Source organism: Carettochelys insculpta, chromosome 1 (genome assembly GCF_033958435.1).
Source record: "Carettochelys insculpta isolate YL-2023 chromosome 1, ASM3395843v1, whole genome shotgun sequence".
NCBI classification, from domain to species: Eukaryota; Metazoa; Chordata; order Testudines; family Carettochelyidae; genus Carettochelys; species Carettochelys insculpta.
In genome coordinates, this window is record NC_134137.1 from 377,694,762 (window position 1) to 377,837,685 (window position 142,924).

A 142,924-nucleotide genomic window follows, 5' to 3' on the forward strand; every position below is an offset into this window, starting at 1 on the left:
TTAAATGGCAATGTTCATTTTCAGTAATTTGTTTCTATTTAGTGCCTCCACTTAGTCTGCCACTTCTAGAAAACAAGTCTCCCAATGAAGCACTCTGCCGAGGAGCAAGGAGACATCTTTTCCTCAGATATTCAGTTTGATTAACTCTTTTTAAGCTTCGCACCATCCCCAATTTCTCCCTCACCCAAGTAGTTTTGCATAGCAAGAAAGTTTTACTGAGCAAGGCTATGCCTACACCAGCCCAGAAGACCAACCTGCTCACGGTTGATCATCTAGGGTTCGATTTCATGTGTCTGGTGGGAACATATGAAATCAACCTCGAGGGGGTCATGGTCTACCCCTGTACACTCCTGACGACCTTCTACAGTAAGGATGGCCAAGTAAGCCAAGTGCAGATACATCGATTCTAGCTATGCAATTGCCGTAGCTCAAATTTCATATCTGCAGTCGACTTACTTTGCTTAGTGTAGACACAAGCAAAGTATAGTCAGGAATTGGAGGGAGTCGAAACTGAGCCCTATTGGTCCTGATTCCAGCTTCCGAGGAATTCCAAGGGTAGCTTCTCCTTGCTGGTAGGAGAAGTCATTTATTAATTTAAACGTTTAAGAACTGAAGAGAGTTAACAAAGAAAGGGTTATGATGGGATTGAACAAGGGGAAGCATTATATGGAATCACAGAGACCAGAGCAGGTACCTAAACTATTAATTAGAAACTTAGAACATAATGTCCTGCATCTTGAAAACACTTGAGAAAGTATTACATAAATCATCATCCTAGTGCTATATATTTCTTCTTATGCAACCCTCAGAGAAAGGGCCCAGGGCCACACATTACCGAAGCATGTGATCCCTTTGCAGGACGCTCCTTGTTCAGTGGCATGCCTTTCTGCGTGACACCTTGTGTCTGGGTCTGATTTGGGGGTGATGGAACTCAAGGCTGATGTACTCATGTTTATGTCATATTATGGAAATGTAAAGATCTTACTGTGACACATATGGAAAATCTACCATGGCACATTGCCTGCCTTCTTATATGACACATTATTGGGAAACATTCCAGGCGTATGTATTTTTATGGCGCTTCTGTTGAGAATACTGATATTTAAACACTGCCAGGTAAACCGCATGCAGCTCTCAATTGCCATTGCGATGGCTGGGCTGATTTCTGAACGCCTCATAAATACAGAAAGCTGTTTCGATATTTCCCACCAGCAATAATGCTTGGGCAAACTGCAAGCACTCCTCATTGCCTTGGGCCTCGGTTCTTACCCAACATTCACCAAGCTAGTGGAAGTAAATTTAACATTGAGAACTACTAGTCTAGATGGTCATTTGTCCAAGTGTGGGCCATGACCACTTTGCTGGCTTGCCCCTCCCCTCTTGGTGCAGTGGGGAGCCCACACTGGCACTCCAGCCCTATTCACCACTGCAGGCTTCCCATTGCACAAATTGGAAGACTGGGCTGCAAGAAATCTGATGAGGTTCAATAAGGACAAGTGCAGAGTCCTGCACTGTGGCCGGAAGAATCCCAAGCATTGTTACAGGCTGGGGTCCGACTGGCTCGGTAGTAGTTTTGCAGAAAAGGACCTGAGAGTTGTAGTGGATGAGAAGCTGGACACAAGTCAACAGTGTGCCATTGTAGCCAAGAAGGCTAATGGCATATTAGGTTGCATCAAGAGGAGCGTTGCCAGGAGATCCAGAGAAGTGCTTGTTCCTCTTTTTTCGGCTTTGGTGAGGCTGCACCTGGAGTACTGTGTCCAGTTCTGGGCCCTCAATTATAGGAAGAATGTGGATACGCTGGAGAGGGTCCAGCAGAGGGTGACCAAAATAACTAGGGGGCTGGAGCATATGACCTATGAAGAAAGGTTGAGAGAACTGGGACTGATTAGTCTGCAGAAGAGAAGACTGAGGGGGGACTTGATAACAGCCTTCAACTTACTGAAGGGAGATTGCAAAGAGGCTGGAGAGAGGCTGTTCACAGTGGTCACAGATGGCAGAACACGGAACAATGGTCTCAAGTTGCGGTTGGGAAGGTCCAGGTTGAACATTAGGAAAAACTTTTTCACCAGGAGGGTGGTGAAGCATTGGAATGGTCTACCCAGGGAAGTAGTGGAGTCTCCATCCCTGGAGGCATTTAAATCTCGCCTTGACAAAGCCCTGGGTGGGCTGATGTGAAGTGTTTGGTCCTGCCTACGGCAGGGGGCTGGACTTGATGGACTTTTTAGGTCTCTTCCAGCTCTGTTGTTCTATGATTCTATGCAATGGGGAAGCTCCAAGCCTCATGGTCTGGATCCAGCTGGAGGGCAAACCATGGCTCCTTGTGCATGAGGCCTGGAGCCAGGTGAGCAAGCCTCATTACCATCCTGCACCTCCCCACAGCTGAGATCATGCATCACGGCCCCCTAACCCACCCCAATTCCTGCACCCTCCCACCACCAGAAGCCCTCTCCCACACACTAAATCCCTCATTTATGCCCTACCTCAGAACCTCAGGCAGCTTACAAAATCTGCTAGCCCTGGGCCCCGAGAAAAATCAATCTGGCCTGAGAGCAGTCCTGAACCTCAGTCCTTCCTCCCCAACCCCATGGGGCTGCAAACTGAGAGGAGTGAGGTGTCTCAGTTGGGAGCCATGAGGGTAGGGATTTTCCCCCCCCTTGCTTCTCACTTTAGTGTGAACCCCAACTAATTTCTCTGTGGGGCAGTGGCTCTAACCCCCAAAAAGGTCCCCAAACCCTCCCATCAATAAACACAGTGTTGAAACCTTTTGTTGTGGACATTTTAAATTAAATCTTGAATATTTAAATAGCTGCCCCCTTATGTCTAGGTGCATATTTATGTTTTTATGTTCCATTAGCCTCATATGAATTACTTAACATATAACATACCTAGAGATAAGTGAAGGCATATTGCCTTCAAGGGTGGTTGGCTGGGGGTCTGAGGAAATGTTTGTATTGAGTGGGGAGGGCCGTGGGCCAAAATGTTTGAGAACCACCGATCTAGACACACTATTCAGAAGAAGGACTATGCTGTGTAATTCAAATTGTTTCCATAGATTGATTTAGATGATTTTGTACAGGTGTGTCAGTGTTGCTGTGCTCTAGAATGGGGATAACAGCATGGCCTGGCCTCACAAGGATGCTGTGAGGCTAACTGCATTTTAAAAAAAGACTGCCAGTGTTTTGAGCTCTACTGATGCAAAGCAATATATAAAAACAAGGCCTGAGGACTTGTAATGTCACTTTTACACCTTCTTACGTTCTGGGCCTGGTCAGGAGAACCACATTGACTATGCAGCTTAAATCAGGGCATTTTTTACTCACATTCAGCAGCCCTAAGAAGCCATTCTGGCAGTTAGGCATCAAATAGCAGAAGTCTCAGTTCCACTCATTATATCAGTGGTTGTGAGAGAAGGTGGGTAGGGCTTGTGCAATAGGGAGCTCCTCTAACAGTGGGGATTCATTGGCCAGATTTTTCAGCTTCATAGGTTCCTTTATACCATGGGCGCAGTGAAAGCGGATGTTACTTAGCTAACAACGGGATCCAGTTTTTTCAAACAAGAGAACCTGTAGCATTTTATCACGTTTGGCTTAAAAGTCTCCAGGAAAACGGAAGTATCCATAACCTTTTGCTAAATAAACATTTTATGTTCAAAATGTAAAGTCCACAATAACAAAAATAACTCAGCTTAATCTCAGTTTATTAGATGCTGAATCCCAGCTAAAAATATTGGGTTTAATTAGTTATTTTTAACATCTCATATACACAGCCATGGGAAACACACATCATTTGAATAAATAAGAACTTGTTAACATTCAATCTCATGCATCTTTGTATTTTTATAACTTGAACAAAGTCAGCCAGCATCATCTGTACAGTTCAACTGTTTATTCTCAATGCTGTGTGTTTAACATTCCATTGCAGATATTTATATTCTGGGTCAAAACTTTAGAGGCGTATACTTGAAAAGAGATAAAAGTAGCTATGACACATCAGGAGATTACTAAGTCACAAGAAGTGTTTATATGCAGTCACAAATCCTAAATTTATTGGTATGATGCGGGGGGTTCTATAATTATAATGGAAATGAATAAAAATGAACACTTACAAATAGTCTACACACATGAACTAGTATAGACATTTTCTTTGCTCTTCAATTTTTAATTAAAATTAGTGTTTGAGACCTCTGTTAGCAGCCCATTACCAAAACCTTCCCATCTGTGATCCTAGATCCCAGGATATGAAGTTTCCATCCTGCTAACATTAGAAGAACTTTACTGGAGAAATCCGAGACATTTATAAAACATAAAATTGGTCTCAACAGCAAAAGTATTAATTACCACAAGTCAGAAATTTGTTTACATAAATTGCTTTAAGCTCCTGCAAAGCTAAGTCTCAAACATGATAGGGAGGGGTGATACTGACTAGCAGTCAATCTCAGAAGGGCTAGTTTTAACTTTTATTTTCAAGCACTTTTTTTCAGCCCCTGAACAGGCAAGTAAGAGAGTGTGGAATAACAACAAGCTGTACACTCACACCAAAATGCAAGTCTACAGAGCCTGCATCCTCAGCACCCTCCTTTATGGCAGTGAGACTTGGACCGCTGGCTTGGCCACGTCCACAAGACGAATGATGGAAGGATTCCAAAAGACATCCTGTATGGTGAGCTAGCCTCTGGCAAATGACCTCCCGGATGCCCCCAGTTGCGCTACAAAGATGTCGGCAAGAGACACCTCAGAGAGGTAGACATCGAGCCGGACAACTGGGAAGAACTAGCAGACGACCGCGGCAGATGGAGGCGGGGTTACACAAGGGCCAGATGAGGATCAGACAGCTAGCAGAGGAGAAGCGAGCGCACAGAAAGCACACTAAGGACTTGCCACACACCCACCACATCTGCAAGAGATGCAGCAAGGACTGTCACTCTCGTGTGGGTCTTCATAGTCACAGTAAACGCTGTAAATGAAGCCCTCAACTGAAATGGTGGATGCCCTGGGGCCCACCTCCCCTCCTACAGGGGTCCTGCAGGCCCTGGCAACGGGGCAACCGCTGCTCCCCATTCCCCACGGTGCCTCTGGAGCCACCCCAGCAGTGGAGATGGTGGGAGAGGCTGGTACTGGGCCAGTGGGATGATGAAAGGCGGCTTGAGAACTTCAGGATGACACAGCAGACATTCCTGGAGCTGTGTCACTGGCTCACACCGACATGCAGCCCGTGCTCCCAGTCGAGAAGCGCGTGGAGTTTGCCCTCTGGAAGCTCACCACCCCAGACAGCCACCGTTCAGTGGGGCACCACTTCAGGGTGGGCAAGGCCACCATCGGAGCCGTCTTCCTGGAAGTAAGTCAGACAAGGGCCCCACACCCACCCTGGGAAGGGCCGGCAGGGGGGCCTCCCCAATGTGCAGGCCCCACATCAGTGCTCCCCTTCTACAGGTGGTCCAGGCCATCAATTGCAACATCCTGCAGAGGACCGTCCACCTTGGCAACTTGGACAAAGCCATGGGGGGATTCGCAGCTCTCGGTCTCCCGAACTGCTTCGGCGCACTCAATGGCACCCCCATAGCTATCCACGCCCTGGACCATAGCGCGGGATGCTACATAAACCGCAAGGGGTACCACTGGGTGGTGCTCCAAGCGCTTGTTGATGCCCAGGGCCGGTTCTGTGACATTTGCGTGGGCTGGTCTGGGCAAGCCCACAACGTCCAGGTACTACGCAACTCCTGGCTGGGGCAGCACATGGAGGAGGGCACCTACATCCCTGCCCAGGAGCTCCCTGTGGGGGACACAATGATGCCACCATGTATAGTGGCCGATGGGGTGTACCCTTTGCAGCCAGGCTGATGAGCCCCTACACTGGGCACACCACTGCCAGCCAGGACACTGTCAACCTCCAGCTGCATAATTAATGTAGCTGAAGTTGCATATCTTAATTCTACCTTGTTGTTAGTGTAGACCTGGCCTTAGTGTGCTCCCACAGCATCCACACAGGAGAGTTACAGCGCAGCACTTTGTAGCACCCTGTTACTCACACCCTTGTAGTCTGAAATGTCGGGCATTTTCTAAAATGGCTAAGGCACTTAGGAATTGAAGTTGCTTCATGCTGGGGGAAATTTTGCCCTCAACTTAAGGCTCAGATGATTTAAAGAATTTTCTAACCTGTGCCAATTGTGTCAAAAGGCACGTACACACATTAAATACACACAACTTAAAGACAAGCAGTATCTGTGTCAATACATTTCTGAAAAGGGGTTGAAGTGTGTTTTGTAGGCGTGACTCCACAATGACCTAGGAAGCGTGTCACAGACAATCTGATCTTTAAAAGATAACGTGAAAAGTTGAGGTAAATAAAAGGTACAGTGAGAGCGTTTAACTCTGGGCTGTGGGGCTTTTCCCTTCCTGCAGAAAAGACAGTTACATTTTCTGTATCGGGTCTTCTTTATGATGTGTTGCTCATGTCCATGCTGTGCTGGGCATGTGCTTGCCACATACACTGGTGCTGGAAGCTTTTCCCTTACTGGTATCCATGGGGACCAGCTCTGGTGCCCACTGGAATGGTGCATGTATGGTGCAATATCGGAAGTGCTGTCAGCTACTCCCCTTCTCAGTTCCTTCCTGTCAGAACTCTGGCACTGAGGAAGGAGGGCAGATCACGAGCAGGTGCTGAAAGAGCAGGCTCACCCCTTAACCTGGGTGCTTCCATCCCGGGAGCTGGTGGCACTGGGGAAGGAGGGCAGGTCACGAGCAGGTGCTGAAAGAGCAGGCTCACCCCTTAACCTGGGTGCTTCCGTCCCTGGAGCTGGTGGCACGGGGGAAGGAGGGCAGGTCACGAGCAGGTGCTGAAAGAGCAGGCTCACCCCTTAACCTGGGTGCTTCCATCCCTGGAGCTGGTGGCACTGGGAAGGACAGAATGTTCTGAGCCTCCAGCAGGTCCTCCTGTGTCTCTGGCATCTCCAGGTGCTGAACTCTCAAGCCACTACCTGAGTGGCAGACATGTCCCTGGGAGGACTAACCTGCCCAGCGGAAGATGGGGCCTGGCTCCCATTTGGAGGGGGTGAGCTGTCCTCCGTGTGGCTAGACTCACGTCCAGCCCCGGAGAGCATGGGATCAGCTTCTACTGAGCTTCCCTTTCTTAGTGCCTGACAGCATTTTTTGTCACTGTGTGGAATGAGTTTTGTTATGTGCACTCAAACAGTGATGATGTGCGACACACCACCTCCATATTGGTGCGCACGAAAAAATTCATTCTGCACATGGACAATTTGTGGCAAGGGTGGGGCCAAGGGTTCAGCTAATGGCAGGGGACTCCGGCTGGGGATGGAAATGAGGACTCTGGTGTGAGGCTGGGGATGAGGCCTTTGTGGTGGAGAAGAGGGCTCTAAACCACAGAGAAGGAGTTTGGAGGGTGGGAGAAGGCTCAGGGCAAGAGTTAGATGCAGGAGGGAGCTGAGGACTTGGGCGTCAGGGAGGTAGCCAGAGTGGTGGAGTTGGCTCAGGGCTGCAACGCAGGGTGTAGGAAGAAGTTAGAGTATGGGAGGGAGCTCAGGATGATTCCTGGCCAATGGGAGCTGGGAGGACAGAGCTTCCTGGTGCTCACAGCAGCCTGGCTCAGCCCTGGGTGGGAAGGAAAAGCTGCATACAGAGCTGCCTCCTCCACACAGGAAGGGGTTGCCCAGAACACAGGCACTTTATGGGCAGCAGCCCTAAAGCCCCTTTCTTAAACTGGTCCGGTTGCTGGGACTGGTGCAGCACATCTCTCCCTTGCCTGCAGCAGCTCCTTGTTGGGGCTGGAGAACAGGTGGGATTCTCTGGCCCCAGCAGAGAGCTGTGGTACTCTGAGCCCAGCAAGGATCTGCCACAACTGGAAGAGAGAGGCTTCTCCCCTGGCCACCGCAGCTGTGCACAGCAGCCCTGAGCCCCTGAGGGGGTGTATTAGGCAGCTGTGCAGCTGCTTAGAGGAAAGCTGGTGGTCAGTGGCATGGAAGCAGATCTCTGTCTGTCCGATGCCCGTACCGGCGGCATGCGCCTCACTGAAATCGCAGTGCCATGTGCTGAGCCTGAGCACGACTGCTCCAGTGCTGGCATCAGCGCCGACTCCATTAGCAGGGCTTTCAGTCTCATGCCTTTCGGAGCAAGGCTTAAAGCCGCAGAGTACAACACATTCGCCACTTGCCACGTGGCAAACAGGACACCGCGGTGTGGCGAATCCGGTTCTGACGATGCACGTGGCTCCTCCTGGAGCTGCACGTGGGGAGCGCCGCCGGCCTGCTCCATGCACGTGCCCCACCACGTAGGGGGAGAAGCGCACAGCAGCCCCAGCAGTGTCCCTGGTGAGTCACCAGCACTGATTTTAGAATGGGGGAGCTGGGGGTGCCTGGCTCTGGGGGAGGGGGAAGACATTTATTCGAGGGTGGGGGCTGTGGTGAATATGGAAGGATGACAATCACAAGTGTGGTGACCTTTGAATTCCTGTTGGACACCACTGGCTTAAAAGCTTTTCACAGAATAGCACCTGTCTCTGACCTGAGACACTCTGGACACTGCAAATGACTGGTGAGGGGAGGGGGAGGCAGTAACCTCACAGATTCTAACAGGGATGAGGAACCTATGGCCCATGGGCTGGATCTGGCCCATGGTGCTTGGGGCTCAGCCCCCTCCTCGCCAGGGTATGAGCTGGTGCTCATGCTGGTACGTAGGGAGCGGGAGGGGATGGTGAGCCCTGAGCCTTATGGGCCCAATCCATGGAAGTTGTACCTAGCCCGCCAGCTCTGTCTGGCAGGGGGGAACCATCACAGCCAATGGGAGATGCAGGGTGGTGGTGGTGGTGGTGCCAGCCAGAGTACTTGCCTGAAGCATGCAGATGTGTGAAGCCACTCTCCCCACCTCAGAGCTGTGCACGGTAGACACCCCATCTCCTGCCCCATTCTGCCCACCCAGCCCCCTATGCCGCTCCCACATCCCCTTCCAGAACCCATCCGTAGCCCACTCCTGCATTCTCCCTTCCACCTACAACCTTCACCCCAACCCATACCGGCTCTCCCACTCCCACCAGACACCGCATCCCAGCCCACTCCTGCACCCTATGTCCCACCCAGACCCTGCAACCTCACCTCCCACCTGCCATGCCCAGCAAACTCTTACACCTTCCCTTTCACTCAGACCCCACCCCAGCCCGCTCCTGCACCCTCCCTCCTGCTCAGACCTCCCCCGACCTGCTGCCTACTTCTGCACTCCTCTTCCTGCCCATACCTCCCCCCCCCCACACCCAGCAGCCCTATCCTATGCACTGAACAATCTAGGAGAGCCCCAGCAAAGATCCAGAGCCTCTAGGCTCCAGGGTGGAGCTTGAGGGCAGTGAGGTGAATGTCTCTTATTTCTGCTTTTCAGATGGGGGCTACATCTGAGAGAGGTATTTTTTGTTTAATTTGCGTCTAACTTATGTGTGTGGCCTCCAACGGTGGGTCAGTCGCCTCTCAACCAAAAAAAAGGGTTCCCCACGCCCGTTTTAAATCCTGGGAAGCAGGGCACGTCCCTTCTGAAGCTGAGTTCCCATTCCACAACATGCTAAACCCTCACGCGGTGAGGGAAGAAAATTAACTATTTTCAGCAGAAATTTGCAGGATCAGACTGGAGAGAAAAAGTTTTGCTGGGGCAAAAGGAACCTGCCAGCACTTTCATGGTGGTAGAAAAGAACTGAGAGTACCACTCCAAAGGGAGCCATAGCTGGTCCCCCACGGATACCGCTGGGTGAAACACTTCTGGTGTTGGTACATGTGGCGCAAGTACACACACCCAAATGGAATGGACATGAGTAAGCACTCAAAGCAGCCTGCTAAAACTATTAAAAGGCAATTCAATTACCTACCATTTTCATTCTCCCTCGCAACTACTGTGGCTGAGAGTTGTCATTCATGGGTATTTCTGTCTACTCCAGAAGAATGGAAGCGCATTTTTTCTAAAGATTGTTCCTGCTGAGACATTTACCAAACATAGCACCCCTAGAAAAGGTGAGGAGTCCCATGCCTGGTCTACACTTTAAATGGGCTTAATGTAGCACAGCTAAGACACTGTAGCCCCCACATCACAGACAAGCCCACAAAGCCACCAATGTGTCAGTACCATTATTGTGACACAGTAGCCCTAGTTGATACTCTCTCTTGCCCTGACTTGCGGGAAAAAGTACTGACATACCAGAAAAATAAAGGGAGAGGCTCGTCCAGAGCAGTGGAGCCACTGTAGAAGAGGCTTTCCTCTACACAGAATTGATTATGCGTGGAAAGAAGCAAACTGTGACCAACCCCGTAGCATAGGGAGGGTAATAACATAATGCACAATCATTACCATAACCACAACAACAAAGGATAGAGAAGAGTGATTGCAGGTTGGGTAAACAACCTTCCACCAGAAAACTAGAAATCCAGATTAAAATGCCACGATTATCTCTGAACTGAAAAAATCAGTCCTTCCCAGAAAGAATATTTCAGTCCTCTTTCTTCCCCTATTCCGAGAATTCACTTGCAGTGCGGCTGCCAGAAGAAATACACTACAACAAGTGATCTTCCATTTCCAATAATTACGTTGGGTTGGAAGCAGACTTCTCATTCCCTACACCCCGCCACATAAATGCCTCGAACATTTATTTGAGTCACTTTTTAACTTTTAACCCACTGTTATAAGATATTAAGCTTTCTACATGAAGGCATTACATACACCATGAAGTCCAGTTTGCTTCAAGTGCAATGGTGTAGGCTTCAGTGAAATATGCCAATGAAAGCAGAATTTGAAGTATCATTTTTACCACTGTTGTTGTCCACCTCGAGTGCCTATGAAGCGAACGTGCTCTGACTTTTCCTTGGGCGCCTTTCACAAGACATTAAGTACTGGAGGATTCCTGGGGCCTCTAAAAGCTACATTAGCAAGATGACCAAAATTGACAGAACAATACATTTAACAGAAAATTTGACTTACTTTAAAATCAAGGCTGCAAAGACTGACAATGTCGTCATCTTTCTCTCTCCGCTTCCTTTTCTGTAATAAAAAGAAATGGATCACATCTATCCACTTGATCATACTTTAGAAAATAGCCTCATTTTGAAACCAACCTAATGACACCTTCGTTACTGCACCAGCAAAAAGCGAGTGAAAGTAACTATAGGAGTAATATTACAATGGCAAAAAAGTCATCTGGACTTGTCACTTAACTGCATCCACATATCACACACTTGTAGTTTACTTCTTCCTTTATGTCCCTACAATTATGACTGTGAAGAAAGAACCAAAGGACAGCAAGAAAGAACAAAAGCCATGGAGACTGATGTTCATTCATGTGGCAGTTTGCACTTTGAATGGATTCAGGAAATTAGATACTTTTTAGGGTTTTCAAGTTCAGCTAACCACAAAGCCAGGATTTTCAAAGGAATCTAAGGGAGTACGGTGCCAATGCCAACTGAAAGTCAACAGGATTTGGGATTCTAGAACCCTGAAGAGGACTTGGATGATATCACTATTACCCAAGATGCACCCCCCACACGTAGGGGTTCCTCAGAGGAACCTAAAGAGGCCATGAAAATTCCAGCAACATTGATGCGTGTGCCGTTACATCCTATGTTGTATCTTCTAGATCCCGTCATGGATTCCCAGAATCCTGAATTCTCTTTTACAGTCTTTCATTTATACTACTTTTCTTTCTTTCCACTCCAATAAGTCCTATCAGTACATGTTATGCTGATTCTACAAGACAGCAATTAGTCACACAAATTTATGTTTTTGTATGATTGCAAACTACAGAAATCCATTACTTCACAGTAGTATTTTCCCTCCTCAGCACTTTCAGCTAACTAGAAGCTCAAACAGAAGTTAGAGTTTCCACAGTTTTCTGGCATTTTATTGCCAGAGTGTAGCATTTCATTGGTTAGGTTTATATAGAATTCAATTCCATTATTTCAGAAGAGATTTCTGGCTGGTTTGATAATGTGTGCAAGTACACATTTGCTTTTTAGGTTAAGTACAATAAAAAGTTCAAAACATTTTTTGACGAAAACTTGCAACAATGCAAGGCTTTAAGACACCACACCTTTCAGGTTTGAAGGTTTCCCCCATCCCCTTATGTAAGTACAGTATATTAATATCTTCACCACACCCCTCTGGACCCAACCACAGGCTCTAAAGCAAAGCCAAGGTTTTGTTTTTAAACAGGCTAGACACGGGTAATAAGTACTGCATTGCATAGGTCCCTGTTTCCTCTGCCTGCTGTAGTTTCATTCAAACTTAGACACATAACTACAAAGCCAGATGTATCATTCTTACATGGCACCAGGACAAAACAAATTCCAAAAAAAAAAAAAAAACCCACCCATTGAAACTTCTCAACCCAGGATGCTTAACCAGCATAGCAGAAGTGCAACCATGGTAAATGCTGTTTTATGACATGTGTCTGGCTAGCAAGAGTCCCAGTTAAAGACATGTTATGTAAACTCTAGAAAAAACTCCCGTCATGTGGAGCAGATAGTTCTCTGAAAGGTTAGACTGTAAATAGGAAGTATAAGCATGAAGCATTTTTACATGAAACGTTTCGTGGTAAAAGTCCTTCCAAAAGCAAGCAAGCAAAACAGCATAAAGACAGACACATCATTAGTGTTAGCAGGAAATACGCCAGAGGGACAGAATGCATGATCCAGCAATGAGTCATAAAAAAAGCTGCATTCTTCAGTGATTCCCCCACTTTTCCTCCCCTTACACCCATTCTGTTTTACTAGCAACATTTGCATGAAAATAGCTGGCAAAGAATAGGACTTCAGGTGAGGAATGTGCACCAGGACTCAAACGCTTAAAAAGAGCCTGTTTTCAGGCAAGTGTCTTCTTGTAACAAATGTGTTTGTCATGTTGTATCCTGGGACCAACCCAGCTGTGACAGATACAAGGTGGGTCACATAAGAGTTGAAAGATGTTACCTCACCCACCCACCCACCCCTAAAAACAGTGTGGCCAGTATTCGTTCCAAACAAGGAAACATGCAAAGGTTTCCAATGAGCAGGTCTCATACCAGTATCAAGACATAACTTTCAATGGGCTTACCCACAAAACCCTGGGGCCTTGATTGTGAACCTGCACTGGAAGGTTTGAGAGAGGATGGCTAAGGGAGATTAGAGAGGCAATCAAAATAAAAAACTCAGTAACAGTAGGGGGGTTTTATTATCCCCCATATTGACTGTGTACGTGTCACCTCAGAACGAGTGCAGAGATAAAATTTCTCGATACCTTAAATGACTGCTTCTTGGAGCAGCTGGTACAGGAACCCACAAGGGGAGAGGCAATTCTTGATTTGGTTCTGCATGGAGAGCAGAATCTGGTCCAAGAGGTAACTGTAACAGGACCACTTGGAAATAGTAACCATAATATAAAAACATTTAACAATCCTATGGTGGGAAGAACATCTTAGCAGCCCAACACTGAAGCATTTAATTTCAGAACAGGGAACTATGCAAAAATGAGGAGATTAGTTAAAACAGAAATTAAAAGGTACAGTGAGTAAAGTAAAATAGCTGCAAGCTGCACGGAAACTTTTCAAAGACACCGTAATAGAGGCTCAACTTAAATGTACACTCCAGATTTAAAAAAAAATACAGTAAGAGACCCAAAAAAGAGCCACTGTGGCTTAACAATCATGTAAAAGAAGCAGTGAGAGATAAGGCATCTTTTAAAAAGTGGAAGTCACATCCTAGTGAAGTACCAGAGGGGTAGCCATGTTAGTCTGGATCTGTAACAGCAACGAAGGGTCCTGTGGCACCTTATAGACTAACAGAAAAGTTTTGAGCATGAGCTTTCGTGAGCACAGACTTACTTCATCAGATGCTGGTCTTGGAAATCTGCATGGCCAGGTACAAATAAGCCAGAGCAAGGGTGGAGATAAACAAGGTTAGCTCAGTCAGCAAGGAAAATAGAAAGGAGCATAAACACTACCAAATTAAGTGTAAAAATGTAATAAAAGTCAAAAAGGAGTCTGAAGAACAGCTAGCAAAAACTCAAAAAGCAATAACAAAGTGTTTAAGTACATCAAAAGCAGGAAGCCTGCCAAACAACCCGTGGGCACCCTAGATGATCGACATAAAACAAGGAGCACTCAAAGATGATCAAGTGATTGCGGAGAAACCAAATTAATTCTTTGCTTCAGTCCTCATGGCTGAGGATGTTAGGGAGATTCACAAAACCTGAACCATCCTCTGCAGGTGACAAATCTAAGGAATTGTCCAAGAGTCAGGTGTTTTACAGGAGGTTTTGGAACTAATTGACAAATTTAACACTAACAAGTCACTGGGACCAGATGGCATTCACCCAAGAGTTCTGAAAGAACTCAAATGTGAAATTGTGGAACTATTAACTGTGGTTGGTAACCTATCCTCTAAATCAGCTTCTGTACACAGTGACCAGAAGGTACGTAATGTAACGCCAATATTTAAAAAGGGCTCCAGAGGTGATCCCGGCAATTACAGACCAGTAAGTCTAACATCAGTACTGGGCAAACTAGCTGAAGCCATAGTAAAGAATAAAATTCTCAGACACAGAAGAAAATAATTTATTGGGCAAAAGTCAACAGGGTTTTCGTAAAGGGAAATCATGTCTTACTAATCTATTAGCGCTCTATGAGGGGGTCAAACAAACATGTGGACAAGAGGGATCCAGTGTCCTTAGATTTCCAGAAAGCCTCCGACAAAGTCCCTCTCCACAGGCTCTTATGTAAATTAAGTTGGATAATTGGCTAAAAAACAGGAAACAAAGGGTAGGAATAAATGGTAAATTTTCAGAATGGAGAGAGGTATCTAATGGAGTTCCCCAAGGGTCAGTCCTTGGACCAATCCTATTCAAATTACGCATAAATGATCTGGAGAAAGGGGTAAACAATAAGGTGGCAAAGTTTGTAGAGGATACAAAATTGCTCAGAATAGTTAAGACCAAAGCAGACTGTGAAAAACTTCAAAAGGATCTTACAAAACTGAGTGACTGGGCAACAAAGCGGCAAATTAAATTTAATGTGGATAAATGTAAACTAATGCACATTGGAAAAAATAACCCCAAGTTTACATACAATATGTTGGGGGCTAATTTAGGTACAACTAATCAGGAATGATATCTTAAAGTCATCGGGGACAGTTCTCTGAAAACATCCACGCAGTGTGCAGTGGCAGTCAAAAAAGCAAACAGTGTTAGAAATCATTAAAGGGATAGAGGATATCTTATTGTCCTCGTATAAAACCACGGTACGCCCACATCTTGAGTACTGCATACAGATGTGGCCACCTCATCTCAAAAAAGATACATTGGCTTTAGGAAACGTTCAGAAAAGGGCAACTAAAATGATTAAGGGTTTGAAATGGGCCCCGTATAAAAAGAGAATTAAAGAGACTAAGAATTTTCATTTTAGAAAAGAGGAGACTAAGGAGGGATGCGATAGAGGTACATAAAATTAAGAGTGATGTGGAGAAAGTGAACAAGGAGAAATTATTTACTTGTTCCCATAACATAAAAACTAGGGGACACCAAATGAAATTAAGGGGCAGCAGGTTTAAAACAATAGGAAGTTCTTCACACAGCACACAGTCAAAATGCAGAACTCATTTCCAGAGCAGGCTGTGAAGGCTGGGACTATAATAAGGTTTAGAAAAGAGCTAGATAAAGTCATGAAGGTTAGGTCCATTAATGGATATTAGCCAGGATAGGCTGGAATGGCATCCCTAGCTTCTGTTTGTCAGAGGCTGGAGATGGATGGCAGGGAAGAGATTGTTACCTGTTTGGTTCACTCTCTGTGGGGCACCTGGCACTGGCCACCGTTGGCAGACAGGAAACTAGACTAGATGGACCTTTGGTCTGACCCAGTATGGCCATTCTTATGTAGAAGGGCTAATGCAGGCATGGAAGTCGGGGAGGAGTTTGCGTTAAGAGGTTTTGTTGCCACTGGAACCAGAAAAATAGGCCAGAGCTGAACTAGAAGCTTTGCCAGCATAGTTACGTCACTCAGAGGTATAATGAAGCACACCACCATAGCCTATTTCACTGGGGAAGGAGGGACCCTGGCTGTAGTAAGCCACAGCAGCAAAATCAGTTTTGCTGGTATAGCTGCATTTATACTAGCTGTACTTCACTGGTACGGCATAGAATCATAGAACACTAGGACCGGAAGGGACCTCGAGAGGCCATCGAGTCCAGCGCCCTGCCCCAATGGCAGGACCAAATACTATCTAAACCATCCTTGACAGACATCTATCTAACCTGTTCTTAAATATCTCCAGAGAGACAGTTCCACAACCTCCGTTGGCAATTTATTCCAGTGTTTGACCGCCTTGACAGTTAGGAACTTTTTCCTAATGTCCAACCTAAACCTCCCTTGCTGCAGTTTAAGCCCATTGCCTCTTGTTCTATCCTCAGAGGCCAAGAAGAACAAGTTTTCTCCTTCCTCCTTATGACACCCTTTTAGATACCTGAAGACCGCTATCATGTCCCCCCTCAATCTTCTCTTGTCCAAATTAAACAAGCCCAATTCTTTCAACCTTTTTTCATAGGTCACATTCTCTAGACCTTTAATCATTCTTGTCACTCTTCTCTGGACCCTCTCTAGTTTCTCCACATCTTTTTTGAACTGTGGTGCCCAGAACTGGAAACAATACTCCAGCTGAGGCCTAACCAGCGCAGAGTAGAGTGGAAGAATGACTTCTCGTGTCTTGTTCACAACACACCTGTTAATTCATCCCAGAATCATGTTTGCTTTTTTTGCAATGGCATCACACTTTTGACTCATACTTAACTTGTGGTCCACTACAACCCCTAGATCTCTTTGTGCCGTGCTCCTTCCTAGGCAGTCACTTCCCATTCTGTATGTGTGAAACTGATTGTTCCTTCCTAAGTGGAGCACTTTGCATTTGTCCTCATTAAACTTCATCCTGTTTACCTCAGACCATTTCTCCAATTTATCCAGATCATTTTGAATTATGACCCTATCCTCCAAAGTAGTCGCAACCCCTCCCAACTTGGTATCATCTGCAAACTTAATAAGCGTACTTTCTATGCCAATATCTAAATCATTGATAAAGACATTGAACAGAACCAGTCCTAACACAGACCCCTGCGGAACCCCACTTTTTATACTTTTCCAGCAGGATTGAGAACCATTAAGAACTACTCTCTGGGTACGGTTATCCAGCCAGTTATGCACCCACCTTATAGTAGCCTCATCTAAATTGTATTTGCCTAGTTTTTTGATAAGAATATCATGAGAGACTATATCAAATGCTTTACTAAAGTCTAGGTAGACCACATCTACCGCTTCTCCCCTATCCACAAGGCTCGTTATCCTATCAAAGAAAGCTATCAGATTAGTTTGACAAGATTTATTCTTTAGAAATCCATGCTGGCTGTTTCCTATTACCTTACCACCCTCCAAGTGCTTGTAGATGATTTCTTTAATTACCTGCTCCATTATCTTTCCTGGCACTGAAGTTAAGCTGACTGGCCTGTAGTTTCCTGGGTTATTCTTATTTCCCTTTTTATAGATGGGCACTATATTTGCCCTTTTCCAGTCTTCTGGAATCTCTCCTGTCTCCCATGATTTTCCAAAGATGATAGATAAAGGCTCAGATACCTCCTCTATCAGCTCCTTGAGTATTCTAGGGTGCATTTCATCAGGCTCTGGAGACTTGCACACATCTAATTTTCCTAAGTGATTTTTAACTTGTTCTTTTTTTACTTCAACTTCTAACCCTACCCCTTTCCCACTAGCATTCACTATGTTGGGCATTCCTTCATCAGACTTCTCAGTGAAGACCGAAACAAAAAAGTCATTGAGCATCTCTGCCATTTCCAAGTTCCCTGTTACTGTTTCTCTCTCCTCACTGAGCAATGGCCCTACCCTGTCCCTGGTCTTCCTCTTGTTTCTAATATATTTATAAAAAGCCTTCTTGTTTCCCTTTATGCCTGTAGCTAGTTTGAGCTCATTTTGTGCCTTAGCCTTTCTAATCTTTCTCCTGCATTGTTGTGTTGTTTGCGTATATTCATCCTTTGTCATTTTTCCTTGTTTCCATTTTTTATACGATTCCTTTTTTATTTTGAGATCATGCAAGATCTCCTGGTTAAGCCAAGGCGGTCTTTTTCCATATTTTCTATCTTTCCTACACAGAGGGATAGCTTGTTTTTGGGCCCTTAATAATGTCCCTTTTGAAAAACTGCCAACCCTCCTCAGCTGTTTTTCCCCTCAGCTTTGCTTCCCATGGGACCTTACCTACCAGCTCTCTGAGTTTACCAAAATCTGCCCTCCTGAAATCCACTCTCTCTATTTTGCTGTTGTCTGTTCTAGTCTTCCTCAGGATTGTGAGCTCTGTGATTTCATGATCACTTTCACCCAAGCTGCCTTCCACCTTCAAGTTCTCTACCAATTCCTCCCTATTTGTTAAAATCAAATCTAAAACAGCTTCCCCCCAGTAGCTTTTTCAACCTTTTGGAATAAAAAATTGTCTCCAATGCAATCCAAGAACATACTGGATAGTCTGTGCCCCGCTGTATTACTTTCCCAACATATATCTGGATAGTTGAAGTCCCCCATCACCAGCAAATCTGGGGCCCTGAATGACTTTGTTAGTTGTTTAAAAAAAGTCTCATCCACCTCTTCCGCCTGGCTAGGCAGCCTGTAGTAGATGCCCATCAGGACATCACCCTTGTTTTTTACCCCTCTTAGTCTAACCCAGAGACTCTCAACACATCCGTCTCCTACGTCCATCTCTACCTCAGTCCAAGTGTATACATTTTTAATATGTAAGGCAACACCTCCCCCCTTTCTTCCCTGTCTATCCTTCCTAAGCAGGCTGTACCCTTCAATGCCAACATTCCAATCATGTGCATTATCCCACCAAGTTTCTGTGATGCCAACGATGTCATAGTTATATTTATTTACTAGCACTTCCAGTTCTTCCTGCTTATTACCCATACTTCTTGCATTTGTATACAGGCATCTAAGATATTGATTTGATCTTGCCTCCCTGTTTTGCCCTGACCCTCTTTTTACTCTGACATTGTTGCCCAGACTGCCTCCCATTTCTGACCCATCACCCAGGTTTCCACGTTCTCCACTTGCCTGTGGGCTTGGCTCCCCTGCCCCTGTCGAACCTAGTTTAAAGCCCTCCTCACTAGGTTAGCCAGTCTGTGTCCAAATACAGTCTTTCCCCTCCTCGAAAGGTGAGCACCATCCCTGCCCATCAGTCCTTCCTGGAATAGCATCCCGTGGTCAAGAAAGCCAGAGCCTTCCTGGCAACACCATCTTCGAAGCCAGGCATTCACCTCTAGGATGCACCTGTCTCTGCCTGGGCCCCTACCACTGTCAGGCAGGATTGAGGAGACCACCACCTGCGCCCCAAACTCCTTCACCCGTGCCCTCAGAGCCCTGAAGTCACTCAACCTGCTCAGCATCATACCTCACAGTATCATTAGTGCCCACATGGATGAGGAGCATGGGATAGTAGTCAGAGGGCCTGATGATCCTCGACAACGCCTCCGTAACATCTTGGATACGGGCCCCAGGCAGGCAGCATACCTCCCGAGATGAAATGTCAGGGCGACAGATGGGCGCCTCCGTTCCCCTCAGAAGAGAGTCCCCGACCACCACTACTCTACGTTTCCTCCTCGCAGTGGTGGCAGCAGACTTCCCAGCCTTGGGGGTACGAGGCTTCTCCTCTGCTGTACGGGGCAATTCTTCGTCTCCTGTATCAAGTACAGCATAATGGTTTCCCAGTACCACAGTGGGAGGGTTCTGAGCAGGGGTGGAGCACTGCCTGATGCCAGAAGTAACAAGCTGCCAGTGTCCACCCTGATCTATCTCCTCCTCCACCAGTGGTTTATTAGCTGTCCTATGTACTGGGACAGTTACCTCAGCTGTCTCCACATGAATACTATCCAGGAACTGCTCATGGAGTCTGATACTCCTCAACCTGGCCACCTCCTCCTGTAGCTCCTCCACCCGTCTCCTGAGAGATTCCACCAGCAGGCACCTTTCACACTGGATGCTCCCCACAGCCTGGATATCTGTGAGTGGGAATTGCAAGCTACCGTCCCTGCAACGCCACACCAGGATCTGGGTAGAGGCATCCATGGTCAGGCAGTCTGTCTGGCTAGAGGGACAGGTGGAGGAAACAGCAGTAGTGCTGGCACAGGTGTTGCGGGTCTTCCTAACCATCATAGGCCTCCCTCTCCCAAACTCCCTCTTAAACTCCCCTGTCTGCAGCTTCCTGTCTGCTTCGCTCCCCTGATTGCCCTTGCCTCTGGCTTTTAAAGCCTCCTGGCCTGGGTCACATCCTCCCCCCTGTGAGTCACACAAGGGAAGGCCAATCAGGGGATGCTGGTTTAGCTATACTGACAAAGCCTTCCAAGTGCAGATGTGGCCCCAGACTCTGCAACAACGGTGGGGACCCCAGGGCAACAGGACCCAGGGATTCATCCTCCCTCCTCATGCCCTCTTTGAGCTGTTTTTGTCGAATATCCATACTCATTTGAGTAAAATGGGTCCTTTAAAAATGTGAGCCCTCCTTACTCTTGATAATCCTGCAAAGGAAAGTCACAGTGTGAAGTACTTTCTCGAGTTCATCCAGAACTCGTCTCTAGCAAGTCACAGGTGGCTTGCCGGAAGGAGAAGCTGCCTCCAGAGCATAACTGGTGTTTTAGGGTGCCCACCGGCGCTTAGTATAAAGCAGAAACTAGAGCACTGAGATATTAAGAACAGGTAGTTGACACTGACGGGCAGGGAGGGGGCAGGAACTGATAGGGAGTATAAATAAATTGTTAACTCATTCAATACCAGCCTCTTTGCTTTTTGTAGTTCTCACTAATGGGATATGAAATCTAGCAACATTACTACTAACTTTGAATTTGAGACCACAGCAGTAGTATACCAAATAAAAAGCAGACACACCCATACATTAAAGTTAATAACTATTTCTTCAATTACAACAAGAAGTCCTGTGGCACTTTATAGACTAACATATTTGGGTGCATAAGTTTCATGGGCAGAGACTCGGCTACCTCTCTGATACTTATTTCAATTACTTTCATTTTGTGACACTGGAGCATATTTCCAGGATCATTTGCGATTATATAATTTGCAGGCTAAACCTTGTGGTTCAAAAATGAACATTAAATTAATTTGAAGCCACCAGATAAAACATAAGACTTTTTTCTTATTAAGTCAGCTTTTTATCTACCCTTTTTCCACTGCATTGAAATTGATACAACCTCATAAAAATACATGACACTTCAGTGACCAATGTAAAGCAAACCAAAGATAGCAAGGGAGAATATAGGACAACAATTACCACAAAAAGGTTTACCATTGGTTCAGTTATCATACCTAGATTTTCTGTATTACAAAATGTTTACACTTCTGCAGTTCTCTTCTAAATCCTGTTTCAAGTACCAGCTCCATCACATTTACCCTGCTAAGTGACCAAAAGCTGTAGCTTAAATAGGAACATCTTCACACTCAGAGAAGCACAAGCATGCAATCAAATTAAGGCCTACAAGGCAGATCAGCTCACCAATGTACAACTCAATAGCCACTCCAGAGCCTCAGAAGAGTTCAATGAAGAAGCACTTGTTCTCATTCTGGTTAGGCAAATACAAGATGTTTTTCTTCCTCATCCAGGAAGAAGGAACATTACCTGCTTGTTTATTTAGATTTCTTATTGTTAAACTTCCTGCATACAACTACAGTGCATACTTTACTCACCAGCGTGAAGTCCCATTGGGGCCCAGGAGTCAGAAATGTGAAAGAGCTGCCACGTCGCAGAGGGTATCTGTGAGTTGAGAATGAACAAAGATTAAGTAAGCACGGGTTGTTTCAGCAATTGAGAAAGTAGCTACAATTCATTCCATTTCCTTTTAGTTGTTTTAAAATCCATGCTAACCCTGTCCAATCTGAGTGTCGCAAATCTGTTCTCAATGTTTGTGACCTCTGTGATAAAACAGCTTTGCTGTGCATTTTTCAGCTCAGGTAATCAATTTACAACAGCCAAACCCAACATGAAGTACCTCATTCCAAACAGATGGTACCTGGCCGGGAACAGAAACAACCCAAGAGAGTAGGCCATGCTCAAAACAACAACCTGCATCAGGAGGATATCATCAGAGATTCAGTCTTCTGTTTCTGAATTCTCCCCAGAGGCACAACTGTGCAACCTGGAGAGAGGGCAGGATTGAAGCAGATGCCCAAACAACCTAGATTGGTTGACAGATCACAAGGCTGCTACTTCATCACACAGTCACAGAAGACCCTGCCAGGACAGAGCAACCCTGTGAATCTGACTAAGATACCAAATCCCCTAAAACCTTCCCCTTGAAGAAAAAACTGAGCCTCAGGCTGTTTTCAAAGATGCTATCAGCTTGTGCATTAACTTGCAGCTAAGAACTGAGGCTTGCTCCTTCAGCAAGTCATCCTCAACAACAAAGCAAAACTGGTGAAAAGCAATATATCCAGAACTAGGTACTAGGTTTATATAATTTGAACCCTTAAACAATGTTAAATAAAAGTAATCTGGGACCAATACTGCCACACAGCCACTATATACTGCCTTACCAAATTAATCCTAAAGGTCTAGTGCTGTGGTGACCAAACAAGTTATGTTCCAAGTTTCACTGTTTGGTGGATTTAAGGTACATTTCCAACAACATTTAGTTTATTTGGAAGACTGTATCAAGAGGTACTTTTACCCCAAGTTTAGTTTCTGCATCTCAAACTACCAGACCTAAACATTGTGTTGCTCCCTCTTTCTAACACAGCCAGCTGAATCAGCTAATAGGGCAGAATTTACTGAGCTACGTTTTCTTTGTGAGCTTATGACTAATATGGAACAAAAGCAGTTTCATCTGAAAATTCCAAGTCTCTCTGGCTATCAGAGCGTTTAAAACCAAAAGGAATCAAATACATAGGTCCATGACTACAGTCCTAGGCTATGTCTACACGTGCCCCAAACTTCGAAATGGCCACGCAAATGGCCATTTCGAAGTTTACTAATGAAGCACTGAAATGCATATTCAGCGCTTCATTAGCACGCGGGTGGCCGCGGCGCTTCAAAATTGATGCACCTTACCGTCGCGCATCTCGTCCTGACGGGGCTCCTTTTCGAAAGGACCCCGCCTACTTCGAAGTCCCCTTATTCCTATGAGCAGACAGGAATAAGGGGACTTCGAAGTAGGCGGGGTCCTTTTGAACAGGAGCCCCGTCGGGACGAGACGCACGGCGGCAAGCCACGTCAATTTCGAAGTGCCACTGCCGCCCGCATGCTAATGAAGCGCTGAATATGCATTTCAGCGCTTCATTAGTAAACTTCGAAATGGCCATCTGCGTGGCCATTTCGAAGTTTGGGGCACGTGTAGACACGGCCCTAGTGGCTGATCTACCAACACCAAACTAGTAACAGAGAGGTAGCCGTGTTAGTCTGTATAACACCAAACTAGTTAGCTGGTCGGAAGGGGGCAAGCTTCCATGAGGAGGAGAACTCCTGTGTGACGATCGCTGCTGCTCCAAGGTGAGCTTGGCACTGATTTCCAGGAAAATGGCCCTTGTTATTCTGTTGCTCTGCCATCACTGCTGGTCACCCCAGTTCTGTAGCACTAGCCTGTCCCACCTGTCAATACTAGTCAACTGAGTCCAAAGAGCAATCTACTGAGTAAAGCTGCTATGGATAAACACCATGCAGAAGTACCTACTTAATTTCATCTACCTGCTTCTCCTCCTGTAGAGGTACTGCTAAGGCAGCCAAAGCCCTGGGAAGCCACAGAGCCAAATCCATCTGTCTAGGTCACTGGCAATACAATTGTACCATCCTACTCACAATCATGGTGCTCAGCCTGTGGCCTGACAGCTGTTCAGCGCTGGCACTGGCAAAATCTAGGTGAATTTTAGGACGCCAAGGGAGTTTGTTAGTGTGAGCCCCAGCCCCAGATTCTCCTGTAGTTTTGAATAGGCATGCCACAACGCATGGCAAGAAAACTCAGAGCCTAGAATTGTATGCCAGCACATCTGCCCAGAGGGCTGCACTGTTAAGCTCTACAGATGCAGAGGTGCATGGATGTAAGGCTTACCGAGGAAAAGTACCAAGCACTTCACTTTGATATAGTTTGCACTTCAAGTGCATGTCCTCTGATGCAACATCTGCAGACGGCCAGACAAGCTCTTAAGGAATGTGTCTGCTGCAGCTGGGAACAAGCTTCCCAGTCCGGAGGACCAGACATGGATTAGCTCGAGCTGGAAAGAGCAATGCAAACACTGTGGTTTGGGTGACAGCTCCAGTGCTCAAGCCCAGGCAACCCCCTGCATCTGAGCTCAGGTGCCTGGCTCGAGTTTCTCCCAGAACCACAGCATCGACACTACAGTATTTAACAAAGCCAAACTGAAGCCAAGCTAGCGTGTCTGTCTACCTAGGCCCCAAGGCTTGCTTACAGCTGCAGTGCAGACAGATCCCTTTGAGAGCAATTATCCTGAATAACGTGGCGTTTCAGAAAAGTAACCCTTCCCCCTAAGAACCCCACAAGTGAATGACGACTAGCTGTGGTGAGTTATTCATTGTGATTCCTGAAAGGAGACTCCTCGTGATAGCTAATTATCTCACATCACTCTTTCCAGTATCCCTCCCTTTATGACAGACTGAGCAGATACAGCTGGTACAAGTAACATGTGCCATGTATTTTCTTCAAGTTAACGAGACACTTAAAGAACAATGAAAGCAACCACAAGGAAGCTGAAGCAGGGAGCATGGCTTTTTTTTGTTTTTTTTTTTTAAAAAGCTATTTTCCGTTGGTTCAGATTAGCTTTGGAGGGAGAATGGGGGAGCTTAAGTGAGCAAGTTAACATTTGCCAGATGTCAGAGTTGCGACTGTACTCTACAGAAACAAAGCTCTCCAAATTAGAGAAAAAAAGATATTGAGACTGCCCAAAGTACAGAGAAATTTGCTTTGGTGTGCTACCTCTGCTTAAAGAAATGAGGTTCTTGCCAAACCAGCCAAAGATAGAGTTATAGAATCACAGGGCTTGAAGGGACCTCAGGAGGTCATCTAGTCCAGCCCCCTGCTTCAAGCAGATCAACCCCCACTAAGTCATCCCAGCCAGGTCCTTGTCCAGCCGGGACTTAAAAACCTCGAGGGATGGAGAAATAATTCCATCAGTCTTGTCGTGCCTACCTTTCCCACACTGCTTAAGAACCTCACTCTCCAGATTGTCACCTTGTCGTGGTGAGTGGGCTTGTGTGTTCCAGTGAACCCAAGGGCGACGCCGCAGGGAGTCTCATACACTCAGCAGGTCACCTATGGCTGCAAGATAGAGGGGGAGGGTCTAGACAAAGAGCAATCCTAAAAGCCCTCAGCGGCAGAACAGGCGGTGGATAGCAAACATAACGCTACAATGGCTGTGAAGGTGGATGAAAGTTGCAGCGGACAGGAGACTTCCCGTTGTCGTGGATTCCAGGCCATTGGACTGGAGTCATCTATCTGTCAAGACCCGTGGGGTGGCTGTAGTGCAACATTCCCCACATACTAGTCACACACAGGCATCTTCCTCCATGTACGACTGTCCTCAACTTAAGCCCTACGGCGACCGGGAGCAAGATTGTGGGATCTGGAAGCTTTTAGTCATGAACCAGCACGTAGGCAGTGGACGTGTGTATCAGTCGTTCTGTTTCAAGGATTGAGGTGACAATAGTCCAGCTGCTGCATCCACAACTGAGCAGTCCTATTTAGGATTCACTCTGCTCACCCCACATGGGAAAGGGGCTAGAAAAGCTACCCTGAACAGAGTTCATCTCAACCCCCCTGACTGGATAACCGTGTCCAGTGGGTTCACCTCTTTGCAGTCAAAATCATGCAGTAAACTTTGGAACATGGAATATTCAGACTCTAAATGGACAACTCAGACAGCGAGTGACCTGAAAGACACATGGCAGTTATCGCCTGTGAGCTGCAACAATTCAACATCAATATAGCTGCCCTGGCAGAAACAGGCAGAGCAGAAGGACAGCTAAGAGAAGGCAGAGGGTACACATTTTTCTGGACAGTGCCCCCACCCCAAGGAAGAAAAACAAATTCATAGAGTAGATTTGCCCTCAAAAACAAACTGACAGAGATCCTATCTCAAGTCCCTGTCGCCATCAATGAGTGTCTCATGACTCCCCCCTTGAAGCTTCACAAAAACCAACATGCAACTGCCATCAGTGGTTATGCACCAAACCTAGACACTGAAGATGACATGAAGTTCTACACTCAACTGGACACAGTCCAGAAAGACATCCCTGAAGACAAAATTATTCTTGTGCGACATTGCATTGCCAGGGTCAGAAGAGATGCGGATCTCTGGCAGACGACCATTGGGAAAGCAGGAGTTGGCAACAGCAACTCCAATGAAGTGCTCCTCCTTACGAAATGTGCAAAACATGCGCTCATCATCACATACACCCTCTTCCACCAGAAAGACAAATTTAAGACCTCATGGCAACACCCTCAGTCAAAGCACTGGCACTTCATAGACTATGTCATTGTCCGCACTCAGGATCGTTGTGATGTCCTTCTCACACCTACAATGACTCGTGCGGACGACTGCTGGACTGATCACAGCCTTACACGATCCATAATGGCGACTAGGATTGTCACCAAATGGAGAAGTCAGAGGAAACAGATGCGATAACAGATCAATGTACAAGGCTTAGAGGACCACATCAGACTAAGTGACTTCCAGAGAGTGATCCAAAGGAAGCTGCCGAAAGTACACCCTGAAGATGTGAAAGAACACGCGTGTCAATTGAAAAATGCTATGACTGGAGCTTATGGAGAAACCATTGGCTACCAGACCAGGAAGCATCAGGACTGGTTTGATGAGAACTATGTGGAAATTGAATGCTTGATTGAGGTAAAATGGAAAGCCTTTAGGGCCTGGCAAAGTGACATCAACTGCACTACAAAGAGAGAAATGCATGCCAAGGCCAAGGCAGAAGTCCAACATAAAACAAGAACTTTGAAAAACCGATGGTGGACTAAGAAGGTGTGAGAATGCCAGCATCTCACAGACATCAACTATACGAGAGATTTCTTCAATGCTACCAAAGCTGTTTATGGGAATGAGAAACCATGGAATCAATCCCCTGGAGATTAAAGGATAGTGCCCAACTCTTGAAAGACAATGATGTTATTGCTTCGTGATGAAGGTAGCATTATAATGAGCTCTTGAACCACCCCTCCATCATGGTCCTAAAATCTTTTGACCAAATCCCTCAGCAACTGCCCAGAGACGATCTTGAAATACTTCCTACCCAGACTGATGTCCAAGCTGCCATCAAAGCAATGAAGTGCAATAAGGAAACCCAACTAGATGAAATTCCTGCCAAAGTCTCCAAAGGCAGCCCAAATCTCTACAAACAACTCCACCCCCTGATTCTCAAGATCTGGGATAGGGAGCAGATGCTGCAAGATTTCAGAGACACACACTGATCATCGGTCTCTTCAAGATGAGTGACAAGTAGGACTGCGGAAACTATCATGGCATCTCTCTCCTGGCAATGGCAAGGAAAATCTTAGCTCAAATCCTTGCAAACCAACTCCTGCCACTCAGAAGAAATTCTTCCAGAATCCCAATGTGGGTTCCAACCATTCCGAAGAACAGCAGACATGATCTTTGCTGCCTGGCAACTGCAAGTAAAATGTCGTGAACAAAACCAAGCCCTATATATGACTTTCATTAACCTGACCAAAGCAAATCATTCACCTCAGTAAATTGTAGCGCTCTGCAGACTGTCCTCTCAAAGATCGGCTGCACCCAAAAATATATTAACATCTTGAGGCTGCTTCATGACAACATGATTGTCACAGTATTAAGCAACAATAGATCCCAAAGCAACCCTTTCTGGTCAAAACGGGAGTCAAACAAGGCTGCATCATCACCCCATCACTGGTGTGCATCTTCATTGCCATGACCCTTCACTTCATTGATGGCAAGCTTACAGATGGCATGCAGATTGTCTATAGAAGGAACGGAAAGCTTCTCAATCTCAGTAGACTGAAGGCTAAAAGCAAGATTTCCATGCCCTCCATCATGGAGTTCCTGGACTTGGATGACAATATGGTTGCTGCTCTCTCCCCCACAGCCTTTCAGACCATCTTAAGTACCTGCACTGAAGCATCTGAGAATCTTGGCCTCACACTGAATGAGCATCAAAAAAAACCCAAGATGCTCCACCAACCCTTGCTGGAGGAACAATCTCATGTACCTTCTATTGAAGTCAGTGGAGAACTGCTGGAAAATGTGGAATACTTCCCCTACATTGGAAGTCATCTTAACATTAAAGTTGACATTGATGAGGAAATCCAGCATCGTCTGAGCCATGCAAGCTCTGCTTTCACCCTCCCGAGACAAAGAGTCTTCAAGAACTGGGACATCTATCCCAAGAGAAAGCTCTTTGTATACTGTGCAGTGGCTGTTCCAATGCTTCTGTATGCATGTGAAACCTGGTCAACACACCAATACTAGCATCTTGGAAGAGTCGAACAGGACCAGCATTGAAACCATTATCATTCATCACCAACTTCATTAAACTGGTCACATGATTCGGATGTCTGATCAGTGCCTCCCAAAACAGATTCTGTTTTCTGAGTCGAGGAAGGGCAGAGAAGAGTTGGGGGCTAGCAGAAGAGATCTAAGGCCATGCTGAAGGCACACATGAAAGTGCAGCACCGGTGTCGACACCTGGGAGAGCCTTGACCAAGACCGTCTCCAGTGGAGAACAGTAATCCACGCGGGGGTGGCACAATCTGAGGGGTCTTGACCTGGAAGATGTGGAGCAGTTCACCTACTTGGGGAGTATTATGGGCATACATGGAGGAAGAAATAAGGATATCAATGCCCAGGATAGGGAAAGAAACAGCTGCATTCAAGATGCTGTCCCATATGGAGTTCACAAATAATATGTGCAAAGACAAAACTGTGGCTCTCCAACACAAATGTGAAGAATGTGCTCTTATATAGCTGCGAGACTTTGGTGCACTAAAAAGTCTTCAAATCACAAGCTACAGACATTCATAAACAGATGCCCGAGGTACATCCTTCACATCAAATGGCAAGACTCCATCACAAATGAGGAGCTTTGGAACAGAGCAGGACAAGAATCAATTGACATTGAAATCAAGAGAAGAAAGTGGGGATGGCTAGGCCACACTCTCAGAAAACCAGCCAGCAGAGTCCGTCAACCTCTCACATGGAACCTGCAAGGAAAACGCAAAAAAGGAAGACCTTGGACAATGTGGAAAAGATCTACTGAGACTGAAGGACAACAACGGGGGTATGCCCAGAGCCAGCTAGAAGTTTTGCCCCAAGGCAGAGTGAAGTGGAGACTTGTAGATGACCTATATGCCATGCAGAGTAGTAGTTAAGTAGTAGTTAAGTAGTAGTAGCCATAGTGCAGACAAGGAGAGGCGGAGAAGAAGTGTCAAAAATGGCCTCATGTCCCCCCGACTGCTACCAACACCTGTCCTTTCTGTGACAATATCTGTGGGTCCAGAACTGAGCTGATCAGCCATCAATGGACTGATATAGGAGGGTAACATGAAGACATCCTGCTTGTTCTCAAGTGACCAACAATCCAAGCTTGTTTAAGAACATATAGTTCAGTATTAAATAAAGAGTATCTCCTATTACAGTCCTGCTCTCCACACCAAAGGTACAGGTAGTTTAATTACCAAAATGCAATTCAAAAAGCAAAAATGAGCTTTAGCATTGTATCCGAAAAGTAAGCTGTAAAGGACTCAAATCCAGACAGCCTATCTGAGTAGACAAAAAGTTAACCATCAAACCCTGTTTGGCAACGTAGCAAATGAGACAAGTGACACAAAAATAACCCTGCTGGAGGAAGTATGGGCAAATTAGTACCTAACATAAAATCGCTAAAAATAAAAAAGCCTAGCAGATAAAATAACCAAGTGCAACAAATTACTAGCCTAAGGAAATATTGCCGTTGTTCTATGTCTCTCTCTACTAAACATTAGGCCCTTCTGATGCACATAAGTGGCTTCTACAGAAGCCAACAGGAGCTGTGATGAGAGCATAGAAATTTGCCCTCAGAATTCAACCCCAGACAACTGCAGAGACTATCTAGGCCAAGGAGCTCATTTCAAAGCTGTCCTTTAAAATGCCAGTACTAAAGGGGTGGGTAGACAGTAGCGTTCAGTATCATGCAGCCATTTCTGTAAGCCTGGCAATCACATGGCCATTGAAGATGGGTACATCTGCAGTGTATTTGTATAATCAAAGAGCATATAAACAAATAAAATGTTTTGGTCAAATTATTTTCCTAATAGTTTTTACATATATTTATTTTCTGACTGATTAAAAAGAAAGTCTTCTGTGTTTCATGATTTCAAAACTTAGGGGTGAGGTGGATGGACACAAAAGGTTATCTATAAACCATGAGTATCAAGTCCCTGTGCCTTTAATCTGATCTGACTAGAAAAGCCATATGTAAAAATTCAAAAAGTACATAATAAGGCATCCCAGAGTGACTTGGGATATGTCAGACTAGAGTATATACAGGCTTGGCAGCTTTGTGTTTGTATTTAAACAATTTTGACAGATAATACAGGTTAAACCTTTCTAGCCGGCACACCCTTGTCTGGCAACATCTGTCACCCAGTATGATTTTAGTTAGGCGGATGACCACTTAACCTGGGTGTAGCCAAGTTTTCCCGTTGTCCCATAAATTTGTTTACCACAATCAGGCCTGGCTCTCACTGTTCTGTGCTGTCCCTTTAGCAGTAACTGACCCCTAAATACCTTTTAAGGGTCCAGTAAGCAGTGGAAGTGTTGGTAATGCTGCTAGACAATATTGACTTCCTGTGGGCCGGCAAATTCTCTCATTCAGCACCAATCAGGTCCTGAGGAGACCACATTAGAGAGGTTCAACCTATAGCAATGGATTTTTCCCAATAATTAATTTAAATTTTCACAGTTGCAGGAAATTATGGGAGTGTTAAACAACTCTTTAATAATCACTAACAATTTGTCAAACAGCATTGTTCTTTACCAAGCTATAATTTTCTTAGTATTGATGGAAACACTTGTTTGGGTGTGCATGGTGTCATGGAACTTTTCTGATAAAAATCAACTCTTTCCAAGCTTAGCGTATAGCACAGGGGAGCTTTTATACATAGCCTGTCTAATGCAACACTTTCCAACACATTTAATGTAGCTTTCTTCTTTCAGTTTTTTTTTTCTTTTTTTTTTTTTTTTTAAACTTTAAGTCTGCACTCCTTGGTCAGCATCATCAAGTCAGTTTGCACCCGTTCTTTGTAGTTATCCAGGAAGCTGGAGGAACACTTTGGTCTGGAAGTTTCCTTAACTTTAAGTCCTACTAAAGATCCAGAATAAATTCTTCAGACTGGGCAGCAATTCTTCCCTTCCTTCCCCTCTCACTTCCAACCCTTTTTTGCTTTCACTGCAGCTAGAGCTTCATTTTACAAACAAACCATTCATGTCAGTTCAATGTTTGATTGTGTATATTACAATACAAGCATTTTGAAACAGGTAATACCCTAGTGAATGACATTTCATTTGAAATCAAGTACAAATTCTTGCACCTTTCATGCCTTTGAATCTTAGTCTAAAATCTAACAAAACACACCCCTTTTGATTTCCTACCAAGTTAAAAAATGTCCATTTCAGCAGTAACTGGTGGCCCCAGTCAGGAATCCCAACACACTACACAGCATAAAAATGAGGACTTAAGCTTCTTGGGGCAGCATTTGCCCTTGCTTTCCATATTTAAGAGGATACCTAGAAAAAGAAAAAAAATTTACCTAAGGAGAAACTAGTTGACAGAAGCACTTGAAATCCTGAAAGGAAAAAAAGAGAGGTGAAAATTCTTCATACCTTCACGGCTCATAGCTAAATCACACTGGGAAATTTTATATTCAGTGAGTATAAAATTCATTCACTGTCCTTAATGATAGCACACAAGTACTAAGGACGCTTTGCTTGATTTCACAAAAAGTCCAAAATTATGCTCTACTTTCTGGCAATTTATTTTGGTACAGCTACTCCCCAACTCACCTCTGCCATTACCGGTCCTAAGTCCAGATGAAAAAGGAGGAAGGTTGGGCACTGGGCTAGCAATCCGATCCCGTAAAACCTATCAATCGCTACAGAAACAAACAAGTGCAACCAAACAAAATAAACAAAACCTAATTCAGCACGAAGGTATCAGCTCTTTCGCTATGATGGCACTAAATGAAAGCCGAAAGGAAATTCAGTGCCTGATACAGAGCTCAAGCTTAAGTGCCAAAGCCACGACAAAAGTCGGAACCTGGAACGTATGAACGTTACACCAGTGTGGAAAGCTAGTGCAGTTACTTCGCAAATTTGAAAGCTACCGAATGGACATTCTAGGTGTTAGCAAGATGAGGTGGTTAGGAAGTGACAGGATACTCAGTGATGGAAAGACCATTCTATACTCTGGAAATGATGACCAACATGTGCACGGTGTAGGTCTGGTACTCAGCAAGGATGCAACGCAGGCATTAATTGGATGGAAGCCCATGAGCAAGCGCATTATCACAGCAAGGTTCCAGTCAAGACATGCAAAGACTACCGTGATTCAAGCATATGCACCAATTGAGGATGCTGACGAAATCAAAAAAGACGCATTTTACGACCTGCTGCAAGACACTATCAATGGCGTCCCCAATCACGACATGAGACTACTTATGGGTGATATGAACGCATGAATAGATAGCAAAAGACAAGGATGGGAACGCATGATTGGCCCATACGGATCAGCGACACAAACAAGCAATAATGGAGAGTGCCTACTGCTGTTCTGTAGTATGAGTAACTTGTGTATTGGAAACACCTATTTCGCACACAAAAATATTCATAAGAAAACATGGTGGTCTCCTGATGGCATCACTAACAACGAAATTGACTGTCTCTGTATCAGCAAACGCTGGCCATCAGCGCTGTTAGATGCAAAAGTGTACCGTGGAGCCGATATTGGATCGGACCATCATCTTCTGATGGCATTGCTTTGTCTTCGCTTGAAAAGAAAGAGAAAGGCACCCACTCCGGTCCTTTGCAGTTGAAAAGCTGAGAGATCAGGCCATGGCTGAACAGTACAAGCTCAAACTCAAGAATCAGTTCCAACAAATGCATCATGAAAATGAACTCGAAGACGTGGTTCAAACAAGCAGTGATTAAGAGCGCGGAAGAGACGATTGGACAGAGAAGAGGCACACAAAGAGAACGCTGGATACAAGACAGAACCTGGAAACTGATAGATGAGCGTAAAATCGCGAAACAGCAGAGAGACCAGGCAAAAATTGCCAAACGAGATAGCAGAGGCTATTGCAAAGTATCAATCGCTGGATCTTCAAGTTAAGAAAAGCTGCCGGGCTGACAAAAAAGAATGGTTGGAATGTAAGGGTGCTGAAGCAGAAGCAGCAACTAAGAAATGTGAGACCAAGACACTATCATATTGTTCAAGAATTAACAGGTGCAAGATGCAATTCCAATGCTCGTATCAAGGATAAGAATGGGAAGATCTTACTTAGTAAAGAAGAGCAAGATGCACGCTGGATAGAGTGCTTCAAAGAGATATTAAACCAGCCAGCTCCAGCCACAACCTACGATTTTAGTAATTCCAATCCTTCTGACAAACTAGAAGTAGACCTAGGCGTGATCAAATTTGAAGAAACTGATAAAGCCATTATATCGCTGAAGAATAACAAGGCCGCCAGTCTTGGCCAAATCACAGCCAAATTATTAAGGTATGGGGGCAACAGTGTCGTGCAAGAACTAATGGGGTTGTTGAACACATGCTGGTGAGCAGAGGGTGTCCCAAGTGATTGGAGCAAGGGAGTGATTGTTAAGTTACCAAAAAAGGGGAACATCACCGATTGTAGTAATTGGAGAGGCATTACACTCCTATCAGACCCAGGCAAAGTGTTTTGTATTGTCCTGCTCAGGAGGCTTCTGGCCGCAGTGGATAATACACCGTGGGATGAGCAGGCTGGATTTCTGTGAGGACACTCATGCACCGAGCAAATTTTCACATTGCGCAACATCATTGAACAGAGTATTGAATTTCAACGGCCACTGTCAACAAACTTTATCAATTTCAAAAAGGCGTTTGACAGTGTACAGAGAGTGTCATTGTGGAACATAGTACATAGTTATGGTATCACACAACGCTACATCAACACCTTCCAAAATCTCTACCTAAACTCCAGTTGCTGTGTGAGGACCGATAGTGGTATGACCGATTTCTTAAATATTGATTCTGGTGTGCGGCAAGGGTGTGTTCTATCACCATTCTTGTTCCTTTTGGCTGTGGACTTCATTACAAGGAAAGCAACGTGCAGGACAAATTTTGGTATCTCTTGGGAAAAATCAGTGCCAGCTCACGGACCTGGACTTCGCCGACGACATCGCACTGCTTGCAGAAACAGGCGAATGCTTGCAGGACATGACAACAAGTTTAGAAAAAGAAACAGGTAAAGTTGGGTTGAGGATTAACAGCAATAAAACAAGGGTGATGCGGATCGGAAAAGCTCAGGTGAACATGCCAGTAGTGGTTGAAAGTCAGTCCTTAGATGATGTCCAGCAGTTCACCTATCTTGGCAGCACTGTCCAATGATGGGGATGTCGAGGCAGATGTCAACTGCAAAATCGGGAAAGCCTCGGCAGTGTTCCAAAGACTATGCCCAATTTGGTCTGCATCAACAATTGGCCTTGCTACAAAGCTTCGACTCTACAGCACTATTGTCATGTCAACTGCCATCTACATCAGTGAAACATGGAAAAACACTGCAAGAATATCACATAAGCTGAATGTGTGCCACCAACGCTGTCTGCATAAGATCCTTGGTGTTACCTACATCGATTGCATTACTAACGAAGAGATTCTACAAAGATGTGGTCTGCAGAGACTGCAGGATGTTGTGGCAGAGCGTAGATTGCGTCTTGCTGGACACATCTTGCGTCTTTCAGATAATCTTCATCCAAAGGTAGCAATGCGATGGACACCAGCTAAAGGAAAGAAAAAGAGGGGAAGACCACTGAAAACGTGGCGAAGCACGGTTAAGGAAGACTTTAAGAACATTGGTATAATGTGGGAAGAAGCGGAAACAGTGGCATCAGACCAAAATCTCTGGAGAGCACTTGTTGCCCAATGTGCCCAGATGCATAGACGGACCTAAAGTCTAAGACTCCCCAACTCTGGTAACATCAGCAAAGGCATCACCCATTACCACCCTGGCATAATTAGTAATTTTAGTCAGCTTTCAAATAGCAAAGCCATGGAAAAAAAGGTCTTCTGAGTGATGTGGTTAAACAGTGAACCAAAACAAATCTAATTCAAGCTACTTTTTGGATAGGACCCTGTGCTGCTACTGCTGATCTTAGAACTTTCTGTACTTTTCAGACACCCTGGAATAGCCATTACATTGTTCCTCTATGCTGAAACAAATTCTGTTTGTTAAGAAAGCTTCTTTAACCTTTTTGAGCATGTCTAAGCCACAAAGAGGGTGTAGACTGAGGTGGAAATGTGGTTTTTGCTTTTCCAATTTGCTTCTGTGTTTTGGGGGAACGAGTAGTAAGGACAATGCTTTTGAGCTCTTTCGAAAGAAAAGCAGCCAGCCAATCTCCCACTTCTCCAGTAGGAGAACTCAGATTTTCTTCATTTTCTGGTGACAAACATTCTAGAGAGTCTATGGTTTTATGGAAGGAGGACGCATAGATGGCATAGGGAACCTTATCAGACCAGCAACCACAAACACACTACTAAACCCATTTAAAGCTTTAAAAGGAGTCTTTGCCTTTTCCTCCACTCAGCATGGGAGAAGCAGCTGTTGTCTATGGAGAAAGAAGCATCTTTTCTTTCCCCTCTGAATCTCAAAGCAGGGGTGTAAGTCAGCTTGTTTGACACAGTGCCTCCTGGGGTCATCAGCACCAAATGTCTTCTACACATCGGTTGCAGCCCATGATGTTGTCCAGTCATTTCCCGAGCTGTGTGGCCTTCCCCTTGTCCATGCATATGTCCAAAGAAGAGCAGTAACAGATCTTTGCTCCCAGATACTCTGCCCCTCCCCTCACCCAGTAGGTCTTCAAGGGGAGTTGAGATATGTAGGAGAATGCTTGTTCAAATTGTAGATCTTGTTTTGTAATTGAGGAATACTATGTGAATATAAAAGTGCATGATGCATAAGGGAACAGAATTAAGGTGATTACATGTGTACCTGGCATTTCTTGACTTGAGTGTTCAACCATGGGTCAGGTATGTTGGATGTGTAAAAAACAAACAGTTACTCGTTTCTTAGCTTCCTCTTAGATTTTTTTAAATGCTTACATTGGTGGTGATGACTAGACAACAGGAGCAGAACCGTGGGGAGTAAAAGCATAGCTACTGCAGAGTATTTCACTTGTCATCGGCCACACGTCCTCTCCTCTATTACGTGATAAGTTGTGACAAGCGTAGCGCCTGATGGAAGGACTTTTATGAGCACTCAGCCCCTAAATCAAACAGGCATTTGTGCACCAGACCAGACTACCGATCAGGTTTGCATGCCATGCACACATTCAGTTATAACATGAGATAATGGCTAAAATTACCTTGATGCCAACATTAATTCCTCCTACTTCTCCATTTAACCAGGTCTACTCTGGATTCACTTTTCTGCCATTTGAGTAGGCAGAACATTTAAAAGGTATCTGTCAACAATGCAGAACTCTCAAGGAAGAATTTTCAGCTGCAGCTCAGATGCGAAGTCTTTCCAAACACAAGTCGGCGGGTGGCAGGTGTTGCAGGCAGGGGAAGGCTGTGCCTCCCCAGCCTACCATGGCCCTGACCATGCTATGTTACCAGGCTAAGCCCCCTCTAATTGTTCCCAGGGGGTTGACGGGCATGCTTACTACAGGGATTTAGGGATACCTGGAGCACCAAGGCTCAGTATGCAGTGACTACACCGCACAGCTACCTGCATCACTGGGACCGGGGGCACTGTGGCCGTGAGACCCAGGGACTGAAGGCACTCGGGCACAGTGGAGATGTCCTGGGCTCCAGGGTGAGAGGGGAGCAGAAAGACAGAAGAAGAAGGGCAGAAGGTTAAGTGGAAAGACTGGGGACTAGCTACCCTGGGCAGCCAGATCACTAGCTATGTGTGTTTGTGTGGCCACTGGGAAGAAATTCAAATGCTGCTCAGCTGATTAACAAAGCGCCCACGGCTAGATTTTGTGTTTCTATTGGTGGGGAACATTCCCACATACCTTGGTTCACATAAACAATTTATTACCCAAATGGATAGAATGTCTGCATGTGGATGGAAAAGAAAAGAGGGAACAGTGCTGGCCACCCATGTAAAAGTTTACAAACAGCCTTTTTATAGAAAAATTGGCATTTATGTCATTGAGGCCTGGTCTAGACTACATTGTTAGGTTAATTTAAGAACATGTGGCATTGACTTGTTTGTACATCTACACGAACCAATGTCTTCTACTGATGTAACCGCTCCCTTATGTAAAGTAAGTAAAACCATCTCTCAAAAGAGAAGAGAGCCAGGTTTGCCCTACTGAGACTGATGCAGTGCAAGTGTAGATGCTCTGCAAGCTGTATCGATCCTAATAATCCTCTAGGAGGTGCCCCACAGTGCCCCATTCCCTGCCCCAGAGATCATTTTGGTTATCGCTATAACACCACTACCCAGAGGTCACAAAGACTAGAAGTCTAACCTCCCTCGACTTTGCACCTGAGCCATAACATCCAGCTGCTCTCTCATGCTGTGTCATTGGTTATACATGCTTATCTGACCACGTTATCTCCATGTACTAGATACTCTCTGACCTAGAGTAGACGGGATGTATTAGATCTTGTAGGCCTGTGTGGTGAAGAGGTTGTACAAGCAAAACTGTGCACCAGCCATAGAAAAGTGGACATCTGCATGTAGGATTCAGGCAAAGTGGTACAACAGTGGGCAGCAATAGAACCACATGTAAGTGAAACAGCTGCATCAAGCATGCCTAGTCAGGGAATCCAACAATTGTTCCGGTGCTTTTACAGTGAGCTGCACGCCGTACTTGGCAGAGACCGCATTATGCAAATGACTTCCAAAAACACCATTGCAGTAAACAAACTAGCTAGAATTGTTTAAAATTAGTATCGCATTGCCTCCTAGTTTTTGCTCATTGCTTTCGACACCCAGTATATTTCTATTTATTAAACAAAATTATCTTTTTAGTTCACAACACACGTTGCAGAATGCACAGCAGTACTCAAAGCACGCAGTACTTGCAAATGCAGACTGCCACAAAATTCGTGGGCTCCAGACCATGACCCAACACAGCTATAAATGTACAGCAAGCCCCACATAGATCACAGCTTCAGTAAAATGCAATCATATTCATAAATGGCAGCATTACACAATTCTTAAGTGTACCCAAACCTTCAGGTCCACAGAATATTGCTATGACTCTGCTAAAGCACACTTTCAAAGCTTCCCTCAACAGCATAACTCCATTCCGAGTTCTTGTAATGGCCCGTATCTGACTTTTCAAAGGCAGCATACAACTGCTTCACCTCCAGATTGGCAGCAGCTTTTCCCACTTTGTGTCACAGATATTATGCAATACACAACAGGCAGCTATAACTCTATGATATTTCTTCTCACTGAGATATAATCGACTGAGTACATAATGCCAATAGTCCTTCAACCTACCAAAAGCACTTCCAAAAGTCATTCGGTACCTGCAGAGACAGTAGTTAAATCTTTCCTTGGTGCTGTTCAGGGGGCCAGCATATGGCTTCCTGAACCAGAGGTAGGCTAGGTCCCCTAGAAGGACTACTGGGGATGATAACCTGACAGTCAGGAAAGAACAACCCTGCCTGCAGCTCTCTGAATAGTCCCGAGTTCTTACAGCCTTGAGCCTTACACACCTTTCTACCTCACACTAGTATCAGTAAAGCATCCCCAGTGAGCCACCAATACTTGCATAATCACAGATATAGATATACATAGCCCTTTCTGTTCATGTTCTCTGTGGCTAGCCAGGCTACTGCCAGAGTAGCCACACAGCTGGGAAGCAAAAAAGGACAGATTTCTGTGTTCTGCATCCCAGTCAGTGCTCATTTCTCAGGCCCATAAAAGGTGCTCCATCCTCTGCAGCTGCTCCACAAATAACACCATCAACCCTGAGTTATTTTCCACAATGTCCCTTGATCTGTCCTCAAAGAAATCTTCACATCCCCTGCTTTTGCAGTTCTTCCCACAGTTCTGCAAATACCAGAGGATCACATGCCCTGTGTTTACAGCATTTGGTGAAACTAGTGCAGAACTCTGCTTGACATCTCTGATGGAAGTTATGTGTTGGGAGCTTGCCCACGAGCTGCCAGAGATCCATGGATAACTCACTTCTAACCCCAAAGAATTGGGGGTGGGGGGAAATCTCTTAAAAGGTACTGCAGCAGACAGCAGAACATAGCACATTAACACATGGTTTGAACCAGGATGCGAATTTTCTGGGTCATTATAGGGGCTTTTTTACATGCTTGGCTTAATCTAATTCTTGATTCCCTCCCCCACCCCGCTGCCCCTCTATTCTCTGATTTGCCAACCTTGATTACTATTTTTGGTTCTCTGTGCCTTAAATATTGAGTCTGTTCTGGTATGGCTATGGTCCGAAGAAGCGGGTCTGTTCCATGAAAGCTCACCTAATAAATTATTTTGTTAGTTTTTAAAGTGCTACTTTAATGCTTTTTTGTTTTGATAGCCCATTGGGATACCTCTTAGTGGTGCACTTTGCATTCTCATATGCGTTCCTGGTGAGTCTGTACAGCACCCGTGCCAGCAGTCAAGTAAACACATTCACAAACATGATACAAACTTTGACCTCTGTGTAGCAATGTAATTTGCATCAACAAAAGCATGTAGCACAGAAATTGCCATAAAGCTTATTCAGTATTTAATTGGAAACTTTCTACTAGCCTGAAGTTCATTTTAGGAGGGAAAAAGTATGTTCCAGAACTAGCTGACATTAGTTGTACCTTGTCACTTTCTCTATTTAAGCCTCAAATACCTTTTCTTGAATGCTCTCATGGGAGAACAACAACGACCAAATAATTCAGTGCATGAAAGCCAGATTTCCATTCCACGTTATGCCAGTTGAGACTGTTTAGATTCAAAGCTAGCTATTTTGAGTTCTTGTGGGAACCCAAATTTTGAAAGGAGGAAAAAAAAACACACTAGAAGCCATCACAAAATACCAGCTAAGACAAACGTTTAAAGTTGGTTGGCATGGATTATTTGTTATCTGAGGCCTGGTATACACAGAGTTTGCACTGGTATGACTTTTTCAGTCAGTGGTGTAAGTATTAAAAAAGTTACACGTACAACCCCCATGTAGATGCTGTTAAAACTGATGTATATTACGAGTATAGCTTATTACTTTTCTTATTCAGAAATATACGGCCCCTTTTCCCGTCAAGAGACAGTGGTCAGCAGCGGCAGTGAGGATCTATGGGCAGCGTTTGTGTCTGCAGCTTCTCTCGTGGGTTATCCATCCAATATTGGATTTGCATGGTCTAAAAGGCAACTGTTTACCAGTATTCACAGCATCCAGGAGGTTGTGCTACTTTAGGTGTACTGTCAAGTATCAGAGGGGTAGCCGTGTTAGTCTGGATCTGTAGCAGCAACAAAGGGTCCTGTGGCATCTGAAGAAGTGAGTTAACTCACGAAAGCTCATGCTCTAAACTTTTCTGTTAGTCTATAAGGTGCCACAGGACCCTTCGTTGCTGCTTTAGGTGTACTGGTATAGTTAAAAGGGAACCCTTCATTGCTCTTTGCTACAGCATTTGATCAAGGGATTCAGGATAGCAAGAACACAGTACAGTGTATATGCATTTATTTTATAACAACAAAACTGCTTGGATCTAAAGCAATCCAGACAATATTTGTTTGCACTGAGTGGTCATTGATTCTGTGTACACAGTGGCATTCAGCAGGAAGGGGAGGGTCATATTACCAATGTTTCCTACATAGTAGGTACATAGCAAAAAGGGCTTCAAGGCCTTGAAGCCCTTTTTGTGGACGACTGTGCACTTACGGCACACAAGGAATCTGATCCCCAGCTCATCATCAACAAGTTTGCTGATGCCACTCGCCTCTTTGTTTTGACCATCGGCCTAGGAAAGACCGAGGTATTGTTTCAACCTGCTCCAGGATCTGCTGTTCTCCCTGCTTCAATCTTTATTGAACGAACAGAGTTAAAAAACAGTAGAGGAGTTCAAGTACCTTTGCAGTGGGATAGCCAATGATGGCTCCCTTGACCAAAAAAATCAATGCCAGAATCTGCCAGGCCAGCCGGGCTCTAGGATGTCTGAGAACATGAGCACTGAATCAGCACAATATCCGACAGTCCACTCAACCAGAAGTGTACAAGGCGGTAGTCCTGACCAGTCTCTTGTATGGTTTTGAAACCTGGACCTTGTCCAGAAAACATAAAACTGCTGGATTGCTTCCACACACGCAGCCTGAGGTCAATACTGCACATCAATGGCAGGACAGAGTTACGAACCGGAAAGTCCTGGACAGAGCAGGAACCATGAGCATCGAAGCCATGATTCTGAAAGCCCAGCTTTGCTGGACAGGACACGACATACGAATGGAGGAGTCGAGAATCCCTAAGCAACTCCTCTACGGTGAACTCTCCCAGGGCAAAAGGAATCAAGAGAGGCCTCACAAGAGGTATGAAGACTGCGTGAAGACCAACATTGCTCATGTTGGTTTAAAACCAGATCAGCTAGAGCAGCATGCAAAAGACCGAACAGGCTGACGTGCTCTCATACGACACACATGACAACTTCGAAGAGCAGTGACATGTACACCTCATTGATGCTCGTGAGAGGAAGAAAGCAACAGCAGCAGCTGCACCAACAGAGCCAGGACAATTCCCTTGCCCCCCACTGTGAACGCCCATGCCGTTCAAAGCGTGGACTCCTCAGCCACATGCAAGTCCACTACCAATGAGCCTCTGCAAGCTCAAGATGTCAGACATGATGGACTACCTACACTACTTACAGGTACATAGGCTGCTGCTGTGCAGTACATTCGTTCCTTCCCCCAGTCCATCCTCCCAGAAAAAAAAATTCACCTCCTGCTCCTCAGAGATGCTGGAAAAAGAGCATCCAGATTGTTTTGAAGACTAGTGAGAATGGGACTTGGGAGCAGAAGATTTGATCAGAGCATGTGGATTAAGGAACACAACGTGGAAAAATAATAGGGGCGCATCAGCAAAACAGAGCAGGGTGGGACAGCAGGAAGGGAGACCAAAAGTCTGAAGAACTACAGAAGGCCAAGGAGAATTCGTGCCTGAGGTTTGCGGGTTGGGCAGAAAACCACTGCTGGGTGAGGCTGTTAACTGTTGGGTCTATACAATTGAAGAAAAGACGTTAAGATAAACACAGACGTTCGAGCATGGGTGGCATTGCAGCATGCAGTGACCTCACATTTTAAAAATTTGATGAATTAAAGAGGTCCCTTGGCCTTAAGAAAATTGTTTCTATTGTATTACACTTACTTTCTAATTGGACCAGCTCCCTTTTAAGTTTTTATTTTTTTTTTAAACCAAACCCAAGGTAAATAAGCACCCTCCTCTTAGTGCTGCGTTTCTAGGCAACTGTGCATGTCAATAATTGAACAACTAATGTTGATGGTCTCTGCTGACAGACATTCTAGATCATTGAGCCAGTAGCAATCTTGCCAGGATTTTCAGTCTGCACTGCATTTATTCAGCTGGTTTAAGATAGATCTTTGTTAAACTGAATCAACTTTGGTGCTTAGAGGCTAGTGCCTCTTCATTTCACTTGTGACTATCTTCATGCCTTCCTCCTTGAATGCTTACAACTCAAATCTCCTCAACACTCATTTCCTTCGGCTACTATTCCAGTCCTGAACTTGGTGAGGACATCCCAGCTGACCTTTCTACACCTGAGCATAAGAAAGATTTTATAAAAGCAAGGAGAAGCAGGAGTAGTGAAGGGGTGAAAAATTAGGACAAGAATCTTGAACTAGGAAGATGAAGTGGGTGGGAGAGATGCTGGAAGGAGTCAGACTAGGACAATAAGCAAGTAAGTAAGTAAGTAAGTAACCAAGCAAGATACGGCTGCCAAGATCATTTTGTGTAGACAGAGAACACCACAAGGAAGGGACTGTGGCTCAGGCAGAAGGGGCAGCGTCATGGTCTAGCCTCCTCAATCCAGCCTTTCGTGCTTCCTGGATTACCCGACATGGGGTTGCAATGGTGATTTAAGGGTCCCAGGAGCTCTGGCTGCTGTGATGGTAGCAGCACTGATGGCCAGGAGCTCTGAACTCAGACTGCTGGGCCCCAGGGCAACTGCCACTTTCCCCATTCCTCGTGTTCCAACCCATTATCCACTCCCACCTCTTCTCTGCTCTCCCACACAACTATGCTGCTTTCTGTCTATTCAGCATGACCTTGACAGATGTATCTTACTTGCTTATTGTCCCAGTCCGGCTCCTTTCACTAATCCCCCCGCCCCTGTACCCACCCATCAGCAGCCCTGCAGGATTCAGTGCCAGATGCTTCGGAAGCACTGAATAGAAGGTGGCAATTTCTCTGGTGATCCATCCCATTGTCCACTCCCAGTTTATAGCACTCAGGTGAGGGATACCCAGAGCATGGGGTTGCATCCTTGCCCATCTTGGCTAATAGCAAGTGATGGATCTAAGAATTTACCTAATTCTTTTTTGAACCCAGTTATACTCTTGGCTTTCGCAAGGTCTGCTGGCGACACATTGCACAAATTGGCTGTGCATTGCTTGAAAAAAACACTTCATCATGTTTGGTTTGAACCTGCTGCCTATTAAGTCAAGAACCAGGTCACCCAATGAAATTACCTGAAGTGGTAAACAACATTCTTATTCACTTTCTTCACACCATTCTGTACACGTCTGTCATTAACAACTCTCAGCAATCTTGTTTTTCCAAGATGAACAGACCCAGAATTTTTAATTTCCCCTCATATGGAATTTATTCCATGCCCTTAAGCATTTTTTGGACCTTCTCCGACCCAATTCTAATGTCTTTAAGATGGTGAGATCAGAACTGTAGGTAGTTTTCAAGGTGTGGGTATGCCATGGATTTATACAGTGGCATTGTCTTATCAATCCCTTTCTTAATGGTTCCCAATATTTTGGCTGCTGCTGCACATCAAGTGGATGTTTTCAGAGAACTATCCACAGTGACTCCAAGTTCTCTTTCTTGAGTGGTAACAGCTAAGTTAGACCCCATCATTTTATATGTATAGTTGAATCATTTTTCCAACATACATTTATCTACAGTTATCATTGAATTTCACCCACCATTTTCTTGTCCAAAATTAAAGAACTGAAGTTATCTTCAGTTTGGCTGAAGAAACGTGCTTTATAGAAAGGCCCTAACTAGGAAGTAAATGGCCTTGAAAGTAAAGAGTTCTAAGGCCAGAAGGAACGAAGTAAGGAAGAAGTCTGGTTCAAAGAATGACTAATGAAATAAGGGATGTTTCTAAAAAGACAGACCGACCGATAGGGCTGACCACAGATGATTTGAAATGAGAGAATGTGCCTTCAAGAGCCAAAATGAACCTTTCCACCCCCACATTATTTCAAAACTAGAGCCTATTTGAATCCAGGTGCAAAGGAAAAAAACGGCTGGTGAGGAGAAGAGATAACGAAGAAAAGGGGTCGTAAATCTTAACTGGATTAAGACTAGAAATAAGGATGAACTGTCTCAAGCTGTTTTTTAGCCGAAAATAGTAATTGGCAGTGACATCACTTGTTTGTTAGAGAGTATAAAGAAGTAAACACTTAGAGTTCATTGCTAATTCCTGCCTGATCACACTGCAGCTCACTAACTTAAGTCTAAGCACCCCTGAGTTTCGGCTGTTTTCAAGTATCTCAATCAAATGCTAATAAATGTTTTGTTACCATTTGGGTGTGACAAATTGCTTATTATTTAGACTTTTAAATACAATTTGGCCTTTAAATAGAATAAAAGAACTTATGGCTAAATTAGGTTTGTAGGATAGTATCACAACTCCTCCTCCAAGATCTTGTCAAAGGCTTTCTGAAAGTCCAAGTACACTGTATCCACCGCAATAGCCTTGTCCATTGATTCGTTAATCTCCTTAAAGGATTCTAGTAGACTGGTGAGACAGGATTTACAAAGCCACCCTGACTCTTCCAAACATACCATGTTCATCTAGGTGCCTAATTATTCTGTTCTTTACTACAGTTTCAACCAGTCTCCTGGATGGTGAAGTTAATCTTATTGGTCTGTAACCAGATTGGCACCAGAGCCCCTTAAAATCAGTGTTACATTAGTTATCTTCCAGTTCAGTGAGGACCCTACAAAGACTTCATTTAGCTTCTACATAATGGGGTAGTCTGCCCTAATCTTTCTTCAATGCTCCTTAGCACCTCAGTTGTCCTGGGGCCTCTCTGATGGTTAGGCAGGCTTCCTTTGCTGGTGTATTTCTTCTTTTAATTGCCATTAGTCTGTGTGTCTTTTGCTGGTTGCTCTGCACATTTTTTTTTTGCCTGCCTAAGTATACTTTTTGCATTTTTACTTGCCAGTTATTTTCCCTTCTATTTTCCTCAGTAGGATTTAACTTCTAATTTTTAAAAGAGAGATAGGCAAGAGTTTTATGAGTGTTGCAGAAGTAGTACAGGTTGAACCTCTCTAGTCTGGCACCCTCAAGACCTGACTGATGCTGAACAAGAGAATTTGCCAGACCACAGGAGATCAGTATTGTCTAGCAGCATTACCAACACTTCTACTGCTTACTGGGCTCTTACAAGACATTCGGGGTAAATTACAGCTAAATACCAGCACAGAACACTGAGAGACAGGAGTGGTGGCTGGAAACAAACTTTATGGGACCATGGAAAATTTGGCCACATCCATGATAAATGATCATGGGGCTAACAAAAATCATGCCAGAAAACTGGTGCTGCCAGACCAGAGAGAGCCAGTCTAGAGAGGTTCAACTTGTAGTGAGAGATAGAAACGGATATTCCAATAGAATCCAAAGTAGGTTATTTCATATAATAAAAGTTTCACAGATATTTTCAGGCATTTTGAATTAAAAAAAAAATGTGGAGTTGTTTTTGGACTTTGGTGGGGAAGCACCAGCACCCTGTTAATCAAAACCTACCTTATGGAGACAAGAAAAGAGATTCCACCAGATGTGAGCACAGAAAGCGATTTTGGAAAATTCCCTTTGTTTTGTACTACTAGTAGTTATTCAAGCTTGAGAGAGTATTTCTGGTGGGTTAGTACGAAAGGATTTCACTGTGTCTTCTAATCTAAACATTATCAGCAAGCACTCATCTGCCGTGATGTAAACACACCTAGATTCCAGAGCAACCTCAACTTTGCCTGGCGAGAGAGAGAGAGAGAGAGAGAGAGAGAGAGAGAGTGTGTGTGTGTGTAACAGTGGAGTCTTATGACGCATGATCATGCACAATGCAATATACGGAATGCTGCATGCACATTTATATGCAGTAATCAAATGAAAAAATCTGAAACTAAGGGAAGATCACTGCTTGGATGCTCTTTTACAAAATGAACTGGAACTGCACTACAAATAAGGTCAAAGCTTAAGCAATAATACAAAATGCTGCATACACAAAACGCTGTAGTGCTCAAAAGCTGGTCTGTTTCACTAACAGCCATTGAGCCAATAAATTATTATTTCACTCAGCTTGCCTTGTGAACATATCTAAAGCTGCTGTTTTAGAAAAACACAGTATTTAATACTCTTAAGTACACAGCAAGCACAGAACACAGTCTGCAGTATTGCGTTATCAAAAAATACGTATCTACCATATAGAGCACCTTTTTTCTCAAAAGTTCAAAGTACACTGCAAGTCTCAAACAAAGAATTACTTTAATATAAAACAGTAATATCTAGGTTGGAGTGTTGCAGTTACACAACAGTAGCAAAAATAAAATCTGCAATCACTTAGGGGAGGCAGTAAAGGCAATAGCGAATAGCTGTTAGCACAAGAAACTGACAGCCAGAATTTCTGCATAATTCCCAATTCAAGTCACTAATATCTCAAGATCTGTTTCCTCATCTGTAAAATGAGCATAACAACATACCCTCTCACCACTGTCATAAGACTTTGGGTACCCTCCTATACAGGGTGTTCAAAACTCCTAATGCAGAGGAAATCCCCCCGGCCCTGCCACGACCACCCACCATGGCTTGTAGGATGGGCCATTAGTTCATGCTCTTAAAAATTCAGACAGAATCTTTTGATGAGCCTAAGTGACTCAGGAGCCCACTTCCCTCAAAAAGCCACTGAGGCTTTTATGAAATTTCACATTGAAACCCTTTGATGTAAATTGAGCAGTCTGAGCGTCCTCATCAAACAATAAGTTGAACTGTCACATTTGCACGAACAATTTAATGGGATTGTAACCTTATGTACTCATTATGCAACAAAAGGAGTTTTGTCTTTTCTTTAATACCACAACCAAACTGCTACATTTTAGAGTATCTGAAGCAAACCTGGACCACCCAGAAGAACGTACCAAAGATTTTCCTTTTATGTGAAGGTTTAGACTTGTGTGATACCACACCAGGCCTGACTACATTCCTCCTTTAGCCTACATACTCAAAAGTGCCTACAATAGTTAGCACATATTTATGTACTCAGCTCAATTTTCAGATTTCCTTTGCAAGCCTCCTTTAACTGGATTTAGATTATGTGGGTTAATAGAAAATTGATCAGAAGAGAGAATTGATTGTGAAAGGAATAATCACACATAACAGCGAAATATCACCCTCCTACGTCCAAGAAGCATTTTTGGTTTTATACTGGAAAAAAAACTAGTTACACTTCCCCATACTAGTAAAAAAACATGAAATCTATGCATAGTCCTGCTGAACTTCTAATAAACATTAAGCTCAAAGTACAAGGAAACATGGTAAAGAAAAACCCAGCTTTTACTTTTTTAAACTACCCTAATATATCAGCATCCCTATCTTATCTTATACTGACATCCAGAGGAAGAAAATTTAACTGCATTCACTCAGTGGCTAAAACTTCACAGCAAGGACTCTGTGCTAAAGAAACTAACAGACTTCAGAGCAAGCTCAACTCTGCATCATGTATTAGTTATGCTGGTTTCCATTTACGAATATAACTAGAAAGATGTGTCATGACACAATACAGAGGCTACTTATTCAAAACTGCCTTTTCCGTCATTTTTAAAAATGTTTCATTTCCAATTCACATATTTTGGAATTTCAGCTATTACATTCATGGTTGAGACAGGGACTGGCAGGTGCTACTCTAATGCAGAAGGTATAGATAGCACTAGTCCAACCAGTTAGGCTACGTATACATGGCAGGGTTTGTCTAAAGAAGCTTTTATCAGAAAATTTCTGACAAACTTCTGTCGACAGAGCATGTCCAGACATAAAGCACACCAAAAGAGCAATCCACTCTCTTGACAGAATGGCCACACTGATGGGATGCTCCCTCGGCAAAACAGCCACCCCGAACCACATCAGCCAGAGTGGTAGGTTACCCATCACTTCCAAGTGCTGGTGCTAGAGCCCCACAGAGACTTGCACTTAAAGAAACCCCTCCAGACGGTCATTCCCTGCCTCTGAGGTGGGCTTGCCCACCCTTCACAAGACAGTAAAGCTCTCATGGTGCTTTCCTGTGTTTGCAGGTGACACAGCTGGTCCCTGGGAGCCATGCAGCCAGAGCTGCCCCTGGGCTTGTGATGGCCCCACACGGACATGCTGTGGCTTGTGCTGCACTTTCTAGCAGCTGCCTTCTTGTTCGTCACCTAGGATCAACACTATGGTCACCCTGAGGACCGTCATCCTGGCTGCAGGAGTCGACCCTGAGATCACCTTTGGAACCGTCGTCCTGGCTGCAGGAGCTACACACTGACAATCACACACCACAGGAAAACAGGCAGATCTGGAGACACCATACTATTTCAGACTGGTAGGACCAGCTGGTTATGGAGCAGTGGGACAACCAGCAGTAGCCTCCAAAACTTCCACATTCAGAAGACCACCTCCTTGGAGCTCTATGCCTGGCCCGTCCCCACCTTCTGGGAACACGTCCCCAGCTGCAGCCGGCCATTCCTGTGGAGAACCAGGTTGCAATCATCCTCTGGAAGCTCACCATCCCCAACAGCTACTGGTCAGTTGGCAACCAGTTTGGGATAAGGAAGTCCACCGTCAGGGCCCTTCCCGTGGAGGTAACACACACTCAGGCTGCGGTCCCTGCATGAGGCGGCACCTCCTGCTACAGGGGGACCCTCAGGAAGCAGGGCTGGGGAACGTGGGAAGGAGGGAAGCCCCAGCCCCAGGTGATTGTGCCAGCCCCACCTCACATGGCCCTGCTGCTGGGGTGAGGGAGTCCCTTGCAGAGGGGCGATGGCAGAAACTCCTGGAGGGCTCTAACAGAAGGAGATGGACACTTCCCAAAGGCTCGGGAACTCCCTCTCATTCCCTATTGTGTCTGTTCATTCACCTCCCTATGCAGGTCATGAGGGCCATCTACTTGATCCTGTTGCAGAGGGTCATCTGTCTGGGAGACTGTGACCAGGTCATGGCTGGATTCGCTGCCCTGGGGTTCCCAAACTCTGCCAGAACCATTGATAGGACCTACATCCCAATCCGTGCCCTGGAGCATCACGTGGGAGCTAGTCATGCCCTGAATCTGCTTATGCTACTCGTATGTCTGTGCCATGTTTGTATGTAGAGTTATAGACACAGTAAACCCTCAATTTTATGGACCCTGATTTAGCGGACTTTGGGAACAGGGCCTGTAAAATCCTAAATACCTCCCATACACAATGGACTTGCCACCCCGGCCTGGAGGGGCTGCCGCCGCCTGGAGGAGCCACCGCTTCGTGCTCCTCCCAGCAGGGTTGGGGCACGTACGGGGGCAGACTGCACTCACATATATGCCCCAGCCCTGGTGGGAGAAGTGCATGGCAACTCCAGCAGCGCTGGCTGTTGCTGCCGCACATGGCAGAGCTCCCAGCTGCAGCGGGGCACTTGCTGCCGCAAGGGGAGCACCTTCTGCAGCCATGTGCAGTTGGGGCCCTGAGCTGCAGCAGAGCTTTTGCTGTCGCATGCAGCAGGGCCCTTACTGCCATAGCGGGGCCCCCAGCAGCAGCGGAGTCCTCAGCAGTGGCAGCGAACTCCGGCAGCTTATCCTGAGGTGGTGAATAATGGGCATTTTGGGGAGGGCGGGGCTTCGGGAGTGTGTCAGAGGTGGGTCACAGTAAACCATCTAATTTAATGGACATCCAGACACCTCTCTGTTCAGGTATAAAGCTAATACAGTAAAGCCTCAATTTAATGGACTAAGGGACACCCCTCCCCACCATTAGTCCATTAAATTGAGGCTTAACTGTATTGGCTTTATACCTGAACTAGAAATGGTTTTAGTGCTGAGACGCCCCATGGGAGGGGAGGTCACCTCCCCAGGCAGGTGACATGGGCTAACCAACGGGACAGACGCTCAGATGTCCAGTCCACATTTTATGGAAATGGACTGGGACGTGCTGGCTGACCCAGCGACCACAACAGCCCACCTGCTCTGGGGATGCTCCAGTGCCTATGGAAGAAGAAAGGAATTTTTCCCTCCACATGGCAAGCTATAAGATGGCCTTGGCAGTGACCATCTTGGTCTCCAGACTTCATAAACTAGGCCTACGTGAACTAGGCTCCTACCCTTCATGGAATGTGATTTCAGAGACTTTCAAGAAATCCACATATAACATCATCACTGGTCTTCGTCAATAGCTGTAATTGATGTCTGTAATGTACCCCTTAAACAATTATTCTCTCTCCCTGTTCTCTCTCTCTCTATTAATAAACACTGAGATGTTAGATTCTAAAGGCTTGGCCCAGTGTGCTCTTTTCGGTAACACCTAAGTATCTATTGACCTGGGAATGTGGCTAGAGTCAGTACCGGGCAAATCAGTAGAAACAATAGTAAAGAATAAAACTGTTAGACATGTAGAAGAACATGATTTGTTGGGCAAAAGTCAGCGTGGTTTCTGTAGAGGGAAGTCGTGTCTCACTAATCTATTAGAGTTCTTTTAAGGGGTTAAACATGCAGACGGGGGGATCCAGTGGATATAACATACTTAGATTTCCAGAAAGCCTTTGACAAGGTCCCTCACCAAAGGCTCTTATGTAAATTAGGCGGTCATGGGATAGGAGGAAAGATCCTTTCATAGATTGGAAACTGGTTAAAAGACAGGAAACAAAGGGTTGGAACGAATGGTAAATTTTCATAATGGAGGGGGGTAACTGGTGGTGTTCCCCAAGGGTCAGTCCTGGGACCAATCCTGTTCAACTTGTTCATCAATGATCTCGGGAAAGGGCTAAGCAGTGAGGTGGGAAAGTTTGCAGATGATACCAAGCTGTTCAGGACAGTCAAAACCAAAGTAGATTGTGAAGAACTTCAAAAAGATCTCAAACTGAGTGATTGGGCAGCAAAATGACAAATGAAATTTAATGTGGGTAAGCGTAAGGTAATGCACATTGGGAAAAATAACCCCAATTATACATACAATGTGATGGGGGCAAATTTACATACAACAGATCAGGAAAGGGATCTTGGAATTAAAGTGGATAGTTCTCTGAAAACATCCACGCAGTGTGCAGCGGCAGTCAATAAAGCAAATAGGATGTTAGGAATAATTAAAAAAGGGATAGAGATTAAGACGAAGAATATCATACTTCCCCTATATAAAACCATGGTATGCCCTCATCTTGAGTACTGCGTGCAGACGTGGTCTCCTCCCCTCAAAAAAGATATACTGGCATTAGAAAAAGTTCAGAAAAGGGCAACTAAAATGATTAAGGGTTTAGAAAGGGTCCCATATGAGGAGAGGCTAGAGAGACCGGGACTTTTCAGTCTAGAAAAGAGGAGATTGAGGGGCGATATGATAGAGGTATATAAAATCATGAATGGTGTGGAGAAAGTGAATATTGAAAAGTTATTTACTTGTTCCCTTAATGTAAGAACTAGAGGACACCAAATGAGATTAATGGATAGTAGGTTCAAAACTAATAAAAGAAAATTTTTCTTCACACAGCACACAACCTGTGGAACTCCTTGCCAGAGGAGGCTGTGAAGGCCAGCACTCTAACAGAGTTTAAAAAAGAGCTTGATAAATTTTTGGAGGTTAGGTCCATAAATGGCTATTAGCCAAGGGTAAAGTATGGTGCCCCTAGCCTTTAGTCAAAGGCTGGAGACAGATGGCAGGAGACAAATCACTTGATCATTGTCTTCGGTTCACCTCCTCTGGGGCACATGGCACTGGCCACTGTCAGCAGACAGAATACTTGGCTGGATGGACCTTTGGTCTGACCCAGCATGGCCGTTCTTATGGGCCTGGAAGAATCTCTGTGTATTTGGTGAAATAGGCTTTCATAGCCTCCCACCTGAGTAAGGGGAGTTGCTGGTTTGGGTATTAGGAACAGCTGGAGAGTGTCTATGGGTTTGCTTGTGTAGCTTCAGGCTGGCCAGTGGGGCTGACCCAGATATATTTGTGGCTGGCTTGATTTGCCTGGGGGAGAAGGAAATCACAGCCTGGGCTGTAAGTAGCCTAGCTTTAAGTAAGTTACCCAGGATTGGCTCTCTTAACTATGCCCAGAAATGCCACCCCCCCCCCCCCACACACACACCCCCCCCCCCCACACACACACGATTACACAGCCCTATTAAGTATTTTCATTCCACCAAGTGTCTAAGATGCCTCTTATATTAATAGCCCCATTTGATGCAACTCAGTTTGCCCATCTTAGCATTTAGATTTCTAGCATTTGCCTATATTAGTGATTTATGGGGGGAAGATAACTACTCGAAAATCACAATATGGCTCTTCTGTTTTATAACAGAGTAAGAGGCATTCTACTCTGAGCAATAGCAATGGTGAAATTCTAGTTCTAGGAACAGCAGTCACAAAATGAAAGGTTGTTTCAAAAAGGCTAGTTATCAGTATAGAAAAAGTGGTTGATGGTAAGGATGTTAAACAGCTAACCAGTCAAACAACAGCACTTAACCACTTTAGGTCCCGCAATAGCCAGGCTTGCTCCAGCCCAGCACAGTTGGCTGACAGCAGAGTTAATTGCGAAAGGCCAGTTAATATACCTAGTCACTGGTACATCACAACAGGATACAGATATCATTAACCGTTTAAGACCTTTAGAAACTAAAATGCTGATTTTACTACTTGTTTTCCTTCAGCTCGTCCTTGACATACTATCAACCTTAATCACTGGAGCAACTAAATTACTGACTGCAAAGTTGACCAATCTGACGGAAGCGTGCACACAGCTGTGTGCGTTCATTTCCATGGGCATCAGTACCGGGAGACTCCAGCACCAGAGCTGAAAGGTCAGTGCAGTCAGTGAATAGAAATATGTAGAGGCCACTTAAAAGTAGTAAGTTTACATTTTAATTTGTTTTACTAATCAAACGGTGTGTTTAAAAACCAATGATGTCCTCTCATTTCCAGAACTCAGCTGATAGCAGTTGACAAGATGTAAAGTCAAGCATGCCACTTTCTTCTCTCTTCACCTCAGGAAAACAAAGGGCAGAAGCTTGGCTCCACTGTAAGTAACTGCAAAACTGTCTTTGATGGGGCTCAATGTTCACTCTTAGCTGAGCGCTTGGGCAGCTGCCCAGGCAAGATTCTGATGCCACCCAGCTGATTAACAGAGAGCCCAAAGCTACCCACAGTGGGCAGAAACTGTTTCTATTGGTGGTTCACACCCAAAGATGCCTTGGTGCACATAAAATTTATTTGTCCCACAGGTGGAAAAAAATTAAAGGGAACACTCATGGAGCCAGGAGTTAACTCAAAGTTTCCGATATGGAAAAGAGCAAAATAGATAATACATTTTAATACGCTGTTAGAATCATACAAGAAATAACGTTAGCACTGAAGCTCCTGCCTCCAAAGTAATTTTACTGGAAAGTGATCCACAAAGGCTAGCATCCAATAAATCAGTGACTTTGTTTACAAATTCTATCGGACAGAACAATTTTAGACAGATGTTTTATTAATTTTGTCTCTTCCCTGAAGTGATGTGTTGCCTTGACTTAACCAGGAGCTCTTGCGTGATCTCAAAATAAAAAAGGAATCATATAAAAAAATGGAAACTAGGACAAATTACAAAGGATAAATATAAGCAAACAACACAGGAATGCTGGGGCAAGATTAGAAAGGCAAAGGGCCAAAATGAGCTCAAATTACCTACAGGCATAAAGGGAAAAAAGAAGGCTTTTTATAAATACATTAGAAGCAAGAGGAAGACCAAAGATGGGGTAGGCCCATTGCTCAGTGAGGAGGGAGAAACAGTAACAGGAAACTTGGAAATGGTACAGATGCTCAATGACTTCTTTGTTTTGGTCTTCACTGAGAAGTCTGAAGAAGGAATGCCCAGCATAGGGAATGCTAGTGGGAAAGGGGTAGGTTCAGAAGATAAAATAAAAAAAGAAGACGATGTTAAAAATCAATTAGAAAAGTTAGATGCCTGCAAGTCACCAGGACCTGATGAAATGTACTCTAGAATACTCAAGGAGCTGACAGAGGTATCTGAGCCATTAGTTATCTTTGGAAAAATCATGGGAGACAGGAGAGATTCCAGAACACTGGAAAAAGCCAAATATAGTGCCTATTTATAAAAAGGGGAATAAGAACAATGCAGGAAACTACAGACCACTCAGTTTAACCTCTGTGCTGGGAAAAAGAATGGAGCAAGTAATAAAGGAAATCATCTGCAAACACTTGGAAGGTGGTAAGGTGATAGGGAACACACAGCATGGATTTGTAAAGACCAAATCATGTCAAACCAATCTGATAGCTTTCTTTGATAGAACAATGAGCCTTGTGGATAAGGGAGAAGCAGTAGATGTGGTATACCTCAACTTTAGTAAGATATTTGATACGGTCTCACATGACATTCTTATAAATAAACTCGGCAAATACAGCTCAGATGGGGCAACTATAAGATGGGTGAAAAACTGGCTGGATACCCTTACTCAGAGAGTAGTTATTAATGGTTCTCAAATCCTGTTGGAGAGGTATAACAAACGGGGTTCCGCAAGGTTCCGTTTTTGGGACTGGCTCTTTTCAATATCTTCATCAATGATTTAGATATTGGCATTGAAAGTATGCTTATTAAGTTTGCAGACAATACCAAGCCAGGAGGGGTTGCAACTGCTTTGGAGGATAGGGTCAAAACTGAAAATGATTTGGACAAATTGGAGAAATGGTCTGAGGTAAACAGGATGAAGTTTAATAAAGACAAATGCAAAGTGCTCCACTTAGGAAGGAACAATCAGTTTCACACATACAGAATGGGAAGTGACTGCCTAGGAAGTAGCATGGCAGAAAGAGATCTAGGGGTTATAGTGGACCGCAAGTTAAATATGAGTCAAAAGTGTGCTTTTTTTGCAACAGCATCAAACGTGATTCTGGGATGAATTAACAAGTGTGTTGTGAACAAGACATGAGAAGTCATTCTTCTGCTCTACTCTGCGCTGGTTAGGCCTCATTTGGAGTATTGTGTCCACTTCTGGGTACCGCATTTCAAGAAAGATGTGGAGAAATTGGAAAGGGTCCAGAAAAGAGCAACAAGAATGATCAAAGGTCTGGAGAACATGACCTATGAAGAAAGACTGAAAGAATTGGGCTTGTTTAGTTTGGAAAAAAGAAGATTGAGGGGGGACATGATAGCGGTTTTCAGGTATCTAAAAGGGCGTCATAAGGAGGAGGGAGAAAACTTGTTCTTCTTGGCCTCTGAGGATGCAGCAAGAAGCAATGGGCTTAAACTGCAGCAAGGGAGGTTTAGGATAGACATTAAGAAAAAGTTCCTAACTGTCAGGGTGGTCAAACACTGGAATAAATTGCCTAGGGAGGCTGTGGAATCTCCATCTCTGAAGATATTTAAGAACAGGTTCGATAAATATTTATCAGGGATGGTCTGGACAGTACTTGGTCCTGCCATGAGGGCAGGGGGCTGGATTCGATGACCTCTCAAAGTCCCTTCCAGTCCTAGTATTCTATGATTCTATGTCTCCTTTGCTAGAGGTGAAAGGACTCCTGAAGGTCAGAGAAAAACCACAACCAAAACAAAGAAAAGGAAGAGGGAATAAAGGCAGAGAATCGATGCAGGCACTGTCACACAGCAAAAGGATATAAAAACAAATTGCAAAACCCAGAACACTTACAAGACTATTCAGGTGCAATAAACTGAAATGATTAAAAGCAATTACAGTTTTATATTCACTAGTCACATTAAATGTTCTCTTAAAACACAGTATGGTGTGACAAAGTTTTTAAAAAAAATGCCCAGATTTTTAGAAAGCTACTCTGTAAATACTGATTATATTCAAACACCACCCTGAGATAACTACCTTCTCCAGTAAGTTGGAAAATTCCATTTTTGTAACCAAGGAAAAACAGTAAGACCTTGTACTATTCATCATTTTACCAACCGGTAGATGGCTAGTAACTCTCCCCAACTTACATACAAAGGGAAGATCTATCCCAAGGAGCTTCAACGTTAAATTCCAGACAAGTCACAACAAGGGGGTACAAAACAAAAAGGGAAAGAAAAAAAGGCAATGGCATCACCACCAGTATTAGTGGGCTGCTAAGCTAATGATGACTCACAGTCCAACAGAAGAAGTGGGTCTGTCCCATGAAAGCTCACCTAATAAACTATTTTGCTACTCTTTAAAGTGCTACTTGACTGGTTTTTGTTTTGATAGTGTATAGACTAGCTCGGCTTGCTCTCTGTTACAGTCCAACAGAATGGGTATTTTAAGCATGAGATAAATGGATACAATGTATAAACATAAGAGTTCCATGGAAGGTTTCTTACAGAAGTGTGTGTTTGGGAGAAATTTAGAGAGAACAAAGGTAGTGATTTCTACTAGTCCAGGAGGACATTCTTCATTCAAATCTCTCCTGAAAATTCACCCTTTCCTTTCTGAGTAGACAGCCAGGCCCCTCTTTTCTGTCATGATTATAGTAATTTCATTTCTGGCCTCCCTAGCAGCCATATCATCCTTCTCCTGTCCACACAGAATGCAGCTGCTAAGGTAGATGAGGCCAGAGCAGCAGAAGAAGGCTCTAACTCATTCACTACTTTCATTCTTGTGATTCTTCCTGTTGTACCACATCCAAACTAAGCTCTGTGTTCCCACGTTCAAGTTCCTTCACAGCTCTGTATCACCCCACTTGAGCACATGCCTCACATCAGATCCCACTTAAACAACTGGGTCTTCTCCCACATTGTCCTCCTCTTCGTGGGTCAGTTCTTGGAGGGCAATGCATGTCACAAGCGTTCCTTAAGACTGACCTCTTCTCTAAGGCCTATAAGAAGCTATCCAGTTAACGATAATCAGGTAACAGCCGAGAACAATTTGCTCATTATTTACAACAAATCTGTACACCAAAACGCACATATTTGACACTTTATTCTCTTCCCTACTGATTGTGTGTGTTTTGTCATCTACAGAACAGATACCTATATATTTGTACAGCAGCCAGCACAATGGTGTCCAGAGTCTGACTGGGGCCTCCAGAGGCTGCTACAATATACATGCTATGTAATTGGGGCTGCATCTACACTACGAGATAAATTTGAATTTAAAGCAGTTAGCTCAATATTACCACGACTGTCTTCACTGTAGATAATTAGCTCGATTTAGAAAGCACTAATATCAATATCATCGGTACCTGCTCAGTGTAGCGTCAAGCTTGAATTCAGAAGTTCGATTAACGGTCAGTGTGGAAGCGCTGTGTCTTAAAATTGAATTTATTAGCCTCCAGAGGCGTCCCGTAGGTAACCCACAATGCCCTCAGTGCTCTGCTCTGGCCACTGCTCTCAAGTTGAGCAGGAATTGGGTAACAGGAAGTCTGTGGGGTCACGTTTGTATGAGAGGCTGAGAAACATCTTTCTTTCTTTGCTATTAGTGCTGCGAGCGCATCTACCCATTACAAATAGCCCCTGCATGGAGTTCGTGGTTCTGTCTCTCACTTTTTTTTTCCCCTATGCTGCCCGGCACCAGGCGCTGCCCTGCAGCATCACGTGGCAACAAGGCTGTTGTGGGGGCTGTGCTTGCATAAAAGACCAAGAAACTTCTCAGCAGTTTACATTTGTGTACAAACCCCTCTTCCTCCTCCACAGGCACCATGCAGTCAGGGTCTTCCCTGCGCTCAGCCATACCATGGGGATAGCCCCCAACCCAATAAAACGATGTGCCTGCTGCTGACCATACTGCCAGGCAGCACCATATCGTGGCTTTTGCGTGGTTAGGGCTTCAAGGGCAGGAAAGATTTTCAGGGGCTTGGTGCCACCAGAGGGGGGAAGTCTCCCCCAGAAACTAAGATATTTAAGGGGAATAATTCAACTGCCCCCACCACCCCGAAACCCATCCCCAGACCCTTAGCACTGGACCAGTGGGGCTTGCTGCCACTGGGGGCAGGGGGGAAGTGGCTAACATATTTGGGGTAGAGAGGAAAATACAACATTTCGACCAGCTCTGCAGCTGCAGACCACAGCCCTCCCTGCCAAAAATATTTTCAGGGGTTTGGAATGTTAGGAAAAAGATTTTAAATCTTTCTTTGTGCTTTGACCCCACAAAAAACACAGGGCAGAGGGCCAGTTGCAATTCCTGTTTCCATTATCAGTTCAGCATATGAGATTTCACTGCCACTCCCTGGCTTGGCAGTGTCTGTGTAGTAAAGAGGGAAGACAAAGATCTTTCTCCCCAGACTTCTCTATCCCCTTCTTTCTAGTTTTGAGAACACAGTCTGTTTCAGGGATAGGCTGCAGTCACAAGAGTGGGGACAGTCAGTGGATGGCTCGTTGAGAACACAGACTGTGCACAAAAGCCTTATACTGCACTGGAAAGCCCAAGACCCTGCCCTCAGCAACATTTTTTTCAAAAACTTTCATATCTCCTTCTTCAAGCTTTTCAGGGCCCCTGTATTATTTCCAGAGATTGGATGCAGTCACAGAAGCAGGGACAATCAATCAGTAAATGGCCAGTTGAGAATCCAGTTACAGAAGAAAGATTTGTTAACTTTTTTGCCATCTCTGTGGCTGCCCTATTTCTCCTTTCTTCCAACAGGAAGAATGGACATTTGCCTAACACAGGAGGTGAACGAGGAAAATGCAACGTAGGGAGGGGATGTCAAAGACCATTGAGCATACCTAGAATGCTACGAGGATGAGGGAACTGTGGGATAGGTTCCCAGAATGCACTACTGCAACCGTCACTGTTTGCCAACTGAGTGGCAGCAATAAATCGACTCTGTGAGGAGCACGGGGGAGGCGAGGAGAGTCAAAATCAATAATAGATTTTATTTGATCTCGTAGTGTAGATGCAACCTGGGTCTCAGCACGGCAGGAATTAGCTGGCTGACCACAAATAAAAGGACCTTTGAAATGTTAACTGATACTCTTCAGATTTCTTAATGACTGGTTTAACCTTTCAGTAGGAAGCATCAAAAGTGAGTTTAGCGAGCATGTGTCTGATATTTCCAAACATGGACACAAGGTTACAGCTGGAATTCTGCCTCGTGGTGCAGCTCCCTTTGATTCTGAGCGAGGACTGTATGCACACAGGACTCTGCATGCTTCAAACTGCAGGACTGGAACCTAAGGCAGGAAAACAGCCCATCCAAAAAAAAAAAAAAAAAAAGTCACATTGTTTCCTTTCAGTCCCTTTTCAGCCTGCCTGTATGCATCTATTGTGTCTGGTCTTTAAGCATAAGCTCTTTAGGGCAGGAACGGTCTTCTCATTGTTTGCATAATGAGATCTTCGCCCATGAGGGCTTCTAAGTACTATAATCATACAAATAATAAATAAGCTGTCCATCAGCTTATGCAACAACTAAAAGCCGTCAACATTCAAGTCCCATTTACACTAGAATTTTACCTGTACCAGCTTATTGCAGGATAAGGCTTTAATCATTAATTTAAAAATAAAATGCTTGCATAAGCAGTTGTGCCACCCAGAATGGAACGAGTGTTACTAGAACCAGTCATGTGAAATAACGCAACACTTTATTTAGATTTGGGTTGCCAAATTAAACACCTTTCCCTTGCTGGGCAGGCCTTTGACGCTGTTCAGGAATTCAAAGTGTACATATTAAACATGCTGCCATAACTATTCTCAGAACACAATAGTAGAACTACACACTCCACATCAGCTAGTATGGCTGTAGAAGTCATTTTCTAACTCTACAGGTGGTAAGAAGAGAAAGCCAGATTGAACATTTGTTTCTTGACCATTGTGCCCTGCAAGCTGAGCATTTGGGCAGCCACCCAGGAAAGATTCAGGTGCTGCCCAGCTCATTAGCAGAGAGCCCAAAGCCAATTGCCTGTGTTTATTTGAAGTGCACATGTTTATTCAGCCCATGAACGGGAAAAGGTAGAGGGAACAGTGGTCTCAACTTTCCAAAGCTTAGGGTTAACAGCTGGTGGGAAGTGGTAATAGCCAGCAAGCCTAGAAATTTGTCATAGAAAAACATGGAATTTGCATTTGTGCAGAGAATCCAGTTTTGAAGGCAGAGCAGAAAGCAGCAGCTGCTGCCAGGGCCCTCAGATCTGAAGGCAGTGCCGCTGTCTGTAGCGGTGCAGAAGTAAGGGTTACATAGGATGTCTATCACAAAAATATTTGTGATCATTTCAAAATTAAATATATGGTTTCTTGCCAAAAAACTTGCAACAAATTAGACCACTGTGTTGTTAGCAGGGTCTTACCTTGGTGTGATTTAAAAAAAAAAAAATCTGATTTTAAAAAGAGATACAAAAATCCATTTTTCCTCAATTAAAATAAAATGCCATGCAGAAAAGGGCAACAAACAAGCACAACCTTGTGTGGGCCAAAACACATTCCTCCTTCAGAGCTGGGCAGCCAGAGCATGACAACTGCTGGGCAGGATCACAGCTCCGAAAGCAGCACCGTCCTCAGCAGCAGAGAAGCGTGGACAACAATACCCATTGCTTAAATGCCAGCTCAATTATGAAAGTGTTTAAAAAAAAAGCTTGCGTCCCAGTACTCTCATTACAAATTAATGTTCTAATTTTTTCTGTGTGGAATAAATTTTGCTATGTGCACTGAGGCACGTGTGGATATGCACCACTAGTAGAAATACAGGTTGTTGGCACTCTGCTAATCAGCTCTGCCATATTTGAATTTCTACCTGGTGGCTGCCAAGCACACAGCTTACAGGGAACACTGGTTTGGAGCAACTGCCCCAAGGCCCCAAGCACTGGGGAGCCACCCAAGGCTGCTGCCAAAGGCAGCCTGTGGTATTAGCAGGAGACCTGGTGCTGGCAGCAGGGGTTGGGTGCTCAGGGGAATGGGTGGAGCCAGGGAAGGAAGAAGCAGAGCGTGGGCAGTGCCTGGGGTAGAAAGGTAGGGTTTGTCTCACAGGCCCCACACTCCCCTAGTTACAGCCTTGCCTGTAACCACGTGTCTCCTTAACCTTCTCTTTGCTAAGGCAGGTTTTCTAATTCTTTGATTTTTCTCAAATTGGAGTGCGTTTAGAGAAGAGTTATCAACATCCACCTTGAACTGTGAGCACCCGAATGGGAGACGGTATCCAGTAGCCATCACAGGGGTACCAAAAGAAGAGAAAAATCTTTCCTCAGCACCACACTGGAAGCTCATGTTCAGCTGATCACCCTTTGTGAACACGATATCTGTTTCAGAGTAGCTGCTTCCCATGGTAGACCCTTCATCCTGTAAATACGACCTACACCCTTCGTTGCTAGATATTTAAAAAGCACTTTGCTTATGCCCAGCTTACAACATGAGACCCAGAAAATGTCAAATCAGTGACCTGTCTTGTTCATTATTCACCATTCCCTCAGACTGCATCATCTGGGAATTTTAATCAGTGATAATTTTATATCAGGTCATTAATGAAAATGTTAAATACCAGAGGACCAAGAACAGATGCCTCTGGACCCTAATGGAAATATACCTGCTTGATGACAATTCTCCATTTACAGTTACAATTTGAGACCCAGTTTTAAAAACAACTCTTCAACAAGTGCTATCTTTTTAAGATGAGCGGTGTCTGCCTCAGGACATTAGAGATGGAAGGTGGGTGAGGAAATCGTATTGGAATAAGATCAGAGAGAAACTTTTGTGCTATACAGATTAAGCAGTTAACCCATATGCTCTCTGACATTGTATTTAGCTGTGATACCTTGAATACATTTCCCAGACCTGAGCAAGAGCTCCATACAGCTGAAAGCCTTCTTTTTTTCTCACGAACAGCAGTTGGTCCAATAAAAAGATACTGCTCACCCACCTTGTCTACTATTACAAGTAAACTTTCACATGCAGTGGGACCAGAAGGTTGCCAGATATTCAAATATTCTGGATAGTAGAGAGGTATACCTAGCAATGCATAACACTAGAAGAAAAACAATATTACATATTAAGAAACAAATGTATGCAGAAGACTATTTACCAACAAAGTATTGTACACTGTAAACTTATGCCGTATTTGCAGTATTTATTTGTATTTACTTTCACTATGCTGTACTTGTAGAAGATGTAACTAAAATTTACTTATGGGTAAAATACTGGTTATTTGAGAGTTTTGGATGATAGAATGCTGGAAATGAAAGAGTTTACTGTAGTTTTTTTTTTCTAAATCAAAATGTGATGGTGTAATAAGTCAAGTGCCTTACAGAGGTCTGAGTATGTGACACTAACACTATTACCTTTACAGACTAAACTTGTAATTTCACAAAGATGATATCAACTTAGTTTAACAGAACTTTCCCATAAACCAAAGCTGATTTTCATGAATTACATTCCCTTATTACTTTATTAATTAGGTCCCACACCAGCTACTCCATTTATCTTGCCCATGATCAAGATCAAGCTGACAGGCCTATAAATTACCCAGGTGAACTGTTTAAAAATTGACACATTCATTTCCTTCCAATCTTGTGGAACTTCTCCAGTGCTCCAAGAACTGTTGAGAACCAATATAACAGTCCTGCAAGCTCCTCAGCCAACTCTTTAAAACTGCTGAATGCAAGTTGTCTGGCTTTGCTGATTTCAAGTCAAAGATTACTTTCTTCCCACTGGCTCACCCCAAGAAGTGTTCAGGCTCCTTTTCTGCTCCTTCAGCTATGCTGAAAGGAACTCAGTCTAACTTCCATTGGCAAAGTTAGATTTCAGATGTTTATACAGTGATTTCTCAGCTCATAATGGGAAGGAGGTGATACTGACTCATTACAAAAGGAAACATTTGATTAAAATACTTGAGTGAAACTGGGTGTTGAAAGTCCAGATAAAACCCATTTCCTAGCTCAAGCTGATTTCATTTTCTTTCTACTTGAGATTGCATAATCCCTTTAGTTCTCCAATGAACTAGGTTGTTATCCAGAATACTAACCTCATTTTATCAAAACAAAAAAGCAGCCCAGTAGCACTTTAAAGACTAACAAAAAGATTTATTAGGTGATGGGCTTTCCTGGGACAGACCCCACTTCTTCAGACCATAGCCATACCAGAACAGACTCCACTGTCAGTCCCTTAGGTATCATGTCCATTTTCTTGCATTTGGAGAGAGAGATGATGTCTGTCCATTCTGTTTGTACCAGTCTGTCCTAATGATGTCTGTACCAGTCTGTCTGCATAAGCGTGTTCTGGTATGGCGATGGTCTGAAGGGGCATCTGTCCCACCAAAGCTCATCACCTAATAAATTATGTTGTTAGTCTTTAAAGTGCTACCGGACTGCTTTTTTGTTTGATAGACTATAGACTAACACAGTTATCTCTCTAGTTATCTATTGTTTTGACAGTGTATAGACTAGCAGGGCTTACTCGCAGTTATCTCTCTGTTAGCAAACCTCATTTTGTGAGGCTTTAAAAAACGTGGGAGGAAAAAACGTTTGAGAATCTTATTTTGATGCCTCCTTTACACAGGACAAAACAAAAATGGGTACAGGTGGGTGCTCTGAGAACGTGTGTATGACAGAGAATTTTGTGCAGGTAGCGGTGGGGGGCAAGGGTGGACCCCTCTCTGGCGTGCCTCATGCCGGCATGAAGCAGTGACAGAGAGGTAGCCGTGTTAGTCTGTATTCTAGCAAAACAAAAAAGCAATCCAGCAGCACTTTAAAAGACTAACAAAGTGATTTAGTAGGTGATGAGCTTTCGTGGCACAGACCCGCTTCGTCAGGTCGTAGCCAGTCTGTTCCGGTGTGGCTGTGATCTGAAGGAGGGGGTCTGTCCCACGGAAGCTCATCGCCTAACACCATTTTGCTAGTCTCTAGAGTGCTGCCGGACTGCTCTGCTGTTTTGGCAGGAAGCAGCCACCGGCTCCCCCGGCCACACCTGGAAACCACGCGCATCTCGGAGCGCCTCCTGTGCGCGGATGGGCCAATACCGTACAGATCCGTCTGCTGTCACCGGGCCCCGACTTAGAGGGCAGCGCGCCTGCCCTGTGCGCATGGGACCCTGGCGCAAAGCGGTCCCGGGGGCAGGGAGAAGACACGTCACCCTCATCTAAGCGGGGCGCGGGGCTGAGCCGACAGGGCGCAAGCGCCCGGCAGCCCCGCAGCCCGCGGGCCGGCGGATGTCACTGGACGGCCCCTGGGACACGGGCCTCCCGCGTGCTCAGCGCCTCCAGCCCCCGCAGGACGGGTGCGGACCCGCGCCCGGGACTCCCAGGCCCCACCGCGGAGCGAGCAGTGGGAGGGAACAGGAGCCCCGGCGGCCCCAGCACCCGGCCGGGCACCTGCAGGCTCTGCCCCGCAGCCTGCGCGCGGCCCGGCCGGGGAGCGACCTGCCCCGCCCCGCCCGCCCGAGCCGAGCCGAGCCGAGCCGAGCCAGCGGGCGGGGCGGGGCCTAGACCCCAGCGGAGGGTTTAACCCGGGGCCCGGCTCAGCCCCGCCCCCCCCGGCCAGTGGCGGGGACCCCACGCGCCTCGCACCGGGGGAGGGGGAGATCGGGGGTGCCGCGCCTGGGGGGCGGGACGGGGACCCAGCGGCCGCACCTACCGGCTGCAGGAGGAGGCCGAGGCCGAGGCCGCCCCGCCGCGCTCCGGGCTGGTCTCCGCCGCCGCGGGCGGGGAGCGGCTCGGCCGGGCGCTGGCCCTGCTCCGCCGCGGCCGGGGGGGCTTGTCCCCGAGCGGGCGGCGGGCGGGGGCGGAGCCGGGCCCGCTCTCCATGCCCGGGCCGGGCCGCGGCGGGATCGGGCTAATGGCGGCAGCACCACCACAGCGGTTTGAAAATGGCGGCGGCCGCAACGCGGGCCAATCAGCGCTGCCGCTAGTTGCCAGGAGACGGCGGGGCGGGCGAGGGGCGGAGCTGAGGCCGCGGGCGTGAGGGGGCGGGGTTGCGCGTGCGCTGTGCAGCCCTGTGGCTCCCACGAGGGCGCACAGAGGCCGGGAGAGGCAGCTTGCCCCACCCTTGTCCCACAATGCCCTGGGGGGCTGGTACCATTGCCCTGCTGCCCCTCTGGCACCAGGACAGCATGACGCACCCAAAGCCTTGCGGACACGAGCGGCACCCACCTCTGGGGGCTGCATTTCTTCAAGTGGTGCACGTTCCCACACACCTGGGTGCATGTAACATTTTATTCCGCACATGGGCAGAATAGGGACCAGCAGGCTCCCAAGCTGAAGGTGTCAAGGCTGTTCAGGTCCCAGCCCCCAAAGCATCAGTCCCCACAGCTGCTTTTAGCACATTAGTGCCATGCCGCAGAGCACGGCTGTCTCAGGGGCCATACCGAAACTGCTCATTTGTTTGCACCCTGCTGCCTTAAGGGCATTAGGCTCTAGCCCTGGCATGTATCATTTTGGAGGGCCAGGCTCACCCCAGGACAAATTAGCTGAGCTGATTGTCAGGGCTGCATAATTGCACTGGAACTACTAGTTAGCCAAGGAAATTAAAACAGGAGGGAAGCAGCCGTTGACAGAGAAGCCTGCCCAAGAGCAAGCCACAAGGTATCTAGTGCAGAGGTGTGCGAAGGTCGGAGGGCCCTGTTAGCTACAGGGATGAAAAGTGTGGGCCCCCAATCTAATGCATGAGGACTTGAGCTACTGATTTCGTACAAACCAAACCAGCAGTCAGGTAGCATTTTACAGCACTTCAAATCTGAAGAAGGGAGTCTGTCCCAGGAAAGCTCATCACCTAATAAATTATATTGTCAGACTTTAAAGTGCTACATGACTGCTGGTTTGTTTTGTTAGAATACAGACTCACATGGCCACCCCTCTGTTAGTATTTGATTTCATACAGTGCTGGAATCTACAGGATACTCAATATTATCTGTATCTATTGCCGTCACTGTTTTTATCTCTGCAGATATTTTTGCCCAGCCAAAGCTACTCCTTTCCCCAGGGCAGGGAATGATGGTTTTAGCATAGCTTAAGACATTTTTTGCAGATCTGCAAAAATCAATGTTGCCAAATTCTACTATTTTAATCAGCAGCCTCGCCCAATGTCAGGGAGTGTGCTCTGTGCTCCATCTGCTGTCAGATGTGACTCTCTCTCAGCAGGGAGAACAGAAGGTTTATAAATCAACAGGTTGAGATAGGATGGGGTTTCTGGGCACAGCTAGAGAAATCAATCCAAGTACCTTTGCTTCAAATCCAGGCTACTCACTGCCCCAGGCTGGGATTTCCTTCTCAGTAAGGCAAAATACAACCAGCCACCATAGCACCTCTGCACCCCCATTGGTCAGCCAGAAGCCACAGGAGCAAACCCACAGACTTCTAAGCTGCTCTACCAGCCCAGACCAACGACCCCCAACTTCAGGTGAGGGGCTCTTAAATCTGTTTCACCAAACATCATACAGATTCTTCGGACCCCAAAGGGCCCAGCCCCAGTTCCTGGTCAATATATACTTGGCGCTTACCCAAAACGACACACTCACCAGTTGTTTAGATCTAATATCAGAAAATTTATTCACAAAAAAGAAAGAACAGGGTTAGAGAGAAGAAGTGGTAAAGTGATATTTTACATGCATCAGCCATAACTACTGATGCAGCCAGCAATGTTGTTTGCTGATTTTTGAAAGCCTCTGAAAGTTCATTTCAGGTTCCGTAGATTCAGTCGCTGGATCATTGTAGTTCTGGCCCGCTGAGGTCCACATGCTGGAACATGGACCCTTGGAGACCACAAGACAAAGGATCCAAGATGGACACTGCTAATTCCACACCATTGTTCTCTCTTGTTGTTGTCTCCTGTGTTCTTCCCATTGTCCCTCGAGGGTCTGCCCCCACCTGACCCAGGTGGGCTGTTGTGGCAAACTGCCTTTGGATGAATCCCAGGAGACAGCCTTACGTTTCTGAAATGGACCCGTTCCTTTATTTCAGTTCAGGTCACCTGACCTTTGGGCTGCATCCCATTGACAGGTCCCAAGCATCCGGGATGTGGGTTTGATGTCTGAGCACTTGTCTATAGTCCATTCATCCTGCCTGGGGCTGAGTTCCCACCTCCCATTGTGAAGCTTAGCACTGAACATTTTCTAACACATGTACCTAGCTAAAATCTGTCAGAGAGGTAGCCGTGTTGGTCTGTATCTTTGAGAACAACAAGAAGTCAGCAGGTCTTTACCCACGAAAGCTTGTGCTCCAAAATATCTGTTAGTCTATAAGGTGCCACAGGACTTCTTGTAGCTAAAATCTATAACTTTACCTACAAATATGGTTCAGACACACCAGTAGCACACACAGATTCAGGGTATCATCAGCTTTCATTTGACACTTCACACGACCCCCCCACCCAGCACAATATTTGGGGCCAATAGCCACACTGGGCATTAAAATGGCTTCCAGACCCAATATAAAAATCTGGTCACAAGACACAGGGATACAACACAGCTCAGAGCTGTCAGTACAACAACCAGACACAGGCGGTCCAATCCGTTTTGGATAGAGGAGGCCCCACAGGCCATGGGCCCCCTTTGTCTCTCTCCCCCAGCCCAGGCTGGCAACCCTTGCAAGTCCCAGTTCCAATTCAGAGTCGCCAAGCGCCAGCAGCCCGCTTTGTCCTGTTTCCCAGGGAACGAAGGTGTCGCCTGTGAGCTTATAGGATAAAATTTTGAAGTCGGCCATGATATTTGCTAAGAACCACTGTTCCAAAATGGAGGCTGATAAGCCCCAACCCCCACCCCACCCCAGCCCTCTGGGGAGGGCATCCTAGTTGATGTAATACAAGTCCCTAGGCAGCCACATTCCAGGAAGGGAGCCTGTGGGGAGGGGAATTGGATGACGGTCATACCCCGAGATACACCCATTCGGGTGACGAGAATTCGACTTCACAAGGAGTTTCCTTTTATACCCCTACTTTGGCTTAGGAGGCATTTCTTCGCATCTGCGAGGACTGATTTGGATTTCGTGCGCCTCAGCAGTCCGTGGCCGCCCTGCAGCGGGAGAAAGGCCGCGGCTCCAGGCAACGGCTGCCCGCCCGGCGCATCTCTCCACAGCGCCCAGTGGCTGTTTCCCAGAGTCCCCGGCCAGCCACAGCGGGCGCCCACCTCTGGAGCCGGGAGAGGAGGGGACAGTGCCCATCCATGGAGCCACCACCGCCCTGGGCACCTCGGCCCACCTCCGCCTTTACCTTGACACTGCTGTGGCTGGTCTGGGTCTCCGCCTCAGCACTGCAGCAGCGGTGCGCCCCGGCCCGGCCAGTGGCCGTGGGCTCCCTGTGCTCCTAGCTGTGCGAGCTGGGGCCAGGTGGAGTCTGGCGGCTCTGGTAGGTGAGCACCGAGGGGATGGAGTCGGCCGTGTCAGTCTTGACGAAGAGGCCACGCAGGGGGGCGGTGGCGCGGTGTGGGGAGGTAGACTCATCCGAGTCCTGGCGGTAGGGCACCACTCGCCCCCTGTGGCGTTCCATCCCATTTAGTGCCTGGCTCGTCTACCGCTGCCGCCTCAGCCACCGCTGGTGGGGCCTCTCCGCCGCGGAGCCCCGTACGAGCCAGGCATCGCCCCTCGCCAGCCAGGGGTCCCCTGAGCCTGCCCTCTCCCTGCTTAACCTAAGCTGCGCTCAGGCCAGGCTGCCTCCCCATGCCCTGCTCTGCCCTGCCAACCCCCCAGAACCAGCCCCACTTCTGCAGCCGTGGGCAGCTACCCAGCTTTGCGCCCCCCTCCCAGGCACTCTTCGATTTCCCTTCCCCTCGCAGCCCTGTCTCTGCACCTGGGACAGGCCCCCGAAAGCAGGTAAACAGCCATATTCTAGAGTAATTACTGAAGGGAAAATGCCTTGTTAGGTTGTGTTATGATAACTAATGTTAACTATTGAAGTAACTGTGTTCATTTTAATGGGATTTGGTGGTGTTTTAGCATAAATGAGTGTAAATTTTGGGGCTCAGGAACGTGTAAAATTTTTTCATGGTGAAATTAATGGTAATTACGTTTTCGAATTCGCCCTAAAAGGGGTTTTTCAGGAACGAATTACCCTCGTAAGGCGGGGGTAGACTGTATAGTTAAAGAGCCACTGACACGTTTCTTTCACTATCTTCTGCTTTGATCCTGAATTGCCCGCTTGCTTTGATTCTGTAGAGACAACACGAATGATCGTGTCTGTGCGGAGACTACATCAGGATGCCAGACGAGACATCACTGCTCTACACATCAGTGTATGACAGATGAGAGATCACTTTATACATCAACGCTGAGGACCGCACTCTTCAAAGGACTTGTTGTTTGTAGATAAAATGCTCTGTAAACTGTGCGCAGAAACTCTTTGGAACTCCCAGATTGTTTGTTAATTCACATGGATTGCTCATTGATTGTTCATTGATTATACTCATTTCCTTACTCTCTGCTCCTATCCTTTCCTCTGCCTATCAGATCTCTATATAACCAATCACATCTTGATGCCGAACAGATATTTTGGAGCATAAGCTTGGCCACGTCCACAGGATGAATGATGGAAGGATTCCAAAAGACATCCTGTATGGTGAGCTAGCCTCTGGCAAAAGACCTCCCGGACGCCCCCAGTTGCGCTACAAAGATGTCTGCAAGAGAGACCTCAGAGAAGTAGACATCGAGCTGGACAACTGGGAAGAACTAGCAGACGACCGCAGCAGATGGAGGCAGGGGTTACACAAGGGCCTTCAGAAGGCGAGATGAGGACCAGACAGCTAGCAGAGGAGAAGCGAGCGCACAGAAAGCACACTAAGGACTTGCCAGACACCCACCACATCTGCAAGAGATGCAGCAAGGACTGTCACTCTCGTGTGGGTCTTCACAGTCACAGTAGACGCTGTAAATGAAGCCCTCAATTGAAACTATAAAGGGCGCGATCCATAGTCTATGCAGACTGAAGGATGCCTACCTACCTAAGCTTTCGTGGGCAAAGAGCTGCTTCATCAGGTGGGTCTTTGTCCACGAAAGCTTACTAGCATACTAGCAGGGTTGAAAGAAGCAACTTCCTCTGCAAGAACAGTTGCCTCTGTTTGGATTGTTCTTTACCCTGCAAGAAACCCTGAAGATAAGACACAGTAGGTGCGTCTACACTTGCATTTCTCTTTCAAAAGAGGTATGCAAATGAGGTAAATCAAAAATGAAAATGAGGTGTAAATTTGCATATGTTGCACCTCATTTGTATATTCTAATTTCGACAGAGCTTCTTTCGAATGAAGAAAGCCAGTGTAAATGCTGCTCTTTCAAAAGTAAACCCATCTTCAAAAGAATCCTTCCCATTAAATAAAGGGAAGAAGGATTCTTTCCAAGATGGGGTTTAGTTTCAAAACAGCAACGTTTACACTGGCTTTCTTCTTCTGAAATTAGAATATGCAAATGAGGTGCCAAACATGCAAATATACACCTCGTTTGCATTTTTGATTTACCTCATTTGCATACCTCTTTCGAAAGAGGAATACAAATGTAGATGTACCCAGCCACTACCTTCCTTTGGGGACAGCTGAGGACAGGGACACACTCCAGCCAATAAAAAAAAGTTTTAAAATGCAGTAGTCCCTTGAGTTACGTGAGGGCTGCGTTCTCACACATCCTCGCACAACTCGAACTTCATGTCAGCCAAGGGGGTCTTTTTTTCCCCTGCGGGAACAAACATCCTCCAGCCAGGAAGCAGCAGGAGCACCTGGAGCTCCTTTTGAAAGGTAAGTCCTAGGCTGGGGAGGAGAGCTGGAGAAGTTTAAGCCTGGCGCAGGGTTGGGGCCATGGGACGGAGGTTAAGCCTGTGGCAGGTTAGGGGGTGGAGTTGAGCCAGGGCCACATGCGGGCAGGGGCTGAGCCAGAGCTGCGTGCAGGTGGTAAGCCAGGCCACAGAGTGGGGAGTGTTGAACCAGGGCAGGGGCGGTGAGCCAGAGCAGGGCTGCAGGGGGTTCAAACAGGGGCCGGTGGGCAGGAGGAAGGATTGAACCAGGGCTGCCTGGGGCCAGGGGCGTTGAATTGGGGCTGCGCGGGGCTAAGCCAGGGCCAGGGGGAGCAGGATTCTGAGTTGCACTTAACTCGCATTAATGCCAGTTAAGCACAATTCGAAATCGCATATTTTGATGCTTTACTGTATTATGAAGACTGGATTGCAAGCTGATTCCACCGAAGGTTGGACTGCTTTACCACTAACTTCTGGCTCACACCATGGTGGAAGAACCTTTGAGAAGACCTAAATCAGGGGTCTGCAGCCCCCAACATGAGCACCCAGAGTGGCACGTGAGCTGATTTTCATCGGCACGTGTGGCGGGTGCTCAGCCCCACCCCTCCTCCCCCATGCAGCCGGGATCTTGCTCAAAGCCAGGCTGCTTGTGGATTGACAAAAGACCAGATAATGCTCCCAACCACTCCCGAAGCTGTGCAGCTCCGCATCTTCATTGCTTTATTAATGAAGCTGTTGTGAGTAGGACTATTAGTGACTTGAAAAAGTCTCACTGGCACTTGGACTGTACTGTAGATCCCTGACTTACGTGGAGGTTGTATTCCTGTGCAACCTCACGTAAGTCAAATTTCGCGTTACTCGGGGGAGCCAGGAAACTGACCGGTGCAGCAGTGCTGGTCAGTTTCCCACTTCTGTGAGTGGGGGGAACTGGTGCCTGGCCCCCTGCTACCTGCCACTCACAGGAGTCGGGAAATTGACCAGCATTGCTGCACTGGTCAGTTTCCTGGCTCCCCTGAGTGGCAGGCAGCCTGAAGCCAGATGCCAGCTCCCTGCTGCTCAGAGTCCCATTAACTCAAGATTCGTGCAACTTGAGTGCACGTATCTCGGGGTTCTACTGTACACAGAGGACAAAAGGTCAAATTTTGGCACTGTACCTGGGAAAGATTGCTGACCCCAACCTAGATGAATATGGTCTTCTGTAGGACTGCCTCAACTTCCATTTGACAGGAATACGTGACACGTGTGTGTGTTGGGGGGACATATAGGGTCACACATCCCCCTAGATTTGGTGCTTGGTTTGTACTAACATTCTCTGTAACCACCCTTTATGCACCTCAGCACTGTAAGTTGCTGCACAAAATCTTTTCCTAAACGGCTGGGCTATTCAGAGGCAGCTTGCAAGCCCAACAAAGATATGCAGTGTGCAGCTGCTTTCAGAAGAAAGTTGCATTCTATGCTGCAAAAGACTGGAGTCTGAGGATTTCCTTGTTACAGGGCAAAGCAAACGTAGGGGACTGTCCCTCAGTGCAAAAGTCTGAGAGTCCAGAAAGGTCAGCTGGTCCTTCTTTCCGACACCTGCTATGGCAGGAGAGTAAATGGAGGGATAAGCAGGAAGAATACATTAGAGAGATTAGATTTACTAAGAGCGTGGCCGTCTTCTGCAAAGCCAGAACAGTCCCATTTTGAGTCCTGGAGTGGTTTGAGAAGATCAGACTCAGAACAAATTTTATTTTATCGACTTGCAGACTTGTCGTGTGATAAATTGCAGAGCTGGGAAGTATCATTCCAGCCTTTTGTTCCCACTTCAATTGTTGGTCAGAAGTTGGACTCATCCAGCCAATACCCAGTATTCTCTTTTTTTCTATATTTCCTAGGTTAGGGTTAGCATTCAGGTTCATCTTCTTCCAACCCATCTTCCTCACAGGGATTTTAAAGAGCAGATTAAACAAACCCCTGTCAGGGATGGTCTTAGGGTCAGCAACCTGTCCAAGGCAGAGTGCTGAATTTTGACCTGTGACCTCTATGTATGGTCCCAGTGCCAATACTACTTGTTAGAGCCAGTAAGAGTCCTACTCACAACAGCGACATTAATAAATACGCAAAGATGTAGAGCTGTGCCGATCAGGAGATGGTTGGTAACGTTAGCTGGTCTTTTCTCAATCCACAGGCGGCCCAATGGAAATCCCTTTTTTTGGCGATATTATGGGCCTCTTAAACTTGATCTGGGAGTGCCAGGACCTGGACTCCCAGGCTCAGAACTCCCCTTCCCCAGCATCCAGCATGTGGCAGGCTTGGAGTGTAGAGCCTTGCAGGCCAGATCAGGCAAGCCAGGGCCGGATGCAGACCACAGGCTATGCCGGGGGCTGGAGGCGGGGGGACTGGAAGCAGCTTGGCATGGTGTAGGGTTAATTAGTAAAAATAATAATAATTATTCATATTTGTATCAATTTATATTTGTGTAATTCATATTTGTTATGTTGTAAGCTGTAATTTGTACCTGAACAAAACCAGACTCCATATTGTAACCAAGGACCCATTTTAACACCATACTCCATTTTGTAAAGCTCTCTTTGGGCTGAACTCTTGCCTAGTTAAGTGAATAGGGTATGAATTGCATTCTTGACCTTTCCCCGCCCGCTTCTGCCCCTCTACTCTCTGATTTGCTCACCTTGATCATTTTTTTTTCTGGTAACAGAGAGGGAGCCATGCTAGTCTATATACAATCAAAGCAAAAAAGCAGGCAAGAAGCACTTTAAAGACTAACAAAATAATTTATTAGGTAATAATAATAATAACAATAAATTATTTTGTTAGTCTTTGAAATGCTACTTGACTGCTTTTTTGTTTGGATTTTTTTTTCTAATTTGTCCTCCTTGATTACTGTTTTTGGTTCTCTGTGCCTTAAATATTGAGTCTGTTCTGTGGGTCTGTCCCAGGAAAGCTCACCTAATACATTATTTTGTTAGTCTTTAAAGTGCTATTTGACTGCTTTTTTGTTTTGATAATTGTATTAGATGTGTGAATGGGGTATGTGTGATTGATCGTCAACACCAGCCTGTCCTGAAGACCAGACACAAGGGGCTGACGACTGCAGACAATTCCCTGAAGGTGAGAAAAAGATCCACCCCAAAGGCAAAAGAACAAAGTCCCATTAAGGACGAGCTGAAAAGTCGTGTCTGAACACTGAGGCAGCCTGACCCATAGGCTGACATCTAACTTGAAGCCTACAAAAGAAGGGGTGAGAAGGGAAGGCCTCTGGGTAATGTTCTGCTTGTAACATTGAAGAGCATCGGTGCACGCCCGACGGAGACCCGGCTCTTCCTCATGCCCAGCTTTCCTGGCCAGTTAGCCACCACGAGCTGCGAATTCAAGCCACGAACTCCAGCTACAGACTCCAGCTACGATCAGGACTGGTAATTATACAGCAGCTGCAGAACACAGGAGTGCGCTTGTGTGTGTGTAGGTATTAGGCATTAGATATTGGTTATATTCTTATAATGAACGTGGCCTACTGCCTTGTCCCCTGAAAAAGACCCTGTGTGTATTTTCTTCATAACAATGGCGCCACGGCCACTTGCTGCGTTCCTGGGGCTTCATCCCGCTGCTCTGATTGGCTGCAGTTCTGACCAATCAGAGCCCCAGAGGGCAATGCCTGAGAGGAGAGGGAGGGGGAGCAGAGCCACATGCACCTGGGGTGAGCAGGTGAGCTGTACCCTCATTGCCCAGATCCCAGACCCCGTGACTACTCCTGCGCCTCCCTCACTGTCTTTCTGTACCCTGACGTATTTCAACTTTTTTAATGGGATGGACGAGCCTGAGACCCAGCTGCATCCCGCTTAGGAAATTTCACCCCCCTCCCAAGAGAACCCACCGTCCACTTTGAGCACCTCTAGCCTATCTAGGTGACCCAAGGTCCCTTGTGGTCTACGACTAAAGCCTTAAGACATCCAGGCTCCATCTGCACTTGCGTTCCTCTTTCGAAAGAGTAATGCAAATGAGGGGAATCGAAAATGCAAATGAAGCATTGATATTATGTGATGGGGTTCAGGGATCCCCATGCACTGCACCCCGTCCACTGGCAGGAGTGACTCTCACTCAGCAGGTGCAACAGGAGGTTTATTAGGCAACAGATGCCCAGTTTCTCACAGTAGCGTCAGTACAGCCGTCAGAGACAGTCATTCCAACCCGTCCTCGGGAGAAGAGCCCAAGGGGTGCCCCTCTGGGGTGTAGCTTTCCCCCTCCTCAGGCTGGCTGCCTTCCAGCTCCCTCTCCCCAATAGCCTCTAACTGCCGCCCTGATTCAAAACCAGCTCGGCTCCTCCCTCCTCTTTATTCAGGGCTGAGGTGTTATCTGCTTGCTGAGGTTATAGCCCCAGGGTCATCTTTAGCCACTGGGAGCTGCTCTGCTTGTTGCCCACATCCAGCCTGAGTCTCACACATGCATTCCCCCCGGCTCCATCACATATTACATATCTTGTTCTTCATTTGCATAATCTCTTTCTGGGCAAGATTCTTTCGAAAGCAAAAAAGCAGCAGGGCTTTTTCAAAAATAAACCCCATCTTCCAAAGAACCCTGCATCTTATTTTGTTTCAGGAAGAAGGGCTCTTTCGAAGATGGGGATTATTTTTGAAAGAGCCCCACCTACACTGCCTTTTCTTTTTTTTTTTTTTGAAAGAAGCTCTTCCAAAAAACAATTATGCAAATGAAGCACCAGATATGTAAATTGATGCCTTATGTGCATTTTCAATTTACCTCATTTGCATTCCTCTTTTGAAAGAGGAATGCAAGTATAGATAGGTTGGACGTTCGGAAAAAGTTCCTAACTGTCAGGGTGGTCAAACACTGGAATAAGTTGCCAAGGGAGGTTGAAGAATCTCCATCTCTGGAGATATTTAAGAACAGGTTAGATAGATGTCTGTCAAGGATGGTCTAGACAGTACTTGGTCCTGCCATTGGGGCAGGGGGCTGGACTCGATGACCTCTCAAGGTCCCTTCCAGTCCTAGTGTTCTGTGATTCTATATAGCTCCAGGCTCTGGGGATTGGAGTCCTCTTGTCCCTAGTATTTAAAGCCATTTAAGAAGCTATCTTGTATGTGATTCATTCAAAAAGTACTTGCACTTACTTCCTCGGTACCTCTTTAGGATCAAAATGAGCCTTGAACCGAAGTGCCACTGTTACTCATCAAGCTCCAGGCAATGGAAGCATTAGAATCACAGAATCACAGACTCACAGGGCTGGAAGGGACCTCAGGAGGTCATCTACTCCAGCCCCCTGCTTCAAGCAGGATCAACCCCCACTAAGTCATCCCAGCCAGGACCTTGTCAATCCGGGACTTAAAAACCTCAAGGGATGGAGAATTCACCACCTCTCCAGGCAACACATTCCAGTGCTTCACCACCCGCCTGGTGAAGAAGTTTTTCCTAATATCCAACCTACACCTCTCCTTCTGTAACTTCTGACCATTGCTCCTTGTTCTGCCATCTGACACCACTGAGAAGAGTTTCTCACCCTCCTCTTTCGAGCTCCCCTTCAGGAAGTTGAAGGCTGCTATTAAATCACCCCTCAGTCTTCTCTTCTGTAAACTAAACAAGCCCAAATCCCTCAGCCTCTCCTCATAGGTCTTGTGCTCCAGCCCCTTCATCATTTTTGTTTCCCTCTGCTGAACCTGCTCCAGCACATCCACAACCTTTTTATACTGGGGGACCCAAAACTGGACACAATATTCCAGATGTGGCCTCACCAGTGCCAAATAAAGAGGAATAATCACTTCTCTAGATCTGCTGGAAATGCTCCTCCTAATGCACCCTAGTTTGCCGTTAGCCTTCTTGGCTACAAGGGCCCACTGTTTACTCATATCCAGCCTTTCATCCACCATAACCCCTAGGTCCCTTTCCATCGTACTGCTGCTGAGTCAGTCAGTCCCCAGCCTGTAACAATGTTTGGGATTCTTCCGCCCCAGGTGCAGGACTCTGCACTTCTCCTTATTGAACCGCATCAGATCAGGCTAGGAAAGCCACAGCGGTAACTCTGCCAAGAGATAATTAAGTTGCTTGAGCTTTTCGAAGTGATCTCTTTGGTGTATGGGACGTGTCAAATGATAATATGTGTGTTTTGTGGGAGGCTCTAGTTTAGTGTTAGGCTTTGTGGTGGATAGTGGGTGAAAAAGTCCTCTCCCAGCTCCCTGGGACAATAGCAACCAGGAGCAGCAAACAGGTGAGTTTGGGGAGGGAATGGAGAGGCCCAGGTGCACCCACTCCATAAATATTCTCTAAGGTTATTCCCACAGCCATGCAGTGTTCATCCACGGGCGGAATAAATTTTATTATGTGCACCAAGGCCTGTGCCGATACGCACCACCCAGCTGTCAATCAGCACTCAGCCTGTAAGCACTCAGCTAACAGGGGCCACTGTAGCCGTCCTCTCCCCCAGGCCCGCCCCAAAGGCAGCGCACACCCTGCTGTGCATGCAGCAGGAGGAGAAGCGGGACAGGTGTAAGGCTAGCAGGAGAGCCAGGGCTCTCCAGCGTATTGCCCTGACTGCGGCATAGGTTCCCCTGCCTTGTGGGCAGACACGTGCACTCAGTGCTCACGGGCCTCGGAGGGACAGAAAGGGAGCGCCAGCTGATGGAGGAACATAGCCCCCAATCCCCACCTGACCTTCCCATGGCACATTACCTGGTGGGGGCCGGGGAAGGAGCTAGCCGCCACCTGGAGCAAGCGAACGCTCTGCTCTGGATGTGGTGCCCCCAGGGCAGTTGGGGGACGGTGGGGGGAGGAGGCAGGGACACCTGCACAGAGTCCTTGCCTCACAGGCCTCCAGACCCTGCAGTTCAGGTGGCTGGTGCTGTGACAAGCTGTGATGGAGTGGGGGATGGTTGTGTGTGTGTGTGTGTGTGTGTGTGTGTGTGTGTGTACAGTGTGGGGTTCACAGAGGTTGTGGGGCTCCTGCTGACGGTAACCTGGTGACCAGGTGACACCTCTGGGCTGCAGACAAAAGACAGGTGGAGCCTGAGGGGTTTGAATTGGAGCTGGGAGTTGGAAGCAGTTAGTCTGGGCTGGGAGAGAGAGAGACAAAGGAGGGGTCAAGGCCCCGGCTCTGGGGCCCCCTTGGGGCCTCCTCTCCCCAGCATGGATTGGACTGTCTGTCTCTACTGGCTGCACTGACTCCTCTGTACGACGCTGTGTCCTGTAGGCGAATAAACCCACTGTTCTCCTGCTGAGCGAGAGTCACTCCTGCCTGCGGACGGGGTGCAGAGCCTGGGGGACCCCTGAACCCCATCACACAAGCCACACCCTGCATGTCAGAGCACAGCGCCGCTTGGTTAAAGGCGGCCCGGCCGTGCCCATCCCTCCGTGACAGAATTGCTGGGGGGAATCCGAGGGAGGGGCGTGGTGGCCTGGCATTGTACAGCCACGCGGGTGTGGCCCGGTTGACTCCGGTGTCCTAACCGGGTTAGGGGGTGAGACAAGCCAGGCCACATCTGAGTGAGTCGCCCTGTGAGGCGGCAACGCCACACGCTGAAATTTGGCCCAGGCGGCGTGTCAGTAACTCCGCCATGAAGCCACTGAGAGCTCCATGCCAGTCCCAAGCCTAGATGAAGGAGGGTTGGTCAGATGTGTGTCAATGCGCTGACCGTCAAACAGCAACACAAATGAAATCTGATGCCAGTAAAACCAAATGTTAAAAGAGGCCGGCTCGGACCTCGCCCGGATAAACAAGATCTGCAATACCAATCGAGCAACCGGGGTTGGGTCGATAAGTTGGCTACCGAAAGAAAATTCCACCTAACACATATGCTATCCATTGGAACATGGGACGTCCAAACAGCTGGAAAATTAGAGCTGCTTCGGAAGGAAATGGAGAGATATCGATGTGATCAGAATGAACGACGAACGAAAAATCAAGACCCTGGTGTTCGGCACAATGGAGGGTTCGAATAGGAGAGGCCGACCCCATAGAGAATGGATAGATGATGTAGTAGTTTGGTGAGGAGCTAGTCTATGGAAACTAAGCCACTCTGCACTGGAGAGGGAAAGATGGAAGGAACTAGTGAGAGAGGCATCAGACACCATCAAGCCCAGTCTCCTGTCTGCCAACAGTGGCCAATGCCAGGTGCCTCAGAGGGAATGAACCGATCAGGGAGTCATCAAGTGATCAATTCCCTGTCGCCCATTTCCAGCCTCTGGCAAACAGAGGCTAGGGACACCCTCCTGCCCATCCTGGCTAGTAGCCATTGAGGGACCTATCCCCCATGAATGTATCTAGTTCTTTTTCAAACTCTACTATAGTCTTGGTCTTCACGACATCCTCCGGCAAGGAGTTCCCCAGGTTAACACACAGCACACAGTTAACTTGTTTTATAATAAGGTGATTTAGATTCTTCTTCCCAGGTAGTTACTCAGATTAGGCACCTTTTTAAAAAAGCTGGTTTATTTAATCATTTGAGTTTCAAAGTCATTAGAGTCCAGATTAAAATTAGAGAAGCTGAGAGACAATTAGCTTTACTCATTTATTACAGACAAACCCTTGAGAGAACAACAGACAAAGACAATCTGGCAACTCCTAAGGAAAAAAAAAATTGTCTCTGCACAACTGTGTGTTGTGTGAAAAAATATTTCCTATTGTTTGTTTCAAACCTGCTGCCTATTAACTTCATTTGGTGACCCCAAGTTCTCGTTTTGCGAGAAGGACTAAATAACAATTCCTGGTTTATTTTCTCCACATCAGTCATGATTTTATAGACCTTGATCCCATCTCGATAGACCCCCTTAATTGGCCTTTTTCCAAGCTAAAATGTCCTAGTCTTATTCATCTCTCCTCCTATGGCAGACGCTCCACACCCTTAATTACTTTCCAGTCCAACCTCCCTTTGAAAAATACGGGGAGGGGGGCCAAAGGGCCCCCCACCGAGCCACCCTCTTCAAACCAAGGGAAGTGCTCCAAGTACAAGTCATAAGTAGAAGAGGACCCGTGTCAGATCTCTGTAACCTCCCAGATCAGTGTTTCCCACAGTGAACAAGAAGTCCTGGGGCACCTCAGATCTAACAGATATTTTAGAGCATAAGCTTTTGGGGGCAGAGACCTGCTTCGTCAGATGTTGCATTTTTGCCCCCAAAAGCTTATACTCCAAACTATCTGTTAGCCTCTAAGGTGCCACAGGACTTCTTGTTGTTCTCGAAGATACAGACGAACACGGCTCCCTCTCTGATACCTGTTTCCCACGGCCAAAGGATTTCAAGGTGTACACAGCAGAAAAATCACTAAAAATCAGGAGAGAAGCACTGGGATGCCACTGGGAGCAGGAGCACACGGACAAGTCTGGCATCCCAAATGGGGTACCTGAATGTTTAACCCTCGGGAAACACTGCCCTAAGGTACAATGTCCATTTTCGTGCATGTGGAGAGAAGGATGATGTCTGTCTGGAACTGGGCGAGTTTTTTCATGTAGCTGATGCCCTGAGGTAGTGTGTTTCAGACAAGCCCCAAAAGGGGTCTCTGCCGCTTTAAATGAGCAGAGTGCCTCTTTCAATTCAGGTGGAGTCAGTTCTTACTGGGGTATAAAGTTCCAGGAAGGGGCGAGGCTGCTGCTTGACTAAATCTTAGGGAGCTTACAAAGCCATCATGGTAAGGCATGCATGAGAATTTCTCTCTTTTAGTCCTGATGTGCAGGGTTCTTGCAAAGTTATTGATCTACCCACCTAGTCCTTTGTGGGTGTTAATTGAAAGTGGGTTTTTCATGCAATTGTTGCTCGCTGTATAGTTTATTGAACCAGGAGTTTGCTCCTTATAAGGTAAAAGTTAGTACTTGGTTTACTGTAAGTGGCCCCTCACTCTGGTTTTTCCTCTCTGATTTCAGCTCAGCAGCAGCTGGGGCCTGTAGTGTTGTTAAGTGTTTCACTTTTAATAGCAGCTGAGTTTTTTTCTGTCTAGATGTACAAATCTCTGGCTGTCTAATGTCTTCAAAGTACAATGCTCTGGTAGGCTTCTTGCCTAGGATTGATCACTTCTGTAACAAGGGCTGAAACTAATGCATTCTGCAGAGGCTAATTTTTTTTTTCTTTAGGAGCTGCCATGTTACCTTTGTCTGTTATCTCCAGGGTTTGTCTGTAATAAATGAACAAAGCTAATTGTGCCAGTTTCCCTAATCTTAATCTAGACTCTAATGAGCCTGTGATTTTGAAACGCAAATGATTAAATAAACAAGCCTTTTTTTTTTTTTAAAAAAAGGCATCTAATCTGAGTAACTACCTAGGAAGCATAATCTAAATCACCTTATTATAAAACAAGTTGGTTATTCTAAGATAACAGTGGAGCCAATGCTGCCTGTTGGCTGTGACTTTATAATCCTGTAAAGTGTGAAGAAAAAGGGACTTTTGGAATAACTTTTTTGCATACTGTGAAGTCAGAATTCATAGGGCTGTTCTAGGGCCTCTCTCGTTCTAGCAATTTCTGCCACTTTTGTGGCAATTTAAATACAAAAATCGTCTGGACAATGTTTGAGTGGTTTGTAGCCTGATGGTGTAAAATGCACCTCGCCTTAGTGCAGAAAGGCAAATGCAAAGCCTATTGAGCTGGTGCCTCTAACTACATCCCTCAGCAAGCTGTGCTTCCCGCTTGCATTTCCTGCTATTCTACTAGGGGCTTTTTTTTTCCATTTGCCACGCACTCATTTTAAAATCTCAATAACTCTGCTATGCAGGGAGCAGGTGCTGTCTCTGGCAAACTATAATAGGCCAGTGAGCCAAACAGCTGTCTCTGCTAAAGTTGGAAAAAAAAATGGCCACAGCAGTGATTTGCAAACTGTGGCTAAGAACTATTGCAACTATCTGACTGGTAGGGCTGAGTGATCTGAGTAACACGTTTCCCAAATACCAGCCCTTGGAGATGCTGAGCTTCAAATATTGGCCAGCTAGTCAGGAGTAGCCACGCCCACCGGCGATGGGCTCACCCTAAGGCCTGGGGTCCAAGTTCTCACCACCCCCAGAGCTATAGGGAGAGATGAGGTCTGGAGTAAAACAGGCGAACAGGATGAGGCACTAGTGGGAGACTTTTCCAATCCCCTGAGAGCAAGCCAGCCAGTTGGCATCTGGGTGACATCATGTGACTTGATAGATATGCACCCATTCATCCCTTACTGGGGTGCTGAGGAGAACTCGCTCACGAGATCTCAGATATGGGTCCTTGTGGCTCATTGCAATGGCTCCAGTGCATAATGGGCCTCTCGATTACCGGGAATTCTCGGCTGTCGCCGGAGCTCCGTGTGTTACACACCCTTGTTCCACAGTTGCATCTGTCTCTATGTGGGTGGAGATTGAAGAGCTGTAGATAGAGGGATGTACTGAGCATCCAAGGCTCTTCAGTAAGACGCTAAATAATTGGGACAAAATCTTACCAGCTGGTCGTACCCAAAGCCAAGTGTCTCTCAGGTGACCCCTTTAAAGCCAGAGCTTCCGAACGCCTCCAGTGCAGAGTTCCTTGCGGATGACAGCAGATGGATGTGCCCTAGTGCCTCCTTGCACTGGGCTGGGTCACAATGGGTGGTAATGGTTGAGGTTCCTCATCTCTCCGGGGTTCTTCAAGCTTGGTTTTGCAATCCATGTACTCAGGCTGTGGCTCTCCCTCCCTTGTAGCGTCACCTAGACCCCTTAGAGAGAGAATGTGTCCCCTAGAGCTTCCGCTGAGAAGCTTTTTTTCTCCAGCTGCAGAGGCTCTTGCATGGAGTTCCAGGGGGGTCCCAGGTTCAAGTCCATCTACAGGTGGTTATATTTTGTTCTCACCTTGTGGCTTCTCCTGGCTCCATACTGCTTGGAGCTGTGGAGGGAAAGGGAGCTCTCCTCTACAAGAGGCTCCTAGATGCAGAACCTCATGTGAGTCTGCTGGAGCAGAGTAGATGCTCAGACGGGGAAGCCAAGCCTGCAGCTCTGGGCAGTAGATAGCCATATGGATAGAAGGCCCGTAGCTTTCAAAGAATCACGCACTGTGTGGATCAGCGCTGCGGGTGCTGGATGGAGTAGGGCCAGAGTTCTCATTATTCATTCCCTGTGTCTTCCCACCACCCCCCAAGCTGGGGAACTGTTTGGTGCTGTCACGTACAGGGCTCTTTTAACTGGCCTAAAATCCTCCCCTAGACCTGAGGACTAACCTCCATGAATTATCTCGTTCTTTTTTTGAACCCTGTTAAAGTCCTGGTCTTCACAATGTCCTCTGGCGAGGAGTTCCGCAGCTCGACTGCGTGCTGCGGGAAGGAAGAACTTTTTCTTTTAAACCTGCTACCCACTAATTCCATTTAGTGTTCCATAGTTACGGGAACAAATAGATAACTTTTCCTTTGCTTTTTTCCATACCTGTCATGCTTTTGTAGACCTCTGTCATGCTCCCTTTAATCTTCTTTTTTTCTAAGATGAAAACTCCCAGTCTTAATCTCTCTTCATATAGCACCCATTGTAACCTGCTAATCATTTCTGCTGCCTTTTTCTGAACCTTTTCCAGTGCCAAGATCTTGTCTTAGATGAGGCGACCCCATCTTTGTACAATACTCAAGATGTCGGCATAGCATACATATATATAGAGGCAATAAGATAGCCTGTCTTATTCTCGATCCCTTTCTAATGATTCCTAACGTTCTGTTTGTGTTTTTGATTGCAGCACATCCTGTGGTTCTCTTCAGAGAACTCTCCACAGTGACCCCAAGGACACTCTTGAGTGGTCATAGCTGAATAAGTCCCCATCATTTTGTATGTACAGTTGGATGGTGTGTAACCCACACACCTCCTGGGTGTGGTTCACTGTCCCTGGTAGTGGCACTTAAGCCACTTATGGAGAGAACAATGGCTGTGGAGGAGATTGATTCTAACAGTCAGCTGGCTCTTTAGCTGACGCGGTAGGGGCTCATGTGCTAAGTTCCAGAGGTTCTGTTCTACCTGGTGGCTTTACAGCTGCATGTGAAAACTAGCCTTGGTGGTTGTGGCTCGTTCTTCCAAGCTAACACCTTGTAGCCCCCATGTGTGAGAGCCCCTTAACCTGAAGCAGTAATGAGGCTTGTCCTACTTCCAGAGGGAGTGCCTGTCTATCCATATTGGCCAGGCCGGGGTGCAGATGGGCAATGCCTGCTGGGAGCTGTATTGCCTGGAACATGGAATCCAGCAGGATGGGACCATTCCTAGCAACACAGCAGCTAAACAGATGGTGCCGGAGACCGAGCCAGTGGATTCTTCTTTTGAGACCTTCTTCTGCGAGACGGCATCGGGCAAGCACGTGCCCCGAGCGGTCTTCATAGACCTGGAACCCACGGTCATCGGTAAGCTAACGGGGCTCACCCTGAAGGATGTTCTACCACATAACTAGCTTCCTTTCCTGTCTCCTGCTGCGAGGTCCAATGGCCAACAATACCCATCTCATCGGCTGACTTGCCTCATCCATTAGAGTAACTCTGATGCTCTCCAGCCATAAAGGGGTGTCTTTACCTGCTGTTAATGCCAAGCATGGCTGTAGATGGCAAACGGGTTCCTACTACTACACTGGGGTGCATGTGGCCTTCCACTTTACGGTCTTGTAGGAAGTGGGTCTCCCCATTAAAGTTCATCACCTAATAAGTTATTTTGTTAGTCTTTAAAGTGCTACATGACTGCTTCCCTCCCACTCCCTTTCGTGCCTAGAAGACTACATGTGTGTCTGGTGGAAACTGGCATAGCACCCTTCATTTCAGGGGTGCTCTGCTGTCTTATACCAGCTGAGGATCTGCCCCAGCAAGCTTGTTTGATACAGACTACTCAGACATCCTCAAGGTCCATGTAAACATGTACTTGGTTCCTGGAGGGACAGGGTGATGTCATGCTTTGCAATGATCATAAACTCCTAGGGCTGGAAGAGACCTCAGACAGTCAAGTCCAGCCCCCTGCCCAAAGCAGGACCAACCCTATTTCATTGTTGTGAAGAATAGCGATGTCTTCATAGAAAGTCTCTCTTACTCGGGGGGACCTTCAGAAGTGTCCGCTCCTAGGGTGGCTTCTACCCAAGAGACCTCTCCCCTGCTGCTTCAGCTCCTGAGGATTTCAGGGATCATCTTCCTTGCTGGAAATCTTGTCTTTCCCAACAGTGTAACCCCATCACTAGGAGCTGGGCGACTCCCTTTAGATTGAGGGCAAATAACTAAAAGAAGGGGCCTCCTCTGGAGGGGAAGAAGTAGCATATCCTGTGTAAGGCGCTGAATTTTTCCCAGTGAAGAAATGGAATTTTCTTTGAAAAGATCCACTCTAGGATTTACTTCAGGGGAATCCTGTGGTGTAGATGAGACTAGAGGATCCTAATTGTCCCTTCCGGCCTTGGACCCTCTCTGAATCTAGGCTTGAGTAAATGAGACAAAAGCACGAGTAGCTATAACCCTGGAAACCAGCTAGTGTCCTGGAAATGTATCCTAACCCTGCTCAGAACATGACTTCAAGAGGCCAGTCAAAGTCTGGGCAAAATTGTAGACATAGATCTGGATAGCATTCTTCAGTCCTGTCCTCTCCCCTGACAATTCCTCCAGTATCTTGGCTACGCTGGTTTTGTTTCTGCTTTGTACTCAGTCTCTGAAGCTTGTCCCCCTCAGGCCTCCTCTACACCAGGGAACAAAGCTGGTCCCAGATGGGCAAGTCTAACCATGCCACTAACATAGCTAGAATCAATCGGGATCAACTGTGTTCCCGGGGGTAGGTCAGGGTGCTTCAGACTCACGCTGATGTCCCTTACCCCGTGTGATAGTGTGGGGTACCGGGGTCGACGTGAGCCCAGAGACTTTTTTTGCCCTGCCTTCACTGACAGGGAAAAATCTAACTCTGGAGGATCAATCACAGCCCACTGAATGCATTGTAAGTGTGGACTGACCCTCAGAGGGACTCTTGACGTCTCTCTGCTAGCAGTAGTATTCGGTCACATGTTTCCACCATTGCAACCGTGCGACCTGGCTGCTGTTTAACCGATAACCCAACTTCCTGCAGATGAGATCCGAATTGGGGACTACCGGGCCCTCTTCCACCCCGAGCAGCTCATCAGTGGCAAAGAAGATGCTGCCAACAACTACGCACGGGGCCACTACACCATCGGGAAGGAGATCATTGATACCGTATTGGGCAGAGTCCGTAAAATGGCAAGTAGACGAATACCACCTCCTTCCTTCTAAACCCACCTCTTAAAGCACTTCTGAACTACCCTTTCATCAGGGGCAGTGTGAGGTTTTGGGGGTGGAGGGGTTGGGAGAAGTGAACTTGTAAGAAGGGCGGTGGCCACTTAAGAAGGGGATTTTAAGGAGGCTAACGAAGCACTCTGGTGTGCTAGGCCCATGGATGTGTTCATTCATGGCTTCCTGAAGGAGCCCTTCATGCCTTGGCTCAGGAGCGGTTACTTCTCCTGGAGATGGCTGCATAATGAGATCTGGGGGAGTCGTTACACAGGGTCAGACCTTGTTACTTAGTGGCTGTTGTGGGGGGCAGTGATGAGCAATGCAGACAAGTGAGTGGGTTGCGTGAGTGGCCCTCCATCTGAGTGGGGTGCATGATTGACATCAACTGGTGGGCAATCAGCAGCTCAGTGGGGTTCCACCTTCAGCGCACATACCCGCCCCGCCTGCCTGCCTCTCCCAGGCCTCTTGTGCGCTGGGGGCACCTTATAGACTAACTAACATAATTTGGAGCATCAGCTTTCGTTGATGAAGCGGGTCTTTACCAGACACATCTGACAAAGTGGGTCTTTACCCACGAGTGCTTATGGTCCAAAATGTTAGTTTATAAGGTGCCACAGGACTTCTTGTTCTAAGTGATCACCAAGTGAGCCATCCCCTGTTGCCCATTCCCAGCTTCTGACAAACCAAGGCTAGGGACACCCCCCTGCCCAGCCTGTCTAATAGCTGTGGATGGACCTGTCCTCCATGAACTTACCTAGCTCCTTTCTGCTCCTATTACAGTCCTGTACCTCTTGAATTGCTGGGGTGGTCTGCCTAAAATTAGTGGGTACAGACATCTCCAAATCGACAAGTGTCCCTGACATAAATGACTTCAGACCCTGGGCTCTCAGTAAGCAACTTTCATCAGCCCTGAGCTGTAACAGGAACCCGGCGTTCTGCCTGGTTGCTGTCCTAGACCTGGCCAGTGACTTCCAGGTTGGCACCAGCACTCTGTGGCCAGAGGAATACAAGGGTTCACAAATGTCCATGCAGTGGTGGTTCTAATAGCACCAAGTACTCTGCATCTTTATACCACCACTCAAGACCCACACCAAGAGTATCACTATTATGGAAACATCCAATGAGTATCTTGGGCATTCTAAGGCTCAATAACGTTCCTCTTGGACTGTCAATATTACTTAGATCTGCCTTGTGGTGAGGGGCCTGGACTACCCCTATTGAGGTCCATTCCAGTCCTATATTGTTATCCCCCTCTAAAATGAGGAAAACTGATAGAATTGTATTCCATGTTCATCCCTGCAGTCTGCTGTTCATCAGCAATGAGAATAAGTCTTCTCAGTTGAATAAATATTGCCTTTCTCTTCCAGGCTGACCAGTGCAGTGGCCTTCAAGGGTTCCTGGTCTTCCACAGCTTCGGAGGAGGCACAGGCTCTGGATTCACGTCCCTCTTGATGGAGCGTCTCTCGGTAGAGTACAGCAAGAAGTCCAAGCTGGAGTTCTCGGTGTACCCTGCCCCGCAGGTCTCCACTGCAGTGGTGGAACCCTACAATTCCATCCTGACCACCCACACCACGCTGGAGCACTCGGACTGCTCGTTCATGGTGGACAACGAGGCCATTTACGACATCTGCAACCGGAACCTCGATATCGAGCGTCCCACTTACACCAACCTGAACAGGCTGATAGGCCAGATAGTGTCGTCCGTTACAGCTTCGCTGAGGTTTAATGGCGCCCTAAACGTGGATCTGATAGAATTCCAGACTAACTTGGTGCCCTATCCCCGCATTCACTTCCCCCTCACGACCTACGCGCCCATAGTCTCGGCAGAGAAAGCCTACCACGAGCAGCTCTCGGTGCCTGAGATCACCAACGCGTGCTTTGAGTTCTCCAACCAGATGGTGAAATGCGACCCTCGCCGAGGCAAGTACATGGCCTGCTGCCTGCTGTACCGGGGGGATGTGGTGCCCAAGGATGTGAATGCAGCCATAGCTGCCATCAAAACCAGGAGGTCCATCCAGTTTGTGGACTGGTGCCCCACTGGGTTTAAGGTGGGCATCAACTACCAGCCCCCCACCGTGGTGCCGGGCGGTGACCTGGCTAAAGTGCAGCGGGCCGTCTGTATGCTGAGCAACACCACGGCAATCGCGGAAGCCTGGGCCCGGCTGGACCACAAGTTTGACCTAATGTACGCGAAACGGGCCTTTGTGCACTGGTACGTCGGGGAGGGGATGGAGGAGGGGGAGTTCTCTGAGGCCAGGGAGGACATGGCTGCTCTGGAGAAGGACTACGAGGAGGTTGGCAGGGACTCTGCTGAGGGGGATGAGGCAGAGGAGGATGAGTTTTAATTCAAACCTCCGAGCACAAGCTGCATTTCCTCAGGCTGACAGAGCAAAGCTGCTCAGGCAGCCTTACCCAAGGGCTTCTCCCTGGGCATCAAGGTTACCAAGGGTGACTTCATGCTTTCTTATGCTTGCCTAATTCAATGGGGCTGACTGCCCTTTTAGCATGAGTGCGTATTTGCAGCAAGTATCAAGCTTCGTTGCTAGGGCTCTGACCCAAAATCTGGGAAGCTACCAGCTTAATGCTGGGTGCAGATTTTTGTAGGAGCAAAGGGGACTAAGGTAGGACCCAAAGCATTCATCGCTTGCAATGCTGTCCTGCACCAAACAGATTTCTGCTGCCTTTTTTTATTGCTGAAGCTCCTTTTAGTGGCGCATGTGTGTTGGCATTTAATGATGTAAGTCTCTTGTCTGTTTCAATAAAACCTAATGTGGCTTGAACGTCTCTGCAGCCAAGGGATGATGTTTTGGCCCCTCACCGTTGTCTTCAACTGATTGCTCATCCCTGAATAAATGCTTCAGTCTGTTAGACTATCTACCTAGGCTTCCCACTCCTACGTCTGCTGTTGGGCTCATCCCTCAGGCTACCCGTGGCACCAGATGCTGCAGAAATGATTCCAGCTGGAAACTCTGGGTACATCTCGATGTACCCAGTCAGGGTTGGGCAGGGGTTTTTTGGGGGTCCATTTCGCATGCCTACTGGGGGTGCACAAATTTGTACTGTCCACGTTTGACAGTCAACCTTGGCACTCCACATTATCGCCAGGAGTAAGGGAGGTTGATGGGAGTTTCTCCCATCAACTCCTGCCCCCTGAGGACAGCCAGATAAGTCGATCCTAGATACACAGCTGGAATTGATGTATCTAGGATTGACTTTCAGGTCTGGTGCAGACCCCTCTCTCGCTCTCGACAGCTGCTTTGCCCTAGGGGACATAAACGTGAATGTAAGGAGAGTTAAGGCTGTGGAGGAAGCAGACCACAACAGTCTGCTACAGATGGTTCTTTCCTGGGCGCTTGGTGGATAAGTCTTGGCCATGTGTTCAGGGTGTAACTGCCACATGTTGGGAAGAATTTTCCCCTACATTGGCAGAGCCTGGGATTTTTCTTCCCTTCCCACCATCCTCTGCAGGGGAGAAGACAAGTCCCTGCCTTGTGTGAGCAAGAGGAAATGGAGTATGCACAGTTTGAGGGTTGGGGTAATTCAGGCGGAGGATATGGGCCTATTACAGGGGTGGACAGGAGAGGTTCTGTCATCCTACCTGGCCTCCTGAATGTTGCAGGTGATCCTAGTCCCTCTACTTTAAGGCCTGGAGGTATACAAACTGTTGTATCAGGCTCTTGTGTTGCGGCTCACTCCATTGGCCTTTGAAATAATACGTCTCAAAGCTTCCTGCTCCTTCCAAGAGCAAAATACTCCAGAAAGTTCTTCAAGGGTGGTCCATGAACCATTAGTGGTCTGCAACTACCTTGCAGAAGGGCTAGGGACTGCCCCCTCCCCATGCTGTCAGTAACCCATCCTGGCTCTCCAGACCTGCAGCCATCACCTTACATTGTAGCTGTGTAATCAAGGCATCTGGAGGGTGGTTCCCTGCCTCAACTAGTGACCATTAGACCTCTCACAGAAAACTCAGTCATTCTTTATACAGCCTTAGGGGAGGCCTGGCTTTTAGCTCTCTGGAGAGGCTCATGTACTAAGCTCCAAAGGCTCCAGGTTTGAGTCTACCTGTGCATGGTGACAGCTGTTCACATTAGCCTTCAGGAGCCTAACATCATAACCGAGCATTGAGGCAGTTAGACGTGAATGCATTTTGTCATCGGGGGGCTTGGCTGGTGGCCTGGGGAAAGGTTTTGTGTTGAGTCGGGGGAGGCGTGGGCCCAAAAGTTTGAGAACTGCTGCTGGGGAGGGGCCAATGCACACGCCAGCTTTGACCTCTGAGGAAAGGACTTCAAATCCTGGTGGCAGCTGTGACCGTGGGAGAGGACCAGTTTGCAGCTCATTAGAGCAGCTGTTGTGTCCCTGAGCTGTCTTGGGCCTCGGGCAAGACGAGGCTTAAGCAGGACTGTGGCATTATGTATATTTAGCTCAGGGAAAGAACAAGCCAGCCCCGAGGGTTCGGGTGGGGAGGAGAACATGGCCGAAGCCACCCTGCCAGCTGTCCTTGCTGCTAAATCAGGGGTTTGTTTCACTTGTGGCGGTGAGCTGCTCCTATGACTCCACTAGCACCTGCCCAGGGAAGGGGCCTGGGGCTTGAGTGTTTTCAGCATCCCTGGGCAGCCGCGCTGCAGGAGGAGGGAACGAAATGAGATGGAAGAAATAGCAGGGGCTGGGGCCTAGCTTGTACCCTGTGGGATCAAGTTGTCCCAAATCCTGTAGCTTCTAGGTGGGTACTTAAAGTGTATTAGCCATAGGGCACCGCTGTTCCCAGCTGGGGCTCCGGAAGAACGCCTGCCTGCATAGAAAGGGGAGTCCGGCTGGAGGACGAGTCATCACAGCTGCAGCAAATGGGGAAGAGAAACTGAACACCAGAGGGATGCTCTGCCTCACCTCCTCCCATTGCATGCCTGCGGCTGCCGTGACAGCGTTCTGCCTCTCCACAAGCAGGTCTGGCTGGGGGCCTTCCGTATCCTATAGAACAGTAGGGATGGGGAGGCGGGAAGCAAAGGTGGGAAGAGGAGGGGGCAGGGGTGGGGGAGTTAAAGGCTGGTGCCTGCCTGTTTGGTTTCCATTTTCTGCCTCTGGTTCCCCAGGGCTCAGCCAGGGCTGGGGAGTGCCCCCTTGGCTGTATTAAAAGCAAACCCCTCCTGGCATCACGGGTGGGGGCCCTGCCTGGCGCTGGTGTGGTAGCAGAGTGCAGGCTCCCAGTCCAGGAGGGCATTGGGCAGGTCACCATGCATTCCCCCGACCCTCCCAGCGCCTGCAGGACATGGCAGCCTCTGGTCCACCTGCTGCTGTCAGTCAGCCCTGGGTGACCAGCAGGCTGAGCCGCTCAACTTACATCCTCTGCTGCTGGTGGGCCTGGTCCTTATTGCCCTGCTGGGCCCCAAGTTGTCAGTTGCGGGCTCTCTTCCTGCTCTGTCGCTTCCCTGGTGGCTGCTCCCCGCTGCAGCCCAAGTCCTCCTCCATCTCCTGCAGCCATCCACCCTCCTCCTTTTTCCCTTCCCTGACCCATTTTAGGTTCTTGCCCCAGGGCCTGAGGCAGGTGGATCACCTCCCTGGAGGCCCCTCCCTGGCAAGCAATGGGCAGGTTTGTTTTTTTTTTCCACCCCACTTTAATATCCTACATCACACTTGGCCTCAATTGACATTGTTCTCTTATCTTCATTAACTCAATCCTCCTTGAGCCACCTCCAACCAGCTGCCTCCTGGGGCTCCAGCTCAGCAAGGCTGCATAAAATATAGACGTATTTACCAGAATAGGAAAAACCCCCACAGCTAGGGCCCTGCAGCTGAAGGGATAGCCCACAGACAGGCAATCCCAGAGGGGAGGAAGGAGCTTGGCGCAGGAGACCAACCCCAGGTCTGTTCCCACATCTCCAGGGTCTCCCCTGCCTTCGCTGTCATGTAGGCCCTATTCCAAAACTAAATCTGCTCTTTTAGCACCGCCAACCAGCATGAGGCTGGGCTCTGGGGCAGGGCTAGCCCCATGGCGAAGTCCCTGCAGGAGAGGCTGGTGGCTAGTAAATGGGTGGAAGTTTCATCGGTGTGTTTGCCTTGCAATAGTACACACTCAGTAGGCTTCTGTATGCTCTGCTGAATCCTTCATCTTCAGCCTTGCCCCTCTGACTGCTGGGAGAGGCTGCCTGCTGGGATGAGAATCTTCCCAGACCACACCTGTGCTCAATGAGTCGGGTGGGCAGAAATGGAGCAGGTCACATGAGATTTCAATGCAACTGGGTACGTAGAAACTGGTAGGCAACTTCCGCAGCAGGGCCCTGAGTGGTAAGTGAGCCGAGGTTAAAAGCACATCGCTCCAGTACAAGGCTTGTGTGTGAATGGTTGAAGGTTTGGGTTAAAATCCAGACACGAGCCTGAGTTAAAATGATCATGAAAACACGCCCTGTACAATCCTGCCACTGGAACTACAGTACTGGGTGAGAGCCGGTTTTCCCATCCCAGCAATAGTTTGACATTTTGCATTTCTTCATGCCCATGTTTGCATTAAAAGGCAAAATCCCAAATTTTCACAAACTGAAAAAATAGGACAATAAAACGAGTTCAGAGCACAACAACTTGTTCTGCTCTGGTTTGCGTTTTTCCTGGACGCTTTGTTTTCCCGTTTACCTCTTTCCCCCGCCTCATCTGCCCAGGCTCCCCTACAAAGCAGACCGTCATTGCAAACATCAGGAAATGGATGTTTTTCCCCTTTAGATCAGGGTGGCAGGAAATGTTGGAGAATGTTAAACCTTCCTCCTCCGACTTCTTTGTTTTCCAGCTCAGAAGCTGGGTCAAACGCCGACTTGTTTTCTGAACAGGTTGGTTTGGACAAATCTGGGCTTTGGGGAACCCCACAAGGGGTTGTGTCAAAAATATGTCGACCCGCCAACATCAGACTCTGCCCTCAGGGGTGGTTAGCAGGGCAGTAGCAGCCGTCAGCACTTGGGAAAGTTAGCGCTGGTTATTCAGAATGGGAGCTTGGGTGGTGCTGGTTACCTTATCTGCGAGTTGGCTGGGGAGAGGGCCCCGCGCACACCCCAGCTTCGGCGGAGGCACAGGGAACTTTCTTCCTACTGGGGTGAACGTGCCAGTGGCTGTTGCTACCTTCCGCTGGCCCTTGCAGAGCTGCGACTTTGCGCTAGCAGCTGGATTTCTCCAGAGGGGGAGTTGGACGCTGTTGGCTCGTCAGCCCAGCCAGGGGTTGTTCTAAGAGACGCAGGAAGCCCTCCCTGTGGGTGATGGTTACCTCCTGGACACCACCATGAAGGGTGAAATCTGTCAATCCTGGGGGCAGGGCACAGAGCTACCTCCCCTGCCCCCTTCCTCCAGGGCAGTGGGGGCTGGGGATTACTTGAGGCTGAGGGCTGCGCACAGCGGAGGTGGTTGGGGTGGCCTCCCCCCACTCACCCTGTGGTGGCGGGAGCAGGAGCCTGCCACGTCCTGCTGTACCATGCCAGCCAGCCAGCCCTGTGTCTCTTCTCTGCGAGGGTAGGGAGCAGAGCATCTCTTCTGCCCCGCCCCCCCCCGCCTGCGTGGTGAGTGCCTCCTTTGGCCCCAGGTAACCCCCCTGTCCCTGGACGGCTGCTACTGCTCTGCAACCAGCCCCCGAGGCCACAGCCAGTGTTCCCTGTGAGCTGAGCACTCGGGCGGCCACCCAGGAGAGAGCCAGGTGCCACCCAGCTGATTGGCCTGTGGGGGGCAGCGTGGGTTTCTATGGGTGGTGCGCCTCCACACATGTGCCAGTGCACAAAATTTATTCCACCCCAGGATCAAAAAATGAGAGGGAAACGCTGGCCGCGTTCCTGCCCGAAAGCAGGGGCAGGGGTGTTTGGGGGAGGAAGGGGCAGGATCGCTCAAACTGCGAGGGTCTCTTGTAGCGGTAGCAGGGCAGGGACTTAGACGTTGCACGTGACCAGGCAGGGCAGAGCCATTCACACACCCTCATGCAGGCTCTGGGCTGCGTCAGTGCTCACCCCAGAGGCACAACGAGCTCTCTCCTGCTCCTGGAGATTCCCCTGTCCGTGCGCCCCAGGGCAGGACTAGTTCTCAGGGTCACAGCACCAGAAGGGTCAGCACAGCTGCGGCTGAGGGGGAAGCATTAAAAGCTGGGGCCTGTGTTTGGGTTCCATTTTTTGCCTCTGCTGCCCAAGTGCTCGCCCAGAGCAGAGCCCCAGTGGTGTATGTAGGGCTGGCCTTCTGTCCTGGATGTATGTGTTCCCAGGCAGCCAGCTTGCCCACAGGCTCCTGACGCATAGCCCCACCCTTTGCAGTGACCACAGCACCTAGTGGCTGCATGGCCAGATAGCCGTGGGCCTGACCCTCCCTGGGCATCTGGACAGCCGTACCCCAGCCTGTCCTGAGGGGCAGGACAGCTCTCCCTGCACAGCCCCGGCCCTCCTGGGGTGGCTGCGCAGCTGCAGTCCCTGGCCCAGGCCTGCTGATTTACAATCCGTCTTTGTCAATGCCCCGACGCCCAAATTAACCAAGGGACACACGGGAGCAATCATGCCAGGGCTCCAGCTGCTACTCAGCCACATCCCTGGTTGATCCAACGCTCCCTTAATGTTTTGGCGGTGGCCTATGACTCCAAGGTCATTGCTTTGCCCAGGGCCTCAGCTGGTTTGCAGAACAACCCTTGAACCTCAGGCAAGCGTAACACTGAACTTTCCTGGGTTTGCACCCAAAAAGAGGAGGGATTGTGTTTGCTGGTTCCCATCCCGGCCCCTGCTCTTCTCTGCCCACATGGGATTTTGGTTTTAAATCCCCCCTACTTACGCCTTGTGAGAAGGAGTTTAGCCAAGAGATGCTCCCCTCCCATGAAGACTTTTAAGCAAGATTTCAGCTGGGCCTGCTTGCACTGGATTTTGTCATTAACAACTCTTGTGGCAGAGGCCTGGCCCAGGAGTGCCGATGGCACAAGGTTTTTACTCCTAAAACGAAGGATGATTTGATTGTGACATTTTGATCTTGGGCCTGACCACTCGCAAAGGGGAAATCAATGGTACCTCCCTCTTGTTGGTTGTTCAGGCTGGATTAAAGTTTACCAGCAGAAATGAAGGCATGTGTGGAATTCTAGTTTTTGAGTTAACCGTTCATTGGTCTCTTACGTTAGAAATTCATATCCTGTCCACGGTGGAAGCCCATGGACAACAGGAGAAGCAGGGCTTATGGAGCTCAGAGAAGGCATTAGCAATAAAAAAGAGAAGCCTTGGCCGTATTGGGTCATCTCAGACTTGGTTAAAAAAAAACAATAATACCTAGCGCACTTGGGAGAGACGCTATCGTCAAGGCTTTGCTGATTTCACGTCTTCAACCGAGGAAACCTGAACAGCTCGTGCTATGTCTGCACCAGAGTTAAATCTAGGCTAAGAATGTGCTATTTTGCAATACATTTGAAATAAATTGGAGATAGCAGGTGCATTATTTTGAAATCGGTAACCCTCATTGCAGGAGGAATACCAGCTGTTTCAAAACAGATCTTTCCAAATAGGTACTATTAAAATGTGGAACAGTACTTGTTCGAAATAAGCCCTAACTGTGCCTCAGGCTCTCTTTCGAAACAGTGCTATGGCTCTGGAAATGCTATTTCCAAATCGCTGGGTGCTGTTTCGAGATGCGTTTTGTGCGTAGCTGTGTTGTTTCAGAATGAGCTCTTTTGAAATATCTTATTTCCAGGTGCCTCCGTCGTGTAGCCATAGCCTCAGAGACATGCAGGTCCCACAGCAAAATGGAATTTCTTGGTCCTGATATTCCTAAAGTTTCAATTAGAACAAAGCAAAAGCGAAACAAGCCTAAACCTGTCAGACCTTCTTTGCACATAAACTAACGAACTGCCCGGGTCTTTGCTGAGCACTAAGCCCTCACGTCACTTTTTTACATCTTCAGAAAGACCCAAGGGAGTTTTGCCTTGTAGCAAAAAAGCCACATGCTTGCTCACACCGCTAAGAGCAGTGGTTCCCAACCTGGGGGGCCACGGGCAAGGGTATTCCAGGAGGTCTGTGAAAAAAATAAGAGAGAAATAAAAACGCTCCTGATGTGTGGCCCCACCCTTCCCAGCTGGCCACAGCACGCAGTGACTAGATGGCCAGACACCAAGGGCCCAACCCTCCCCAGGCATCGGGACCGCTTTGTCTGTGCCTCAGGCTTTGCCAGGGGTCGGCGAATGGTTTGGTGGTCCGTGTTCCTGAAAAGATTGGGAGCCACTGGCTTTGAGTGCAACAGAACAGCGTGATGACGGCTTATGTTCTTCTTGCAAGTTCATGAATGGGCTGACAGAAGAGGGAAGCCCTCATTTCTCCTCCTTGGGCCTGAGACCAGCCGAACAGCTGACGCGCATGAATTCTCTCACAAACGCAGAGCAGGTGTCCAGACAGCCTGACCTCTGGCAGCCCCTTGTGTATCGCCAGAGATTTCAGCAAGAGAATCACATTCAAGGCCATTGCTGAGCACCAATATTGTACTGGGGGTGGAAGTGTTACCAGCTGAGGACATCCACTATCCCATTGCCCTGTTCAGATAACAGTTGGCTCCAGAGCCCTGGTTCCTGCTGAGATGTTTCTGGTACAACTTCTCCAGCCACCTGGCCAGAGAGTTCTCCCTCCCTTGTCGCTCAGAGCTGAGGAGGGACACATCGATAATTACAAAACAAAAAAGCAGTCAAGTAGCACTTTAAAGACTAACGAAATAATTTGTTATAATATTTAATTGTAATTATTATTAATAACCGTTATTAAAATTATTAGTTATACTATAATAATATTATTTATTATTTAATAATTTATTAAATTATTTCGTTAGTCTTTAAAGTGCTACTTGACTGCTTTGTTGTTTTGATAGTGTGTAGACTACCAGGGCTCCCTCTCTGTTACTAATCAATAATTACAGTTTTGGTCCCCTTCCAGGGGAGGGAGAAGTCAGGTCAGGTGTGACCAGGGAGGGTTTTTTTTTAAATAATTGGAGATACACATCTCTTAGAACTGGAAGGGACCTTAGCAGCTGTGATGGAGTGTGGTGCATGTGAGATTCAGGCTGGATATGTGTAAGAGACATGCAGAACAGCTGGGGGTGACCTCCTAGGGCTGTAACCTAAGCTCACAGGTGACATCTCCGTCCTGGACAAAGCAGGGAGGAGCTGAGCTGGGTTTGAATGGGAGGCAGCAGTTAGAAGCTGGTGGGACAGTGGGAAGGCAGCCAGCCTGGCTAGGGGGGAAGCTACACCCCAGAGGGGCACCCTCAGGCTCCTCTCCCCAGTAGGGGTTGGAATGATGGTCTCTGCTGAGCTGTGCCCTGTTGCCTAATAAACTTCCTGTTCTCCCTGCTGAGGGAGAGTCACTCCTGCCTGTGGATGGGTGCAGAGCTTGAGGACCCCAAACCCCATCGCATCAGGTCCATCTAGTCCAGTCTCCTGGCCGGACCAAGCACCATCCCTGACATCTATTTGCCCTGGTCCCTAAATTGCCTCCTTGAGGATTGAGCTCATAACCTTGGCTTTAGCAGGCCAGTGCACACACCCTGAGCTATCCCTCCCCACAAAGGCTCATGAAGGGTCTCGGGGGAAAGGGACCGTGTTTAAAAAGATGCCTGACGACAGCTAGCTCTGTGTGTAAATGCTGCGAATGACGGAATAAGTGCGTTCGTCTCTAAGGCTTGGCCTACGCTAGGCAGGGCCGTCGATTGCAGATGTACGATTCTAGCTACAGCAGGGCTTCCCAAGCCGCTCAGCATCACCCCCCCTCCCCCCCAACTCCTCTTCTTTACCATCACCCAGCCCCGCCTTAACAAAAACTTCAGTTCAAATTAGAAATGAACACAAACGCTTGGTCGAAAAATGTTATTTAAAAGTAAAAATAAGCGCAAAGAGATTTTCTTGGCCCCTTGCAGGCGCCTGGTGCGGCCCCAGCTGGTCGGCTGCCTGAGCCCCATGCCAGGTGCCAGCCTGCCTGAGATCTGTGCTGCCAGAGCTTCCCGCCTGAGCCCGGCACTGCTGGGGCCAGCCACCCACTTGCCCACCAGCCATTGGGGCCAGCCGTCTACCTGCCCACCGGCTGCATGAGCCCTGCGCTGCTGGGACCAGCCAGCCGCCTGCCACCTAAAGCCATCCAAGCCCCATGCTGCTGGGGTCAGCCCCACAAGCCCTGCTCTATTGGGGCCAGCCACCTGAGCCCTGCGAGCCGCGCACCTGAGCCCCTCTCCTGCCCTCCCACAAAGCCAGGCACCCCCACTCCTTCCATCTAACCCCGTCCTCCTCCCCGCTACCCACACTCACTCTCATTTGCAGGAGGCAGCCAGCTCACAGAATCACAGGGCTGGAAGGGACCTCAGAAGGTCATCTAGTCCAGTCCCCCGGCCCCAAGCAGGATTAACCTCAACTAAATCATCCCAGCCAGGACTTAAAATCCTCAAGGGGTGGAGAATCCACCACCTCTCTAAGCAACACATTCCAATGCTTCACCACCCTCCTGGTGAGGTAGTTTTCCCTAATATCCAACCTACACCTCTCCCTCTTCAACTTCAGACCATTGCTCCTTGTTGTGCCATCTGATGCCACTGAGAACAGTTTCTCACCCTCCTCTTTCGAGCTCCCCTTCAGGAAGTTGAAGGCTGCTGTTAAATCACCCCTCAGTCTTCTCTTCTGTAAACTAAACAAGCCCAAATCCCTCAGCCTCTCCTCATAGGTCTTGTGCTCCAGCCCCTCAATCATTTTTGTTGCCCTTCGCTGAACCTGCTCCAGCAAATCCACATCCTTTTTATACTGGGGGACCCAAAACTGGACACAATATTCCAGATGTGGCCTCACCAGTGTTGAATAGAGGGGTACAACCACTTCTCTAGATCTGCTGGAAATGCTCCTCCTAATGCACCCCAGGATGCCATTAGCCTTCTTGGCTACAAGGACACACTGTTTACTCATATCCAGCCTTTCATCCACCGTAACTCCTAGGTCCTTTTCCATCATCCTGCTGCTGAGCCAGTCGGTCCCCAGCCTGTAACAATGCTTGGGATTCTTCCGCCCCAGGTGCAGGACTCTGCACTTCTCCTTGTTGAACCACATCAGATTTCTTTTGGCCCAGTCCTCCAATTTATCCAGGTCCCTCTGGATTCTCTCTCTACCCTCCAACAAATCTACCTCTCCCCCTAATTTTGTGTCATCCACAAACTTGCTGAGGGTGCAGTCCAGTCCCTCATCCAGGTCATTAATAAAGATCTTGAATAACACCAGCCCCAGAACCAAGCCTTGCGGCACTCCACTTGAAACCGACCACCATCCAGATATTGAGCCATTGACCACGACCCGTTGGGCCCGACCATCAAGCCAGCTTTCTATCCATCTTATAGTCCCAGGATTCAATCCATATTTTCTTAACTTATGGACAAGAATGTTATGGGAGACCGTATCACAAGCTTTGCTGAAGTCAAGGTATATCACATCCACTGACTTCCCCATGTCCACAGAGCTTGTTACCTCGTCATAGAAGCTAATCAGGTTGGTCAGGCAGGACTTGCCCCCGGTGAATCCATGTTGGCTATTTTTGATCACTTTCCCCTCTTCCAGGTGCTCCAAAATGGATTCCTTGAGGATTCCCTCCATGATTTTCCCAGGGATTGAGGTAAGGCTGACGGGTCTATAGTTCCCTGGATTGTCCTTCTTTTCTTTTTTAAAGATGGGCACTCATTTGCCTTCTTCCAGTCATCCGGCATTTCCCCTGATCTCCAAGAGTCTTCAAGCTCTATGAGGGTCTTCCCCGGCTGCCTGGTTCTTATAGTGACTGCGCTGGGTCACCCATGTAAAATGGCAGGGGCTGAGAGCCAGAAGCAAAGGCCGGCTCTTTCTTTGGGTGGAGGGAATGATGGGGGGGTTGGGTCGCCTCACGCCCCCCCTGGAATTCCTTCGTGCCCCCCCAGGCGGGCACACCCCACTGTTTGGGCAACCATGAGCCACAGCAATTGCGTGGCTAGAATCAACTTATCTGCAACCGACTTATCTGGCTGTCTTCACCCAGCGGGAGGAACTCTCCCATCGACCTATCTTATGTCTCACATATCGAGGAGTACCGGGGTCGACCGCCGACTCCAGACAGCTCCATCTCTCACGTCTCTGCCAGCTGCTTGAACTCATACACTGGGAGATTGACCCTGAGTGGGTCGGTCCTCTGTGCACTCTAGACGTACCCTAAGGTGCTATAGGACTGACCCTCTTCTTTGGAGAGCCTCTCCTCTGCAAGGGTTAACTGTAGGGCATTCTGGGAAATGTAGTCCAGGTGGAATCAGAGAGCTCGCCTTGTTAGCCTGTATCTTCAAAAACAACCAGAAGTCCTGTGGCACCTTAGAGACTAATAGATATTTTGGAGCATTATCTGTCGTGGGAAAAGACCCACTTCATCAGACACATCTGACTCATGCTCCAAAAGCTCTGTTAGTTTCTAAGGTACCACAGGACTTCTGGTTGTTTTACTCTGGCCGGAGACATTGGCCTGCAGAGGCGCATGGGAACAAGAAGCCACGGAGCAGAGTTTCTACATTGACACAGCTAAAGTTTCTGGGTTATAAGAATTTCTGCCAAACCACCACCGACCAATCCTGGGGCAGAAAAGGACATTGTTTTTGGACTTGCTCTAATGTGGCACGGGTACTATGAAGGCTTGGGAATTCCGTCAGCTTCACATGCGATAACCCAGCGTCCAGAAGAGCTCGACGCTTACTTGGTCAGTGTTTCTCAACCCAGGGGTCACAACCAGGGTCAGGCAGGTGGCCAAAAAGGCCAAGATCCACACGGGGACATGGGTGTTGTGATGCAGAGCTCGGTAGCGCATGAGGAGACGTACCACCTCTAGCTTCCCTGACGTGCGAGTTGCCCTAGGCGGGCGTGGGATGGAGATCGGTGCTGGGGAGCCTAGAGTGAGGCAGCCGTGTGCACGCAGAGAGGCACCTACAGGGTTTGTCAGCAGCTAAGCACGAGTTTAGTTCAAATAAGGCTTAGGAGCCTAGGCATCTTTTTGGATCCCAACCACAGCAGCTCAGACCCGGAGCTAAAGATGACGAGGGTCGTGGCAAGGCCAGGATGTGCTGGTGCAGGTTCAGCAGAGGGCAACAAAAATGATGAAGGGGCTGGAGCACAAGACCTGTGAGGAGAGGCTGAGGGATTTGGGCTTGTTTAGTTTACAGAAGAGAAGACTGAGGGGTGATTTAATAGCAGCCTTCAACTTCCTGAAGGGGAGCTCTAAAAAGGATGGAGAGAAACTATTTTCAGTGGTGTCAGATGGCAGAACAAGGAGCAATGGTCTGGAGTTACAGAGGGAGAGGTGTAGGTTGGGTATTAGGAAAAACTTCTTCACCAGGAGGTGGTGAAGCACTGGAATGTGTTACCTGGAGAGGTGGTGGAATCTCCATCCCTGGAGGTTTTTAAGTCCCGGCTGGACAAGGTCCTGGCTGGGATGACTTAGTGGGGGTTGATCCTGCTTGGAGCAGGGGGCTGGACTAGTTGACCTCCTGAGGTCCCTTCCAGCCCTGTGATTCTATGATTCTGAGGCCTCCACATTTTAAATCCAACTAGGATTTGCCCCTTGTTCCTCCACCACTTGCAGCTAAGTCACTGAGCAAGAGTGTCACCATTGGGTGAGTCCTACCAATGAGTGCGCAGGTTAGTTCCTTCCCCAAGGTGTAGTGTCCTGGGTACAGGTATGGGCAACCCGCTCCTTGCCAGTGCCGAGCTGCTAGTGGTGGAAGCTCCCAGGTCACCTTTCTTCGGCAAGAGACCATACAGCTGTGCCTTCACCCTCAGCTTCAGAATTGTAACAGAGAGGTCACCGTGTTAGTCTGTACTCCAACTAAACAAAGCAGCGGAACTGTAGCACTTTAAACACTAACTAAATGATTCATTGGGTGATGAGCTTTGGTGGGACAGAATCTGAAGAACTGGGTCAGTCCCATGAAAGCTCATCACCAAAGAAGTCATTTTGTTCGTCTTTAAAGTGCTACAATTCTGCTGCTTTGTTTTGTTTAGCTTCAGAATTGTTTTTCAAAGGGTCTAGATGGGTGAGAATCTTAGAATCCCAGGGCAGGAAGGTACCTCAGGAGGTCATCGAGTCCAGCCTTCTGCCCAAAGCAGGACCAACCCCAACTAAGTCATCCCAGACCAGGCTGTTAAGCCAGGACTTAAAAACCTCCAGGGAGAGAGATTCCACCACCAAGTCTTGGACCAAACCATCAAGTCTGACCAAGTCTTTTTTTAGGTGCCAAGTTTCAACCCAAGACTCCATTGTCGCACTGAGCTCTAATGACTGGGTGCCAGAGGTCACAAGTTCTCCACCCTGCTCAACACCACAATGGGGGAGCCACAGCCTTCCCATCTACCCAGCTGGCTAGCAAGAGGCCTGTTCCCAGCACTGCTACATATTCCCAGTGACTGTGAGTTCCATGCCTACGAACATGGGCTTTCCCGACACCATCACACTGAGGAAGGCCCCGAAGGGAGAACCAGCTTGCCCTTAAGGACTTCTCTGAACCAACAGGAGGTCCCATGTTCTGACCGTACAGCACTGCAGGAGTCTCGCCTGGCCACCATGGGGGAAGACACACAGATATTGGGCGCACACGGAAAGTCTCCAAATGCCTGGCTCCAAGTTTCTTCCTCCCAGAAAGAGAGGGCACCAGAGCTCAGCCCCCCGGAGGTCCCAGTAATTTTAATCAGCCATGTCCCATTAGCTACACCACTGGCTGTGCAGTTTGAAGAGACTCCCGATGGTGACAGCTGCTGGAGAACAGCCAGCGTCAGATTTGAAGATGCTCGTCCCAGCCAGGGGTGAAACCACGCAGGGTGATCCCGCCTCACAATCAGCGCGAGGAATGGAAAACACATGCTTGGCACGTTAGCATTGGCCACGTCAGCAACTGCTGTTGGAAATCTTTGGAGGCGCCAGGCCTTAAGCCTTCCAAGAGAGCGTGGCTGGGGGCTCGCTAAGGAAAAGCCAGGCAGAAGAGTCACCGTTGTGACTCTTGTACTTGCACTGATGAACTGGACCCTTTCCCAAGTTCACCATGCATGACCCTCAGCGATGGTCACTCTCAGGGTTAACGAGCACAAGCTCAGCAGCCAGCAGGCGATTAGCATGTCCTCTTGATTAACGTAACTTAGGAGACCACCTGTGCTTCCTCCTTACATAGCCTTACCTGCGTAACCCCCTGTGAGCAGTTCGCACCTGGGACCGGGTGGCCTAGTGGCCCCCTGGCCAGGGCCTGTTGGGTGGGTCTTCAGCACCACCCAAGAGTCTATGGGTTAAGTGTGGGGTGTGGCCCTGAGAACTAGTTCCCCCTTTGGCAGGAGAGGGGTTCCCTGGGGGTGGGGCTCCCCACTCCCCTCAGTGCCTGGGGGAGGTCCCTGTGGCTGGGCCCTCTGGCAGTCAACCAAGTGTGAGCTCTGGCTTGGGGCCTTCTGCCTCAGAGCCAGCTCCTGCCTCTTGGCTGGTCAGCCCCAAACTGGGCTGGCTTCCTTCCTTTTATACCCCTCCAGGCCTGCCACTGGCCACAGGTGAGCCGGGGTGGGGGCTGCTGGGCCAACAGGCCTTATTGAACCCCTGTCTTGCCTGGCCTCCCTCTCACACTCTTACACCCCCCTATTACCTCTTCCCATGTGGTCACGTCTCATCCAGGCAGCTTAGACCCTTTCTTGCCCTGCCGTACAGAACACAGTACAACCCGCTCCTGTCTGGCGTGCATGGTAAAGGGACAGGTTTGCCTGGTGGCTGGATCAGAGGCGTTATACATGAGTATTTTTTCCCCGTTGGCTCAGGGAACGTCCTGGGAGCGGTACCATGCCAGCCAGAGCTACAGCCTCGCCCAGATGCTAGCAGGCTGCAGCCAGGTGGGTAAATAGGTGAAATCAGGCCTCCAAGATGAGGCAGCCCCCTCAGAAACAAGCATGAGCCGTCGGAGGTGGTGTCCAAAGGAGCGGAGCTGCGTGGGAAAGTTGCACCGAACGGCAGGAAAGTCACTGACCTCTCAGGGGGTTAACGCCACATGGAGTCGTTCGTTAGTCCACGGCCAATGACTAGCTCCCCGCAGGAGAGTTCAGAGGTGGGGTGGGGAACCTTTCTGGGGGGCTGGGGGGGGTGGGCACCAAGCCACAGAGAAATTAGCGGAGGGCCACGTGCGAGTGAGAAGCAAACCCCCCCCCCACCCACAGATGTGGCCCCAACTTTCCCTCCACCCCAGGGCCGAGGGGAACCAGGCCAGCAGGTTTCCACGGGGTGCCCTAGACTCTGCAGGGGGGCCCAGTGCATGGCAGGGGGCTGCCAGAAAGCAGGCAGGCGTGGGGTGAGGATGTGGGCTCGGGCAGGAAGGAGGGTCTGGAGTGGGGGTGCAGGAGCAGGGTGGAGGTGAGGGGGCTGGGGGGGGGAGGTAGGTTATGGAAGCATGCTGGGGGTGGGGGGTGGGTCTGAAAGGGAGGGGGCAGGAGATGGGGGCTCCTCTTGGGTGCAGATCAGGGGGAGGGGCTCCAAGTGGCTTTGCACGCTGTTGCAAAGTGCCCCCCCCCCGCCGGCCCCACCCCCACCTCTCCCATTGGCTGTGATTCGGCCAATGGAAGCAAGGGGGAGCAGCGCATGCCTCCATGGCACATGCAGCTGCTTAACCCCCCCCAGGCTGCCAGGATCAGGCCCACGTGGCTTGGGGCTCCCCTCCCCCATGTGGCTGGAGGCCCAGCACCAGCTTGCATCCCTGCAGGGGTGGAGGTGGAAACAGATCCCAGAGCCTCATGGGCCAGATCCCCGCAAGCCACAGGCGGTTCGTCACCCCTGATTTACACCTCTGCTCCCCTGCTGTTTCATCCACGCAGCTGCACCCACTGGCTGGGGCCAGCCCGGGCGGGGAGGTGTGTGCCCAGCTTTCTCAGAGGGGTCGAGAGTGGACCACCCCCGGCTCCTCAACGTTCCTATCAGCTGTCTCAGGTGGCCTCCCCCTCAGCATGCTGGCTTCTGTGACTCCCACACGTACCTGGGGAGCTCTCCCCTGCTGGGGCACCTAACTCAGGGCTGCGGAGTCCACTGCACCAACGGGCGTCTACATCCGGCATCGCAGTGCTGAGCCGCGGTCTCCTGGGTGGACCAAACCCTTGGCTTCCTTCCATACAGCTCACCGCTCCGTGCTATGGCAAGACCCCGCCGGGCGTTGACACTGGGTGGGAGGCAGCGCGGCCCAGTGGTTAGGGAGCGGCCGTTCACCCAAAACATGACCCAGGGCCAGGTCACCTCTGCAGGGGCCCGTTTGAAGGGGGCTTAGCCACATTTGGAGAGTAGCTGGAGATGCCTCAATGATCAGAGTCTGTTCTGGTATGGCTGCAGAATCACAGAACACTAGGGCTGGAAGGGACCTCGAGAGGCCATCGAGTCCAGCCCCCTGCCCTCATGGCAGGACCAAGTACTGTCCAGACCACCCCTGACAGACATCTACCTAAACTGTTCTTAAATATCTCCAGCGATGGAGATTCCACAACCTCCCTTGGCAATTTATTCCAGTGTTTGACCACCCTGACAGTTAGGAACTTTTTCCTAATGTCCAACCTAAACCTCCCTTGCTGCAGTTTAAGTCCATTGCTGCTTGTTCTGTCCTCAGAGGCCAAGAAGAACAAGTTTTCTCCCTCCTCCCTACGACACCCTTTTAGATACCTGAAAACCGCCATCATGTCCCCCCTCAATCTTCTCTTTTCAAACTAAACAAGCCCAGTTCTTTCAGCCTTTCTTCGTAGGTCACGTTCTCCAGACCTTTGATCTGAAGAAGTGGGTCTGTCCCACAAAAGCTCATCACCTAATAAATTAGTCTTTAAAGTGCTACTGGACTGCTTTTTTGTTTTGATAGTATATAGACTAGCACAGCTCCCTCTCTGCTACTATTCAGCAGTAGGATACTTCAGCATTTGGTCACCTGCAGTGCTGAAGGCTGGCCGGCCTGGGGTGGTCAGTGGAAATCACCTCAAGGGGTGCTAGGTGGTTGACCGTGTGAGAGTGAATTAGCCAGAGCTCCAAAAGTTGAACAGTCTGTGATGGGTTTTCCCTTGAGCACGTCGGTGCCTTGCTCAGTTCGAGGTAGGCAGTTGTTCAGACGGGTTTGGGCAGGTTGTCATCACCTGAGATTTCAACCCTTCCCCTCAGAGCTGGGGGGAAGACCTGAAGTGCTGGATGCCAGAGTAGCTTTGACTCAACACTTCAATTCCAGCAGCAAGTTCGACTAGCGTTAAGTGTATCGCCCTGTGCCGCTCAGAACCCGCCCAGCTGACGGGGCAGCACCTCTAAAGGGTTCCCAGGGTTGGTGTTTATAAACTGGTCCCATTCACAGAGAAGCAGCACATTGAAAAACCTGTCGCTCCTCAAGGGCTCCCCTCAAGCCCCTGTCATCTGCTCGACCTCTTCCCCAGGCCCCGCCCTCTTTTCCCCAGGCCCCGCCCCTTCTCTTCCCCTTTTGGGTCACTCCTCTGCCCCCGTCCTCCTGCCACTCACAGGGTTATCTCCAGGTGCCTGCCTGCCGCTAGGAGTGATGCACCTGAACAAGGACTGGCGGAGGTTCAACAGTCAGCACCTCCCCGGCCCCATGGTTACCAGGCGTTTGGCTTGGGTGCCATTCAGGGTTGCCAGGCCCCTGAACACCGGTCGTTTGAAAACCCCTAAATGACAGCAGGACACAGAAGCCAAACACCAAGGAAACCCCTAAGCCTCAGCCTCATGGTGCCTCAGTTTCCCCTCTGTGCAATGGGTATAACAGCACTGCTGGGGGGGGTGAGGATAGACACACTAAGGCGTGTGAGATGCTCAGACGCTATGGCAATGGGAGCCACTGGAGTACCCCAGACAGACACACAGCTAGCTAGAGAGCAAAGCCACAGAACCACAGAACCACAGGGCTGGAAGGGACCTGAGGAGGTCATTGAGTCCAGCCCCCTGCTTCAAGCAGGATCAACCCCCACTAAGTCATCCCAGCCAGGAGCTTGTCCAGCCGGGACTTAAAAACCTCGAGGGATGGAGAATCCACCACCTCTCTCGGCAACAAATTCCACTGCTTCTTCGCCCACCTGGTGAAGTAGTTTTTCCTAATATCCAACCTACTCCTCTCCCTCTTCAACTTCAGACCATTGCTCCTTGTTCTGCCGTCTGACACCACTGAGAACAGTTTCTCACCCTCCTCTTTCGAGCTCCCCTTCAGGAAGTTGAAGGCTGCTGTTAAATCACCCCTCAGTCTTCTCTTCTGCAAACTAAACAAGCCCAAATCCCTCAGCCTCTCCTCATAGGTCTTGTGCTCCAGCCCCTCAGTCATTTTTGTTGCCCTTCACTGAACCTGCTCCAGCACATCCACACCCTTTTTATACTGTGGGGCCCAAAACTGGACACAATATACCAGATGTGGCCTCACCAGTGCCGAATAGAGGGGAACAATCACTTCTCTAGATCTGCTGGAAATGCTCCTCCTAATGCAGCCTAGTTTGCCGTGAGCCTTCTTGGCTACAAGGACACACTGTTTACTCATATCCGGCCTTTCATCCACCATAACCCCTAGGTCCCTTTCCATCATACTGCTGCTGAGCCAGTGGGTCCCCAGCCTGTAACAATGCTTGGGACTCTTCTGTCCCTGGTGCAGGACTCTGCACTTCTCCGTGTTGAACCGCATCAGATTTCTTTTGGCCCAGTCCTCCAATTTATCCAGGCCCCTCTGGATCCCATCTCAACCCTCCAACGAATCTACCTCTCCCCCAGCTTCGTGTCCTCCGCAAACTCGCTGGGGGTGCACAATGGAGCAGAGGACACAGCATAGGCTGCAAAATAAGCTCTGTCCCTTTAAGGCCCATGGCTCACCTCTGCACAGCTGTGGGTGTTTGCCCAGGGGGCTATAACTAAGCCAGCAGTGGGCTGAGGGGGGCTGGTTTCATGCTCTGTTGTGGGGGGAGTCAAGCAGCAGCTATGGTGAGTTTGCAATGGGCTGGGCTGCAGTAGGAATGAATGAATAGATAGATAGATAGATATGAATGGAGCTTCTTCAGGGAGGCTGTGGGGGCAGGGTGGGAGCCAGGGCTGGTGACCCCCCAAGCCCCAGCTGTTCTTAGAGCCAGTCCTACTCCCCAGTCCTCCCCACCCCCTCTCTGGCATTCAGCATTGGCTTTCAGTGCCCCGAGCTGCCTGGGAGGGTGTTGTGACCTGGTGAGGGCAGGGACCCCTCCTGGGTCTGTTTGCATGGCCCTGGTGCAAGTAGGGGTTTGCCCTGTGAGGCAGGACTTGCTGCAGCACCAGTAACCAGAGCCATGGTTGTGGGAGACTCACCAAAGATGGTTGGGGGGATGGGGCTGGCACCTCTCTGTGAAGGGTTGATTCAGCTTTTGGTGCTGTTAACAGTGAGAACTCCCAGCCTGGGGTGGGGGTGTCTCTGTGGGAGTGTTTCCTCCCACTGGGGTTGCTATGGGTTGACCACAGCCAGGGTTCCCTGTAAGCTGAGCACTTGGGTGACTGTGACCCAGCTGGCAGGCAGGGCCCCCCTAGCTAGCAGTGGGTGTTTCTACTGACTGCACAGCCATCCTGGCTCTGTGCCCAGAATGCCATTTATCTGGCCCCTGGAGGGGAAGAAATCAGAGGGACCCCTGGCCAGGAGCTTAGTCTAGCTTAACACTTGCAAGGGGGGTTGTTACCTGGGTGGGATCCAAACTGGGGTGTTCTGACTGACCACCCTCCCCTGCCTTAATGCATCTCTGGGGCCCAGGCACTGACTGCGTGCAGGCTGCCACCTGAGCTGGGCTTGCAGTGGGGTTTCAAAGAGCTGTCCAGATGCTGACCCACTGGGTCCCTACTTTGCAGAGGGGGCCCCAGGGGGAGGTTTGTGAATCCAGCATGAGCTCAACCCACTGCACAGCAGTAAAGCCAGAATTAAAAGCTGCAGCTGGAGACCATGTGGCTTAATGGCTAGTGCAGTGGCCTGGGACATGGGATGTCTGGGTTCTAGTCCTTGCTCTGCCAAAAGCCTGCTGGGGATTTCTGAGTGAGTCCTGTCCTAGCCCCTCCCATTGCACTGGGGGCAGAGTTCTCAGGCCTTGTCTTGTGGCTGGTACAAACCAGATGATCCCAGGGATCTGTTCTGGGCAGCTGGACTCCAAGCTTGGGTACAGTCTATTTCTATAAGATACGAAGTACGGGTTAAACCCCTCTCATCCAGCACCCTTGGGACCTGACCTCCTGTGGTCCAGAGCATTCTCTAGTTCAGCACTGGTCAGTATTGTGCCTCAGTATTACCGACCCTCCCACTGTTTGTTGGGGGTAAATCAGCGTTCAATACCAGCACAGACCATGGAGAGCCAGGACTGGGGGCTGGAAACTTGGCTGCACCCATGATAAATGGACTTCCAGCCAAGTAAGATCATGCTGGATTATGGATGTTGCAGGACGAGAGACGTTTGGCCTGTAGTTGGAATAGCATCCGTGTGCCTGGAGGGTCCTACACTAGCCCCTGCTTGGATCAGCTCCATCACGGCTGTGGGATTCTCTGATGTGTGCATCTGGGAGCACCTCCAGGATGTCCCATCTGCTCATCTCTCTGGGGTGCAAGCCCCTAATTATTGGTGCTTCTCCTCCTGCCTTCCCAGACCTCGTCCTGTGTAAATGTCTCCATTGACTCAGCCGCCCCTGGACCTCTGGAGCCAAATGTCCCCTCCAAATTGTGTCCTGAACAGGACAAGGAATAAATTCTGCAGTCAGTGAATTGCTGGAGCCCCAGGCCCTGGAGAGAAGTTAGCTGACTGAGGCTTAAGGTGAAAGCAACCGAGGCAGGTTCCCCACAACAGGCACTGCTCACCTTGCTTTGTGTGATGCTGTACACACCACTGCCTAGGCTGGTGAAACGTCTCCTCTGGAGGCAGCGGGGAGAACTTGGTCCCACCCCGGGTGACAGGAATTGGGCAGAAGTGGCCTTGGTCCTTTGGGCTGCAGGAAGGCATAAACTGCACTGAGGGCTCCCTAAGGTGGCTGTTCTCTTGGCCGGGGTTGTGATCCACAGATGGAGGGTCCAGGCTGCTCTGCCCCTTGGTGCTCTGCAAAGAGCATCTCTCTAAAGTGGTAACACAAGACAGACCAGGACTTCGTGGCTCTCGTTATGCTGGGAGAGGGTTAACTTCTCTGCAGGGCTCAGAACCTGAACTGCCCTGTCCAGGGCAGCTGCCCTGGGCCCCGCACTCGGTGGGAGCCCCACGGTGGCCATCCTATGGACAGGAGGGGGAGGATTACCTCCTCTCCCCTCGCCCTGCACTCGCCATGGGGCTGGCACAAGCATCTGGGAAGGCAGGTATAGAAGCACCACTAATCAGGGGCTCATCACTCCGGGGAGGTGAGCAGATCTGCCCCTTGGGGAGCTGCTACCCCACATCCTTGTGAGTTCTGCTTCTCTGTGGCTGAGAAGTGGGGTGCAGCAGGCTGGGAGGGCACAGTGGGGCGCAGCAGGCAGCTGCTCATGCCAAGTGGTGAGTGTGGGCAGGCTTGGGGCGGGGGGAGTGACCCCCTGCTGCTGCTGCCACCACACCCTGCCCCGGATCATTGCTGGTCAAGAGGGTGGGGGTAGGAGCATGGAAGGGGCGGGGCCTGTGTCCCAGGGAAGTTACCCAGGGCCCCACACCTACAGCATAGGGGGGATTGCTCTGGGTCCTGCCCCCACAACCGGGACAGCTCTGCCCAGCCCTCACCAGTTTGAAGAGCCTCAATAGACCCAAGGAGCTGGCTAAGGGGTTGCCCTCTTGGAGACAGAACTGAAAGCAAGTTCTCAAATAACTCTGCTCTGACTCTTCCTGTCCATGGCTGGTGTCCCCGACTGCCCTGCCAGTGGGGTTTTTTAAAGCATTTCCCCATGTTGGCAAGCTCAGGCTGGCCCTGGCTTGGGATGCACCAGCCTCGTCTCCTAAAACCGTGCTGGAAATGGCCCCGGCTGCAGCAGTGGCATTCCCTTTGCCCTTCAAAGCCTTGGACTGGGTTTTTCCCCACCTGCAGGGCACCACACGTGCCTGTCCGTACAGACAGGGAACACGTTGAGGTTATCCTCTAGCCTTGGGGCACAGCCCATGCTCTCTGATAGTGGGTGCTCCAGACCAGCTTGCTTTGTTTTCCAAGTGACCGTGAGGTTATGGGACAGAGCTACCTTAAAGCCCTGCTTATCCCCTGCTCTGTGGGCCTGCCTTAACCTGGCTGCATGACAAAATCAGGCTTCAGCTTTGCAGCTGGAAATGGAGCCCCTTGGTCTACTTATTCACTTCTAGAGAAGACTCCTGGGCTCACGTTGCGCTCGGTCCACCCTCTTGCCCTGAGCAGGGAGAGGAGTTGACTGGTGGCGTGAAACCCTGGCGGATGCCCTGATTTAACGGCCAGGACGTTGTGTGCCTCTCCCCATGCAGCGGGAGTGTATCTCAGTCCATATCGGCCAAGCGGGTGTGCAGATAGGCAATGCCTGCTGGGAACTCTACTGCCTGGAGCACGGCATCCAACCCAACGGCATGGTCTGCCTGGAGAGCTCCTCAGGCCAAGCGGACGCCTCCTTTGGGACCTTCTTCAGCGAGACAGGCTCGGGGAAGCATGTGCCCAGAGCGTTGTTCGTGGACCTGGAACCCACCGTCATCGGTAAGGTCGTGGGACTGACCCCCCTGAGGAATAGGCCCTGCCAAGCTTACACTGATGCTTCCTATCTGTGTAGCTCAGGGCCAGGCAAGCTGCTGGGTCTGGCTTGCAGGAGCCTCAGCTATCTGTTGGGAACACCAGCTGTGGGGCTCTGAAAGTTGCAAGCCTTGGAAGGAGCTTCTCATGCTGTTCCTTTCCCCAGCAAAATCTTGCAGCTTTCATTGGCCAGTTTCTAGCCAATGAGCTGCCTGGCCTTCTGGGCATCCCTCACCTCCAGGATTCCCAGAGCTCTGTTCAGAGCATGTGGCGGCTGCAGCGGCTCTGAGCACAGGTGGGGATGTAGAAGGCAGGGAGCTGCTGGCTACAAGCCACCCAGGTAACTGTGTGCCGCCCCTCCTTCTGACAACCCTTGACCCCTTTTTTCTTCCCCCCATAACCCCAGCCCTCTGCAGTCCTGCTCCTGCACCCGTCTGTCTCCACACACCCTGCAGCCCTTATCAGGTCAGAACCCGATTCTGCAGCCCTGCCCCAGGGCACAGCACCCCCCCCTCCCCCCTTCTGAGCTCCCATGCTCCTTCCTGCACCCCAAGTTCCCTTCTGCACCCTCCCTTTGTCCCAGACCCTGCACCCCCTCTAATAGCCTGGAAGAGAGCAGCCCTTGCCCACTTTCCGAACTGAGTGGCCTCTCAGCAAAAATTGCCCACCCTGGAGTAGCTTAAGTAAACTGGTTTGGGGGTGAGTTGGAAACTCAGGCCTTGTCTGAGCTGTTGGTCCCCTTCTGGGAAGAGGGATGCCCAACCTTCTCTGTATTCCTCAATGGCTTCCAATACCAAGCTCGCTAGGTAAACCTGTCCCTCAGCCCAGCTCCACAAAGGTACCGCGGCTCCTTAAGTCAGCTGCTTGCCATGGAGTGAGGAGCTGGAATACTAGGTGAATTGGGAACTTCCTGCCCAGCTGCTGCCTGAGCATGGGTACGACACGCTCTCGAACACACCTGAACCTAGAACTAAGGGTGGTTCTACGCTAGCCTGGAAAGTCAGACTTTGATATGCAATTACCGTGATTCCAGCTACACGCTTGTCGTAGCGGGATCTAAGGTGGGTATATCAGGCCATCCACACAGAAGGAGGTGGCTGGGAGAAACACTTCCATCGACCTTCCTTTCTCCTTGTGAAAATAGAGTACCAGGGTTGCCTGTCGAGCCCTGGGGGTTTGCTTCAGCATACCCCCGCTAAGTGCACTAAATTGAGCCCCAGAAGGTTGACCCTGACTGGGTTGGTTTTCCAGTAACTAGACATGCCCTTAGGCTCAGTCACAGCTCCAAAGGTGTTAACGACCCCTCCTGCCTTACAGATGAGATTCGCACTGGGACCTACCGCTCGCTGTTCCACCCCGAGCAGCTGATCAGCGGCAAGGAGGACGCAGCCAATAACTACGCCCGTGGTCACTACACCATTGGGAAGGAGATCATCGACCCTGTGCTTGACAGGACTCGAAAAATGGTAAGAGGGGAAACTGCTCTTCTCTTCCAAGACATTGGAGGGATGGAAACCAGCCTCCAGCCGGACCAGAACACCACTGCTTGGGGTGTCCTGGAGTGCTTGGGAGCCAGTAGAAATTCAGTCCGGGGGGGTTTCCTTCAGGCTGTGTCCTCCTCAGGGCCTCTCTGCTGGCTGAGGGGTGCTAAATACAGTGCTCAGTGAGCCCACTGCTCTGGGCATGAGGAAGGAAAGCCTTTCCTTGCTCTTCCTGTGGCTTAGGAATGGAACTCCTTGGGGGGCTTCTCAACCTGTGCTTTAGCATGGGCAATCATACTGAAAGACCAGCTGCTCATTCAGGAGCCAATTTGGTGCTGTCCTGCCCCAGCTAGGCTCAGTCCAGAGGAACAACTATCTGGCTCCCATGTGGTTGGGTGTTGTATTGGCGTTTTATAGCTGGAGCTCAGTGGAAAAACTAACCCAAAAGTAGATAAGACCCGATATCAGCTGGTAATGACACTTGCCACTAGCCGTTGTACAGGACTGAAGCACCAAGCCTCTATTCTTTCCATGGAAGCTGACACCCATGGATCTTGGGATGGGAGCAGAGGTGGAAAAAGTACCCAAAGTTCCTTGAGTAAATGTGCAGCTGCTTTTGGGGGGGCTGTACAGAAGTACAAATTACTGGTGTCCTTCTGGAAAACAACTTGAGGAAAAATACATGCCTGTGTGCCACATCTAGATCGTACTCAAGAATCCAGAAATGAAAGCAGTTTCACTTCTACTTGTAACTTTTTTCCCACCTCTAGATGGGAGGAAATCAAGCTGAGTCATGGACTGGTCTCTGTGTGTTGGGTTCTACTTAGGCTGACTTCCCCAGTCTTCCAATATTATCAGGTTGCTGCTATGTGTTTTGAGTGCTAATGTGTAACAATCGACCATAGTTCTCCCCCCCCCGCATAGCTTATTACGAATTACTATAATTTGTAACTAACATCTAAATATAAATTAGAACTTGATTATATCCAGTCATGGCCACGTGTTAAGGAGCTGATGTCCTTGTGTTGATGGAAGGGAGGAGGTGACCCAGTATGAATAGCATGACCACCACTAGTTCAATGTCCTCTTAACTCATGCAGGCTGACCAGTGCAGTGGCCTTCAAGGGTTCCTGGTCTTCCACAGCTTCGGAGGAGGCACAGGCTCTGGATTCACATCCCTCTTGATGGAGCGTCTCTCAGTGGAGTTTGGGAAGAAGTCCAAGCTGGAGTTCTCAGTGTACCCTGCCCCACAGGTCTCCACTGCAGTGGTGGAACCCTACAATTCCATCCTGACCACCCACACCACGCTGGAGCACTCGGACTGCTCGTTCATGGTGGACAATGAGGCCATTTACGACATCTGCAACCGGAACCTCAGTATCGAGCGTCCCACTTACACCAACCTGAACAGGCTGATAGCCCAGATAGTGTCGTCCATCACGGCTTCCCTGAGGTTTGATGGTGCCCTGAACGTGGATCTCACTGAGTTCCAGACTAACTTGGTGCCCTATCCCCGCATTCACTTCCCCCTCACGACCTATGCGCCCATAGTCTCGGCAGAGAAAGCCTACCACGAGCAGCTCTCAGTGCCTGAGATCACCAACGCGTGCTTTGAGTTCTCCAACCAGATGGTGAAATGCGACCCTCGCCGAGGCAAGTACATGGCCTGCTGCCTGCTGTACCGGGGGGATGTGGTGCCCAAGGATGTGAATGCAGCCATAGCTGCCATCAAAACCAGGAGGTCCATCCAGTTTGTGGACTGGTGCCCCACTGGGTTTAAGGTGGGCATCAACTACCAGCCCCCGACCGTGGTGCCGGGCGGTGACCTGGCTAAAGTGCAGCGGGCCGTCTGTATGCTGAGCAACACCACGGCAATCGCGGAAGCCTGGGCCCGGCTGGACCACAAGTTTGACCTGATGTATGCGAAACGGGCCTTTGTGCACTGGTACGTCGGGGAGGGGATGGAGGAGGGGGAGTTCTCTGAGGCCAGGGAGGACATGGCTGCTCTGGAGAAGGACTACGAGGAGGTTGGCAGGGACTCTGCTGAGGGAGATGACACAGAGGAGGGAGAAGATTATTTCAACACGAGCTCTAGAAATTAGCTTGGCACTGCTATAACTCTTGGCTGGATGTAGCTGGGCTGAGGGGTTGAAACTCGGTTTAGTAGTCTTGCTGCTAGACGCATGGCGGCCCACACTCCCCTCATCCCTACTGCCCCTTCTGAAAGGGGCCTGGGCCTGTCATGTACTCTGCTTGACCGTTCTGTCCGAACCTGCTCTGGAAAATAAATTCTTAACTGCAACGGTCTCACTCGTTCAGCTGACTCCTGTAACCGCCTGGCGGGAGGTCTGACGGTTGTCTGCTCCTCAGTAGTACAAGCAATGAGGAGCCTTTGGCACAATAAGGACCAACACGTTGACTGGGGCATAAGCTTTCATGGGTTGGAGCTCCCTTGGCCAGCAGCTTGAAAGCACAAAAGCTGGGCTAGAGGCAGTGGGGAAGGGGACGTGGGAGGGAAGGAGACGTGAGGTAGGGGCAGGGGGAAGGAGCAGCAGGTAGGGGGCCGGGGGCCTGGAGATCCAGGGCACAAAGGCCATGTGGGCTGCTGTCAATCTGACCCTGTTGCTGATGGCCACCAGCAGTGGCACACAAGTGAGGGGGGCAAGGTCTGGAATGCTGCTTTCACTGCTGGCGGTGGGTCTGCATGCAAAGCTGGAGACAGAGCCACTGAGGCCACTGGCCAGGTATCACCACCACCAAGCAGCAGCACCGAAGGGTGCCGTGGGGTGGGGGAGGGAGGTAGCCACCCTAGCGCTGGGGTGATGGTGCTGCCTTCTGAGCTGGGTGGCTGGAGAGCAGCGGCTGCTGGCTGAGGCACTTGTGTTCCCCACCAGATGGCAGGATTTACATTTTAAATCCTCTCTGGCCCCACCTCACACCTAGTCTGGGTGGTGCTTTTATCCCACTCCTGCTATTATGGCAGAGGGTCTGGGGGGGGGGACCCCAGTGCCCCCTCCTGCTGCAGGGCTCTATCCCCTACCCTTGTTCATTTTTTTTTTTTTTTTTTTTTTTTTTTGCCTTCCCCTGGGCTGGTGACCTGCTCACCCCATCCTGGCTATGGCTCTGCCAGCAAACTGGACTGCCCTCAGGACCTCGCCAGAGGCAAGGAGGAGGTTCCTGGGTCGTCTTCAGCCCTCTGCTGTGGGACATGGATCTGGCTGTTTGAAGCTGCAGGCTTCTCTGCTGCTCTGCCAGCCTAGACCAACACCCCCAACTTCAGGTGCAAGACTCTTAAGCCTGTTTCACCTAATGCCACACAGATTCTTCTGGACCCCGAAGGGCCCAGTCTCAGACCATTGCTCAGTGTATACCACTCAAAAGCCAGATCCTTAGATCTAATATCTAAGGGTTTGTTAATACAAAAAACTGGGTTAGAAGAATCATTAAAGCGATACTTTACATGCAGCAATCACAACTACTGATGCAGCCAGAGATGTTTGATGCTTGAGAATTGCTGGAAGTTAATTGCAGGTTACCTAGATTCAGTCACTGGAGCATTGTGGAGCTGGCTTGTGGGGGTTCACAGGCTGGGACAGGGTCCCCTGGAGACCACAAGACTAAAGATCAGAGATGGACACTGCTAAATCCACATCATCCCTCTGAGGGACAGGCCCCCAGTCCGGATAGGCTTAACTCATGAGAACTGCACAACAAAAAGTTCCTGCCTGGGTCTTTGTGCAGCTTTCCAGAGGCGGAGGGAAAATTCCATTCTTCTCCATGGGCTTTGGGCCACCACCTGATCTGGTGAGTCTCTGCGCTGGGTTCTCATTGGTTGCAGTCCCAGTAGGAAAACCCACCATCACAACAGGGCTGTTGGCCATCTGCACCTTTGCTCTGTCTATTGTCCTGGCTGGGGTGGAGCCCAAACTCTGGCTGCAAACCTCAGTCTGAAACATTTCTCACGCAGCTGCAGAGCTAAACTGTTAACTGTACATCCGTGGTACAGACACAAGTAGCACGCATAGATTCAGGGCATCAGTGGCTTTCCTTAGACACCGTACAGGGCTCCCCCAGCACAAGAGGTGGGGCCAATAGCCACCCTGGGCATTAAAAGGGCTGCATTTTCTTTAGCAGGACATCTTAAGAGGGGCTCATTCCCCAAAGTTATTGGCCACATTTGAGGGGGGAGGGTTGGGTTGGAGTGGGTGAGGAGGGAGGTGGGGGGTGGGGAGCCTAGAAGGAGTAGGGTTAGAGCATGTATGGGGAGACAAGTGGGGGAAACTTGTCTCCCCAAGCTTCAGCTTCACCCCCACCCCACCTATGCCCTGGTCTAGGAAGCCCTCCACAGGAAGGAGACGGCCCCTGCAGCCCTTCCCACTTGTGCTCTAACTGCCACATGACAAACCCCCGGAGGCAGGGACAGAGCCCAGCAATGGGGACAGTGGGAAAATTTTCATGCCAACAGTTTTCAGTTGGCCAATCCCATGGCCATGAAACGAGCCTATTGTTGCAAAGAATTTTTATAGTGAGTTTGCACAACTTCTTTTGGTTCACAAAACAAGTGTCTTCTGTCTGTCGCCCACTGTCCTGTTGCCTCCTTGCACACAGGCGACACTGTCAGGAAAGACAAGAGTCCTGGGCACAGAATCGTAAAGCTGGAAGGGACCTCAGCAGGTCATCTAGTCCAGACCCCTGCTCCAAGTAGGATCAACGCCAGCTGAGCCATTCAAGCCCGGACTTAGAAACCTCTAGGGATGGAGAATCCACCACCTCTCTAGGCAGCACATTCCAATGCTTCACCACCCTCCTGGGGAAGTAGTTTTTCCTCATATCCAACCTACACCTCTTCCTCTGTAACTTCAGCCCATTGGTCCTTGTTCTGTCATCTGTCACCAATAGCTACGTCTACACGTGAATGCTATATCGAAATAGCTTATTTCGATGTAGTGACATCAAAATAAGTTATTTCGATGAATAGCGCCTACACGTCCTCCAGGGCTGGTGCCGTCGATGTTCAACGTCGACGTTGGGCAGCACCACATCGAAGTAGGTGCTACAGGGGAGCATCTACGTGCCAAAGCGGCCCACGTTGAAATGAGGGTGCCAGGAACAGCTGCAGACAGGGTCACAGGGTGGACTCAACAGCAAGCTGCTCCCTTAAAGGGCCCCTCCCAGACACAGTTGCACTAAACAACACAAGATCCACAGAGCCGACAACTGGTTGCAGACCCTGTGCATGCAGCATGGATCCGCAGCAGCAGCAGCAGCCAGAAGCCCTGGGCTAAGGGCTGCTGCACATGGTGACCATAGAGCCCCGCAGGGGCTGGAGAAAGCGTCTCTCAACCCCTCAGCTGATGGCCACTGTGGCGGACCCCGCTATTTCGATGTTGCGGGACGTGGATCGGCTACACGTGCCCTACTTCGACGTTCGCCGTCGAAGTAGGGCGCTATTCCCATCTCCTCATGAGGATAGCGGCTTTGACGTCTCGCCGCCTAACGTCGATGTCAACTTCGAAATAGCGCTCGCCCCGTGTAGAAGTGGCGGGCGCTATTTTGAAGATGGCACAGCTACTTCCAAGTAGCCGGCACATGTAGATGCAGCTAATGAACAGTTTCTCACCCTCCTTTTTAGAGCTCCCCTTCAGGAAGTTGAAGGCTGCAATTAAATCACCCCTCAGTCTTCTCTTCTGTAAACTAAACAAGCCCAAATCCCTCAGCCTCTCCTCATAGGTCTTGTGCTCCAGCCCCTTAATCATTTTCCTTGCCCTCCGCTGAACCTGCTCCAGCACATCCATGTCCTTTGTATACTGCGGGGCCCACGGTGGTAGTTGCTAAATCAAGTCAGAGTTGGGACGGTGTTAGTCTGTATCTTCAGAAACAACGAGAAGTCCTGTGGCACCTGGTAGCCTGACAGATTTATGGGCGAATAAGCTTTCATGGGCACAGACCCGCCTCATCTGACAAAGCAGGTCTGTGCCCACGAAAGCTTATTTGCCAATTCATCTGTGAGTCTATCAGGTGCCACAGGACTTCTTGTTGTCTCCAAAGATACGGACTAACACGGCTCCACCTCTTCCTTGATTTAGCACCTAGATCCGGGCCTTCAGGCTGGGCTAAGTCGTTGCTCCTCTTAAGGATTCAAAAAGAATAAAATCCCAAGAAAATAGACCGTTTCAGTGACTCTCCAGCAGAGCCGTTTGTCCCAGCAAATTGGTACCAGGGCTGAATCAGATCATTAATAGCTCAGAGAACGGGGCTTGCATTGCTGCAGCATCAGCTAGTGGGGACAGCAGACACGGCCGGCCTCTGCTCAGTACGGCGGCGTTTGGCTAACGGGGAAAGCTGCGTCATGGGAGGTTGGAAAAAGGGGATTCTACAGCCTCACCTCGTAATCTGTAATGACCCAACCTGACAGGACACCCGGGCTGTGTCTACACTAGGAAGTAATGTCGAAGGAGCCAGCAGAGTCTACACAAATTTTCCCTTATTTCGAAGTTAACTAGCCCAGCTTCGAAGTCCTTACTCCATTCCCAGGAGTGGAGCAGTGCCCTGCTTCAAAGTTTACCTTTGAAGTAAGGTGTGTGTAGATGCTTGACTTGGAAGGCTGTTACTTCCAAGTTGTACGTCAAAGTCAGCAACCTCAAAGTTATTTTCGTAGTGTAGACGCGGCCCTTGTGTTATACATCACTGTTAGTAACAGCGAGGTCGCTGTGATAGTCTGCGTTCTAGCAAAATGAACCAGCAGTCCTGTAGCACTTGAAAGACTAACACGTCTTCGGATCTGGAGACAGAACATTTCCAGGACAGAACTGACTGTTTTGTAATACAGAGATCTGAAAAACTGAAATAAAAATGGACAAATCAGATACACGGAACTGAAGTGTGTGTGTGTGTGTAATACTAAATGCCCTGCCTGAGATCATTACGAATATCAAATAAGGAAAACTCTCTTTGTGTTGCAAGAGATAACTGCTGTCTCTATCCAGGCCAAGTGTCAATATCTTGAATTTGAGCCTGATCGCCAATTTGCACGTCTCCCTTTGTTATCTGCTGTTAAAGCCTCTTTCTTGTTGGTCGTCAAAGTGCTACATGGCTTGTTGGTGACACTCACATGGATCTTCACAGCTCCCCATCTGCAGCCAAGAGGCAGGGAGAGAGGGCAGTTATACCTCACGGACAGGGCACAAGCCAAGGCTGAGAAAGGGGCAGGGACTTGCCACCTGTCACCCAGCCACTCACGGCAGATTCAGGAAAAGGGCCCAGGGGCCGGACTTTGCAACCAACCACCCACCTTGCATTTCATGCTGCAACGGCGCAGAATAACAGAACTTCACAGGAGCTCCTCCCAGGGGTGGCTCAGCCAGTGTTTGGGAAGCCCTAGAACTCGAGAGAGAGACTGGGGAATGGCTCAGGCGCAACCGATGGGGAAAAGCAGCACAAGTCAGCAAACACCACACTGGCTTGTTCAGTTTGCAGAAGAGAAGGCTGAGGGGAGATTTAATTATAGAATCATAGAACACTAGGACTGGAAGGGACCTCGACAGGCCATCGAGGCCAGCCCCCTGCCCCAATGGCAGGACCAAGTACTGTCCAGACCATCCCTGACAGACGTCTATCTAACCTGTTCTTAAATATCTCCAGCGATGGAGATTCCACAACCTCCCTTGGCAACTTATTCCAGTGTTTGACCACCCTGACAGTTAGGAACTTTTTCCTAATGTCCAACCTAAACCTCCCCTGCTGCAGGTTAAGCCCATTGCCTCTTGTTCTATCCTCAGAGCCTGAGAAGAACAAGTTTTCTTCCTCTTCCTTATGACGCCCTTTTAGATACCTGAAAACCGCTATCATGTCCCCCCTCAATCTTCTTTTTTCCAGACTAAACAAGCCCAATTCTTTCAGCCTTTCTTCATAGGCCACATTCTCTAGACCTTTCATCATTCTTGTCGCTCTTTTCTGGACTCTCTCTAGTTTCTCCACATCTTTCTTGAACTGCAGTGCCCAGAACTGGACACAATACTCCAGCTGAGGCCTAACCAGCGCAGAGTAGAGCAGAAGAATGACTTCTCGTGTCTTGTTCACAACACACCTGTTAATGCATCCCAGAATCATGTTTGCTTTTTTGGCAACAGCATCACACTCTTGACTCATATTTAGCTTGTGGTCCACTTTTACCCCTAGTTCCCTTTCTGCTGTAGTCATTCCTAGACAGTCTCTTCAACTTCCTGAAGCGGGGCTCTGAAGAGGATGGAGAGAAACTGTTCTCAGTGGTGACAGACGGCAGCACAAGGAGCAATGGTCTGAAGTGACAGAGGGAGAGGAGTAGGTTGGATATTAGGAAAAACTATTTCCCCAGGAGGGTGGTGAAGCACTGGAATGTGTTGCCTAGAGAGGTGATGGAATCTCCATCCCTAGAAGTTTTTAAGTCCCGGCTTGACATGGCCCTGACTGGGATGATTTAATTGGACTTGGTCCTGCTTTGGGCACCTTTAGAATCTTTGCCCATCACCCCTGTGTGTGCCAGTCCAGTAGCCAGGCCTGGCGCTAGCTCGCAGCTTAGCATTAGCACCGTCTTAACTGTTGTGACTGAGGTGTCTTCCGGCCTGGGATATGCGAGTGATGGGTCAGGCCCTCAGCTTACCACATGCGGGGTAGTGGGCAGGCAGGGGGCCTGGCACCCACAGTAGGGGTCTGGCCACCCCCGGCTCTCACCAGCAGTGGCCCCAGCTGGCTCTGCTGCCCTGGCACGTCCCTTTGGGGAGGGGCAGGGCTGCCCCCACTCGCAGAGGGAAGTGGAGTGACACAGCCGGGGCAGCAGAGCCAGCTGCGGCTGAGTGTGGAGAGGCTGGGGAAGTCATATGCGCCCCCCGTGTCACCCCAAGCCGGTTGCAGGTGCATTTGACAAAGAGCAGAGACCCGGGGGAGCCAGGAAAAGAAGGGGAAACAAACAGTTATGAATGAAAGAAACCCCCAATATGCCCCTGAGGGCCGGGACTTGGTTACCCAGATCCCCTAGTGTCCAGTCCAGTGTTGCTCAGGCCAGAGCTTTGCTGCACTTTGCAACCAGCCTGCTTGTTCCCCCCCGGAGAGTTCCTCCCTTGGAGCATTTGCACGTGGCTCAGCTCCCGCACAAGTCTGCCGTGCAATGCACGGGGCACCTGAGGGAAACAGGCCGGCAGGCAGAGAGGTGTTTGTTACTTGCAAATCTGGCTTCTAGGTGTGATGAAGTGGGGGCTGGGGGGATTTTATGGCCCTGATTCGGTAGCATGTGTTTCCTACTGTCCTGTAGTAACCTGACGCGAGTGCCTCAGTTTCCCTAGACACAGCACCAGGGCCTGGTGGTGATGGGAGTTTCAGTGTGATGACTTTTCACACAGAGGCCATGGCCTGTTGTAATCTAGACAGCCAGGTGGCACCTTTCTTCCCCAGGAAACAGGACAAAGGTGGGCAGAGGGGCCTGGCTGGTGGAATTGGAACTGGGCTGGTGAGTGGGACAGGCTGGTCTGGATGGAGAGGGAGGAAGGGGGCCAGGGCCCCGGCTCGGGGACCCCTCTCCCCGGATGGGTTGTACTGACGGCTGCTGGTCCCTGTGCCGCCGAATCTGTTCTGAGCTGCATCCCCGGAGCCTGCTAACCTCCTGTTCTCCAGCCGAGTGAGAGTCCCGTCTGCCTGCGGGTGGGGGCAGGGCTGGGGGGATCCCCACACTCTATGACACTAGGCAGGAGCTCAGAGCCCTCCCAAGGCAGGCCACCGGCTCTGGGTAGCCACTCCATGCCAGTGGCTGGGAGGGGGCAGTGGGGCTCAGCGGTTAGAGCCAGAGCCGTGGGCAAGCACTGCAGTCAGAAGCCAGGAATCGGAGCTGTGGCTCAGAGATTACTGGTGCCCGGCACGGCGGGGGCCAGGCTGGGAGCCGGCCACTGCAGGAGCTCCTGGAGCCATGGGCGATGCTTTGGCTGCTGATGCTGGGCTGGGCTGGGCTGGGCTGGGCTGGGCTGCTGTTCGGCCCGATGTGCCCACGCACCCGGCAAGCTGCCGCCGCGCTCCCAGGCTGGCTGGGGGCTGGCGGCTGCTGGTTGCCAGGCCTGGGACCCCACCAGCTGCCACAAGGAGCCCTGGGCCTGACACCTGAGCCGCCCCAGGGCTGGGTGAAGGCAGGAGGGACACCCGGGGCGGAGCAGGGCACAGCCTGGGCCCCCTGGTCTTTCCCAAGGCCAGCGCAGGTGGTGCGGATGTCACAGTACAGCCTCGATCCCCTGTCCCAGGCTGGCCCCCCTCCTCCCCAAAGGGGACCCCCCCACTGCCTGTGGGGAGCCCTCATGCATGGCCCCATCTGCCCCCTCCCCCCATTCTCAGGCTCCCCCCCAAGTACTCCTGCCCCCTCCCCTGTAGATCCGTCTCGGGTTAACGATCTTCTCATTGGAGTTTTTAAATAGTGTCACGTCATGAGATGTAGCCTTGTGTTAAGCCCTGTTCTGCAGAAAGGTAGTTCTGCTTTGTAGAGCAGTTCCTGGGGTAGGGAAGGTGAAGACAAAACTCCCTGTGCCCTGTCTTTTGGGAGTGCTTCATTGCTTGCCCTGTTGAGTGCCTGAGGTGGGAATGGAAAGGCGGGAGACCGGCACCTCCGGGTGTGGAGAAGGTAGATCCAAGCCCAGTGAGAAGAATGACGGAGCCTGTGCAGGGGGCCCATGGAAAGAAGCCTGGACACATGGACGCCTGGGGAGTCACCAGCAAGTGCCTGACTTTGGAAGCACCACCCAGGAGAAGGTGCAAAATGCATATTCATAATATTGCTCTCCCAGCTGATGCATATGCATGAGCCGGCTAACTGGCGGCAGCCTGCCTGAGAGAGGGGCCTGTATAAATGAAGGCGTTTTGCGCAGGGACCCCGGGTTTGTGTTGTCATCACTGGAGCACCGATCCGGATTGGCAGAAGCCCAGCTCCACCCCATCCATCTAACTCACCTGGCCAGTGCAGTTATGGGGAGCAACTATTGGTAACAGCAACAAGACGTGTGTGTGTGTGTGTGTGAGAATGGGAATGGGATATATCACATGCACATGAGAAGTGTGGATTTCTATACGTGTATTACCAATACATGCGGCATTTTGCCTTTTCCCCTGAAAAGATCCCATGCAGGACTTTTCAGTACAACACCCCCACTCATGGCAAGCCCTGCTCCCCCCCGCCCCCCGGGCCCCCGGCCACACATCCAGGTGGATCGGCCCCAGCCTGGGCACCTGGTGCTCGGAGCTGCCATTTGCCTCAGCAGCACCGGGGTTCCCAGAGCAGCCAGGGAGCCAAACCCATTGCCCACCCAGGGAAACTGAGGCAGAGACCGCCCCTAGGACAGCGATGGAGAGGGGCTCTGACTGACTGCACCCTGCCGCTGCTGCCGAGCGCCCTTGGCAGTGCCTTAGCTAGGAAGGGGTTGGCAGCATCCTGCTCTGGTGCTGGGGAACAGAGCTGAGCGGGTGGCAGTGCAGGGGGTGGGCAAACCCCTCGAAGTGCCTGCGACTCCCCTTACCTGGCAGGGCTCTTCCTCCCCACCCTGCCGGGGCGAACCCTGCGGCTGCACCCACCCACCCCGGCCTGGCAGCCGTCCCCAGCAGTGCCTCACGGGGCAGGGTGAGGGGATGTGATGGAGTGGGGGATACCTGTGTGTGTGTGAGTGGCTCACAGAGGGTGCGGGGCTCCTGCTGAGGGTAACCTTGACGACAGGTAACACCTTTGTACGGGAGACAAAGGAGGAGGTGGAGCCTGAGGGGTTTGAACTGGAACTGGGAGTTGGAAGCAGTTAGTCTGGGCTGAGCAAGAGCGAGACAAAGGAGGGGGCAAGGCCCCAGCTCTGGGGGTCCTGCAGGGCCTCCTCTCCCCAGCATGGATTGGACTGGCTGTCTCTGCCGGCTGTACTGACTCCTCTGTACGACGCTGTGTCCTGTTGGCTAATAAACCCGCTATTCTCCTGCTGAGTGAGAGTCACTCCTGCCTGCGGACGGGGTGCAGAGCTTGGGGAACCCCGAACCCCATCACAGGGGCACACCCCTGGCCACACCCCGAGTCCCCGGCAGGGGTAGGAGCTAGGCTTTCCCCCATCTCCAAGCCAAAGATGTGCGCACACAGGGTGTCCCTTCCTCTCCCCCGCTCTCCTGATCAAGCCCCAGCCCAAAGATGCACACTTTCTCGTGGCCTTCACCACATCTGCAAATCAGCATGGGATGAAGTTTCCCCCCTGTTGTGTTGCGCAGTTGCAGCATGACCCCGACAACAACCACATCACACCCTGGGTCCAGGTGGGCTTGTCGGCCCTCAGACAGCTGAAGACCTATTCCGCCACCATCCTGCTCATCACAGCGCTCTTACCTCAGGCAGTGCTTCATGAGCGAAGGCAGGACAGTATATGCTGGGTCTCCCCAAAAAACTGGGCACACGCAATCTTTGACAGCCATATGGCTGGGTGGGAATAAAGTCCCAGTTTGAAAATGCCTGTGTCCATGACCTTGCCTGTCTGGTTGGCCAAGGCCCATACAACAGTCAAGTAGTTCCGTTCCCAGTTTCCACCTTGAAGCGGGCAAACACATGGCCAGGCCCACTGATGGGGGCAGGGGCACTGGGGAAAACAACCCAAGGCGCCACAATTTAAAGGAGTCCATGGGCCCAGCTCACTGTGTCTGCAGCTCTGCCAAAAAGTCTTTCCCGGTTGAAAGGCTCTTGATACGTCTCATGCAGGTTCTGGGGTGGGGTTGCCCAGCCCTGGAACCTGCATCGGGCATGTCAAAAGCACCTTTCAATCAAGGGATAGCGCTGTGGCTAACCGGCTGGGACAAGGAAGGGGAGCTGCGCCAGGGAAGCCGAGAGATGCCAGCCACCCACAGGGAAATTTCTACCGTCCGGGGAGTATTGACAATGACACGGGCTGACAGCCGGGGCGCACGGCAGTTCTGTCCCCATGCATCCCACCCTCACGTGCCCCATTAGCAGGCACCAGGCTCCCAGGCTCTGGTTTGCTTTGAACTGTTTGCTGCCAAAGGAAACCAAGTTCTCAGCCTACACGAGCCCAGGGGAGGCGCCCAAGGAAGGGGCTGAGGACGGCTGGATATGCCCCGACCCCGGTCTGGTGCCCAGCGTAAGCGGTGCTGGCTCTGGTGGCAGCAGTGGGATGGGTTGGGGGGGCGCTGGGTGGATGGGGTGCTAGGGGCTGCACCCACAAAAAGCAGAGATGGGCCCAGCTCGGGGATGGAAGCTCCACACATGTGAGCAGCATGAAATTCCTGTTGCACTCGGCCGCTCGGCTCAGGCTGCGGCGGGCTCAAGCTACGGTTGTCAGTTTGGGCGGGGCATTTTTGCCGGCGCTCTCATCACACGACAGACTCTTTAACAACCGATGATTCTTTAATTCCCACGGGCGCCGGGGTCGCGACTCGCCAGCCCAGCTCCCACGATCCACTCAGCCCTGCCTGAGAACCGCCCCTACCAACCGGACCAGCCAGGGGGTCCTCAGGAGCCAGGCTGGGCCCACCGCGGCTGGGGGCTTTGGGGCGCTCCAGCCAGTTCAGTACCAGGGGGAGGGGCTGGACTTAGCGCCGTGGGACGGAGACACCCCACCCCAGCCCGGCGTTACCAGCTGCAGTCTCAGTTAACACTCAATGGACTCGTCCAGGAGCTGCACCAAGGTGGCTGGCATCCGGCCGGCACTGCCGGGCAGGGGCGCCAGGGGGTCGCAGGACGCGGGCGCTGTGGCCTTGGGGGTGTCCTGCTCCGGCGTCTCCTCACTCACCTCCTCCAGCACGGGCAGCGTGGAGGGGGGCTGCTGCAGCCGGCTCGGGGCTGGAGGCTGGAGGCTGGGGTGTGCCTGGCAGTCCTCGGCCTGGCTGGCACCAGAGGGGGTGGCGCTGGGGCTGTTCCCCTGGGGCCTGGTGGCAGGGGAGCCACTGGCCGTGCAGCTGGGCACGGCTTGGCCAGCCGGGAGCGGCTCCTGTTCGCTGGTGCCAGCTTTGCTCAGTCCCTCCTGGCTGGGCCCCGGCTCCTGGCTCCCCGCCGCGGCCACCGGCTGCTTTGCCTGGCTGCCAGCCTGGGCGCCATGTCGAAGGGGCTCTTCCTCCTTCCCCACGGCCGCCGGGGCCTCGCCGGTGCCCTCCTCGGCGCTGGCGCCGCTCCCCTCAGCCGGCTCCTTGTCCTGCCCGTGGGCGTCTGTACGCCCTGATGCCTCCAGCGTCTGCCCATTGGGGAGCACGGCCGCTGCACCATCTCCCTTCTCCATGGGCGCTGCGGCTGCCCTGCTCTGCGCGCCCGGGGCTGGCCCCACGGAGTTGGCCAGGGGGCTTGTCCCGTGGGCCTCCGGTGGCACCGTCTTCCCCGCTGGCACGGCCTGGGACCCCCAGCCTCCGGGGCTCTCCGGTGTCACCTCACCCAGGTCGCTGTAGCCTTCGTTCTGGAAGCAAACGCGACCGGGGTGGGGCGCCGACTTCCCGGCATTGACCTGCGGGGCGGGGGTAAAGGCTCAGTCTGTGGAGGGTCCCCTCCCCGGCTCGGACACCAGCTGGGAGGGAGGGAGGCCCGGGCGGCCGGGAGCACGAGCAGAGCCAGGTAGGGCAGCAGGAGCGGTCGGATCCCTGGCGCTCACCATGGCTGGGGGAGCCGAGGGAAGCACCTCCGAGCTGGGGCTCCCCTCACTGCCCCACACCAGCCCCCGCTGCACAGCAGAGCAGCCTCCAGCACTGTCAGTCCAGGGAGCTGCTCGCACTCGCTCTGGGGGAGTCGGGGCAGGATGGGGCCGGCCCCTCACACCCCGTCTGCGCCCGGTGGGGGGACAGCTGGTGGGGACAGCCAGGGACCTGCCGCCAGGCTGCAAACGTGTCCGCCTCCCTGGCCCTCCACCGTGCCCCGGGCGTGTGCTCTGGGGCGTTCAGATGGGGCTCTGTGGGGCCAGACCGGGACCCGTCCTGTCCTGGGCAGCCCACACCAGGGCAGAGGGGTTCTCAGTACACTGCTCAGGCCGTCTGCCCCTTTGCAGCGCCTGGGTCGGGGCACCCCCCCCGGGCACCCCCCCTGCCCCGGGCTCCCTTCGCCCCTGGGCACCCCAACCCTGGGCATCCCCCGTCCCTGGGCACCCCCCACACCAGGCACCTCCCGCCCCTGGGCACCCCCATCCCTGGGCACACCCCACCCCAGGCACCCCTTTCCATGGGCATCCCCAGTCCCTGGGCCCCCTCCCAACCCGGGCACCCCCTACCCCTTCCTGCCTGCCCAGGTGGGGAGCCACAGCTGCCTGTGGGGATCAGCATGGAGCCGTGGGGCTCACCCACCATTTGCATGCGACTTCCCCCCAGCATTTGCCCCCCATCAGTCCCACCCGGCCCCTGCCCACCCTCTCCCCCGCTGCACACCCACCCACGCACCCCCTGGGGTCCCTATCTGCCCTCAGGGCCCCTTCCACATCCCCACCCACTCTGCTCCCCCTCTCTCAGCCAGTGGGGCAGGGCAGGCCTCTGCCACAAGCCCCCCCAACCCTCCTGTATGTGATGGGGGCTGCCCCCCCCAGGCAGGGCTATGGGCAGCTGGAGGGGTGGCGTGAGGACGGGCACTGGCTTGTGCACGGCCAGCAGAGCACCCCCCAAACACAGCAGCCCCCCAGCCCCGAGGCAGCACAAGCCAGAGGCCACAGCCAAGGTGCTGATCCCTGGGGGACCTTGTTGGTTGCATCCAGAGCCAGCGGGTGCTGGGCACCAGAGTCCAGCATCACCACCCGCCCTGCCCAGCGGTGACCTGCCCTGGGCTGTGAGACCCCAACTCCGCGGTGCCAGAGACTGAGCGGGGGTGGAAGCCCCCAATGCGACCCTGGAGCCCAGGCCTGGCTCACCCCGCAGGCGCAGGGGCCACGGGGGGATGGGGCTGCTCAAGGCCCCATCGTACCACCCGCATCCGGCGGGGCTCTCTGGTCAGACTCGTCTGGCCGCAGGGCTGTTTCCAGCCCCCGGCTCTCGCTGGCTGTGGCAGCCCCTGGCTGAAGGCCCAGCCGGGCCCCCCTCCCTTCCAGGGGCCGAGGGGAGGCTAGGGCCCCCCACAAGCCAGGCCTCACCCTCACTCCCCTGGCGGCTGGAGCTCGGGGCTCGGGCGGGCAGGCAGTCTCGGGCAGCTCGTGGTGCCCGCTGGCTCTGGCTGCTCCGACCCTGGGGGGCTGGGGCTCTGGTGGGCAAACTGAGGGGGGCAGGATACGGGAGAAGGGCCAGGGCCGGGGAGCACCCCCACCGAGGCTGCAAGACCCTTTTAGCAGCCGGGCGGAGGCCCTCGTCTGCAGCCCTGGGGGACGTGCAGCCGCCAAGGAGCAGAAAGTCAGACCCCCGGCCTGACAGCTCCCCGGCACCAGAGAGCCGAGCAGAGCTTGGTGGGTGCATTCATCCTCACTCCCCTGCCCTTTAGTGGTCCCACTTGGCCACGGTAAATGGTCTCTGGGCAGGGCCGTGTTAATTGGTAGCGTCCCACAAAAGCCCAGCAGTCCTGGGGCACGGACAACTAACCAACTGGTCTCGCAGGTGCTGCGCGTGTTGGGGGGGTCTCACCCCCAGAACCTCAGCGATAAAACGGTGAGGCTGTACCATGCTCCAAGGCCGCGGCTCCCTGCGGCGTCTGGAGGCGCTGGCTGGTGACTGTTGCAGGGTCTCTGGCCCTAGAGGCGGGGAGGGGGGGTGAACTGCAGCCTCACGCTGTGTTCGGGGTGCTAAGTCAAAGGTTAGCCCAGCGATGGGGGAAGGCCGGGCCAAGCAGAACGCCCCCGGGCAGGAACCGGAGTGCCCTGGCTGGACTGGAGCCTGCCGGCCAGGTGCAGATTCTCTTGCAGGCATGTGCGGAATAAATTTCTACATGCATCCCCCTGCGTGCGTGGCTGCGCACCACCCCCCCGGAGAACCAAAGCGAGCGGCGGGCCCTCTGCCTCTCAGCTGGGCAGCGTGGGGCTCACTCGGCTGCCGGGGAGCCCTGTGAGCGCCGGGGCTGGTGAAACGCGTAGGGTGTGACTGCATGAGGCTCTTTCTGGGTGAAAGACCCTGCGCCACGCCCCCAGCGGAAGGCTACAGCTGAGCCCTACAAGGGGCCAGGCGTGTAACGAAGTGGGGTTCTCTGGCCCCCCCGGGCTTCCCCAGGGCACTCACCGGCTGGAACCACTTTAACCTCTGTCAGGCGAGCGGCGGGCGAGAGAGAGAGAGAAGCACAAGGCGTGAGAAGCTGTTTAGCCCACGCCCGCACTCACAGGCCCGGGCCTCTGGCTGCAAGGCCGGGACCTTATAGGGGAGCCTGAGGAAGGGAACTGACTTGTTTGCTCTTGTGCGGAAGGGTGGGCGGCACACCCTGGGGCCCAATCAGCCCCAGTTCCTAGGTGGGGAAACTGAGGCACGAAGCCAGCCTGTGATTTGACCAAGGCTCAGACAGTAAGTCAGTAGCAGAGCGCTGAGCAGCGTCTCCTATGCCACGCTGGGAGCTGGGGCAGAAGACAGGTGTTCTATCTTAGAGCCCTCCCCCCCCCCGCCCCCCTCGCCACCAGACCCGACTCTCCCTGCTCTAACCATTACACCCGACTCCCCCTGCTCTCGCCACCAGACCCGACTCGCCCTGCTCTAACCATTACAGCCGACTCCCCCTGCTCTCACCACCAGACCCGACTCGCCCTGCTCTAACCATTACACCTGACTCCCCCTGCTCTCACCACCAGACCCGACTCGCCCTGCTCTAACCATTACACCCGACTCCCCCTGCTCTCACCACCAGACCCGACTCGCCCTGCTCTAACCATTACACCCGACTCCCCCTGCTCTCACCACCAGACCCGACTCGCCCTGCTCTAACCATTACACCCGACTCCCCCTGCTCTCACCACCAGACCCGACTCGCCCTGCTCTAACCATTACACCTGACTCCCCCTGCTCTCACCACCAGACCCGACTCGCCCTGCTCTAACCATTACACCCGACTCCCCCTGCTCTCACCACCAGACCCGACTCGCCCTGCTCTAACCATTACACCTGACTCCCCCTGCTCTCACCACCAGACCCGACTCGCCCTGCTCTAACCATTACACCCGACTCCCCCTGCTCTCACCACCAGACCCGACTCGCCCTGCTCTAACCATTACACCCGACTCCCCCTGCTCTCACCACCAGACCCCGCTCTCCTTGCAGAGCTGCAGATAGACCCCTGGAGTCCTGGCTCCCAGTCCCCTCCCCTGGCTCTAGCTGCCTAAGCTGGTCCGGGAGTCCCCTGTTCCCTGCCGGCAGTGGGGCAGGAGCAGGCCTGCAGCATGTGGGGAGGATGTGCCCCTCCTATCCTGGGGCCCTGCAGGGTGGGCAGCAGCAGCCAGCCAGAGGGGATGGGCCCCAGAGCTGAGGGGGGGCGAGGGTGCTGGGCCAGGCTACGCAAAGGACACCCAGGGACAAGGCTGTGCGGTGAATGGGTGCAAGGAAACAGGAGGCCAAGGAGTGCACGGGCCCCTCCCAGCTCCAGGGCTGGAGCCCACACGGGGGCTGGGAGGGGTGGGAGGTGGGCTGGGCAGCCACCAGTCACAGCTCGGTGTGGGCAGGAGCTTGGACCAGGGCACAGAGCAGCCAGCGTCAGGGTCTGGGAAAGGTGGGGTGAGGGCGGGGCCTCGGGAGGGGTGGAGCTGGAGGAGAAGGGGCGGGGCAAAGGCAGGGCCTTGCGGGACGGGTGGACCATGGGCAGAGCCTCAGGGCGCTGCGGGAGCAGCACCCCTGGAGAAAAGTCACTTGGGTGCCTGCAGAGAACAGCCCCAGCAAGGACCCAGTGCCAGGGAGCGATGAGCTGAGCCGACCCCTCACCCCTGGGCCGTTAAGTGTGTACCTGGGCCCCACTAACAGGGTCACACCAGGCCTGCAGCTCCCGGCGCGTCCCCGGGGCTCTCAGTCAGCCGGCAGGGCCCTGTGCACATCAGCGTTGCTGGGCGCTGAGCCGGGCTGTGCCTCCAGCCTGCACCTCCCTCCCGGCTGCCTCCCACTCGGGGCTCCCTCGCGCACCTGGGCTGCTGCAAAGGGGGCGGCTCTGGGCGTGAGAGGGACCGGTCCATGCAGGGTCACTGGCCAGTGCGGCGGGCTCCCAGGGGCACAGTCACACCCAGCATGGTTGTTAGCCCAGGTACACACGGCAGTGGGGACGCGGTGACACGGCTGTGAGCCCCGGGGCGGCGGTTGTTAGCCCAGGTACACACGGCAGGGGGGATGCAGTGACACGGCTGTGAGCCCCGGGGCGGCGGTTGTTAGCCCAGGTACACACGGCAGTGGGGACGCGGTGACACGGCTGTGAGCCCCGGGGCGGCGGTTGTTAGCCCAGGTACACACGGCAGGGGGGATGCAGTGACACGGCTGTGAGCCCCGGGGCGGCGGTTGTTAGCCCAGGTACACACGGCAGGGGGGATGCGGTGACACGGCTGTGAGCCCCGGGGCGGCGGTTGTTAGCCCAGGTACACACGGCAGGGGGGACGCGGTGACACGGCTGTGAGCCCCGGGGCGGCGGTTGTTAGCCCAGGTACACACGGCAGGGGGGACGCGGTGACACGGCTGTGAGCCCCGGGGCGGCGGTTGTTAGCCCAGGTACACACGGCAGGGGGGACGCGGTGACATGGCTGTGAGCCCCGGGGCGGCGGTTGTTAGCCCAGGTACACACGGCAGGGGGGACGCGGTGACACGGCTGTGAGCCCCGGGGCGGCGGTTGTTAGCCCAGGTACACACGGCAGGGGGGATGCGGTGACACGGCTGTGAGCCCCGGGGCGGCGGTTGTTAGCCCAGGTACACACGGCAGTGGGGATGCGGTGCCATGGCTGTGAGCCCCGGGGCGGCGGTTGTTAGCCCAGGTACACACGGCCGTGGGGATGCGGTGACAAGGCTGTGAGCCCCTAGGCGGCGGTTGTTAGCCCAGGTACACACGGCAGTGGGGATGCGGTGCCATGGCTGTGAGCCCCTGGGCGGCGGTTGTTAGCCCAGGTACACATGGCAGTGGGGATGCAGTGACATGTCTGTGAGCCCCGGGGCGGCGGTTGTTAGCCCAGGTACACACGGCAGTGGGGACGCGGTGACACGGCTGTGAGCCCCGGGGCGGTGGTTGGAAGCCCAGGTACACACGGCAGGGGGGATGCAGTGACACGGCTGTGAACCCCGGGGCGGTGGTTGGAAGCCCAGGTACACACGGCAGGGGGGATGCAGTGACACGGCTGTGAGCCCCTGGGCGGTGGTTGGAAGCCCAGGTACACACGGCAGGGGGGATGCGGTGACATGGCTGTGAGCCCCTGGGCGGCGGTTGTTAGCCCAGGTACACACGGCAGTGGGGATGCGGTGCCATGGCTGTGAGCCCCTGGGCGGCAGTTGTTAGCCCAGGTACACACGGCAGTGGGGACGCGGTGCCACGGCTGTGAGCCCCGGGGCGGCGGTTGTTAGCCCACGTACACACGGCAGTGGGGACGCGGTGACACGGCTGTGAGCCCCGGGGCGGCGGTTGTTAGCCCAGGTACACACGGCAGTGGGGACGCGGTGACACGGCTGTGAGCCCCGGGGCGGCGGTTGTTAGCCCAGGTACACACGGCAGTGGGGACGCGGTGACACGGCTGTGAGCCCCGGGGCGGCGGTTGTTAGCCCAGGTGCACACGGCAGTGGGGACGCGGTGACACGGCTGTGAGCCCCGGGGCGGCGGTTGTTAGCCCAGGTACACACGGCAGTGGGGACGCGGTGACACGGCTGTGAGCCCCGGGGCGGCGGTTGTTAGCCCAGGTACACACGGCAGTGGGGACGCGGTGACACGGCTGTGAGCCCCGGGGCGGCGGTTGTTAGCCCAGGTACACACGGCAGTGGGGACGCGGTGACACGGCTGTGAGCCCCGGGGCGGCGGTTGTTAGCCCAGGTACACACGGCAGTGGGGACGCGGTGACACGGCTGTGAGCCCCGGGGCGGCGGTTGTTAGCCCAGGTACACACGGCAGTGGGGACGCGGTGACACGGCTGTGAGCCCCGGGGCGGCGGTTGTTAGCCCAGGTACACACGGCAGTGGGGACGCGGTGACACGGCTGTGAGCCCCGGGGCGGCGGTTGTTAGCCCAGGTACACACGGCAGTGGGGACGCGGTGACACGGCTGTGAGCCCCGGGGCGGCGGTTGTTAGCCCAGGTACACACGGCAGGGGGGATGCGGTGACACGGCTGTGAGCCCCAGGGCGGCGGTTGTTAGCCCAGGTACACACGGCAGGGGGGAAGCGGTGACACGGCTGTGAGCCCCGGGGCAGCGGTTGTTAGCCCAGGTACACACGGCAGGGGGGACGCAGTGACACGGCTGTGAGCCCCGGGGCAGCAGTTGTTAGCCCAGGTACACACGGCAGGGGGGACGCGGTGACACGGCTGTGAGCCCCGGGGCGGCGGTTGTTAGCCCAGGTACACACGGCAGGGGGGATGCGGTGACACGGCTGTGAGCCCCGGGGCGGCGGTTGTTAGCCCAGGTACACACGGGAGGGGGGATGCGGTGACACGGCTGTGAGCCCCGGGGCGGCGGTTGTTAGCCCAGGTACACACGGCAGGGGGGATGCGGTGACACGGCTGTGAGCCCCGGGGCCTGTTGTGAGCCCTGGTTCGCACAGCCCTGGACATGCACACGCATGTGCCAGACACAGGGAGCCCACACAGGTTCCCAGGCTGGCTTTCTGCCCGGTGGTGACGTACATAAGCGGAGGAGCGCTGAGGGCTGGCGTCCCCCCGCTTTGTGCTGCCCATGCTCAGCGCTCCCGGGGCCGGCTCCCTCCAGCCCAGAGGCTGAAGGAGGGACGGAAATCCAGCACCTATGCCCCTCTCCTGGCCCTGGCACCGGGAACTGCGCTCCTGCCAGCGAGGGGTGAACGCTGCCCTCAGCGGAGCCTGGGGCTCAGCCTTGAGTGCCAGCCAGTAGCCCCTCTCCCAGCCCTTTGGCCAGCGTCAGGGTCCCACCCCGTGCTCCCGCTGGCTCCGTCAGGCCCCTGGAGGAAGAGGGCGAGCCCCAGCACCGGGCATTCATGGTGCACCCCGAGCCTCGTCGCCTGCTCCCCCCGGCACACCTCCAGCAGGATCCCGATCGCCAGCGGCTGGGGGAGGGGACAAGGCCTACTCCCCACACCCGCCTCACCACAGCAGGAGACCAGGGAGGGAAATCACAGCAGCAGACGCCCCGCACCAGCCCGTCCCGGACTGAATCCCCCTCCGTGCCTCAGTCGGCCAGGGAGGCACCCCCAGAGGGCAGCTGTGTGTCCAGGGCTCCAGTCTGGAGACGCACGGATGCAAGCAACAAAGGCTGGGATGTGCCAGGCCCAAGGCTGGTGGATATGAGGTCTGGTAGACCAGCTGGGGCAGCAGACAGGCCCCTGCCAGCCCCACATCCTTGTGTCAGGCTGGATACACCCCTGGGTCTCCAGCCATCATCTGTCAGCCGGTACCCAGCCCTGTGTGGTGTTATTGGGTGTTCAAGTGACCACGCAAACCAGTATGGTAACCACTGCCCGAGGTGCGCACCACAGCCGGGGCCAAGCAGGGGTCTAGCGAAAGCGGGCGAGTTGCTGACTCTTCATGCTGCTCCCCTGTTTGTGTCGATTTTAGCTGTGCTGTTAGAAGGTCGGCTCGGGGCTTGGATGAGCAATGTTAGTTTCGGGGCAGCCACAACAGGAGGCCGGGCGCCGACTGGGAAAGGGCCCAGCCAGGTAAAGCCGCAACCGATTTCGAGCCCCGTCTCAGGGATTTAGCTGTGGACGTGGCGTCTGAGAGACTGCGTGGAGAGGTGACCTGCCCAGGGGATTCTCAGCTGGGTACGTGACCCCAAGGGATTGCCCTCCACGCGGGCCAGGGGACGAGGAGGTGCCCTGAGGTTCCTCCACCTTTGTCTCCAGCCCAGCTCATCACTTCAGGCGCAGCTCTGCTCTGAGCGGGGCCGGAAGGATCGCTGACCCGGCCTGACACAGGACGTTCTCCAGCAACTTGTGAGACAGCAGCGATCCCACCCCTGCTGCAGCCGGCACCAAGCGCTCGCTGATGGGTGTGTGGAATTCGATTGCTTTAACGACCCTACTCTCCCCCTGTTCTTTCCTCTCTTTACTAATAACCCTTCAGACGTTGGGTTCTACGGCCGGGCCCGGCGCTGGCTGGGTGAGATCGGAGGCACAGGCTGACCTGGGCTGGGGCTGGAAGAACCTGGGTGGAAGTGGGGAGGTGGGTTTCAACCCCCTCTCCCTGGGTGCGGAGGGGACTGGCCATGGCACCAGGGGAGCCGGAGCGCCGGAGGGTGTCGCTGGGTGACTGGGCTGGCAGCAGTTGTTCGGTGTGACGGGTTTGGTGCCTCCCAGCGGAGGACCCCCCGGCTGGGCTGGGCTCTCTGTCCCGGCTGTCAGCAATTCGCCCAGGTTTGGCCCCCTCTGTGGTGCCCAGAGAAACCTCCCACATCACACCCCAGCACTTCCCCTGCCTGGGGTGAACACCTCTCCCACAGACCGTCACCGCCGGGGCTTCCGACGGTCACTGCCAGCCGAGCCGGGGAGAGCCCCTGGCACTCTGCTGCCCCTCGCCAGGCAGTCCGGGTGAGCCGGGCACACGCCTGTGGGGACCCCAAGCTGCCAGGCCGTGGCCCTCCCCAGAGTCAGGGCAGCCCAGGGCCTGCCGGGGAAAGGGAGGGCGCTTACCACGTTGGGGTGCTTCTCGATGGCCAGGGAGGCCCTGTCCATGGCCTGCTGGCGGTGCCGTCTCCTCTTCACGGCATGCAGGACGAGGACGAGGGTGACGGCCGTGAGCAGCAGCAGCGCCCCCAGGCTGCCAGCGAGAATCCCCGCGTCCAGCGGGCCCCGGCCCTGCCCGGCGTCGGAGGGGTCTGCGGGGGCTGCAGGGGCATGGCAGGGACCCCATCAGGGAGTGTCCCGGCCGGCGTACCAATGGGGAGCTGCTTGGGAGGCGGGAAACGTCCACTTGGGGGCAGCGTGGTGAGTGGCTGGAGCGGAACCCCTGGGTTCTAGACTCAGGTCCGGGAGGGGAGCAGGGCCTAGTGGTTAGAACAGGGCGAATGGGAGAGGGGCGGCCGATGGGGGCAGCGGGCAGCAGGCTCTGGCCCAGGCTGTGTGGCTGCCACTGGCCTCTCGGCACAGGTCAGGAGCTGAGTGGCTGTGGCTGGGTCCCCGCACGCACAGTCCTGCCCTCTTATCTCCCAGCCCGCCCCGGCCCTGCAGGCGTCAGGGCAACGTGGGGCCCAGCCCATGGGCACGGATGCCCGCCGGCTCCATACCTGCCTGGCCTGCCTGCAGCACCTCCACGTGGACTGTCGTGTTAGTGGTTTCCCCTGACTCCTCGTCTCGTGCGACGACCTGGGTAGGGAAGCAGCACTCAGCGCCCCCACAGCTGAGCGCGTGGCAGGAGGCGCTGGGCACTGGGAACAGGCTGCACGCCCCAGGGCCATGTTCCACCAGGCTCCTGGGATCCTGAAAACCTCTTCCTGGTGAGAGCTTAGAGTGGAACCCCTGGGCTCTAGTCTCAGCTCCAGGAGGAGAGTGGTGTCTAGTGGTTAGAGCAGGCGCTGGGCACCGGAACCCCTGAGTTATGTCCCAGCTATCAGAGAGAAGTGATGCCTAGTGATTAGACCAGGGGCTGGGAGCAGACTCCTGAGTTATGTCCCAGCTATGGGAGGGGAGTGCGGGCTAGTGGTTAGAGCAGGCGCTGACAGCCAGGATTCTGGGTCCCATTCCTAGCTCTGAAAGGGGAGTGGAGTGTCCTGGTTACCACTGGGGGAGGGGAGAGAGAGAGTCCAGACTCCTAGATCTATTCTCACCTCTGCTACAGACTCACTGTAGAACCCAGGGCAGTTTGTACCTCAGTTTACCCATCTGTAAAAGGAGGGTGACTTAGCACATCTACTGCTTCCCCCTGCGTGGATTCAGGAGCGAGGGGCAGGGAAGAATCACAGAATCCCAGGGCTGGACGGGACCTCAGGAGGTCTCTAGTCCAGCCCCCTGCTTCAAGCAGGATCAACCCCCCCACTAAGTCATCCCAGCCAGGACCTTGTACAGCCGGGACTTAAAAACCTCCAGGGATGGAGAATCCACCACCTCTCTAGGCAACACATTCCAGTGCTTCACCTTCCTCCTGGGGAAAGAGTTTTTCCTAATATCCAACCTACACCTCTCCCTCTATAACTTCAGACCATTGCTCCTTGCTCTGCCATCTGACACCACTGAGAACAGTTTCTCACCCTCCTCTTTCGAGCTCCCCTTCAGGAAGTTGAAGGCTGCTATTAAATCACCCCTCAGTCTTCTCTTCTGTAAACTAAACAAGCCCAAATCCCTCAGCCTCTCCTCACAGGTCTTGTGCTCCAGCCCCTCAATCATTTTTGTTGCCCTTCGCTGAACCTGCTCCGGCAAATCCACAACCTTTTTATACTGGGGGGCCCAAAACTGGACACAATATTCCAGATGTGGCTTCACCTGTGCCAAATAGAGGGAAACAACCACTTCTCTAGATCTGCTGGAAATGCTCCTCCTAATGCACCCCAGTATGCTGTTAGCCCTCTTGGCTACAAGGGCCCACTGTTTACTCATATCCAGCCTTTCATCCACCATAACCCCTAGGTTCCTTTCCACTGTACTGCTGCTGAGCCAGTTGGTTCCCAGCCTGTAACAATGTTTGGGATTCTTCCGCCCCAGGTGCAGGACTCCACACTTCTCCTTATTGAATGGCATCAGATTTCTTTTGGTCCAGCCCCCCAATTTATCCAGGTCACTCTGGATCCCATCTCAACCCTCCAACGTATCTACCTCTCCCCCAGCTTCGTGTCCAGGTCATTAATAAAGATGCAATGGACAAGATTTGTCTTCAGAGTAGTCAGGCTTTGGACACTGTGACTTTCTCATCAGCAGGTGGGGACGTGCTCTGGATGAAATCTAGCTAAGGAGGCTGCACAGTTGGTTGCAAAATCCCCCTCTGAGAGCACCTGTCAACAACTCCGCCATCAGACCAGGCAGCTGCAACCAGTGGGGCTCTGCCGGGGTCAGGCCTGGCTCCAGCACCAGTCAGAATTTCCATTAGTGACTCAGATAACAGAGATCAGAGAACTGCTTTTGCAGCTGGCGTCAAGCAGGGAGGGGTTGCAAGCACCCTGGGGAGCAGAATGCAATCCCAAATGCGCTGGATGCACCGGCGAGTGGGTCTGACTTTAACGAGCTGAAATTCAGCACACGCCCGGCCACATAAACACACCAGTAAAGTCAGCGCCCTCGAAAAGTTCATTCAGACAGTGACTTGTTTCTACAGCTTCATGCGCCTTATGCTGAAGTGTCAGCACAATCGTTCTAGTCCAGCTCATACGAAGATGGTAGCGAGTCAGCCAGGTTTCAGCAGGGGTCTTCTGGGAGATTTTTGTAAGTCAGTAGCTTTTAAGGGAAGTGTAACGTGGTGGGGTGGAAACCGAACCTGACTCCTGCAAAGGGTACGGCAATCCGGGCAGGATGACTGACCCTTGTTTCCAAACCTCGGATTGCCTTAGGACCCTGTTTCTCAGCCGGTGGTACGTGAGCCCTGAGGGGTACGCGAGAGAAGTCTGGGGGCACTTAGAATTTTTTTAAAGGGGTACTATATCTAATAAGGGTGAGAAGCGCTGACCGGGGTACCGCCATATGGGGCAGTGACCACACCCCGGAGGTCTGGGTTATGCCAGGCCTTGGCCAGCACCACACAAAGGGCCTGGAGGCTGAGGGTCCCTGGGTCGCATCCTGCAGCGTGCTCAGGCTGGGCTGCCAGGACCCTGGCTTTGCTCCGCGATACCCTTTGCCTGCAGTTACCGCGTGTGATGTCCTGCCCTTGTGCCGCCAGGACAGCCCAGCACTTCTGCTGCAGGTGCCTAGAAAGGTCACCCAGGCAAAGCAGGCAGCCAGAGGGCCCCAGGGAGCCACAAGGAGCCAGGCAGCGTCAGGAGCGGGAGGGAGAGACTCCAGCCTTGTGCCCCAGAGCTCCCTGCTTCCCAGCCAGTGAGGGTCCCTGGCCCCAAACACAGCCGGCCGGGGCAGTCTGTGGGTTGCTGGGTGCAGCCTGGAGCCGCCGAGGCCCCGCTCTTACCTGCAAGAAATACTGCTGGGGGGCACGGAGCTGGTCAGCCTGGGCCAGCAGGAGCCCGCTGGGCGTGATCTGGAAGAGCTGGCTGTGGTTGGACTGGGGCACCAGGCTGTACTGGACCTGCGGGTTGGTGCCCTGGAGGGAGCAGCACAGGGGAGGGCAGGTGAAGGTGGCAGAAGGATGGACGGGTGGCCCCCCGGTCAGGCCACGGGCTGCAGGAGGGGTCTCATGGGCCCAGATGGAAACAGTGATCATGGGACAGACCCTGCTGCCCCTCCCGCATGGGGCCAGTCTCAGCTCTGCCCGTTGGCTCATGGGGGGGGGCAGTCTGCCCCCTACTACCCCACGGCCCCCATGGTTAGCAGGAGGCCAGCTCCTGGGCCCAGAGGGTCAGGGAGATGCCCCTGTGCTGGGAGGAGACACAGGATGCCCAGCATTGGGGCTGCTCACCAAGCACTACCCATGCCCAGCCGGCCAGCGCCAGACTGCAGGCACCTGCAGGAGACGCTAGCGCACCGACCTGGCGGCCGCTTGGCTGAGACCCATGGCTGCTGCGGAGCAGGAGGGGCAGAGGGCCAGGCAGCCGCAGAGGGACAGCTGGCCAGGTCTTCTCCTGTAGACAGGCAGCGTCACAGCCCCTAGAGCACGTGGCCAGGCGGGCATCATCAGCCAGCTGGTGAAGGGGGTGAGCAGCCATGGGTAGGGGGCAGGGCTCATAAGCCCCAAGCAGGGAGGGGCAGAGGACACAGGCCCCAGTTGGGGGGGGGCAGAGGGGGGATGCAGCTGCCTGGGCGTGACTCACATCGGGAAAGTCGGCGTCGTCGACGTGCAGCACCAGCACACGGCCGCCGTAGGTAAGCAGCAGCGCGGCCGGGCTGGGCTCCTCCCTCATGAAGGCCTGGTACCAGGGCTGGCCGAAGTGAGGCGGGTGCAGGTTGGCGGCCAGGACCCTCACCCGCACCTCCGTCACCACATACTTGTTGGCATCATTCACCTGCCAGGCCTGGAAGGGCACAGACGGGACTGAGGCTCAGGACCAGGTCGTCCCCCTGAGCCTCACGGGCTACCGAGCCCAGCCCCAGGCCCAGCCCCAGCCAGACCTACCATGATGCTGAGGCTGAACACGGGCGTGTGGTGCCGGCTCCCCACGGGACGCAGCATGGTGATGGCACCTGTCGTGTTGTCTATGTGGAACCTGCCATGGTCTGTACCTCGGGGGAGAGGAGACAAGGCCGGGGAAGGTGGCGGGTGGTTCTGGTCCATGGCCTGCCCACTGGAAGGGCACTGCCTGCTGGGCATGCTGGCTGCCCAGATCCAGGGGTGTTACTCCTACCCATGGACTGCCACGCAGAGCCTCAGGCATTACCCCGGCCACAGGTGCCATGCAGTGCAATGGGCATCACCAACGGCCACAGGATGCAGATGCCACGCAGAGCCACAGGTGTCGCCCATGGCCAGGGGACACAGGTGCCACGCAGAGCCATGCCCAGACCCAGGCTGTGCTGCTCTCAGCAAGGCAGCTTAACACAGTCCCCCACCCATGGAGCTGAGGCTGCGATGCTGCAGGGCATGCTGGGAATCTCCATCCCACCCATCTCTCTCTCGTGCCCCAATGGGCTGGGATATGCCCACTTCCCCCGCGCACTTACTCAGGCTCTGGGATGGCCTCGGGTTTCTTTTGTGCTCTGGGATCCTGGCATGACACAGGCACCAATCAGCACCCACCTCTGGGTCGATGTCATGACGAAGGAGGAACCGGGCGAGCTTCCCAGAGAACTAGTGATCACTTGGGGACACAGGGACCCCATGAGGGTGTCAGCTCACAGTGACAGCAGGGACTGCGCTTGGCTCCTCCTGTCCCAAGAGCCCCAGACTCTACTGGTTACACTAAAGGAGAATCCCCATTTGCCATTAGCACTATAGGGCCAATGACACACCGGAGCACTGCTGACTGGCCACAACCAGCCTCACTGCAGTGAGGGGGGATTTCCAGGCTCTGGGCCCCCTCCACATTGTGCCAAGCAGAGCCAACCCCAGGGAGCCAGGATGCCCACGGGAATAGCTGCTCCTTGCCCAACCACAGGGAGCTTCCAGCTGTCGCCAGCTAGCCAGTGACGTAATTAACTCTCAGAGCGCCGGCCAGCTGCCGCCTGCAAATGCCCCAGGAGCAGGCTGTTTCCTGGGGTCTGCAGGGGCAGTTGCGGGTGCTGGTGTGAGCAGGTTTCCTGCAGTGGGGTGCCAGGGTGAGGCTGGAGTCTGCTCCTGCCCCACCTCCCCACAGGGAACCGGACTCGATGACCTCTCGGGGTCTCCTCCAGTCCTCGGATTCTGTCCAGCTCCCCCT

The 142,924-nt window shown here is 50.8% G+C and overlaps 2 protein-coding genes and 1 long non-coding RNA gene across 4 annotated transcripts; 2 read left to right on the forward strand and 1 right to left on the reverse strand.

Moving 5' to 3' along the window:
- Positions 1 to 10,961: 10,961 nt before the first annotated feature.
- On the reverse strand, positions 10,962 to 65,284 carry LOC142001182 (uncharacterized). The gene is made up of 3 exons (XR_012642408.1): positions 65,147 to 65,284; positions 21,748 to 21,814; positions 10,962 to 11,021 (listed from the first exon to the last, which is right to left on the reverse strand). It is a non-coding gene; the product is annotated as an uncharacterized LOC142001182 (long non-coding RNA).
- A 15,536-nt stretch (positions 65,285 to 80,820) lies between these two features.
- On the forward strand, positions 80,821 to 89,145 carry LOC142001187 (tubulin alpha-1C chain-like). Of its 2 annotated transcripts, none has more exons than XM_074976182.1 (4): positions 80,821 to 80,840; positions 84,270 to 84,513; positions 86,195 to 86,343; positions 87,744 to 89,145. In XM_074976182.1, exons 1-4 carry the CDS (start codon positions 80,838 to 80,840, stop codon positions 88,719 to 88,721), a joined length of 1,374 nt encoding a protein of 457 aa, XP_074832283.1. In that variant the 5' UTR covers positions 80,821 to 80,837; the 3' UTR covers positions 88,722 to 89,145. The 2 variants fall into 2 exon arrangements, with proteins under 2 accessions (XP_074832283.1, XP_074832292.1); XM_074976191.1 differs by lacking the exon at positions 80,821 to 80,840 and adding an exon at positions 84,038 to 84,096.
- Positions 89,146 to 111,760: 22,615 nt separating this feature from the next.
- LOC142020136 (tubulin alpha-1C chain-like) lies at positions 111,761 to 115,605 on the forward strand. Its single transcript, XM_075007801.1, has 3 exons — positions 111,761 to 111,989; positions 113,340 to 113,488; positions 114,604 to 115,605. Exons 1-3 carry the CDS (start codon positions 111,761 to 111,763, stop codon positions 115,603 to 115,605), a joined length of 1,380 nt encoding a protein of 459 aa, XP_074863902.1.
- Positions 115,606 to 142,924: the final 27,319 nt, after the last annotated feature.

Bases quoted from the DNA above. Each gene is read 5' to 3' on its own strand.
- LOC142001187 (XM_074976182.1), top strand. The intron at 84,514-86,194 runs GTAAGCTAACGG...AACTTCCTGCAG, and splicing joins CCTGGAACCCACGGTCATCG to ATGAGATCCGAATTGGGGAC. The intron at 86,344-87,743 runs GCAAGTAGACGA...TTTCTCTTCCAG, and splicing joins TGGGCAGAGTCCGTAAAATG to GCTGACCAGTGCAGTGGCCT.
- LOC142020136 (XM_075007801.1), top strand. From the start codon at position 111,761: ATGCAGCGGGAGTGTATCTCAGTCCATATCGGCCAAGCGGGTGTGCAG. The intron at 111,990-113,339 runs GTAAGGTCGTGG...CCTGCCTTACAG, and splicing joins CCTGGAACCCACCGTCATCG to ATGAGATTCGCACTGGGACC. The intron at 113,489-114,603 runs GTAAGAGGGGAA...TAACTCATGCAG, and splicing joins TTGACAGGACTCGAAAAATG to GCTGACCAGTGCAGTGGCCT.